At 41.5% G+C, this 121,896-nt stretch overlaps 5 protein-coding genes and 1 long non-coding RNA gene across 8 annotated transcripts; 3 read left to right on the top strand and 3 right to left on the bottom strand.

The window, feature by feature from the left end:
* Positions 1-6,526: 6,526 nt before the first annotated feature.
* On the bottom strand, positions 6,527-9,347 carry rhov (ras homolog family member V). Its single transcript, XM_004542071.5, has 3 exons — positions 8,848-9,347; positions 8,640-8,698; positions 6,527-8,386 (listed from the first exon to the last, which is right to left on the bottom strand). Exons 1-3 carry the CDS (start codon positions 9,185-9,187, stop codon positions 7,940-7,942), a joined length of 846 nt encoding a protein of 281 aa, XP_004542128.1. The 5' UTR covers positions 9,188-9,347; the 3' UTR covers positions 6,527-7,939.
* Positions 9,348-9,550: 203 nt separating this feature from the next.
* On the top strand, positions 9,551-15,973 carry vps18 (VPS18 core subunit of CORVET and HOPS complexes). The gene is made up of 9 exons (XM_004542072.6): positions 9,551-10,017; positions 10,110-10,251; positions 11,074-11,165; positions 11,546-11,796; positions 11,952-12,305; positions 12,419-13,681; positions 13,857-14,066; positions 14,351-14,587; positions 14,695-15,973. The coding sequence occupies exons 1-9, from the start codon at positions 9,915-9,917 to the stop codon at positions 14,989-14,991; spliced, it is 2,949 nt and encodes a 982-aa protein (XP_004542129.1). The 5' UTR covers positions 9,551-9,914; the 3' UTR covers positions 14,992-15,973.
* A 586-nt stretch (positions 15,974-16,559) lies between these two features.
* On the top strand, positions 16,560-55,146 carry ino80 (INO80 complex ATPase subunit). 3 transcript variants are annotated; one of them, XM_076873748.1, is made up of 37 exons: positions 16,560-16,739; positions 17,972-18,031; positions 18,399-18,591; positions 18,941-19,092; positions 19,218-19,285; positions 19,428-19,574; positions 20,098-20,218; positions 20,346-20,551; positions 20,644-20,697; positions 20,851-21,054; positions 21,182-21,386; positions 22,742-22,809; positions 22,893-23,114; positions 23,444-23,524; positions 23,980-24,075; positions 24,906-24,965; positions 25,061-25,203; positions 25,897-25,981; positions 26,103-26,220; positions 26,379-26,464; positions 28,008-28,175; positions 29,140-29,273; positions 29,647-29,714; positions 30,157-30,250; positions 30,620-30,836; positions 33,163-33,303; positions 33,887-34,112; positions 42,548-42,675; positions 47,595-47,689; positions 48,103-48,175; positions 48,653-48,811; positions 48,928-49,030; positions 49,116-49,204; positions 50,342-50,497; positions 50,964-51,174; positions 52,716-52,931; positions 53,578-55,146. In XM_076873748.1, the coding sequence occupies exons 3-37, from the start codon at positions 18,440-18,442 to the stop codon at positions 53,784-53,786; spliced, it is 4,755 nt and encodes a 1,584-aa protein (XP_076729863.1). In that variant the 5' UTR covers positions 16,560-16,739; positions 17,972-18,031; positions 18,399-18,439; the 3' UTR covers positions 53,787-55,146. The 3 variants fall into 3 exon arrangements, with proteins under 3 accessions (XP_076729863.1, XP_076729862.1, XP_004542130.1); XM_076873747.1 differs by having other exon boundaries at positions 18,941-19,098; XM_004542073.3 differs by having other exon boundaries at positions 16,561-16,739; positions 18,941-19,098; positions 51,003-51,174.
* A 2,517-nt stretch (positions 55,147-57,663) lies between these two features.
* chac1 (ChaC, cation transport regulator homolog 1 (E. coli)) lies at positions 57,664-59,358 on the bottom strand. The gene is made up of 3 exons (XM_004542075.5): positions 58,699-59,358; positions 58,525-58,560; positions 57,664-58,412 (listed from the first exon to the last, which is right to left on the bottom strand). The coding sequence occupies exons 1-3, from the start codon at positions 58,867-58,869 to the stop codon at positions 58,029-58,031; spliced, it is 591 nt and encodes a 196-aa protein (XP_004542132.1). The 5' UTR covers positions 58,870-59,358; the 3' UTR covers positions 57,664-58,028.
* A 5,969-nt stretch (positions 59,359-65,327) lies between these two features.
* dll4 (delta-like 4 (Drosophila)) lies at positions 65,328-74,879 on the bottom strand. The gene is made up of 11 exons (XM_004542077.3): positions 74,441-74,879; positions 74,018-74,278; positions 73,571-73,628; positions 72,630-72,893; positions 70,647-70,707; positions 69,471-69,601; positions 69,071-69,240; positions 68,752-68,971; positions 67,516-68,251; positions 67,063-67,171; positions 65,328-66,554 (listed from the first exon to the last, which is right to left on the bottom strand). Exons 1-11 carry the CDS (start codon positions 74,492-74,494, stop codon positions 66,549-66,551), a joined length of 2,070 nt encoding a protein of 689 aa, XP_004542134.1. The 5' UTR covers positions 74,495-74,879; the 3' UTR covers positions 65,328-66,548.
* On the top strand, positions 72,364-88,010 carry LOC143412582 (uncharacterized). The gene is made up of 4 exons (XR_013093098.1): positions 72,364-72,469; positions 78,987-79,089; positions 80,004-80,114; positions 87,919-88,010. It is a non-coding gene; the product is annotated as an uncharacterized LOC143412582 (long non-coding RNA).
* Positions 88,011-121,896: the final 33,886 nt, after the last annotated feature.

Genomic DNA, 121,896 nt, shown 5'->3' with positions numbered 1-121,896 from the left:
TAAATAAGACCCATACATAGACAGAATAAGCACTTATTAACAATACAGTTAAAAAGTGAATTATTTTTTTGATCCCCTCTTTGTGTCACTGATGCCTCCAGCCCCCCACCCCCCTCTAACTTCTGATTAAGATCTGTGCAAGTCCAAAGTGTAGACAATGGTAGAGTGACTAAACTAATAACATACAAGGTTTGTGCTCAAACTTCTCATGTGATTGTTGTTCACACTGAGTGATCACTTCGAGTGCAAGCTAGAATGTTTTGTGAAGCTTGGCCCTCCCTGTAAACAAAGCATGACCTTTCTCGTATATTAAGTTTTCTTTCGCAAGAAAGACGTGTTGATGCAAACCATGCCTCAATCACAGCAATTTTAAGAGGATCTTCAAAGAAGCATTAAAGTGACAATCCAAAATGGAATATCCTACAAAAGCTAGACCTGAATATTTGTGTGTCCATAACACAAAAAAGGCAGGGCTGTGGCTTCTCTGAGGTGGGTCTTTCTGCATCCAGCTTCTTCTTTGTCTAATTCTCTGTCCTACGAAAGACTGAATACACTGAATTAAATGGCGTGAATAAAAGAAACCCAAACTTCTCTTGAAAAATGACAAAAACACATTTCAGCATATCTTAAGTGTGGAAAAATAAACAAATAAACAAAAAACTTAATTCGGGGACGGGTACTTGATTTTTCCAAAGGGCCACATGAGAAACTGGGACTATTGTGGAAGTCCACACCAATAAGCTGATTTCACTTCTTCTCAGTATTATTATTCAGTGTGGTTGTTGCACTCTTCTTTTAGTGTGTAACAAACTGCTGCCAATCATTATTATTATTATTATCATTATTATTATTATTATTATTATTATTATTATTAAGCAGAATATAGTTCAGCTTATTGGAGTGGTCCTCCATAACAGTCCCAGTTTCTCACTATATTGTCCAATCAAATGTGTTTAACAGCACTTTCCTGTGAACTGTTCAGCATGGTGGAGGGAGCATCATGGTTTGCGGCTGCTTTACCTCGAATGCCCGGGAATCACCGAGAACAAAATTGAATTCTGATTTTTATCAAAACATTTTACAGAAGAGTGTCGGGACAGCCCACCATGACCTGAAGCTTAGAGGACGGTGGCTGTTGCCCTCTGGTATATGCAACAAGTTCATGAAAACAAGCAAAGAAAAGATTTAAAATAATGTTTTTATCCAAGTGGTGACTAGATTGGAAGCATAAAACCTGAGATGAAAGCAGTTCCTGCTGAAGGAGGTTGTGAAAGTTACTAAAGTAAAGACTTCCTCTGCTTTTTTTCAGTTTATACTGTGAATGATTACTCATTCTGTTCATGAAAACTACACTTGTACTGTATGTGAGTCATAGTTTGGTCAGACTGTTGTTGCCTGTAATTGAGTATTATATGAAAATACTTACTTTGGCACCTTTTTTGGATTGATACAGAGCTGCTGATATTTCTTTATTGCAGCTCTAATATACACACAAATATAACACATTTATTAGGGTGTAACATTAGCATGTGCTATTTCAACAGCATAGTAGTATCACATAAGATGATTCACATAAATTTGTGTGCAAACTTCAGCTTTGAGCACCTTGGCACTGAGAATTTCACATAGTGTGCTCTGCTTATTGTAGCATTAATTATTCATCTACGAGTTGATTTTCATGCCATGTTTCCATGTGAGCACTGCAGCTCGGAGCCTTATATTATCTGCTGTAGTTTTTGTTTCATGATGAATATTTGCTATCAGTCAAGAAAATCCCTTTTGCTTAATAATGATAAAGAATAAATGTCACAACATGGATGTGGATGCAGTGAACAAACAGCATCACATTACATGCAGGCCTTTCTTCTTTTACACTACATAAAAAAAATCAATAAAAATACTGATTTTGCTACTTTGTCACAGCTTAAGTGTCCTGCTGTTGTCCTGAGCTGTGAAGGGGCGATAGTGTCTGGGTGTTTGAGGGTCATCTGTGGTAATAACGAGCCTTGTGATGAGGCCCATTTGAAGTGCTAATCAACTCATTTCGAAAGCAGCGTGCACCTTTATATGCACACTCCTTTGATCATATGTGATTGTTGATGGTCACTCTGAAGTCATTTTGTCCCTCTTGATAGCTGCAGATTCACTTGCAGGTTAAAACTCAGCATGAACAAAAAGAAAGAGTTGCATTTGATAACAAGCTGAATGGCTCACGTGCCCATAGAAATGACAAGTGCAAAAGGAGCAATGCTCACGTGGCCGTGGTGATGTATTATTACCCATGTATAACTCAACTATCCAACATGAATATTAAGCCCAGCACATGCATATGCATGGAGAAGAACTTATGCTGTTGACTGTGGGACAGAAATTATCGTTGCTGCCTCCAGGCAAAGCCAGAGTCGAGAACTGGGACCTTTCCTTATTGGCTTTGCTTGACATCGAAACTGGCAGTTGTGTTTTTTTCAATGCAGTGTTCTGCACACTGAATGTGACTGACAGGTTGTTTTTGCTCTACAAAACACATCAATATAGATACTGCACGGAAAACAATGATTACCATAGTAATTTAAGCATTTAATAGCTTGTTTAGTTTAAGAACGCTGCAACTCTGTCATGCACATGTCTCAAAATTTAGACCAAAGGCAACAATAACAGGAGCAAAAAAAAGAAAAAAGAAGAAGAAAACAATTATAATCACAACAGTCAGCTTTCTGTCTGTGTGAAAGAGAAACTACAAGCACTGCCAAGTTCAAACTGCCAATTTGGATGACCGAGGAAGAGCAGCGGTGAGCCAATAGGCTTTGTCCCCAGCTAGGCAGACCTGTTGGTGCACCTGCTGATTCCCAGGCCTCCTTGCCAGGCTTTGACTACAGTGAAACCAACCTGAGTGAAACTGGCTCAGTGCCAGAGGAAGAGCTGGTTGACTACTGTTGACACAATTGCTAAAAGCAGGGGATCCTGGAAGGCGGACCAGCCCTCACTGACAGGACGAGAAAAAAAAAAAAGATGACTAACCATGAGAAGAGAGAAGAGGGCGGAGAAGAAGAAGGGTACAGTTCAATGATCTCCTGGGAACCTGGAACCTGTCCGGCATGGCCTTGACGATTGCTCAATCAATACTACACAACCTCTTAAGTGTTTCTGTTTGCATCATAGGCGAGCGGATGAAACTTCTGACATGTTTTTTGTATTATAGTGAAGGACTTTGCAGAACATTTTTCACTTTTAATGACTGACTGGAAAGCAATCATAGCTTTTTGAAGAAGAAAAGAAAGAAAGAACGAGTGATAAATAACACTGGATGAGATAAGGAGTCTCACGGCCTGCCTCGACTGAGGTCTGCTACCCTTCAAGATGTTAAAACCCATAGTGCTTCTGACCTACAGCTGCCCTTACACACACACACACACACACACACACACACACACACACACACACACGCACACACACACACTCTCACACACACACTCTCCCATCACAATGCCTTCTAATGTTCCTATTCAGTCTCACGCCTTCCTTTTGTGTCTCATCTTCAGCGCATAACACGATTCTCATTATTACACGCAAGCGTTAGAGCACAGATCCTCCAGCGACGACTCTATGGGCTCCTCAGTCTTACAAATATCACAGACGTATCAAAATCTAAGGAATAAAATAATTAACAATTACTGAACGACATGAGGCAAAGCATGCAGCTTTGAAACGGCAACAGAAAGATCTACTGCAGACATCTGAATAAAATCATTTCAAAATGTGCTGTACTTGACAAAATCTGATACTGGACAAAAAGAAGGAAAAACCTTGGTGGATATTAAGATAACCCTCACAATAGTGAGATTAGTCATACTGCAAACAGGCTTTTCTGGGCTTTCCATTCACTTTTCAACTTCTGCTTCTTCCTGCTGACTTTCTATTTGGATCGTAATCACTGTGCAGTAATTCTTACTTTAACTGCTATAAAGAATACACATGTCCATCTTAAAAAAAATTATCTGTCATTTATCTAATAGATTCGATGACTCAAAGAGGACTGATTAATATCTAGGCCACTGCATATCAGTACATTTCCTTTCCATTAGCTATTCTACAAGTTAAGTGTCACAGATCTTTGATATTACAGTGCCAGTATATAATGATGTATTTCAGAAGGCTTTATGTATTTCTCGTTCACGAGGTGTGATCACAAAGCAGTGTCTGAAGACAGAGGCAGTGTCAAAATCTGCTTCAAACTGACCCGAAGGTTCATACGAAGGGTAACCGCCCGGCCATGAGAGCTGGGTGTCCTGTTACAACCAATTTTTATTCAAAAACAGCAGGAGCTCCAAAACAGCCCCACAGGTGAGGTGCACGAGCGGGAGCTCACTTGTCGTTATTTCAACATTCATCAGGGTAAGGATGTCAGCACAAACGTCTTACATTAACATCCTGAAGTGCGTGAGGGAGAACATTCCGGAAACCATCTGAACTCACTTCTAAAAACCACTTTCTCAAGAACATTGAGACCCAAATTTGGATTTGTATAGATAAACAAATTCTCATTCATAGTTTCTTACTGTTAGTTTCTGACTCACCTTTGCAGCTTATATAAAAATGATGTCGTCTAAATGCAACAGGCCATGAAAAGCTATAAAGCTACATTCTCTGATTTTAAAAAGGTTATATCTCTTGCAAGTTTTTCTTAAACTGTGATCATGTGTAACGCCTGTTTTATTCATTTTTGCATATGTCTTTGTACACAAGTGTCTCTCAAAAAAGAGATCTCAATCTCAATGAAAACACCTGTTTAAATAAAGGATTTAATAATAATATCTGTAGTTTGTGTCAGCTTGCAATCGCAATAGCACAGGAGGGATTTTGTATTGGGTTTGTCTTTTTTTCCTTTTTTGTTAGCCATATCAACGCAATCTTTGTTGACCGACAGATTTGCCTGCAATTTGATCCACTTCCTGAAAATGAAAATCATGTTTTATTGATTGCAGTTTTGACACACTGGAAAAGATTCAGAGCCCAGAAGCGCACAAGTACAAATACTGAAAATGGTAAAGATGTGCACAAGATCCTAGATCTATTTTTTCAGATAAAGGGGTAGTTAGGCAGGCAGGTAGGTAGGCAGAAACTTTATTGGTCCCACAAGGGAAATGATCATGTTACAGCACCTTAATAAAGAAAACAAACAATACAGTCTAAAATAAATAAACAACATGGTTGAAGTAAAAGCGCCATGTGCGCACACTGAAGGTTTTAGACTGTGATATAGTGATATAATCAAATATCGTAGCGTAAGACTGAGACTGTAAGAACCTTAAATGTGGGATTGGTCACACCTGTATCAGGTAAGGCTTTTGAGGTTTATGGACCAGTCGTCCCAATGTTTTGATCACACTTCTTATTAGGTGCCAATTTCTGGCAGTATCTCTCGCCATGCTAATATAAATGCTCTGCTATGTTTTCCAGCAGCTGCTGCCCTTAGCTGCTGTTTGAAGCTGGGCAGGTAGCATGCGGTCACCTTTTAGAGTCTTTAGCGCCATACATAATATTAAACTGTGGGAGGTGGAAATAGTGAACACTGATTTGGATGATAAAGCTTTGTGTTTGTCACTGAAAAGCACCCACACTGTACAAGATCATCATTTAAACCATTGCTCATATGGAATTATTTGTAAGAGCAGCTTTAATCTTTCTATGGACCTCTGTGACTGTTGTCAGTGGTCATGGCTAACACCAGCTGGTTACTGAGAGTTCATGTGTGAAAGCGCTGTCACGCTGTCAGATTGCAAAACACCAGCTCCCTTCTGTGACCTCTCCACTGCATGAGGTCAGTAGGCCAAGAGTGAGATGTCCCGTGCTTCCCTATCAATAACAGACGTTCAAACAGAACCCTGACAGATTTCCACATGACGGACTGCCCACTGACTAATGGCAAACAGATTTCTGAAGTATTGGGGTGAACGCGTTTTCATATGCTCTCGCTCACTGCTCTGAACAAAGGCACTTCTCATGCTTTCCTCTGTCATGTTCACCCTCAGTTTGCTCGGCGACACTCCGTCCACGTTTATTTTTCTGCAGCTCGGGCTTAAAAACGAGTACAAGAGATTCCTTTCAGACAAAAGCATGCTTTAAAGTCTGTAATCAATGTTCTGTGCTCCACCGCTAGTGTTTATTCTCAATCAGTGCATTTGATTCAGTCATTCTCCCCCGAATGTCACTCTCCTGTGTCATTTTGGAAAAAGGCCTAATCAAGTCACAGCATGGCACTGCCAGTACCCATTAACAGTCATGTGGATTGCATTGGAACTGATCGAGCCGACGCACAGCTGGAGCCCAGAGGTTGTTTATCATATGTTTGGGCTGAGGGTGGTTCAGGAAAACTACCCAGTGTGATCCTGGGGACCTTTCGGGCACCCTGCAGAGAGCAGTGCTTCGGCTTTTTACAAAGTTTTCCTTCGCATCACACCACATAAACAACTGTGAATTGCAAATGCAGACTACTTTTAAAAAATATATACATAACACAGAAGATAGATGAGCTTCACTTCATTTATTGGCATCACATCACTCCATGTAAAGGACACACAGCTTTAGATCAGAAGGTGGTTAAGATTAATGGTGATTTGGTAATGATACAAAATATAACAAATCTGTAGAGTACATTAATCCTGTTAAAACTTGTGCCTCGTGTGATATTTCATAAACATACGCGCGATGATAAGACCTGTTTTTAACAAACAGAACAGTTTAAACATTTAGTTGACTTCCACGAGAAGCATAACAAAATATACAAAAGTTTACACCCACCAGATAACAAAACACTGGAGTGCAAATGTAAGTTGTTTTCATTCTTACACATTTGTCACAGGTACAAGCTTGTTTTTTTAAAGTGTATTTACCTTACACTTGCATTCACACATAGGCTGTTTAGCAACCCCTAACTGTACACACGGGAGGATTTAAGCAGTGTATTGAGCCAACAAAACAAAGAAGAGGCAAATAAGAAAGCCGGGATGAAGATGGTTGGTGGTAGGAAGTCGGGATCCCTGCAGTGCTAGCTTTCACAGATGCAGATTGATGAGGAGAGGGGAATAAAAAGCCAAAGGTCACTGGTCTCTTGCAACCTTTTACCTGAAGACGAGGAGATTTACAAACTAGCTCCTCGGCCCGACTCGATGTGTCACAAACAAAATCTCCCTCTGTGTTTTCTTTATCAATTGTGAATCAGGAAATAAACACCGGCTTGATTAGAAGTGTCAGCTGACCTTAAATGGGGAGGACAGAAAATAGCAACAGAAAAACCAGCCTGGGGAGATTTGCACGCAGGTAAGAATGCGGCAGCTCACACAGCAAGGTGAACTCACAGCTGCTTCATATAAATCGCTGGTGCAGTCAGGCAGTGGGAACACAGCAGCTAAGTGGCTAACGCCCATCTGCTCAAACACAGACCCGACACTTTCCGTTTCTCTATCTCTCTCTCTATCTCTCTCACAAGCCTACATTAAAAGGCAGAGCACCATGCAAATTCACAGCTTTACATGAAGACCTGGTCTTTTCTCTTTTCTCTCCCTGTGCCTGCCCGAGCTTGATCTCTTCATCTCCCCACACTGAAGTGTCAGCTCACACCGTCCTATCCTCTCAAGGGGGCGCAGGCTATGTGAACCAAATCAAACATGTAAATGTAATGTAAACAATACTGTTGTCCCGGGTCAATGTGAGAACGACCCAGAATCCTCTCTGTAGTCACTGCTGATGTTAGCTCAGTGCTCTCAATCGTGTCTTTTGTTTCCCCATTTGGCATCCCACTGAAAATAAGCCAAATCATTAAAAAAAAAGGAAACAGTGCTATGTGGCCACATACTGAATATGTGATCGAAGTGAAAGTAGGAGAATCAAATAAATAACAAGGTTCTGTCCACAACCCACAGGGTCGACAATCACAAGGAGTTCAGATGAAGCAGAAGAACTTCTTCCAGCTACACCTGGAGAACGCTTTGGTTCGCCTGTCAGAAAACCTCCTCTTCTTGGTTTTACGAGTTTTGTTCTTTATGGCAGCGAAGATGGCGGAGTCAAAGGCCTCCTTTAAGTTCTTCTGCGTGAGCGACGAGCACTCTATGTACTCCGTGGCTCTGATCTTCTCCGCCATGCTCCGGGCCCGGGAGCTCAGAACCGGCTTGACGTTGGATCGGTCCAGGTTGATGAGGACGTTTACGTCCAGCAGCAGGTCGGACTGAGTCCCTATGAGAATGATGGGAGCAGTCGGGTTGTTAGAACGGATCTCTGGTACCCACTTCTTGGTGATGTTGTGAAACGAGGTGGGGTTGACCATGCTGAAGCACAGGAGGAAGACATCCGTGTGGGCGTAGGACATAGCACGGAATTCGTCAAACTCCTCCTGTGTGGAGACAGAGCGAGGGTTAATGCCGATCAAAGTGAGTACCAAGTCTGAGTCACTAAATAAAGATACGCCATTAACATTCAGTTTGAAATCCTGTCAGTGAGTCACACAGTGGGTTAAGCAAGGATGTGACGGTCTGTACTTTCATAGCTCATATCATTAAATTCAAAAGGGTCTCATCAGTGGATAATTTGGTATTTTGTGTCAGCCTTAAATGAAACTCTTGATTCAAGTGTAAAGGCATCCATACCTGGCCAGCAGTGTCCACAAGCTGAACTTTGACAGGAGATCCGTCAATTTGGACCTGACCTGTTAAAAACCACATCAGTCAGTCAATTTACAGTAAACACAGTAACCAATTCAAACATCAGAACATGCAGCTCGTGCACTCTGGTGCCATTCCACTTCCAACATAACTTGCCACTCAATGTAAATCTGTGCTGTCATTAAAAACTAACCGGAGAAGACATCAAAGCCCGTCTGCTTGTACTCTGTCGGATATCCGTTGGAGGTGTAGCTGATGATCATGCTGGTCTTCCCGACGGCTCCGTCTCCGACCAGCATACAGCTGATGACAGCGGGATCGAGCTCATCCTCCCGGGTCAGCCCGCACGCAGATGGGACTCGGGACTCGTGGTAAAAGTAATCCATGTGAGGTGGCATGTCGAGCCGAACATTAAACCTCTGAATGCAAACTCTTCTCCGTCCCGGTCGCAGCGACACTAGATACCGTAGGTTGCCTCTCTCTCTGACACATACCACCAGACTGACTGTAGAAGTACGACTGAGGAGCAACATGTGCGGGGTGGGACGTATTTAGGGTAACTACTGTGCTCAGACAGGTTGTGATTTGCATAGACACGCCCACTGACAGAAGAATAACAACAGCTTTCTCTCAGCTTTTCTCTCTATTAGCTAGATATATAGATTAGCTTGTTTTAATAAAGCCCATATTAGATTAGCTTGTTTTAATAAAGCCCATATATATTAGACATTCATTGAGGAGAAAATATTATATACAAATTCTTTGCCGTCTGTAAGTTAAAAATGAAAAGTATCCGATACTTGAACAACATGTAAATGACAAAAGCGCTCAGGATTTATTTATATTTTTTCTAAGCGTCTAAATATAATCACTTTTGGACGAACTACGCTCCCTGGTGTTTACAAGATAGCATTGCATTCAAAGTGGTCACATGATTCCATGTGTCACCTGATTATCACGGTCTACCCTGCGTTCTGTACGCGGAAGCTAAGTTAGCTGGTGTGAGAAAACGAATGATTGAAATTTCCTCTCTTCGTGTGTTAATGCTGCAGAATAAACGCGTCTGTTGTGCTTTTTTGTTTCTTAACTTAGACACACGCGGAGAAAGGAAATACGTTACTGCAGCTTTAACGGGTAAATTCGTGCTAGCTGGCTAGCTACCTGCTAGCAGGTTTTCTTTCCCACCCCATGTTGGTTTAGGGTTGGCTCCTGTCCTGTATTGTTAATCCATTCAATAAGTGAGCTGAGGCACTTTTAACCATGGCTTCAATTCTCGATGAGTACGAGGATTCTCAAAACATCCGGCAAAGTGCGCAGCAGCACAGCCGCCTGTCAAGCACCAACATCGGGATAACCCATTCTGGTAGGTCGCCCTCTTCGTTTTTTTTAAAGCTCCTTGCTAAGATGCAGTGGGGAATATTTGGCTGATACAGACATTTATATTCTCAACGTTAGGCTTTGTCAACGCGAGGCTTGAAGAAGAGAAGCCGATATTCAACAAGCAGAGGATTGATTTCACCCCACCTGAGAAGATAAATCATCTGGCTGTCTGCAACAATCAGCTGTGCATGAGTCTGGGAAAGGACACCCTGCTAAGGCAAATAGCACAATGACATGCAGTTCAAACGCTCACTGCTGTTTGTATGGCTTTGATTAGTTTCATTGGGTTTTGTTATTTTATTTTGTAATTTACCGTCATTAACCCATTTTGTAAAAACATGGAGGTGCAGTTTAAAATGTAAATCAAAAATGTTTTGGATCAGGGACGTGTTTACCACACTGCTGTATTATCTTTCATTTAAACAACTGTCTGCCAGTGTGGGAGAGGAGCTGATGCTGTTGGGAAATCAAAAACGTTTTCCCATCTGTGCTCGGCATTGAATTTCATCTGCATACAGCAGCTCATGGACTTCTCGTTTGAAAAGTGTTTTTAATCTCCCACACACTGTCACTACACAGCTATGCCCGTGGAATATGTGAACAATGACGTTTGGCATGCTTAGCATTGTCTTCCTGAAAGAAGTAAGGCCTAAGTTTAGAAGATACTGTATGGTTAATATGTTGGACCCTAAACTGAATGTCTCTCTGCAACAGCCCAGAGATAGACTGGTCACCTGTCCAAAGTGTGCTCCATCATTTGCCCTGTGACAGCCAGAATAGGCCCCAGTCCGATCACAACTGTGAATTGGATATGCAGAAGAAAATAGATGGATAGAGCATTTCTGTTTTTTTCAGACCTCAAATTCACAATGGGCACAATCTTCCTAGTTTTAAACATTTGTCAGGTTGTGTTTACGCTTGCTTTAGTTTAGCTGTATTCTGTTTTTATTCACATTTTTACACAGCGTTCTAACTTTGTTGTTAAGACAGCTGTATTATTCAGCACATCAGTTTCAAGATATTTTGTTCTTTTGTGTAGGATTGACTTAGCAAAACCAGATCAACCAAACCAGACTGAATTAGGAAGGAAAGATGACAGTAAAGTGCACAGACTGTTCTTGGACCCAACAGGTGAGATAAACCATAATAGTTTTCAAAATATTGTTTATACATCATAAATGGACTGCTAATTACTATCGAACATTCTTGTTTATGCAGATATTATATATTGTTGTATAATTGGAGAAATAATTGATTTTGATTAGTCATTGTGTATTCTGAGGTGATTCAGCATTCATACATAAGTGCTGTAATATTAGCAGCCACAAACCTCAATGCACAGCGAGTCTGAACTTGGATAAAGACAACAGTTTCATATGATAAAACAATTAGACAAAAATGTCTGGCAGTGCATCAATCTATAAATCATCATCATCATCATATATAAATGCTATGTCACAGTTATGACTGCTTAACAACAGCTATAACCTCCTCCATATTTTCCGTTACAGGCTCCCATCTGCTGATCAGCTTGAACACCAGTGAGTGTCTGTACCTCAACAGGAACACCCAGAAGGTGCGCAGTTTGTCCCGCTGGAGAGGCCACCTCATCGAGAGTGTGGGCTGGAACAAGCTGCTGGGCAACGAGACCAGCACAGGACCTATCCTGGTTGGCACAAGTCAAGGCATCATTTTTGAGGCAGAGATCTCTGCGAATGAGGGCAGCTTGTTTAACACCAATCCAGATCAATACTTTAGACAGGTGAGAAAGTGATTACGTCTGCTATTTAGCACATGATAGCCACATCTGCTTTGTAAGTTTTAACTGTTCAAACTGTATTATAAGCATATACATTTAATGCACTTGTGGAAACAGAAGAAAATCCTGATGTAGTTCATTTCTTCCTCTTGATGTAGGTCCACTCTGTGGAGGAGGATGGCAAACCTGCTCCAGTCTGCTGTTTGGAGGTCGAGCGGGGCCTGGAGAACAAGTACTTTATCATAGCTACCACACGCAAACGCCTGTTCCAGTTTGTGGGTAAGGTAGCCGAGGGGTCGGAGCAGCAAGGCTTCAGTTCCATCTTCAATCAAAATCAGGACTTGCTGCCCAGTTTCCAGGAGTTCCCAGTCAATATGGGACACAGCGAGATCACCTTCTACACCCCTAAGCTGCGAACGTCCCCCAAGGCGTTCGCCTGGATGATGGGTAATGGAGTTCTTTATGGTCAGCTTGACTACGTCAGGCCTGATTCCCTGCTGAGTGATGTGCAGGTAAATGTCAGTCAGCGTGTGTGAAAACTTTTTAACATTTTTCTTAGTAATATCTCATCCTTGCTGTGTTTATGTGTCATATACTATCTCCACATCTCCTCTTTCACAAACAGGTGTGGGAATACACTCCAGACATTGACCTTAATCAAAACAAGCCTATCTCCATTGTGCTGACACAGTTCCACTTCCTGCTCTTGCTTCATGACCGAGTTAAGGCCATCTGCACTCTGAACGGGCAAGTGGTTTACGAGGACTTGTTCCCAGATAAATTTGGCAGCCTCAAGAAAATGATCAAAGACCCAGTTGGCGGGTTGGTGTGGATCTACACTGAGCGGGCAGTTTTTCGATATCACATCCAGCGGGAGTCCAGGGATGTCTGGCAGATGTACATGAGCATGAATAAATTTGATCTGGCCAAGGAGTACTGTCGCGATCGGCCTGAGTGTATGGACATGGTGCTGGCAAAGGAGGCTGAGCACTGTTTCCAGAATAAACGCTATCTGGAGAGCGCCATGTGCTATGCACAAACACAGAACTATTTTGAAGAGATTGCTCTCAAGTTCATAGAAGCCAAACAAGAGGAGGCCTTAAAGGAGTTCTTACTGAAGAAGTTAAACAATCTCAAACCCAGTGAGAGAACTCAGATCACCTTGTTGGTCACCTGGTTAGCTGAGCTCTACTTGAATCGCCTCGGCCAGCTGGAGAGTGATGGCAACAGCGTCATTTTCAAAGAAACCCGTGACGAGTTTCGTCAGTTCCTTGGCAGCTCCAAGCACAGAGACTGCCTGTACAACAACCGCTCCACCATCTACGATCTGCTGGCCAGCCACGGCAACGTGGACGACATGGTTTACTTCTCAGTCGTCATGCAGGACTACGAGAGAGTGATATCCCACTACTGCCAGCACGACGAGTACAGTGCTGCTCTGGATGTGCTCTCCAAGCACTGTGACGAAAAGCTTTTTTACAAGTTCTCCCCGGTGCTCATGCAGCACATTCCCAAAAACGTGGTGGACGCGTGGATTCAGATGGGCAAGAGGCTGGACCCAAAGAAGCTCATCCCAGCTCTGATGAACTACAGCCAGATGGGCAGCACGCAGCAGATCAATGAGACCATCCGCTACATGGAGTTCTGCGTTTATGAGCTGATGGTAACAGAGGAGGCCATCCATAACTACTTGCTGTCGCTTTATGCAAAGTACAAACCAGACTCTCTGCTGTGGTATCTAGAGCAGGCAGGCACACACGCCTCAGAGATCCACTACGACCTCAAGTATGCTCTCAGGCTGTGTGCGGAGCATGGCTACAGGCAGGCCTGTGTGCTGGTTTATAGGATTATGGAACTGTATGAGGAGGCAGTGGATCTTGCTTTAGAAGTAAGTAATGTATATTAATGGATCAGCAGTGCTTGTAAAGAAGTGGTGAACATATGTAAATCATTGAAATGTTGTGTCACTTTTTTTCTTTTTTCCAGATTATCAAAATTATAGACAGCAGTTGGCGATTTCAATTGTTGCACTGTTTTTTGTCGTTTTTTTTAATTGTCCGCAGGTAGACGTGGACTTGGCCAAGTCCTGCGCTGACCTCCCAGAGGATGATGAGGAGTTGAGGAAAAAGCTTTGGCTGAAAATCGCCAAGCATGTGGTGCAGAAGGAAGAAGATGTTAAGAAAGCCATGAACTGTCTGTCCAGCTGCAACCTGCTCAAAATTGAAGACATCCTTCCTTTCTTTCCAGACTTTGTCACCATCGACCACTTTAAGGTCTGTAATAAGTAGGATGTTCGTTTTTTTCCCTCAGTGTGTGTGTTTTTACAGTAAATTGAGCGGTCGGGTGAGACCTGATCTCAGTAATCACATTCTGTGTATTCATAAGTAGAATCTTTAAGCAGTGGGCAAGGTTTTAGGCACTTTTTTCTTTCTATTTGTAGTAGGTGATGAATATCCAGATTGGGTGATACTGGCTGGCATCTGCATTCACAAAGACACAAAATAGTGTACTATTTCAAATGAAGGTTCTTAATGCTCTGTTCATCATGGTTTCTCAGGAGGCCATCTGCCTTTCGCTGGAGGAGTACAACCAGCACATTGAAGAGCTGAAGCAGGAAATGGAAGAGGCCACAGAGAGCGCAAAACGTATTAGGGAAGACATACAGGAAATGAGGAACAAGTATGGTGTAGTGGATTCCCAAGAAAAGTGTGCTGCTTGTGACTTCCCATTGCTCAACAGGCCCTTCTATCTGTTCCTCTGTGGGCACATGTTCCACAATGACTGCCTGTTGCAGGTAACTTGCTGCACACAGGAATATTTCACTTTTTATTTAATTCAGTCAGTAATCAATCTGAATATGTCCTCTGACCTTTTTTTTTCTCCTTCTACGTTTTTTTTTAGGAAGTGACTCCTCATTTGTCGGCCTTCAAGCAGAATCGCCTGGAGGATCTTCATAAAAAGCTGGCAGCAACCACGCAATCATCCAAATCGCGCCACCGTCCAGCACCAAAGGATGAGGGTGACACATCAAGCTTGGGCAAGGCCACTGCGGGCACAAGCCGTGAGCAGATAAAATCAGACATTGATGACATCGTCGCATCCGAGTGCGTATACTGCGGCGAACTGATGATCAAATCTATCGACAAGCCTTTCATTGATCCGCAGAAATTTGAGGAGGAGAAATCCAGCTGGCTGTGAACAAAGACTTTTTTTTCTCTTCGTTACAAACTCACTATCTGTCAGCGAAAGTGGATGATCCACAGGACAGACACATTAAGCGGAGACATGCCGATATCCTGTTGGTAGTGCCTACTGCTGAACACTTAATCAGCTTCTGTCCTCTAGAAACTGCACTTGTTTTGTTGTCAGTATTTGAAACTGAACATTTGCACTAGGAGTATGTAGTGAAGAACATAGAGAAGACATAAACCAACCTGATCTATGCTTGTGCTAGAGTTGTATACTGCATACATGTGCCTAAACCTCAGATTATATATAAGGATACAACTGCTTTACACTCATTTCTAGCTGTTAACTGCATTATGTTGTGTATTTGTTCGATTCAGTGAAAACACAAAATGCACTAACAAAATATCTGCCTGTCCTAAGCTCGGTTTCTTCTCTCCAATTAATGCATCTGTGTTCATCTAAACATTACATAACATATTGGCTGTTTTTGAGTTCAGCTATGGCACAGTACAGCTTCTCAGTTATGACAGATTTTGTTTTTTGTTTTGTTTGTTTGTTTGTTTGTTTTTTGACTTGGCTTAAATGTAAAAAATATTTAACAAATCATTTTATGTTTACTGTGGAAAATGAAAAGCCCTGTGCTTCATCAAAGTTTCTCAAGACTGCAGTTGACTACTAACAGCCCAGTAAGTTAAAGGAAGATATGAAAAGAGCAGCATAAGTGAAAAAGATGCAACTGGTGATTTTGTGTAAACTGCATTTTAACAGGAAGATCTGAGTTTAAGTGATTGCAAATGCACGTGTCATTGTTGGGTTCGCTGCCTGCCAGTTTTTGGAAGTTTTTCTTTTCTTTTAAGTTACAATTGTCAGGACAGGATCAAGATTTGAGAGGCTGACAACTGGTACTATAATCCAAACACAGATGACAGGAAGCTAATGTGCCTAGAGTGGTGGACTTGCCATGTTCAATAAACAGATGTGCAAGAATTTTCCTGTATATTTAATTTTATTGTTGCAAAAAACGAATTATTGTTTCTGTTAGTTTTAATTTCTCCGAAGTCTAATTCTTATTTTTATTTCAGTTTACAGAAATAATTGGTTTATAAGTAACTTCAATTCTTAGTTTTAATTATAAAAACCTTGCTACCAACTCCATGAGCCTGTAGTCATTATATAATTCAGTCATTATCAGAGACCATAACTGGTAAATTAGATTATAAAATATGTTTTTCGTTGTTTTTGTCCTCCGAGAATCTTAAGCCAATTACTTACTCACATTTTTTCAAAATTTTGTGACGGTGTCCACTTTACCTAAAACGGAGTTCCCTTCTAGTGACGTAAGACGTAGCTCGGTAATCTTCGCAGCCAGCAGACACGATCAATCAACATCGGAAATTCATCGATACATTTACGTTAGTTGCAAAGACACGTTCCAAACCCAAAGGCATGATAGCGCTGTCTCGTATTTTATTAGCGAAATATACAGGTGAAAATTTTGTCATGGTCATGTCCTAGGAGACGTGGATAGGTTGGCTTCCTTCTCTCTGGGATTGATTAAAATGCCTGCTCCTTGCTGTACCTTCGCCATGGCGTCGTGTCTCTGCTCTCTCAGTAACAGAAAGTGGCCGCCTCTCCGCTGTTGCTGCCGACTCAAAGCTCACAGACTCGCTCGGCGTCTCAAACCGCCATTTTGGAGTCAGAGAACCGAGAGTCGGCAGCAGCGACGAGAGAGACTGAAAGGCGGACACGGGGCCGAGGTGAGAGACTCCGCGGTGGTTGTTATGGCGAAGGAGCAATGGGGAAGATGGCCGGGAGGGAGAAAGAATTAAAAGATGGGGATCATGCGTGCGCCAAGCAACCGAGCCGCGGCTCGTATCCGAAACGAGGGTCCAAGAGGCGCGGGCGGAGGCCCTAGCTGTCGCTGCATGGTGACAGCAAGCAAGCTAAAGAGTTGTCATTAAACCGATTTCATATCTTAATACATTGTTTAGGCAGGGAGGTGGTGGCCTTAAAGAGACAGGGCCGATTTAAATACTTCATATTAATGGTGTGAGAGGACGATGGTGTCAAAACGCCTTAGTATTTGATAAGCTAACTAGCTAACGTTAATGATACGCTAAGTTACAAAGATAGCAAGGAGGGGCTAGCTATAGTAAAACTACCTGTGCTACCTAATTGAACTGGCGTGGGCAAAGCCGTCAGTGAGCGTCTGTAGCAGCACATTGAGCCTCTTTACTGTCACTGATCCGAGGCAATGCTGCTTTTGCTGACAGCTAACGGTCGTTAGCTTTGAAGCTACAGTATTGCTGAAGGTTAGCTAGCAAGCCCTGGCTAACACTAGCTTGGTTTTGCTATCCACCAAAGCACAACGTAACGACGCGATAGCAATGCTATTTAAAAAAGTATTTATTTTTAAACTTTAGTCCCTTGCAGCCTGCTACATTTGAGGAAATGAACTCACAGAAAGTGAAGTGAATAAATACCATAGTGTTGTTTATGGGTATTGTTGTGGACAGCTGAGTTAACTTTAGCATGGAAACTCTCAAAAACAACCACCTGACTCTTCATAAGGACCTAATGCATAATAACACTTAATTGATTACACTATGCCTAAAGTTTAATTTTATTTTTTAATAAACTGCAAGTACTGAAAATGATTACCAAGATTACTTAGACACACTATCGAGCATAATATATGGCTGATTATAACGTATCATAACTTATTTTTTATTGAAAATAAACTAAAATAAATTCTCAAAATTGAGTTCAAAGCACAATTTAGTGTACGACGTATTTATACTGAAACATGGGAGCAAATTATTTTTACTTTAAACCGATAGAGATGTCCAAATAAACAAACTTTTCCTTTATCGTTTTGAAATCACGTGCATAAACACTGTTAGTACAGCACTGTAAAATGAGCTTCTAATAAAAGCTTTTGTTTTTGCCATTTAATTGTCAGTGTGTGACTGCATTTCTTATTTTGTAGGCTTTTCATCTTGATCATTAGTGTTGGAATCGAAAATCAATGCCATCCATTATTGAGAAGGTATGTCCAATAAAAAAATAAAATAATAGAATAAACATTTTGTAGAATGGACAGTATCATACTTCATATCTGTGCATTTGGAGGCAAGTATTTTGTTTTTGGTGTAAGTGCCTTTTTTCTGACCTTGACAAAAAAAAATGTAGGCAGTAATTATGAAATCTTTAAACATACTAGGAGATTATCTCCCATTATACCAGATTAGCTGAGAAAATGAAGCAATGTACAGTTCCTTTTAGTCTGGACCATTTTTACTCTTTAGGTGAATAACATTAAAATGTTTTTCTTCACATAGATCTAACTTTCCTGTACTGCTCATTCTTACCTTGTGCCATTTGCACATCTATTTCTTCCATACTTCTCTCTTCAGTAAAAGGTCCTGCCCTGCTGGGCAGAGGTGGTCTGTGGTGTATGGCGTCAGGGCAGGGTGGCCAGCTGGAGGTTGGGGTATCAGGGGCCTCCAGCCTAGCCAAACCTCTCTACCTGCAGCGCTTAGAAAGATCCCTGAAGTTGGACAGTTTTTTGCGTCAAACCGCTGCTATCTTCAACAGAGACATAACCAGGTACAGAAAAAGAGGTGCTGATAGTGGGCATTCACTTGTTGCTTCCAGGCTAAGGTTTGTTTTGGCCACCTATAAAAAAAAACAAACGAAGTGTTTGCAGCAATCTTCCCATCTTATCAAAATTAAACTGTATATTGTGTTTATTTATTTATATATATATATATATATATATATATATACACATACATATATACATACATACATACATACATGTATACAAATTTAGATGTTTTGCATGGCTGATTGCACCTCTTGTCATCTGCTTTACATTACACTGTCTAAGAAGAGAACGGATAATATACAAATAGGATGCAAATGTTGAGCTTACGGCCATACATTTCTCTTGCAGTGATGATAGCGATGACAGCGAGGGTGGACTGGAGCCAGGGATATCCCTGGATGCCACCACTCATGATACGGCTTTGACAATAAAGAATGAGTCGTGTGATCAAGGAGATGGATTGGCAGATGGCAAGCCGCTTAATGGAGTACTTCCGCAAGGTAAAGGTAAGATGTATTGAGAAATGTGTTAGTGACATGTTGCTACACATCCACACTCATTGGTTTAATGAATCTTTTCATGCATATTTATCCTGTGTTGTTTCTTTTTTTTGTTTGTTTCACAGACCAAAAGGCAAATAAAACAAGCCTTTACAATTTTTCTAAGCTGAAGAAGAACAGGAAATGGCTGAAGGTATTTACACTGGCTAATACTGACCTCCATATCTGAAGAATTTTAGTTTTATAGGTACTTCCTTTCTCATAGGATATGTTTGTGTGTCACATGCTCTCAGCTTCCTTTAACCATGCCTGTACCTACTTTTTTTCTCATGTAGAGTATCTTGTTGAGTGATGACACCACAGACTCAGATACAGACTCAGATGACGCTAACTTCAGCATGTCTCGGGAAGAACTACATGACATGCTGAGGCTCCATCGTTACACGAGGCAGCATCAGAGCAACTTCTACTCTGACCGGGAGGTACAAATACACACATAAATAAAGAACACTAATTGCTAATACTTTGTGTCAATTTAATGTCATTGTAATAATAAGCTTCTTAATTAAGTTCTTAATCAATAAGTGCTACAAAACAAAAAGAGCAAATAACTCTGCTTGTGCTTGATTCATAGTGGTTTCTCATAATTTCTTCTGGTTTAGCGTCATTTAGCTGTCGAAATGTGTTGGAAATCCCCTCTCAGAGAGTCACAACATAATGCAGGATGTAGCTCTGGTGCCAGAACAGGTGGTGAAATATATAATTGGGTGAAATCAATGGCATGGCCATGCACAATTTGCCTCAGGGATAATATATAAGAAGCAAATAAGTGGGGACTCAAAATAGTACCTTGGGGAACCCCACTAAATAAAGAAGTACAGGACAAGACATTTACTTTAAAAAAATGAAAATCAGCCAATTCAGAGCCTCGTCACCTAAAACAAAGTTCTTCAGACATATTAATTAAGATGTATCATGCTCCTCTGTGTGTTTGTGTTTGCTCAGCTTCACCAATATCAGTACTACAGCACGGGACTCTTATCTACTCATGATCCCTTCTATGAGCAACAACGCCATCTGCTGGGTCCAAAGAAAAAGAAAATCAAAGATGAAAAGAAATTTAAGGGTAAGAAGAAAAAAGGCATGCCAGTGTCAGTGCCTTTAAGGAAAACAAAAACAAACAAGAAAAACATATTTTAAAACCGCAAACAAGATCTACCTTTTCATTTAAATGTCTTTCCTTTTTTTTGTAGCCAAACTAAAAAAAGTAAAGAAGAAGAAGAAACGGGGAGAGGGAGAATTTGTGGATGAGGAGCGTCCCTTCGTCACCAAAATATTTGCTAAGTTTTCCCATGATGCTCCGCTGCCCATGGTGAAGAAAAAACATCTCACCGTCGAGCAGCTGAATGCTCGCCGACGCAAAGTCTGGCTCACCATTGCCAAAAAAGAAATCCCCAAGGTTAGTTAAGCAAAGAGTCAGTTTTGTTTTGATGTTGGTCCCATTTTTCCAACATTTTCTAATGCCAACTGTCCCATTTCTACTTTTTTCAGTCCTTCAAGCAGAAGACTTCTGCTAAGAATCTGGTATTAACCAATGCAAAAAAGGTGAGTAAAGTGTACACAGCACTCTATGGCTAGGTACATTTAAAGCATTTTGTTAAATGTTTTTGGTTTTGCACACATGTTCAGCGTGTTGGTAACTCTCCATGTCTGTATATTGCAAAAGTAACTTTTAACGTGTGATTCATGTCCTCTTAGCTGGCTCACCAGTGCATGCGAGAGGTCCGGCGTGCAGCTATTCAGGCTCAGAAGAACTGTAAAGAAACATTACCCCGTGCCCGGCGTCTTACCAAGGAGATGATGCTCTACTGGAAAAAATATGACAAGGTGGAAAAGGAGCACAGAAAGAGAGCCGAGAAGGAAGCCCTGGAGCAACGTAAACTTGATGAAGAAATGAGAGAGGTCTGTGACAAGGAAGTTATTATGGAGACATTTTTAATTTGCCATTACAGGTTTTTTGAAAATCCTAAATATAGATACATTTTTCTCCCTGGGTTTTTTTTTTTTTTTTTTTTTTTTACTCTCTCAGGCCAAGCGTCAGCAGCGCAAACTGAATTTTCTCATTACCCAGACGGAGCTGTATGCTCATTTTATGAGTGGTAAAGCTAGCGTGGGGGCTCCAGGTGCAGATGCAGCACAGGAGGAAATTCTGAGAAAACTTGAAGACACTGCAGCCCAGAGACAGATAGACATTGGAGGAGGAGTAATGGTCAACATGGGACAAGAGGACTATGGTATGAACGACTCAATCGAGTTTAATGTATTACAGAAGAAATTAGTAGTCATCGTTGATGGCTGAAATTTATACATATATTGACTCCCTTCATCAACTATAACAGTGTGAAATTAAATGGGACGAAACTCATTTCTGTTTGTTTCCTGTCTAATCTTCTACTTGTAGATTAGATTTTTTTTCTTCCTCTACAATGGTAAAACAAAAGTACACTCTCCATCCATTCACAAGCATGATAAAAATGATCTAGTCCTCAGTAGGTCTTAAAATTAACCTCAAATGAACCGAAGCACATGATGTGTTACACTGTGTCATTATGTATTTAACAAAACCTAAGTCAAAATGCAAAAGCGTTGTGTGGAAAAGTAAGAACAGCTGATGACAGCTGGGATAGGCTCCAGCGCCCCCCGCGACCCTGAAAAGGATAAGCGGAAGCGAATGGATGGATGGTATTCTATCACAGCATTTGGGTCAGGGTTAGGCCTGGTCTTTGACTTGGCTATTGCAACACCGTGATTCTTTTCTTTTTCAGTCATTCTGTCATAAATTTGTGGCTGTGCTTGTGATCAGTGTCATGTTGCGTGACTCAGTTTGGTCCAGGTTTTAGCTGTTGGACAGATGGCCTAATATTTGACTCTAGAATACTTTGGCATACAGCTTGCAGTCATTGAGTCATGGTTGACTCAATGACTGCAAGGTGCCCAGGTCCTGTCACTGTAGAGCAAGCCCAAATCATCACCGTTGCACGAGTCTTTTTTCTAATTGTTCTGTCACAAATGTTAACATTTGGCATACTAACTGAGGCCTGCAGAGCCTGAGATATAGGTCTTGGGTCTGGCGTTGGGGTGAATTAACACATTAAGTTAACACACACATGAATGCTCCAGGCCAGCAAACTCCCAAAATGTCTGCTGTTGAACACATGTGCTGATGATCAGGTAAACAAGTGCATTTGCTTAGCAGCAGCTGACTGCTGCTTCTCCTGCTAATTCATGGGGAAGCAGTAAGTATGTACTTTTTTTTTTTTTACTCAATTCGTCTGCATTTTGCTTTTTCGGTAAATAGATAACGACAGTGTAACATGTCGTGTTTTGTACATTTGCAAGATTTTAAGGCAAAAACGTTAAAATTTAAAGAGTGTGTACTTTGTTTTTATCATGATTGTTGCTATTATACCGTTTACTAATGATAATAATTTGCAGTTTATTTGATTAAGTATAAAGAATTGTGGTAATACATTACTAAGAATTTCAGTTTAGACTAGCTGTGTTTTGACTATATACTCTGTCAGAAGAAATATTACATTTAAATGGTTTGCAATGCATTTATGCACAAGATGATTGTATGTGATTGCAGATAGCGAATACTACAAATCCCAGGCCTTGAGGAATGCCCAAGAGGCCTACCAGATTCATCAGGAGAGAGTGAGTAATTCACGCACATCCTTTATTAGATGCCCTAATTCACACAGCGCAACTGGCAGTAATGTCCAAATCTCCTCCTTTAGACGCGAATGTTCGATGAAGAGGCTAAAGACAGTCGCAGTGCGTCCCTGCATGCAGCTGGCAGCTTGTCCAAAGGAGCCGGCTCTGGGTTTGGAGAAAGCTACAGCCTTTCAAACCCATCCATCCGCGCAGATGAAGACATTCCTCAACCCACCATCTTCAACGGAAAACTCAAGGGCTACCAACTCAAAGGCATGAACTGGCTGGCTAACCTTTATGAACAGGTACACGTGTCTTATTTTATTTTTTTTATTGTTTTTTCTGACTTATGCTGCACTTTTCTGAAACTCTCGGTATTCCTTTAGTTTGTTTTCATTACTATGAATTGGGCAGTTTTTAATGGCCAACAGTATAAAAGAAATCTTTATTAGTGTTTTGGTTAAGAAAATTTATGAATCTCTAGTGTAACATCACTAACATGATTCAGGGTTCGTTAGCATTGTTTTTTGTCAACATGTGTACAGTTTTAGGATGTTTTCTAATATTTTTTTTTCCTCCCCACTGAGTGATTTAATTCTTCTTCCCTTTTCTCTTTTGCTCTTCATTTCCACAGGGAATCAATGGAATCTTGGCAGATGAAATGGGACTGGGAAAGACAGTTCAGAGTATCGCTTTGTTGGCACACTTAGCAGAGGTGAGAGAGAGGACGGGGGGCCAAAAGGTTTCATTCACCACACTCTTCCAAAACACTTTGCGGAATATTCAGTTGACTCCACCATTGTTTTCGACTTGTGATAAAACATCTAAAAGGCAGCCTATTTGCACCTGCATCCTTTAAAGGGTCCCCAGTTTCTGGCTTTTTGCAGGTGCTGGAACATTTCAATGAATTAGTCATATGACTTCACTCCTCTGAAGAGCTGATTTGCCAGCTCTTTACATTTTTTAGTCTCACAACCCCAAAGGCCAAAAAAAAAAAAAAAAAGGTGGAAATGCGAGCTTTTCAGTCAACTGTCGTTGGCAGGAAGGTGCATGCTGTGGGCTTCACAGGCCCTCCAGGACTTCCTGTTTTCTGGGTGCTGCTCACACAAGCACAGCAGACCACCTGTTGCGGTGGTTGACATTATATTTGCTTTTCTGTTCCTGCAACAGAGAGATAACATCTGGGGTCCATTCCTGATCATCTCTCCAGCGTCTACACTCAACAACTGGCATCAGGAGTTCACCCGCTTTGTGCCAAAATTCAAGGTGAGAACCCATCGTGGCTAAGCGAGCACACACACACTGAAACATCTGCAGAAGCACGTCCAAAGGAACTGCTGATTCGTCATTTCTGTTGTTCTTCCGCCAATGCATTTCTCTCTCCGCTTCTTAATGCAGTGGTTTGTTAGTTTTGACATTCTGAGAGCAAGCGCAGATTACCAGATGAAATGTTATCTGGAGCTGTCCATTAGGGGGCAGTATTGTAGCACTGTTCGCATTGACACATAACTACATAGCTGTTTTTATTTTTGTTGAGTGATACATCTCAAAAAAATCATTTTGCATGCCATAACTGGCTCTTGAAAGACTGTGCGTAGCCAAAATATTATCAAATGCATCAATATGTCAGCTATGCTTGAACACACACACACACACAGTCAGTGATAAACATGACTCTTTGTTGTGTACGACATTCAGCTTTGCCCATTTTCTCAGCCAGTTTGGAAATAAATCAATTGCAGTTTGTTTTGCTAATGAGGTGTGAAAAGACCCCATTACACAATTTGAAGATAAGCTTCCTGAACATTCAAAGCAAGACTGACTGAAAACAATGGGAAAGCGGCTTGCGTTGAGCGACGTAATGATGTGTAAATCTTTTCACATTGCATTCTATATCTCAACAAGTGGGGCAGTGATTCATGTGCGATGTTATGCCTAGACATTTTCTCTGAGAACATCACTGTGGCTCTGTTTTTCCAGCATTGCTCAGTCTTAACTGTAGGGTTTTGTTTTTTTGCTTTAAACATGTTCACATGGGGATTATTTTGATCTATGAAGGTTTTCTGACAGAACACTGTTACTGATATGTCCCATAGGTGTTACCGTACTGGGGAAATCCTCACGATCGGAAAGTGATTCGGAAATTTTGGAGCCAGGTAAACATTGAAGGATACATCACCGTACATTTTGCAGCCAGTAAACTCAGCACTTTTTATCCTTTTAACTCTTAACGCTGTGTTTTGTCACACAGAAAACCCTTTACACGCAAAATGCACCATTCCACGTGGTCATCACGAGCTACCAGCTGGTGGTCCAAGATGTCAAGTACTTTCAGAGGGTCAAGTGGCAGTACATGGTTCTAGATGAAGCCCAGGCACTGAAAAGCAGCACAAGGTAAAGCATTATCATGGTGGCATTGATATTTGTGATCACAGGGTCACAGATTCATGTGTTGATGCGTGATATCTGATTTATCAGACTTTGTATTTAAAGATTTTATCTTACCCTTCTTTGGCAACTCAATAACTAGCCTGAGCATACAAACATTATTAAGATGTTTTAAATGCAGACCGGCCTTTTAACAACTTTACTAACCAATTATAATGTCATTCTGGCCAAAACACAAGTGTTGTAAAATAAATGACTCTTTTCTAGTCCCAGCAGTTCTAACTTGCACAGAATGCTGTGGCCATTTGTAAGTTTTCTTGTTTTTTTGTCAGAACAAATAAAGCCCTGCATGCTTTGGATAAGTGTCTTGAGAAATGCAAGTGAAAAAAGTTTGTAATAAATCAGCTAAAATATGCAGAACAAGGGAAACTGTTCTTTAAATCATTTGGTAAATCAACAAAAATGTCTGGAAAAATACAGTAACCGGTCTCTACGGTTTCACTAGTGTGTGTCATTTCTCGGCTCCTACTGGAGACCAGCCAAAATCAATAGACTGGCCAAACGTACAGCCACACACAAGCGATAATCCCAAAAAATGTAGTACATCCAGTGATTACATTAAATGAAGTGTTAAATGCAGATGATAAACATCTGTAGCTGTCACAGCAGGTGACGGTCCTGGTTTCTGTGCTTTTTCAGCGTTCGGTGGAAAATCCTCCTGCAGTTCCAGTGTCGGAACAGACTTCTGCTAACCGGGACGCCCATTCAGAACACAATGGCTGAGGTGAGCGACGTGTGTGTGTGTGTGTGTGTGTGTGGTGTGTGTGTGTGTGTGTGTGTGTGTGTGTGTGTGTGTGTGTGGTCATCCGGGCAGAACTGTAAGAGACTGCATGTTTTCCTCTCAGCTGTGGGCCCTGCTGCATTTCATCATGCCTACGTTGTTCGATTCCCATGAAGAATTTAACGAGTGGTTCTCCAAGGACATAGAGAGCCATGCTGAAAACAAGTCTGCCATCGATGAGAGTGAGTACAGCAAAGGCTACTATTTTTTCCCCCTATTTTATGTATGCTTTTTAGCTTATTTGAAAATAGGTGTACCAACACTGTTCTTCTATCCTGGCTCTATTTGCGTGTGATATGATTTGTAAGTAAACATAATTTTTTTTGTTGTTGTTTTTCAGACCAACTATCCAGATTGCATATGATCCTGAAGCCTTTTATGCTGCGCAGAATCAAGAAGGATGTGGAAAATGAACTCTCAGACAAGGTAGAAGAACCAAGAGTGTATTAACAATTAAGGGTGACACGACAATCTCATTTTTCAGTTTTCCTAAGGGCAAAAAAAGATGGGTTTCTTCCCCCCCAAGTGGTATCCTTCGTGTTATGCCACATTCCCTCTCCATATTTTAATCCCTATACTCTGCTAAGATAGTATAAGAAATATTTGATTTACAGTGGTCCCTCCTTTATCGCAGTAGTTACGTTCTAAAACTAACCCACGATAGGTGAAATCCGTGAAGTAGCCAACATTATTTTTTACAATTATTATTAAGGCTATAAAACCCCTCACTACACACTTTATGCACTTTTCTCAGACAGGCGTGAACAATTTCCCACAATCTGTCTTGTTTAAACACTCTCAAAGCTCAAACCTTCGTAGAAAAATAAGTCCAGAAGTATAGAATCAAACCAAAGGAACCTGCAGGTGCCTTTGACAGTCCAAAATGTTTCGTCGACATTGTTGTTTGTTGGGGAGAAAAGTTACAAACATACAGTACACCACTCAGAGTCACATTGCTAGCGATCGAAGATTTATGTAAATTTGACAAGCTGAACGCATTCTGTACCGGACAGGAGACACGGCACAGAGATGATTGATTGAAAATGGTCTACAGCCGATCAGGATGCAGAACACAATGCTCTGTTTAAAAAAAAAAAAAAAAATAGAATAGAATAGAAAATATGTCCAAAAAAGAAGTGAGGATCTCAATAAATGAAATCTAATATGATGCAATAAAAGAGCTTAAAACTAGAATAAATGCAGGTGTTGTGGTATTATGCTTGTCACCTCTCCTGGTTAAACATGGAGCCTTCCTCCATCTGTCTCTCTGTACACCTCATTGACAGAGAAAGTATTGTAATGAAGGTATGAGTGATGCTTGTGCTGGCAGATCCTCCTGACAGATGTTGGACCCGAGGTCACACACACACACACGCAGTCGCTCATGCTCTGTGGGAGTCTCGAGGAATGGCAGAGTTCACCACTCCCCCACATCTGTCTTTTTCACTTTCCTTTGCACCCACATGTAGTCCTGCCAGCCCACTTCCCTCACTTCTCCGCTCTCTGCTGGTTCCTCTTTGTTTTGTCAGGACACTGAAAGCCAATACTAACCAGGAAAGTTCACTGGTGGTTCACGGTATGGTTTTATGGATTGTTACCGTTGGGTTTCACGGCTTTCATCAAAGCGTGGCACAAGATAAAACCAGAGATTTGAATGTTTGTTTAAAGACTGTTGGGCAAATGGCATGAGGTCCATACTCACATAACAGTTTGGGCTAAGCTCACAGGAAAACACTGTGTGTGTTCTAATGGGATAGAAATGCTGACTCAGAAAAATCAAAACCATTTTGTTCGGCTGACCAAAGGGGCGTGGACAATGTAAAGTTAATTTCAACTACACATGATGAAGCATCCTTCGTTGAGAACAATGATTCTGCAGCACAGTTTTAATAAGGCATTATTCTGCATGTATGTTATGTGACTTATATTTCTTTTTTTTTAATGTTTGAACTCTCCTTACCTTCTTCAGATTGAGATCCTGACCTACTGTCAGCTGACCTCCCGGCAAAGGTTGCTCTACCAGGCTCTGAGAAACAAGATCTCTATCGAGGATCTGCTGCAGTCCTCGATGGGCACGGCCCAGCAGGCTCACAGCACCACCTCCTCCCTCATGAATCTGGTCATGCAGTTTAGAAAGGTATGAGCTCTGATCCATATTTTATTGTCTTTATGGTATTCAATGCTAAAAATGTATGAAAACTAGAAGGGCACTTGAAGAGACCTATACGCTCAGCAAATAACTAGATATTCAAGAACAATAAATAAGACTATGGCTACGCATATGTTTGGATGTTTGAACAATAAATTGGTTACATCGCACAGCACATAACAATACAAACTAATTGCCAATCACAAAGTCATTGTGCAATGAGCAGACCCTAGGTAATCTTCTTTTCTGTCTGATATGACCAAAATATACAAAATGGACCAAATCTTTTATTTAGTATGACCTAAATTGCATAATTCATAGAGAAAGGGGGCCATTTTCACATAGATGCCATCACAAATTGTTCTTTAGGGGCCCTTTAAAAGCCTTGGACCCTAAGCAGTTCCCTGGCGTATGTGCTTGTGACAGGATTGTTAAAGTAATTGTGAAATCAGCACCGTAATGCTGCTCCAGCTGCTGAAAATTGGCCTGTTACTTTTTGGCACTAAAACAGACAAGCACTGATGTAAACATAACCTATTTAGTTATTATTAAGGTATAGTGGGTTTAAAAAATAAATTATATTAATTCTCATATTTTGGTTGGCTGTGGCTCAGGAGGTAGAGCAGGTCATCTGCTAATCAGAAGGTGGCTGGCTGCTCCAACCTGCATGCCAAAGTGTCCTTGTGCAAAATACTGAACTGCTGATGCGTTCTGCAGAGTGTGAATGTGTGACTATTGGGTAGGAAGCTCTTAAACCTGTGTTTGTGTGAAATTGGTGAAAAAGATATGTTGTATAAAACAGTTTAATTGCTCAAGTAGAGTAGAAGTGCTTTATAAGAACCAGTCCATTTATCGTTTGTTGAGAATGTTAGTCTGATCCGAACAATGACTTGCCTGCACAAAACAAACATGCTGATTCCTGAACTCCAACTGTGCGTATGTTTGTGCGTAGCTCTGCAACCACCCTGACTTGTTTGAGCGTCAGGAGACCCGCTCACCTTTCCACATGTCCCTCAAGCCCTACGTCATGTGCAAGTTCCTCTACCGTCATGGCCTCATTCACACGGACAATCAGACCAGGAAAAAGTGAGTTCTTACACACAGAGACATTCACAGGATCACGTAATCTTCACTAATATTCACTTAATCCAATAATAGACGGTCTGTCAGAGTTTCTGTTAACAGTGTTTTAGGGTTACGTTTACATTTGAAATTACTGTGTAAACACTTTGAAAACTGTCTGTTTTTTTTCTTCAACAAATATTCAGCCTTGTGGACATAAGCTGACTTTGGGGCTCACAAGTGGTTATTATCCCAATTATAGATAGGAAAATAAGAATTTGTGTGGGTTGGACTGAGATCAGATGATCATGTCAAATTTAGGTTCAGGTCTGCTATCCCTCCTTTTTTTTTTTTAAACTTTGGTGTAACCTGGTCTTTCTCTCCATGTCGTCCTCAGATTACTTCAAGTGCTGCTGTCTCCCTTCTCCCCGAATCACATACAGCAGTCTCTCTTTCACAGGAAAGGTGAGCACACGTCAAGCTCTCAGCTAGAATACAGACAGTTCTTGCTCAAACCAGGAGTTGGTTTTCTCCTGTGACGTGACCTGACATCCAAACCTCAGTTTCTGTCTTCTTAATTTGATGTTTCCATTAGGGATGCACTGATAATAAAATGATACTTATGATGGCAGTGGCTGATGATAACCTGTTGTCACACCAGTTTGGTGTTGGCTACATGTTCAGTCAGTGTGGTGAAGACCTGAAACACAGTTCAGCTATTTTTAATCAGAAATATTGTCAGAAAAACGGGCACAGGGGGCATTTTAAATACCTGTGTTTGCCTCCATTAATCAAAAGTGGTTAATCCCTGACTTCCATTAATCCATGCTTAACATTTTCTCCTTTTTTGATTTCTTTAGTGTCATGTTTCAAATATTTTAATTTTTTTTTTATTTGCCATTTTCAGGTGATGACAAAGGAAGCTGTTTCTCCTTCTTGCGTTTCATTGACGTGTCACCAGCTGAATTGTCCAATCTTATCCTCCAAGGCACCTTAGTAAGGTAGGCATCAAATAGGCTTTAGACTGCTCTAAATGCTCTGTTTCAGACGGATATTTTTACTCTTAGCTAAGTAAGATGTCAGTGAGAGTGGATATATATGACCTTATGTGACCTTATATGGTCATCTTAAGCACAGCCCCATCCTCCTGCTGTTAAATCCTTTTGTTTGTGAAGATTTGGGAAGTAAGTTGGCTTAAACAGTGGGTTGCCTTAAAGCCAAAGGGGTAAGCAAAATTACTGTAGTCCAATTTTAAACATTGAAAAGTTGTAAATCCACCTTAATTGAGGCTGAGCTTATGTATCACTTAAACCCATTTCTACAGTTTTTTTCCCATTTGTAACTTGAGTCTTCATTTCCTGCCTTTACAGGTGGTTAGCCCTTTTTCTGTCTCTGAAAGCTGCATACCGGCTCCATCATCAGCGCCTGTTCGACCTTGAAGAACAGGGCCAGGAGGAAGCCGGAGACGGGGAGGCTTGCAGAGGAAAGTTACAGCCAGGGATTAAGTGTCTGTCTCGCAAGGACCTGATTCTGTGGCTGAACCGACCCATTTCCTTCCCCAACATGCACAACAGTCCTGTTTTGCAGGTAAGAAACATCAAGGTGCATGCATGCTGATGGCAAGCTATACGCAAGAAATTCCTGAGTAGCCATCTGCAGTACACATTAATGTGTGGCAGAAATGAGAAACGCCAGTAAAGGATTCATGTCCTGCTGACAGTGCTGAAATTCTCTCCAGAGCATCAGCCGGTGTTTGGCCACACATCATGCTCTCTGCCCCAAGCTTCCTCTCCGTCCACAGGGACGCAATGTGGAACCTAATCCCTTTGTAGCCCTGTGACCCATTAATGTCGATTTCCCTCCTGGTATATGTTTCTACGACCTCGCAGCACACCATCTAGCTTCACTCTTGCATCAGATGTGTACAGGAAATCTCCTCAAATCATTAAACACCATTTCAAAAATATATATACAAAGTCTTGTATTAATAATTAAAACATATTGATCTGCTTTTAGTACAGACTTTCAGCTGGTTGTGAGGTCTGTCTGTGTGGATTAGTATACATGACCAGTGTGTTGCTGGTGTTTTATGACAAAATATGATTAGTGATGTGTAATGTTCGTCGGTAAAGATGATAAATGTAATACATACAGCAAAGCCTTTTCTCTACACGCAAATAGTTTCATGGGTACTGCTGAGACAGCACATTATTGCTTTGACTTTTTTTTTCTTTGTATTATTTGGCAATATGGAAATCTTATTGTTAGTACAGAAGTGGTGCAATGCCAGTTCAAATACAAAGAATAGTAAAAAATATATAATAATAAAAGCTCTACACTGTCACTGCTTAAAATTCCTGCTCCTTCACTTATCTGCTTAACTGAAAAGCCTAAAAAAATCATCAAGATTTCACTCAGCAAACTTCTAGCCATTGGCAGATACTTTCTGTATCACATTTCCACCCTTCCACCAATTCTAGCTTAACTTGTTGGGTGGAAAATACTTAGGAGTAAATGCTGCCGGGGGTAATTCCATCCTCCTCTTCCTTTCCCGGCCTCATCATGCTGGGTTAGGCAGCTGTCTAGCATCTTAGGTTCCCCCCTGGAGCTTCTCAACATATGAGAATAAGAATATTAGATGCAACTTCAAATATGAGCAAGGAATAGAAACTCGCAGACACCTGGAGAGTTTTTACTGTATGTGTGCTTTATGACCACGCTGACCCCAAACTCCTACTTGTAGAAATGACTCACTCCCGCAGTTCTTGCCAACTTCTTTTAACTCCTCATTTTTCTTTTAAAACTGCATGGAGCTGGCACACAGTGGCACTTCTTTCTGCTTGGCTCATCTCTCTCTGGCTGTGTACTTGACAGCGTGGCCAGTATTGCTTTCAGATTTCCTTTTGCTTCTATCAAGGAATTGAGAAAACCGAGAGAACCAAGACGCGCACTATTATACCCAGAAAGCTGTGGGGGAGCTTTGGATTGGCTGTCTGTCCCTCTGTTTCACTCTCACTCCATCTCTGTTCCATCTCAGTGCTGAAACAGTCGTAATATACAAACAGCATGTTGTCTTTCTCTTAATGTCATCCATATCTACCATATGAAACTCTGCTTTTGTTTGTATCTGACATCATAATTATGTTTCACAACCATAAAGATGTGCTGATATGATTTTTGCATATTGTCAGCACATTTTTAAACTGTATTTTTTTTTTTTTTTTTTTTGTCTTAACTGCAATCTGCTAACAATCGTAACATCCTCCTGTATGTTCAAAGAGGATGAAGCTTTCAGTGCTCAATGTGAAAATAATCTGTTCTTGCTGGGTTTGAAAAACTAACATCTTCCTTGGTGCATTGCTTTTGTGAAACACACACAAAGCATTATGGCCTTCAACAAAGAAAATGAAGAAAAAATTGTAGTTGCTAAGCACTGCCTGAGTTGGTCTGACACTGATAGTTGATTTATTTATTTTTTTATCTGCCATTAGATGGCACTGTGTACCCATAATCTCACACACGTCACACAAAAGCAGACATTACCATATTCCTTTAAAAACCTACCATTCTGTAATACTCTACTATACTTTGTTCCAAATGAATGTTTGTGTTTACCACAGTATTTTATCCTGATGCCCACATGCTGTGACATGTGGAGTTTAAACCATATAGGCTGCAGTAATCTTACATTTCACATAGCAATTTCAGCCTTAAGTTGAAATGTTATGTAATATCTTTGGATAAAAGCCAGATAAACTTAAATATAATGTGAAAACAGCTTATAAAACGATGAGCACTGAACTCAGTGAGCTTTGTATGATCCTACTTTGTTTACTTCTGTTTGCAGTTCCTCTCTTTTCTGCTTAAACAAAATCATTGATTCATTGTGGTGATTTCTGTATATGCTTTTCAGGATTTGGTGTTCACGGCCTCCAGGCCCGGCGTGGTGGGGCACACAGATGTGAAGGTCCACTGCAGAAAATTGGGCACCTTTACAATCCAATCCTGCCAGCCCACGCTGCCACCTAAGTTCCTGCTAGCCGCCACACCCAGGGTATGTGTATAAGAGCAACAAACAGACTGAGGAGGACACACTTGGAAGTCCTGCCTGTCTGTATGTGATGACAGTCGGGGTTGTGTGCTGGCGCGCTTAAAACAGCTAAGCATTTGGGTGGTCATGGAAGAGGGAAGCGCTGTGAACAATGCTTTTGTGGCTTTTTAACAATGAGAAGCTCTTATCTGTGAAATGTTTGTATGACTGTGTGTGGTTGGGGTACAGGAGGTCAACACTGTGACTCCCAGCTGCACTTAAAACAAACGGAGTCTCCAAAAAAGGGCTTCTTGCTCAGGTTATTCAGTAGTTGTTCAGCTTCCTCTTGCCCCCTCACCTCCTCCTCCCCCTACACACACAAACATACGCAGATGCAGAAGTTGCTGATTCAGTGAAACCAGGACTGCATGCATCGACATCTCTCCATCTACAGCTTGAATCTCTCTGGAGCAAAGTTATCAGTTTGTTAAAGAAAAAAAAAAAAGAAGTCTTAAAAACCGAGCCTATGTCAGCGTACAGTATTTGTGCTTTGCCATCGTAAAATGTTGTTTCTATCCATCATGCAATGCTGTCTTTTGTTTCCAAGGTGACAGCAGTACCCATGGAGCGCTATTGTAACGACCGCAGTGCTGAATACGAGTGGCAGGTGACACGCAGCGGAGGAGGCCCGATCTTTAAACAGTGTTTCCTGTACGGCTCTCCTGAACTGGCATCAGAATGGCGTGTGAGGGCTAATGCCTTTCACCCACAATGCCCTGGGGGTGTGATGGCCCTCTATCCCCGCCATGGATGGTCCTTTATACGGATACCTGGTAAGTCCTGTCTCTGTGTGTGTGTGTGTGTGTGTGTGTGTGTGTGTGTGTGTGTGTGTGTGTGTGTGTGTGTTACTACTGAACATTCAAATGAGTCCCCCTGGTCTCATGCACAGCTTTTCACACTAGGCTATCAAATCCCATAAGTAAATGTCCCACAATTTGCAGTCTAACAAATAGATGTATTAGATGTAGCATGTAACAGCAATGACTGTTCAAGGGGCAGCTAATCTGAAGAAAGTTTGCTTATGTGGAGAGAGATACAGAGCTTGTTTAGGGCAGTAAATGAGGTAAGTTTAGCTCCACACAGAGGTGACCAATAACAGTAAATAGTGGATATCCTCTTTTATAGAATAGTGAGTAATAGAGGCCCGTGGGAGAATCCATAGATCTTAGTCCTGGGTTAGGAGGGCAGGGCAAGCAACATCACCCTCCACTATCTCTACCTGTAGGTCACACAGTGACTTCCCAGGGAACTGCTGAGATAAAGGGCTTCTGCAGAGGTTCACAACACATACCAGGAATTTCCATTGAATTATGAGATTCAATGGAAAGATTGTGTTTTGTTTTGGGGGGGGTTTGTCCAAGTGAATTTATGGCTTAGCAGACCTTTATCAGAAAAGATTGGCTTGTTGAGCAAAGGGTTAGCTGCAGCACACTAAAAGGTGATTCACCACCAGGCTTCAGATGACTGATGGATGTCTAAGGTGAGAGAGGCCGCTACCTTCTTACAGAAAGCACATCCGTTCTCAGTGACCTAATGAAGGGGTCTCTGATAAACTCTGTTATGGATTATGATGACTGTTTTGTCAAATTGTCCCAGCGCAGCAGACACTGGATACCTTGTTTGATAAGCCTGCAGTGCGCTCATTTAACAACCTTTAGTACTTTCTGAGGTGCACTGTAAAACAACAGCTTCTCTAAAAATCATAATAGGTCCTTTAGATCCTGTCAGATAAATAATAATAAAGCTTAGTCCTTTTTTTAAGCTCCTGTGTATACATGTGCTTGTGAGAGCGTTTCTGTGTAAAAGTGAGAAACACAACAAGTATTTGTTTGTCTGTGTGAGAACAGCCTGAAAGCTCTTGTGAAGTTATACGGAGGCAGACAAAGCGAGGAAGTTTAGCTACTGGTCATTGTTCAAGTGCTCAGTTAGGTAACACTAATAGATGGTCTGCCTGTGTGCGAGTGAGTGTGTGTATATGTGTGTTGTTTATGTACAGTCGAGCCCATTAAGTGACGTGTGCGGTGCTCACACGGGGACCGAGGTGTCTCTCAGCCCTCCGCACACACTCTCCCACGCTCAGGGGGACAAGCTTTTACCTCTGTCTCTCCTTCACTAACAGACAGGACGGTGCGCTGGGCTGAAATCAGTATCTGGCCACGGGCTCTCAGTCCGTCTGGTCTCCCACTTCTTTCTCAGCCTCAGTAGGAAGGAAATGACCCAACACTCAGGCACCCGTCCTCCGCTGAACACATTGTTGCCACATCAAGGCTCAGATATGTACAGTAGCTCAGCTGAAGTTTCCCACCCTCCGTCTCCTCCGCACTCCCAGCCCCACACCTTTAGAACAAATGGCAGAGCTGAATAACTGTTTGTTTTGAGCGCCATGGCGTGAGTACAGCTGCCCACTGATATCGATGGAGGAATCTAATCAGAGGACTTATTAGGAATCAGGCCATAGAGGAGGAAAAAACAATGGGCTGTAACATTTTGGACCGTACATTATTTTTTGTTTGTTTGTTTATTTGTTTTGATGTCATTGTAATTGTATTATTTCCTTGAAAGAAAAAAGAGAGAGAATTAATTACATGTAAAAAATGTTAACACCGATGATGACACGATGCTTCTGTATGTCTCTGAAAGAAAGCAACATGTATTATCGGCTCAAAAATGAAGCCCAAGCAGCCACACTGTCTTCTCCACGGAGACATGGCAGAAAAAGAAGATTGGACTCTAGTTACAGAGAAATTCTGGGCTTGTTTTCTTGCCAAATTAGTTTAGTTTGCTTTGTGAAAATTCTACTCCTCGCAACCACTCAATTTAAAAAAAAAAAAAAATTCAAATGGAGACAGATTTGAAGTTTAAAAGAAACTTTAAGTTCCACAGAAATAGCTTTCCTTGCTGTCTGTGTGGCCTCTGTCTCCCTCGCATTAATTAGAAGCAGCCACTCCACAAAATAACGGGCTTCTCACTATAGCACCGACTCTTTAACTCTTTTTCTAGCTTTATTGTGTACTGTTAAACGACTGTTGCTGCCGTGAAGGAATCTCTGAAGGAGATGGTTGGCAGGTTGTGGAGCTGTTTTTTGGTTGTTGTTGGGGGTTTTTTTTAGCTGCATTAGAGAGCACACAGGAGTCTGTGTGCGCGTACTTCCATATCCATCAGTAAAGTTCTGGCCCTGCCGTTCACATTAGGCTGTGGGAAATGCAGTTCTGCCTTCCTGTCCCTTCAAAGAAACTCTGCTCTCCACCAAAATGGCAGGAAGCTTCCCCGGCCCTCTGATAGACAGGCACAAAACAACACAGACTGCCAGCCTCACCACATCACCGTCTGACTCTGCCCCTTTTAATCTGCATTAAGCTGGCACCGGTGTCCGTCTGTGGAATTCAGCTTTTTTCTTTTTTTTTGCTAGCAATGAAAAACAAAACATACAGCCAAGTGTGTAAAGGGATTGTGATTTCCTAGTCCAATTTATGGCTATAAATGTGTCCACAAGAAAGAGCAAATTTTAAAAAAAAAATCCAGTGTAGACTGAAGGGGGAGACATTAGCCACATTATTTTTCTATGCTGGGATCTTTAAACATGGAAGCCAAGTAATCTTTGTGCTTTGATCTGTGGTAAGTTCTGAGTCAATGCCAGCCAAGGGTAACTAGCAGTAATCTGTCTTAATGACAGAGTTCAGAGTGGGCCGCTGTGGTGTGGTGCGGTGAGGTTCCCCAGCGAAACTTGGGAGTCTTCATCAGACTGTCTGTCTCTTCCGCTGCTTTAACGACTCCTAGAGAACCAAAAGAAGCGTTCCTCTTGCATGTTTGAGGGGAGGCGGTGGTGTATGTGTGAACATGTTCCATATATGCTCCTCCATCGCTCAGACTCAGCCACACTTAGTTGTGCAAGCATATTTTTTTCTTTTAAGGGAATTTATGTTCTTCTTTTTTTTTTTTAATGACTCTCTTTCAGGCTCCAGAGCAGAGATGCTGCTTTCTGGATGCAGACAGACTTTGTTTGGGGGGGTTGTAAATCTTCACTAAATTCTCCTGTTTTCTGTCGGGCTTCTCACTTCCTAGCTTTCAAATCCTCCCACTGGCATCTGGCTCTTAGCTGTACTGATGCTGTCGCTGTAAGAAAATTAAGTTTCACTCTGATTTTTGTCAATATATGCAGAAGCAGCAAAGTAGTGTCAGGCTAATATTTCCATCATCAGCGCTGCTGAACAAGTGTTGCTCATTGACTTATTGATTGCCCAGTGTAATGTATCATTGTACAGTGAGGGGCTGGTGCTTGGTTCGATCGTTGATTCGACCTGTTCTGTGGCCTCCCATCTGTCTCTCTTTCTCACATAACCATTCATCCATCTTCCTTCACTAACTCCTTTTCTGCAAAATTGCTGTTCTTCATCACATCTGGCTCACTTCCCTCCGTGTTCAGGGCAGCTCCCCACTTGGCTTTGGCAGACAACAGCAGCAGAGGGGAAGGAAACAGAGGACAGCATAGAAGATTGTAGCGGCGTATTAATGAAATTAGCGCCATAGTTGGTTTGGGAGTATCAGGCGCCAGGCACCAGGGCTGGGCCGGGGTTAATTAGCTGGCAGCAGGCCTCTAATTGGGTCAGGACCATGTCAGACCCCTGGCTCTGGCCCTGCAGGGATTGGATTACAACGTCGGGGGACAGACAGCAGGGGGAGGAAAGGGGCGAGCGAGAGAGGGTGTGTATCGTGGAGTGGGAGGGTGAGTGTAGAAGTGGAGGAGGGAAGGATGGAGAGGCTGCTGGAGGGTGCTACAGTGGATGTAGTAGAATGGGGGTGTGAGGAGGGACAAGGGAGTGCAGCTTAATCTGCCAGCAGGCGGTAAGCATGAAGGAGATGGGGAGGGCCTGGCTGGGTGAATACCTCTGTTAGACTGGATTGGATTGAAGCGGGTGGTGGTGGCGAGGAGGGGGGTGCTGTGAAAGGGGGGCAGGGCAGGTGGTGAAGCTTGATATGTGTATCCATAGCAACGGCAGAGTGGTGTGACACCACATGGGATTTGCTCGTGTTTTGGGGTGTGGTCTTATCGCAGTCCTCATCCCTGTCAGGCCATGATTTTAAAGTTGTTTTGTGCCCCCCCCCCCCCCCCCCCTTTTTTTTTTTTTTTTTCTTGCTTTCAGTTTTACTCCACATTTTGATCTACACACCACAACATATTTGGACATGATCTCTTTGTTTGCAATCAGCTACATAATATTGCTGTTGCTATGTCAATGAATTTTAGTGACTCTTTCGAGCCAACACACTGTTTGTTTTTTTTTTAGCTGTATCGACCTTTTCATTTAAATTCCTCCAAACCGTCCATAATTCATGGTACATGCGTAGTTACTATATCCAGTTTGCTCACGCTTAAGGGCAGTGGTCCTGCATTTCATTGCCACCACATGTAGCTTATAATGTAAGCATAAGTGTTACATTGGAATGAGACAGACCACCAAAGTCCTCCCAAATTGTAATTATTCATTTTCTTGGCTTCCCTTTTATAGAGTATAGCAGCAATATGAAACTGGGGTTTTCTCAATGCAGTACTAAATGCTTGAACTCTGCAACCTCTCTATAAGCCACATTGCTGTGGGACGATTTTTTTCTGCCTGTTTTCTTGCTTGCCTTTCTTTCTTTCCTTTTTTATTGTCTTTGTGTTAATAATTTCTCTGTGTATGAATGCAACTCAGAATTCAATATGGTGATGATCAAGTGATGCCGATAAGCAACTACCAAATGCTGTATCATGGTCACCGGTGTCATCAAACACCAGAAGGTTGCTTTCTTAAGGAGCAGAGCAGCTTCCCTATTAATGGTCTCCCTCATAATCCAGTCATAAACAAAAGGATTATTGTGACTGACACGTCTCTGTATACAAGAATAATAGTATCCAACTGTTTAATATGGGATTTTCTCATTGCCTGTTAATGCCATTCAAGACTTAGTTTAAGTACATGCAACATTTAGTCCTCTTTGGCCAGAAAAATCCTCAGATAGGGGCTTTTAACCTGTCTTAAAACATGACACTGGAGTCTGGAGGCTTAAATATAATCTCCTAAACAGAAACAGATCAGTAGCAGGGGTTTAGCAGTGTTGTCTTATATGAGTATTTGTGTCTCTGCCAAGTGGTGGTTTTGCGCCTGGGTGGTTGGCAGCGTGGCCCGCAAGTGTTAGTCAGTGCCCTTGACTGAGCAGCGGCCCTGGTTAGACTGGCACCTGCGGCCGGGAGGCCCTGTCTGATCTCAGCCACAACATCACCGCCACCACCACCAGGCTAATCCAGCTTCGCTGTAGCCGGAGCCACCACAGACCCCCTTTCCTCTCCGTCTGTCCCTCTCTGTCTGGACCTTTTTTTTTTCTGTTCTGCATGTCTAATCTGCTGCATGCCGGCCTCTCTTGTCTTTTACTTTCTCAGTCCATTAACTTTCTTGACGCCAAGGCCAATTACAGGCCTTTCACGGAAGGGTACATTGTGTATCTCATGGTTTGCGGTGCACTGGGCTCTTTGTACAAACCGAATAGAACCACAGCAATGCACAACTGCCTATTTTAGAGTAAATAAAGTGTCACATCGAATCTGCTTCAGTTGTACTTTAATGCCTTTAGCTATAGGTGTATTATTTAAGCCATTCATTATCCTCCTTAAAGCATTTCCTATGTCATTTCACAATTTTTCAATATTTTGTGAGTTAGCTCAATTCATTGTAGGTGTTTTCTCTTTTGTATTTACAATATAATGAGAAAAGATACTGATGTGGAAGAACGCATGTCATTTACTAAATGTAGACCCCTGTTACACCTTTAATTTTACATAATGACAGGAGATAAAACGCTCATCCTGCTAACCAAATCTTTCTAGCAAGTCTTGCCCTTTGGCAGCCATCTTGGTAATGCCCCCAAGCAGCTATTTGGGTATTTCGAAGCCTCTGTCTGAATAAGGAGAGAGCGTACCTAATATCAGGACATAACAGCTGTATATTTAAAATGTTCAGCTAAACCCATTACACACACCATGCATGTGCAAAGCTTCATAACATTACAGCTTTTTAACAGCTCAGCCAGCAGTGCAGTAACTATCAGCTTCTTTCTACCAGAGCACTGAACAAGTACCATTCTAATTCAGCCTGTATGATAAACTGTGAAAACATGCAGTACACATACATCTTTTCTTCTATAATGACTAGATGCGCCCTCTACAAAGCTGAAACTGTGGGTGTAGCAAAAGCACGGTTGGCTCACATGCTTTCCAGTTTGACTGTTAGAGAAGTCTCCTATAGATTTTTTTTTTCCATGTCTCCTTCTTTAAAATGTCTCTTTATAAGACCTTCCTTTCAGTTGAGCTGGTTCCAGGTGTTGTTGGTGAACTTCTTTGTTTATTGTAATGGCGTAAAGTACTTGCGTGATACTGCGTTAGTAGTGCGTAGGTGCTACGTAGAGCTTTGCAGACCCACATTTACATGTTGCTATCTACTCCATGCATGGAAAAACCAGTAATGTGGGCTACTCTTATTTATGCAAGTGCTGTTGATCGTCTTTAAGCTTGCTCTAGCTGCAAAGGAGACAGTAGTCATGTTATACAATGAAATTCTTAGCAGTGGAGTGAAACTGTTTAAAACAAAACTATTCACTGCAGCCATTGTCTGCGTTTCTCCTACGTGATTCTTTGATATTTTGCACTTCTTCCTCTACGTGGCAAACTCCACTGTGGTCTCGCTCTTTCATGTTCAAGCCAACTTTTTGACCGGTCAACACACAAACCTTTGCATAATCCTCTTTTCTGCAAATGGAAAAAAATACAGGATACTTGACAAAAAAGCTACGCGCCTCAGAAAACATTAACCTTTTTCAGCTTTTCAGCTGTCCAGAAGAAAAATACAACAAGCGAAATTAAAGACATGTATGAATTTAATCCAGAACAAATTTTGCCAGCGTATTCCCAGGAGCTGTAGGTTGTGAGTGTGAGTGAGACCAGGACTGGATGTATTTGACAGGCTGACACCACTCCACAGTGACCTGTAGGTGAGCTCTCCAATACTTCCCCAGAGCATTTCACCTATTCATCTGTTCTATTAGTTCCTCTTTAACACCTCTGCCAGGCCTGACATTTTTTCAGAAGGTTATACTAAAAGGTCACAGGTCAGGGTTCAGTCCAAGTACAAATTAGCATAGAAAGGTCTCCTTAAAAAAAGATCTATGTGAGATTGTGGGTCTGTGGTACATTTTAACACAGGTGTATATTTCAATTTTTTTTGCATGTTTCAAATATGTTCCAGGAGGCTATTCTTTTTGAAGGTATCCCAGTCTGTTTTTTGCTTTTTGGAGAATGTGTTTTGAATTAATGGCCGAAGCAAAGTGAAGAAATAACACTGGGAAATATTTGTAAGCCCAGGTTTGCAGCGCACAAAAGGGCTTGGGGGACAGGAGTCCACCTCTTATGTAAGACGGTCAAGCCTCACTCTCCCATAGGGACTCTCTTCTAATCCTGACCTGACCCTGTCCCCTGACCCTGGACCTGGCCTTAGGTTCTTCCTACTCAGGGCCACGACCTCTCGGTCAAACACCATCGTGTGCCTGTTACAGGGTCGAATGCAGGCACAGCTTTTTCCTTATTCTATCATTGTGTCAGATGACGTTAATTCCTCATCAGCTGGACATCGAGGAAACCACTTCAGCAGCAGACCCAGGGTCAGAACACCCCCCTCTTTCCCATTGCTCTTGTCGGTAAATCATTTGAAGGCCAGCGAATACCTGATGTGGTATCAACAGAAACGTGACCAACTGCCAGGCCTGTTTGTTCACCTTTTGTGCTTTTGTCTAAAATGGAGTGTAAATCACTTTTTCCTCAGAGTTTCACTTTGTCTCTTATTCTCTCTGCTCTCAGCAACAGCACAGTCAATCAGGGCACAGGCTTTATTTAAACGGTCACTAAATTAGGGCCAGATCTAGGAGGATCGACCCCCCCCCCCCAGCTCTATCTGTTCTGGTGAAAAGGGTTATTCAAGAGTCTTATCTAACTTCTGAATTGATTGGAGTTTGTTTTTTTTAACTTTGTAAGTAAGCAGATATTTTATTGTGTCAACTCACTAAATATTTTCAGTGATTAATGTGATTTCATCACACAGCTACTTACTGAGAGTAACATGGAAAAGTTGCTGTGTTGCCACCCGGGTGGTTTGTGTGGTAAAACTTTCTTTCCCTCTTTCAGATAAGGAAAGCCTGATTACAGAAAGTGGAAAGCTCCACACCTTGGATATCCTGTTGAGTCGACTAAAGGCTCAGGGACACAGAGTCCTCATCTACTCTCAGATGACTCGCATGATAGACCTGCTTGAGGTATAAAAGCACACATACACGGCATACATCTATAAATAGAACAGTTTGTTCCTCATTTTCATTACCTTTGCCCCTTTACAGCTCTGCTCGCTCTATTCATATCTATTCTATTTATAAGTTACCCTCACACTATTGCTAAGTGTAGAAAAAGTAACGTCCTGAATTCCATTCAGTAATATGTAACCTGAAGGTGAGTTAAATCTTTTAGATATCTGCATAAATCAATTCCAAGTTTCCAAGTAAGTTGTTTAAGCTCCTCACCCGAGCAGTGTAACCGTTGGGGTGTGGCGCTACAGCACCTCTAAACCACCTGCCTGTCCCTCGTTGGTGCACTCATTAGACTGCTAATTAACAGGTCAGGACTAATTAGAGGGGTCTCATCTGCAGGGGAGGCAGCCAGATGGGAGGGATAACTGGGTGAAATAAGGAAAGCGGGGAAGTGGAGGGGAAATGGGTGATGGGAGTGGCAGGGTCTTTGGGGTTAGAGGAGAAGGAAATAACATGAAAACCGAGACAAAGGTAGATGGATGAGGAAAAGGTGGGAACAAATAAACGATCACAAAATCCGTTTTTCCCGGTTTGAGCTTGATAAATGAACCTGTATTACTTTTACCCACATGCATGTTTTTCTTTTCAACTTCTTAGTTAGTTATAATCTTATTGGAAGGTCAGAGGCTGTCAGTTTGGAATCCAAGATGAAGATCGAAGTGCATTACTGCTCTCCCTACAGGAATATAATGCTGAAACACAGCCCTGACAGTGATTATGTGTCGACAGCCTCGGTGTACTCTGTTGTTGCCTCCATATTTGTTGCAAACATCACTATGGAGCCAAAAGCCTCTCGCATGATGTCATTCTGTCCCTATTCACACAGTGCAGAGCCAGTTCCACAGCCAAATGCTTTGATGGTAGATGGACCTGGCCCAGGTGGCTAAGGACCGTCTTCCTGTGTGTCTGGAAAACAGCAAGAATGCCTCGTGTTAAAGGCCACTGGAAAACGGCAGTGATGAGAATGCTCAAGATGGCTTCGATAATGCTGGCTAGTCATTCTGCTTTAGTGTTCTTCTCACTGATTGCCCCACCTATAGTTGTTCCCTCTAGCTATGATTTAATGAGACAACATTACAGCGCCCTGTGTATCACAGAAGTCATTGTGTATAAGTGACCTCATAATGCAATGGGAGGTGGGCGTTGGTTGAGGGGGAGGTTGTATATGACAGCATCTCCTCTGCTAATGGGCTCAAGGCAATCACGGATGAAATCATACATTCACCCAATTTGGCTTCAGTGTTTTTTTTTTTTCCTTTTCCATGTTTGTCATTGGTCATAGCTAAAAAAATAAATAAATCTGCAGATGGAGTTCATTATCTGAAAGTGAGTCTCTGACTAAGAGAGAGAGTGCGGGAGAAGTTGATGCTGATCTGTGTCATTATCATCATTGTTATCATCACCAGTCGGCTGCCGGTTCTTCTGGTGACATCACGCGGTCAGTTGATGGATCATTAAGATTCGGGTGGCCCAAAGAAAAATAACACTGTTTGCTTTCTTTGGCAGCAGCTGATAGTGTAGCGGGACCACGGAGTCACTGCCTTCCTATTTAAGCTGAGGTTTTTTTAGACATCATTTTACTGCAAAGTCTGCAAAGCTTAAAATGCAGGAATGAGGGGAAATGCCCACAGTCTCTTGGAACTGCTGCCAAACCAGAATAGAATTTTGTCTGTAAATGAAGTACCGGTAATGCAATTTGCCTTTCAGGTGTACCTTGTTCATTATTCAATTCAATTCAGGTTAGTTTTATTTATATAGTGCCAAATCACAACAGCAATCACATCAAGGCACTTGATATTGTAAAGCAGACACCCTATAATAATACAGAGAACCTTTCAACAATCAAACGACCCCCTAAGAGCAAGCACTTGGCGACAGTGGGAAGGAAAAACGTCCTTTTAATAGAAACCAGGCTCGGGGTGGGGCGGCCAGCTGCCATCACTAGTTTGGTGTGAGGGGAAATTGTCTTGGAGTGTTGGAGTGACACACAGTGACCTATTATTCAATGAAAAGCACGGCTTCTGCATAGATTATTTTGTGGAACATATTATGACAGTTTGTTTGTACGTTTCTGCACACTATGATTGCAAATATAGAAACTCTACAGCCTGTGACACAGAAGGAAAAGCCAGAGAGTGGAGTTGTAGTTACCGTGTTTGTTAACACTGTGGTTTTGATGAATGAATAGTTTTGCAGGTTTCATCACCTTGTCCTTGTCTGAACTGGTTTTCTGCTTATACATGCGACTTTTTAGCAGTAGCTAATCAAAGTCCATGTTCTTGCTTGCTGACACTTACTGCGGTCATTTGGCTCCTGTAATATTGTGGAACTATTTTTGAAGCCAAAATGATCTGAACTGTTGTAGTGAACCAGAGATTGCATTTTTCCTGCATTTCATTCTCCTCAATGCAATTTGGTCGCTCACTTCTTAGTATGCTGTACTAGAGGGGGATAGAAAGGTCCAATGAGCTTTCTGCTAAGGTGTGATTTATACTGCTGTGTTGATACCTGTCAAAGATATGATGTAGTTTTCATATAGCCTGCAGAAGCCTGCCACACACACCCTCCCCAGACATTTAATGACACGCGCACACACTGATTTGTCCGCTCAGTGGCAATATGCTTTGCGTCTGTGAAACAAAATGTGGTCATTTATATATTTATTCTCATTTTCTTTGCTATTTCAATCTGTGTATAGACTCTCTCTTCAGTGTTACATTAATTTAATGCTAAATAACTGTGGCTAAACATTTATTAAGTGGAAAAAAAGCCAACACGATCTGCTTTTGCAGTCACCATGAGAAACCGAACACGGAGAAACTCGACAGACTGGCATAGGAGCCAATGCCAGATAGCATTTTTGTAATTGCAGAATGATTCAGCCACACATGCAAAAAGAAATGTGCATAGACTACACCATAGGATGTTTTACAAAGTGTTTTTTCACACATCTGTATTAATGCCTAAAATTGGAAACACTGTTTAATAGTTAAGGTCAGTGAAGTTCTGCTGCTCCTGTGGTCTTGGGCAGGTGTTGTATGTACCATGTCACTGACAGCAGACATAACAGTCTTAAGCCCAGCTCAGTTCTGAAGTGGACTCTGTTTTATTATCGTGCCACAGCATGTTCTTTTCAGTTATTACAGCTGTTGGGTTAGGAACAGTCTGTGACCACGCACACTAATCTAACAGCATTTGCTTGACTGTGGGGACTCATTTTTAACAGGAAGTTGGGAACAGCCTGTGTTCCCAGAGCCACTTTGAAAGAAAAAGCAAAATTGTAATTGGAGTGGATACAAAAGTATCGGGCATTCTTAAAACAAATTTGCGTGTTCCCATGCGTCGTGAACTTCAGGGAACATAGGGGTTTGGGGGGTTTTGTTTTGTTTTGTTTTTGGTTTTTTTGGCGATATGTGGTTCATAATGGGCCGATGATAGTTGCATGAAAAAAGTAAACATTTTGTCCAGTCAGGCCAACCCGACATAGTGCTTGATTTATAACATTTGTAAAGGAATACATTAGAAAATGAGTGAAAAACTGCAGAAATATCACACTTTCACCTACGGTTAGCACAAACTGGATCAGAATATTGTAGAAAATTGCCAGCTGTTGGGATTTATATTTCAGTGTGGCATCTTGGAAGAAATCGAAAGCATGCTGCAACTAACCAGGACTCCAAGTGTAAACCACAAAAAGGCTGCAGAGGAATTTGATCTCTCAGGTGTAACTTTTCTAAAACTTTGATTCTGCTGATTTAGATGGAGATTAGAAAGACAGCAGCGTTGTGCTGGCAAGATACCAAAGCCCAATTCAACAAGGTTAGCAGCATTTTGGCGAGCGCTGCCCTAATGGTCCCTAATGTAGTGTTCGGTTAGAGCAGATGGGGCTGTTGGGAACAGAGCCAGACACTCAGAGCGATGAGGGGGCAGGCCCTGCTGGGACTGAGGGCCCCGGGTGTCGTGAAAGGGGATTTGGAGGGGGTCATAGAAAACATAGCTTCAAATCATCGTTATCATTGATAATGGCTGTGTGAGGGGAGTTGTTATGTGTGGCCATTTATTGTGACTGGTTCAGGGGGGACTGACATGTTTCATCGAGGAGGTCGCGAGTTCAGGGCAGCGCTCAAAGGAAGCTCAGCGAGTCACCTCATCACTGCTGTTGCTCTGACTTCAGAGCTCCTCCCATCAAACCCACACACACAGGCGCACACAGCGCAGCTTAGCAGACTTTGGGGGGGATAGAATATCAAGCTCTTGATTTCTCAATGCCTCCCTGGGCTCGGATTGAGGTTTCAACTCCAGCGAATGCACATAAGAAATGTGGGATTTTGGGATTTTGGACACAAAATTGCTGTCAGAAAGAAATTCTTACAGCACAGATGAATATTTCTTGACCCTTGAAATTTAACAAGTAGGGCTGAAGGCTTTATCCACTCCTCAGAGAAAGAATAGAATTTCATATTTGAGAGCTTATTAAATTCAGTGTGTAGTTGCTGCTTGCGATCCCCAGAGCAGAGGCTGAAGAACAGTTTGAGATTTGAGTTTTGGATTTGAAGTTTGGATAACTTTGGTTTGCTGGTTTCGAAATCAGTGGTGAGAGCGATCTATGAATGCCAAATATTGGCTAATCCTAGAGTTAAGTTTTAGTTTTTTTTATTAACTTGATGCAGATCTAGTTATTCTAGTTATAGGTTTTATGAAAATAAAGCAAAAGATGTTGTGAAAATTAGAATCAGTTATTCTATATCTACATATTCCTCCATACTGGAAGTAAGCCAACCTTCTGCTCTGTGAAAGACCAGAATAAATGAGGAGTCATTATTTATTTATTAGTAATTATTTTCTTTACTGTCTTTGTCCCATCTTTCCAGGAGTACATGGTTTATCGCAAGCACACCTACATGCGCCTCGATGGATCCTCCAAGATTTCTGAGCGCAGGGATATGGTGGCTGACTTCCAGAGTCGGTGGGTAAAGATAAAATACGACCTAGAGTGCAAGTGGTTGTGCATGCATGAAATAAGACGTCACCCATACATCGAAATATATATGGGTGTGTTTAGTCCACATTCTCTGGTTTGCATTAGTACATAGCTCTCAGGCGCCAGCATTACTCTTTTTGGAGGACAAAAGAGTTTGAAGTTTATTGGAGTTTATTGAAGTTGCTTTATGTTGCAAGGCTTTCACTACTGGTGCACATTTCACATCCTATACAGGACTTAAGCTTGACATTTTTATTCTTAACTTACATTGCAACTTCATTTAATGGCATGATATGTGGATATTTGTGCTGTAGCTGCAGTTGGGAATGATATCTTCTGATTTTGTCCCCCTCCTCTATTCCCTCCACCCCCCACTCCTCTCTCACTGCCCTCCACAGAACGGATATCTTTGTCTTTCTGCTGAGCACACGGGCCGGAGGGCTTGGCATTAACCTGACTGCTGCTGACACTGTGAGCCCCTTATTGATACCATATCATAGTTTAAATAGCACTAACATTTACTAAAGGTCTATATCCAGGGCAGCACACATTCTCTGTCGTAAAACACAGTTTCAGCATAAATAAATACGTTTGGATAATGACTAAGGAGCATGTATGTATGTAATCAGTAGGGCTAAACACGCCTCTGAAAATGATAATGTCAGTGTTTATTAACATGTCTCGCTATAAACTCCCTGTAGCCCTGTTCGAGTGAAATTAGCTTTCATGACAATGAGCGTGAAGCGATTGTTAACACAGGACATCTGTCACGTTAAAAGGCAGTTCACTTGGGAAAACACGTCATTGTTAGTCTCCGAAATTGCAGAGAAGGGAGTGTCTGTTTCACGCTCAGGCTTTCTTCACAAAAAAAAATTAGACAATGTGGTAAACATGGATATCCTAATTTTAGAGAAAAATATTATGACATATATATTTTTTCCTGTGCAGGTTATCTTCTATGACAGTGACTGGAACCCCACAGTGGACCAACAGGCCATGGACAGGGCTCACAGGCTGGGTCAGACCAAACAGGTCACCGTCTATCGCCTCATCTGTCAGGGCACCATCGAGGAGAGGATACTGCAGCGGGCCAAGGAAAAGAGCGAGGTGTGTCAAAAATATCCTCTATTCTTTTTAAACCAACAACAACAAAATAACACAAGTGCATAATGGTCATATTAATAACAGAGGTGATTAATGCTTTAATGGTCTTCTTTAATAAGATCCAAAGGGTAGTGATCTCTGGAGGCAACTTCAAGCCAGACACGCTCAAACCCAAAGAGGTGGTCAGCCTGCTTTTGGACGATGACGAGCTGGAGAAGAAATGTGAGTGTTTTGATTGGGCAGATGTTAGAGTTTCACTGTGAGGGGAAGGAAAATATGAAAACAAACATTGTGTCTCTTTCTGTAGTGCGCCAAAGGCAAGAGGAGAAGAGGCAGCAAGAGGAGAGCAGCAAGGTGAAGGAGCGCAAGAGGAAGAGGGAGAAGTATGCTGAGAAGGTATGGAACTGATTAACTGAGTTGGTGGCTGCCTGGATGTGGAGTGGAATATGTAGAATACTTCGAGTAGAAACACATGTGAAATGTTAGAGAGAAAGTTGGAATGGAAGAAATTGTAAGGTAGGAAGATAAGGAGACAAGAGTCCTGGAAGAAACTTTTACAGAAAGTTTTGTGTTCAGCTCAAGAGTGAAAACTGTAGTCTGTCTGTTAGACGATAGACTCTCTTCTGTCTAACATAATATAACATTGACCTGATAGTGAAGCTGCAGGAAGGGTCGAGGGGACATTGAAATCATTATGACTTATTCCTTTGAGATATTATACAGTACATAGCTGGTGAATCTGACAGAAATCAGGTCACTAGTTTGAGATAGTCAGTGACTAAAGTAGGGTCAGATGGAAGGTCAGAGGTTCATCTAAAATCATTAAATATCTTCCTCTGGGGATCATATCCATACTGGATTTCATGGCAATCTGGTCAGTGGCTGCTGAGTTTTGTCTTGCTCTGAACTCAAGAGCTGAACAGAAAATGTATATGCCATGCAACTGACTGTCAGCGCATTCAGTTCAACTCAATTCAGGTTTATTTATATAGCACCAAATCACAACAACAGTCATCTCACGGTACTTTACAATGTACGATAAAGACCTTTCTGTTAATAAGAGAAAACCTAACCCCTGTATGTAAGTGGCGACAGTGGGAAGGTAAACCGCCTTTTAACAGGAAGAAACCAGGAAGGAAAACCAAGCTGAGGAAAGGGCAGCCATCTGCTGTGACAGGTCTGGGATAAGGGGAGGGATAGGACAAGACAAAAGACCCACTGCGGAAGAGAGTCAGAGATTAATAATTAATAATAAGAAATAATAATAAGAGTACAATAGCCTATGTTTTATCTGAATTTAGAGATCATCAGTTTAAGTAGTTATTTTGTATCATCTGGCTTCATTGATAGATATAGCTGGGTATCATCTGCATAGCAAAGCCTTCTAACAATAAGTGGCTTAAACCACTGGTTTAATATATACTAGTTAGGTTAATTCTGTTTTAGAGGAAAAAATAATTTCACACCCCTACTTCAGCAGAATTGATTTCATCAATACCCTCTCCTGTTCTCGTTTCTGTTGTTAACTTTCAGAAGAAGAACGAGGAGCTGGAGAACAAGAGGAAAAAGGAAGTGAACCTGGTCATTTCCCACGCCCCCTCAGCAGACAACTCTAACTTGTCGGCAGATGGAGACGACTCGTTCATCAGCGTCGAGATGGACTCAGCCATGCCCAGTCCTTTCAGCGAGGTGAGGGATCCAGAGGAAAAACAGAAGAGATGGATGGTGTGTGCATGTGTGCGATAAAGAGAGAGAAAGGCTTTTGTGAAAGTGTAGGTCATAGATGAGGCGGGAAAGGGATGAGATTTATGTTAAATGTGATGACTTGTGGCTGCTCCATTAGGCTTCTTTGGCCTGCATCCACAAACTCACAATCTTACTTTGCATGCTGTGCTATTAATCCTCCTCCCCTTTTCTTTTCTTATCTTTTGTTTCTTTTGGGTTATTAATTCTTCCCCTATATTCTCTTCTCCGGCTTTCCTCTTCTTTCGATCCACTCTTCTGTCCGTCTTACCTTTTCCCAACCATTTGTCACTTTTATACCCTGCACATTGAATCTTTCCTTTCCTTCCCTCTCTGTTCCTCGGACTGTTCCTCTTGTTGCCCTTTACTGTACTTACCTGGTTCCTCGTTCCCTTGTGGTGCTGACCCGCAGCCTGTATGTATGTCTGTTTGTACTCCTATGCATGGACAGATCTCCTTAAGTAGCGAGCTCCAGCCCGGCTCATTACCTCCTGATGCCGACGCGGATGAGAGCAGCAGCGACATGCTCGTCATCGTGGATGATCCGCTTTCTTCCGCGCCTCAGTCTCGTGCCACCAACTCACCCGCCTCTGTGTCTGGATCAGTCTCTGACAATATGAATGGTGAGAAAACAATTTCAGTCTAGCCATCGTTCATGGAGCGAGTAGAGCAGTATACTTTATGTTTTTCTGCACTTTGCATAGACTTGCTCTGCAGTTGGTGTCCCTGGAAAATTTGCTGTAGATCAAGACCAGATTTGACTTGTTACTGATACTCCCCACCTCTGAATTTAGGACATATCCGTTTGTATAGTGAGTGATATCAGCAGCTAAAGTTCAAAGTTTCCAAATAAATATGTAGCATATATGTAGCATTAAAGACAGTCACTTAAGCCCAAAGTATGTAAATGGTGCTAAAAGTTGTGTTCTTCCTATATAAAGGCTTTAGAGGTCTCTCTTGCTCTCTGGTTGTTTAGCCAATGCATTTTTGGCAGTGTTAAACAGCCAGCCCACCCAGCCACGTATCTCATACACTATCAGAAACCTAATGGTTTGTCCTAACTAAAAATAATCTAAGTACATATAATCTCTTCCAAGTGTGGAGTTGCCAAATAAAACCTAATCTGTCCTTTCCATGAGACTATTATCTTGTTCTACTGTTGCTAGAATAGCAAATTAGTGTGACTTACATGAAAGTCATCGCTGCACGTAGAAGGCTGGCTTGTTATGTTCTCTCTGCTATCTCGCCTTGTGTTTTAATAGGCTGGGGTCCATTGAGACAAGTGGCTTTTTACCTCATAAGCTGTGTGCAGCTCGTTTCTTGCTTGTTTTACATTTATAACAGTTTTATTTTGGCTCGGCCGCACTCAGAAATCAAGATACATGGTGAATGTTTTTTCCTTTTATCTTCACTTTGGAATTTTTGCGGCAAGATAATCTCTCCTAAATCCATACTTCTTCGTTAAAACCTGTTGGGAATTTTTGCTGCCATGCTAAGAGGTGCTTGCCAGCAAGATTATTGATGCGCAGTGATAACCAGAGCCAGCAAGCTGGGAGAAAGTTGGTTCCTTCAGAGATGTAGATGATGTTTAAATGAAAGGTTTGGAAGATGAGATGGAAAGCAAAGAATCAAGAATCAACTGGTGAACTTGAAAATGGGAAAGGAAAGAAGAGTGAAATTTAGACCTGAAGGTCGGGGGAAGCGTGGAGAATTTTATGAAAGGTTTTCATGTGTGCTTTGGTGTTAGTGATAGAGTAGGGCCTTTTTCCCCACATAGGGAGGTTGTAATCCAGAGTATTTGGAGTGAAACGTGTAGAGAAATGCAGACCAGTGGTGGGATGTGGGGAGTCAGAGAGGGAGAAGACAAGGTACTGGAGGATTAGGTACATCACCACTCTGGCTCTGATTGTGCAAACAGTATGGAAAATGAGAAGAGTGTTCCTTTTTTTGCTTGAGCCAGCACTTACAGTAATGATGAGCCGTGATTAATGTGCAATTGTGCTTAAATGTTGCAGAGAAATGACCACAGTAGACTCTGAAAGACTGGGTCAAGGCCAAACCAAACTGAGTGTCTCTGACAGTGATGTTGATTCCCGCCTGACTGTAAAATACTGAAGAGTTTTTTTTTTTACTATTTTTTCCTTTTATTGCCTGTGGTGTTCAGGTGTTTCAGCCTCGGACACAATCAGTCCAGGCAGAGGCAGGTCCGGGCGGAGTCGTGGGCGGCCTAAAGGCTCTGGAGGCGGTGCCAAGACTGGAGGGAAAGGACGCGGGCGTAAGTCAACTGCAGGTAGTGCAGCAGCAATGGCAGGAGCGATGGCAGGCGCGGCAGCTGCTTCGGCAGCAGCTTATGCTGCTTATGGCTACAGTGTTTCGAAAGGTATGTAAATATTGTACGGATCTTTATGCACAGGCACTGGCTGTCCAGAAATCAAAAAGAATATGTGTGCTTTGTTTACCTGTCAATGCATTTCTTGGACAAATGTTCTTAAGGACTGTTGATGTCACAACAAACATGCTTGTTCTGTTTCTCATGTTCATACATCCATATTTTCAAATGAGCACTCTTAACTCAAGAGTAACTCAGTTTTTTAAAAAATATTGTTTTAAAATCTGTCCTTTTCCCTGCAAGCTAAACGTCTACTACCCATGCACAACGTTACAGCTTCACCAATGTTTCAAGCCAGAGTGCTGACCTGTCATCTCTTTTCAAGCCACAATGAATGCACTGAATGAATACCTTACTGGTTCCTGTTATGGATACATTAAGCCAAAAGAAAGTAACAAAGGAGAAGATTGTTAGAGTCCATAATCATTCCACATTCCAATCAGTGCCACACAGTTGACACTGTTATGAACTTCTCCCAGAGATGTCTAATCGAGACTTTTTTTGTTTTGGTTTTTTGAGGCCGATGTATTTTGTTGTGGTATCACTGCAAAAAAACAAACACAAGCCAGTTATGTCCTACTGAACTGGCTGTTTGAACATGATAAATAACCTCATCCTTTCCTATCCCTAATTTCAGCGGGCCTCTCTGCATCCAGCCCTCTGCAGACCTCCCTGGGCCGGTCTGGTACCAGTCCTGCCTTTAGCCTCAGCAGAAGCTCCTCCCCCCAGACCAAAGGAGGCACCTCCACGCCGAGCCCCCACAAACAGCTGGCCCACAGCCACCACCACAGCAGCCACGGAGCAGTCAGGAAAGGAAAGGGTCCTGGCGGTCCTGGGGCTCGATGATACATGTGTACGCGTATTCGTATTAATATGCCCTGACAGATAACTGACCTGCTCTTCACTGTGATTCCCAGAGATACCCCCCGCCCCCTCCCCGCCCACCTAAACTAATAAACAAGAGTATTTATAGTAACTGAGGCTCACTACCTGGAGGACCACGCTCTCCCTTCTGGCTCAGCAACTAAATAGAAGCTAGAGTAACCACAACAATTTAAAGGTACAGCCTCAACCAGCCTCTGCATTAGTTCATTTATATTCATTTAGTTTTTTTTTTTTGTTTTTTTTTTTGTCCAGAGCAGTGGACAAAAACACTGCCTTGAGCATTTTAATTTTAATTTTGACAGAAGTATTTCTAAGTGCTTTTTTGAGAAGACAAGCTGTATTCTACTATTGACGACAGGAAACCCAAAGGCGTGTAGCTCAAAGGGCTTTTCAGATCCTTGGATTTGCCCGGGTAGCGAGAAAAAGGAGTTCCTGTCAAATGCACTGAGCCACGTCTTCCCTTATTTTTTATTTTTAATTGTTATTTTATTTAGATTTTTGTTCTGTGTTACTGATTCTCCTACATGCACATTTGGTTATTTAATTGTTCTGTAGATATGTTCAGCGCAAAGCTGGTGGACAAGTCTGCATTTTACAAAGCTTAATGTGAACCCACCATACCAAACAGCTTTTGTACTAAAGCTCCTATTTTTGTAATGAAAGATGTACTGAAACCAACAGGCAGGCAGGTAAAACTGTATCCATAAAATGTGTTCATGTATAGGTGGAAATGGAAAATTTCTGATTATTTTTTGTGTCCAATGGGGAAAATAATGTAAAAACAAAAAAAGAAAGAAAAGGTCTACTAAAATAAGGGGTACTGATTGATAGAGCAATGCTGCTAATGTTAAACGTATGAATCGATTCACATTTATTTTGGTTGTTTTAAGTTATTTAAGTTAAAAACAGGCGATTCACAAAAATTGCGGAAAAATCTTCACCTGTAAACTGTAAATTGCGAATTCTAGAGCCATTTTTTTTTCTTACTTTTTCCAAAATTGTTTTCTGTGATGACAAATCTGTGGTTCTCTTTGATGTCATTCATGTTTCAGAAACAAAAAACAGGAAAAAAAAAAGGTGTGCACCAGTGTCCTGAGTTGAGCACTACATCTGTTCTAATGGGTTTGTTTTTGTGTTTATAGCGTGAATAAAATGCAATGTTCTATATCGATTGTACATAATGATGAATGAAAGCGACATTTCCTCTGGCTTTTTCTCTCATTTGCCTGACTATTTTTATAAGTCACATGTACATATGAAGAAATGCATCTGTCATTTTACTAACAGGAGTCAACTGAAAATAAAAGATGGCGAAATCTGAGCAGTTTGATTCTGCTGCTTGTTTGTTTGTTGGTTTTTACATTAGCACTGTCCTGGGTTTGAACCCATTGCTTCACGAGGGTTAACTCACTGTATGATATCCTGGAAAAATATAAATAGGCTGTAAGGTAAAAAATGATAACTATCAATATTAATTGATATTAATTATCACAGTTATATTAAAGTGGTCACCAAGTGAAACTTTATAAAAAGTACACACTCTTATGTAAAAAGCCCTTTTTTTTCTCCATTTTTTTAATTTTTTAATTTTTGCTTGCTTACTTGCTTCAAACCCACCAGCCAGCCGTGGCTTTTCTGTTTGGAGTTTGCATGTTCTCTCCAGGTACCCTGGCTTCCTCCAGCAATCCAAAGACATCCATGTTACATTAATTGGCGATTCTAAATAGATTTTAACTATGAATGTGACCGTGAAAGGATGCCTTTCTCTGTGTTAGCCATGTGACCCGTCCAGAGTGTACCCTGCCTCTCAATCTATGAGGCTGTTGTGGACTTCAGGTCTGCAACAGTGGAGGGAATCTGTACTGGCAAAGAAAAGAAATGGAATAAAGGACCAAGAATGTAATAATTCTGCTTGTAGAAGTACTAGGTTTAAAAAGTACAGCTGAATGGGGGCTTAATGAAATTTGGAAGGCCACAAATTTCATAAAAGCTTCATATTACTTAATATCTTCCACAAATGGGTGGTCACATATTAGTAGACTACTGCCAGGTGGAAACATCACTTTGCCAGCTGAGAAACATGCCTTGCCATCTCTCAGAAAACTAAAACATCTGTGTGCAGCACAACAGTGATAGAACACTGACATCTTCATGTCAGTTTCTCAGTAGTTGCACGCTTTATTTCCCTCGTGGCTATAGATACAAACAATATTCATTTCAGCCCTTTATTTAAATATAACATCTGAAGCTCAGAAACAGCAGTTTCTGTTATCACACAAATGTTTTCTCACCTGTGGCTTTTTTTAAAACCATTTTGTTTGGCACCCCTCTTGTTATGTCTCTGCTTGTTTACCCTTGTAAGGTTCTCTGTATTCTTCCTTCAGCCAGAAAGTGATTTTACGGCATCTCCTGACAATCCCACAATCATAGATTCATAAACTCACCAAAACCCCTGGAAACTGGGACTTCAGAGACCAGAAACCAAAATTCACATGTTTTTGATTTAAAAAAAAGATAAAGGTACGATTAACAACTCTACAGAGAAAAACTAAACTTTATACCTGTAATCTCATTAGTAAGACATCCTTATACAGCCAAGGGTCACATTCAACCCTAATTTAATGGGTGGTTCTTACAGCAATCTTAAAATTACATTTAATCTATTCTACTGTAGTCGTTCCAAGAAATTAGATCTCTGTTGCTCAGAATAATAGGCAGACCTCGCCATGGGCAGTTTTTGTTGGAGTAACTATTAAAGAAGTCGACTGTATAAAGATTGCCAAATGTAGGGTTTTTTTGTGCTACAGGGAGCTTTGAGCTTCGTTGCACTGGGAGGGAAACGTATATCTCAGAGATAAGATATTCAAAACCTCTGGCACTTAAAATAGAAACTATCTGTAAGGTCTGTTTATGAAAAATCATTTGGAAGAACTTAGCCTTGATGTAAGGAAATGACAGAAAAACAACCCATTTGAGAGGCGATCAAACTGACAAAGATGCACCTGAGACCCATGTCGCCGTTTTCATGTCACCCTGCTGAGATTTCATCTCAGTGAACGCATCTGCGGTGTGTTCTTCCTGGTGCACTCTTGACACGACCACGGGGCAGACTTGTAAACACAGGACTTCCAGGTCTGGACTTGTTCCCGGTCAGCAGTTATATAAGCCTTTTCACCTAGATAGACTCTTGGACTTGAATCACATCCAGGGTACAAGCTGCTCCGGCCAATGTTTGGGTGTGTCTGACGTATGTTTGTATATGTGCACTCAGGAGACCTGTTCAAAAAGCTTTACTGACTTCTTAGAACATTGCTGTTGAGTTACAGTCTGCAAACCAGATGTGAACCAGCACGTCTGTTTTTTGTTTTTATTCCAAGAGCATGTCAGAAAAGCTGCTTCTTGGCAAGAGAAGACCCTCATGGTCTGTGTTCTTATGACATGCACACAAACACCTTGAAAGCCTCCCTCACCACAGGTTATTAGCTGGTGTGAAAAAGTTCTGTCAGCTGGTTCAATTGCAATCTTCACACTGAGTGCTTAGTGTTTTTGTTTTTAAACAGGAGGGGGGGGAAAAAAAAACAAAAAACCCCCCCCCCCCACAAAATACTCCTTGGGAAAATGCAGTACAGAAACATTTTCTCCTTTAGTGTACTTTATTTTAGGATTTCTGGTTAAATCAGTTCTCTAGAATACATCTCTTTGCTGTGCACTCATTAAACTGCCACTTTTGATACCTCCAGATTTTCCTGACCAAGAACAGAGCCTTTTTCTTTTAAATGAGCCACAGCTCATTTAAACAAACAGTTTCTGTTGCAGCAATAACACACAAAAACAGTCATTTTCCACTTTTTTAAATTGGTATTTATTTTACTTGACACTCAGTTGTCACAAGCAACTTTTCAGAGTCAGATTTATTCTTTGACACATCAACGCACTCAACCACGAGCGACAGCAGTACCTTCTGAATTGGACGGAAGTTGCACCGTACAAATCAAAACAGTTAGTGAAGAAAAACAGTGTTTACAGTGAACATTGTAGGGATTGTATTAAGCTACCCTTCTTTTTTTCCACTTTTTCAAGTACAATGGATGGTGATGAGGATGTGAAGCTACAGAATGTAAAACACAGGTAGAACATGGCAGATCAAAGCCTCATGTGTAGTGTATTCTTTCCATTACATGCTAGTGAAACAAAGGGTACGAGCTACTGTGCTGCTAACAGGTAAGACACCATGGTCAATGCTGTGGCCTCGATGGAGAACAGGTGATGGTCCTCCACATGTGGGCAACTGCTCCTCATGAACTCCGCAAGCCGGAGCAGGTACTCCAAGTTGTGGCCCGTCTTCCCTCTGGACATTGCGATCTGGGCACCGATCTCCTCCGAGGTGGCCGGGCCCAGGTAGAGAGGGTTGTCGGAGGTGGCAATGTAAACCAGCGCCTGAACCGGAGGCTGGTCATTCCCCTCAGGGAAGAAATCCACCATTTTGGTCATGTAGCCTCCGCAGACCGTCTCTCGCACATTGAGGTACTTCAGGGACTCCTCCAGCTGTGAGCCTGCCACCTCAAACGCCACACCCCAAGTAGTCTCCTGTGGAGGAAGATGAAAACATATTAAGTCATCATTCAATTAACTGATGTAGACTGGAAACTCCACTGCACTTTCTACTGTAAACCAATAGGAAGCAGAAAGTTCCACTTACGTCATCATCTTCGATCAGCGTCACCACTCTTCCGGGCTGCAGAGAAGAAGAAAAAAATAAATCACGTCACGGACAACGCCTGATGCAGTGTGAGCCCAGCTGTTCAACATATCATGCCACCCTAAGCAATCTAATGATGTTCCCGTTAACAAGTAAACATATGCCCCATCTTACCAACTCATCGTTCCCACGATGGAAGTTGTCTCCGTGCCAGAAGCGTCTCTTGTAGCCTTGAATGTAACCGACCTTGCTCCTCTGATATTTGAAGTCAGGCTTCCACACCAGCGACCCGTACCCGAAAATCCACAGGCTGGTCTTCCCGGCGATGATATCTTGAGGCTTCATTGTTTTTGGATCGTTAGTTTTGACGACGTTCAAATGAATGAATGGATCTTTTTTCCTGAATGATTTGTTTTAAACCAGCTAAGATGACTAGCTAGCTAGCGTTAGCTTCCGTCGGTCCAGGAGCAGAGGTACCGGTTGGCTCGCAGGTATACCGCGGACGGTATTTGAGCCCAACTGCTTGGCAGTTGCGAAGATGGAATTTCGCTGTTTGTTTTGCCTTGCACTGTGCATTGCCATTGCATTAGAGATGCCGCATTATGCCTTAAAAATCCATGGCAGCCGCTTTGGCCCTTAGCTCAATGTCGAAAAAAGACAAAACCCGCTTTTGCCAGCTGCTTGCCGGCTGGTGATGGTTGGCTTTAAAAAAAAAACCGAATTAAAAGATCGAGGATTTACAGATGTTACCGCGTTTAACGCCCAGATGGTATTAATATACCCGCCAAGATGTATCTGTCTGTCTGACGCGTTTCTTCGATAACATGGCGAAGCAGGGATCTTACTTTTATAGAGTCCGCAGGACGTAGGCGGGTCCTCTCCTACCGTTTAACACCAATCATATTTAAAGGGGCGTTACCAAATTACCCCGTTTGCCCAAACAGATTTCGGTGCGCCAAATAGGGCGGGACTAGGAAACAAATTCGTTACACTATTGGTTAAAAATGACTTGCCCGGCATTGCCATCTTTTAACGCGATTGCTCGATGAACTGTCACTCAAAACAAATAACTCTGTGATTGCTCCAATGCGTTGTCACTCTCTTCACAAGCTTTAGCGATTCATACGGCTGATGCAACTTCCCAAAGCGTTTCAGGGCCTCAGCAGGAACCAAGCAACATACCAAGGCATTGCATCAGATGTTCCTATGGGAGATTCCCTATAGGAATCGTTTTATTTAACCACGTAAAAAGAGCACATAAACAACTGCTTCACTTTGATACAAACCACAAATAAATTATTCTAACTGAAAGATATGACTTTACACAGGAGAGATGGAAACCACATCTGGTATAGCAGGGAGTTACACAGGACCTTATATGGATGTACATGTGTAAGAGAGAAAACATATGATTTATTTATTCTACTCAAAAAGTCAGAGTTCCTGACTTCACTTTGTGGCATCCTGGAAAAATACAGTCACTTAAGCTGCAAATGAACCAATTATTAGTATCACTATTATACTGATTAAATGATCACAGTTACTTTCAAGTGGTCATTAATTCAAAGTTTACAAAAAGCACACAGGTTATGTTATGTAAACTAGGTATGTATTAGTCTTTTCTTTTTCTTTTTCTCTTTTCAATTTTTGATAATACATAAGCAGTGTGTCACTGTGGGGTGAACTGATGGTGGCTAAAATTAAAATAAAGAAAAATCATATGTGTATATATATATATATATATATATATATATGAATTATATATATATATATATATATATATATGAATTATATATATATGAATTAATAGGATTTACTTATTTACTTACTTACATACTTATTCTTCTGTGTTCCTGGGTTCAAATCCACCAACTAGCTGTGGCTTTTCTGTGTGGAGTTTGCATGTTCTCTTTCTGCTTGTGTGGGCTCTACTCCGACTTCCTATTACAGTCCAAAAATGATCATGTTAGATTCCAAATTTTGCTGTAGGTGTGTATGTATGCCTAAAAGGTTGTCTGTCTCCCTGTGTTAGCGCTGCAGTGGACTGGCAACCTGTCCAGGGTGTATCTAGGGTGTATTTCACCCTAGATAGGCTTTAGCCCAAGTCGAGCCTTCAAAAAGGAAGTGGGCCATTCACTGGATAACTTCACTGTGGCTACGTTCATCTTTTCAAGTCAGTCTTTGCATGCATTATGTATCTAATTGGGACCCATTACGACACCATAACATGTTAATTTGAGCTTTGATTCTCTTTCTGTCTGTGTAGGTACAGCAGGTGATTGTAGGTTACAATCACCAAAAAGCCTACTAGCTTAAACTCCAAAATGTAACCAGATTCAATGCTTTTCTTGCAGTTATACTCAGGAAGCATAATCTTTCTGAATTATTTAAACACAGGTTCCCTCATATATATTGTAATAATCAAGTGTGTTTTCTTTGGATTTCCTGCAAAATAATAGCATGTATGGGTTTCTACTTCATGTAAGATTTAAAATGCATTTGAAACCCTGTTAAAAAAGATAAGAAAGAAAATGGCAAAGTGCCAACACAGCTAAAACATGGAACTCAGTCAAGACAAAATACAAGACATGGGATGGACAGAAAGATCCAGCCTCAGATCTGATCAAACGCACAAAAATGCTCACCACTCTTGTTAGATCTGATATACAGTTATAGCAGAGGCTCATCTGTGCTCAATACATAGATTATCTATAAATAGCTGGCATTACCTGTCTTGATAAGAGGCCAGGCCAGTATCAGCTCTTCATAAATCTAAAGCTACTGCATGCACGAGCTTCCAGCCCATTGTGCCTTCATGTCCATCCGCTTCTCAAGCTCTCTGCTACATTATCTCGTGTTGCTCTCACCACAGCCTGCTAAGGACTTCAGTGGCACCCACTTCTCCGATGTTTGCACACGTCCGTTTATCATACATTCATTTGTCTTTGCCTTCAAACCAATCTAAGATCATCATTCAAGCCTCATGCTGACACAGTCTACATGTTTAATTAGTCCTGATATCCTAGTAAAACCTCCCGACCCCTATTTTTTCCCCGCACATATATGCAGTGACTCAGGGTATGCATTCTTCTACTAATGTTAGATAAAAGGTTAGGGGGTAATTAGGACAGATGATTTGGATCTAAAAGTAAACTATGAAGGAATTATGATCAGTGCATGTTTATCTTAGATGAGGGTGTGTGTTAATAAACTGTACAGTGTGTTTGACTGGTTTACATTTTGATTAAAGGTCGGTTGTAGATCAAGTAAAAGCAGATCTGCTTATTGCTCTAGAAGTGTGGCATTTAAGTTAAACATAAGGGTTCCTGCAGGTTTTATGTTGGCATGTACTGATCCCCTGTTTCCTGTGTGTGGGGGTGTGGGGTGTGTGTGTGTGTGTGTGTGTGTGGGGGGGGGGGGGGGGGGGGGGGGGTTCTTACTGACACCTAGTGTTAAATAATGAGACAGCTATAATAGCAGGGCAAGGACAGTAGTGCTGCTCCATACTGCAAATCTGATGTTAAGTAAATACAGGGCCAGCATTGCAGATACCAGTACCAGTACAGATACAGATGCTGATAAATATAACCGAGAAAGGCAGCTTAAGTGGGGGAGAGTGTGTGTCACTATTTATGAGCTGAGTCATCATCAATTTGTTAACTTCTTAACACATTTTAATAACTACTAAATCACTGTGGTGCTTTTTACTTTGCATAGTACTCAGTTAACACAGTAAAACACATCTTTCAGCTTTTGAAACTGTATTTTGAAACTGTTTTTGGAGACCCTGAATGTACATATGTCTGTCTCTAAAGCACTTTGCGTCAGCTTCTGTTGTTTAAATGTGCTGTAGGCTATAACTAGAATAAACGTGATGTTTGAACAGAAAAAGTTTTAGACATTTTTCATAGTGCAACAAAGTATCAATCCTATCCGGTTGTTCAGTCTGACGTCACTAGCCGTGTCTGGGTCTAAACTCCGCTGCAGGTCCATATATCAAACGATCACTATGGCATTACTGAGAGTTGAAAAACTGTCTAAAGTCTTTCATCTTTAATAAAATGATCAGCGTTCTGCTCTACCAGGTGTAACAATTGAGTTTAACATCCAGGCATCCATGAAAACCGAATTTATGACATTTAACGGAGTTAGAAGTTAGCAAGGAGTTAGCTCGCTAGCTTCTATCTAAATACAATATAGCATGTCCTGACTGCGGGGTTTTGGAAACAAATTAAAACGTGCAGCTCTGCTATCACTTCCAGCATAAATGAAGACAGAAAACTAAACAGCAGTGACGTTTGTAGGGTTACTGAAGTTGGGCTAGCTGGTATATAATGATGTGCTACGTGACCGCTAGCGACACAGCTATGTTAGCATAATATAAACAAGCTAACTTTTTTTCCACTCGATAAAAGTTAACGTGAGTGTTCTCGGTGGTCAGGAACAAATGTAATCGCATGGCAGGATGCTGTAAAAGGACCAAACTTCAGCCAGGAGAACAACTGAGATAATCCATCCACAATACGAGGTTAGTCATTCATATACTGCTGCATGGGCTGGGCTGTAGTTACATCCTAGGGTTTTAAAAACTGAGCTTAAATAAATGATTAGCGGTAATAAAAGCCGAGGGAGGTCAACAGTGATCACTGACTGTTTTAGGAGCTTTTTGAGATCAAATAGAAGAAAATACATAACATTAAACATGTTAACAACACAAAAGCCATATTAAACGCACACTACTTTAGACCCGGAAGTAGGATTCGTCGCGTCATCACTGAACAACCGGATTGTGCTAGTATTGATCCAATACAAATACCGATACCAGGGTTGGTATCGATACTATCAATATTTGGATCAGGCTCACCTCAACAGGGCAGGGCAAGGACACATAGGCCAACAATAACAAACTCATGCTGTTTGAAGCCACTTAAGGATTTTAACAAACCACAAGAGCTCCAGCTATAAAAAGAAAGACAACCTGCAACTTTCAACTCCTGATTGGCACTTTCAACATCTGCTTTGCTCACACATCAATTTATACATTTTATTTTCTTCCCTTTTCCTAGATTGGGAATAAATAGCACTGATTAGTGTGTTTGTCTGGGCCCTGGCTTGTTTTGAGGATGTTTCCTGAGAGCCCGAGTCATGTGTGCGAGCTAAGTACAGAACGAAATGAAAACGATGCGTGAGAAAAGCAGTCAGCATGCAGTGGCATGTTCTGCTTTTTTCCCTTTTTTTTTTAATCAGGGAGGAAACAGGAACTGATGTCACCGGGTCACAAACAGGATGCTGTGATTATAACACAATGAAAATGCCTGACTGTGTTATGGACACCGAGAGGCCAAAGAGCAGAGCCTTAGCATGTGCGATGGAGTGTGGATGAGAGAGCGCTCTTGCTCGTAGGTGTGAGTGTGGGGACGGTGGGAAGCGCTATCAGGCTGGGTCAGGTAACAGATGACCACAGCGCGAGAGGCCTTTAACTGGGTGATTCATCACTGTGATAGCACGTATGTTTTTTCCGAGCATGTGCGGAAGCTCCCCTTTCCAAACTCTTTTCTTTTTTTCCTTTTTTTTAATGAACACACCCTAGCTGAGGATGAGGATGCCTAGGTCAACGGGCTGACAGGATGAGTGTGTGTGGATGAGTGTGTGTGTGAGGGAAAAACCATCCAGATTCTCTGCTGAGTGTTGATTGCTGCTGATTAGGGGGGGTGTTGACTGTTGCAGCATTTGTGTTAATTGGAGTCAGGAGAGATTCTGATAATGTGCATGACACACACACACACACACACACACACACACACACACACACACACACACACACACACACAGAGAAAGAGAGCGAGAGAGAAAGGAAAAAAGAGAAAATAAAAAAAATAATAATAAAAACACTGATCCTTAAGCGCTCTTCCAAACTGTATGGAACAGTGGCTATTTTCCAAATAGATGAGGATGGTAAATGATAGCAAGACGAAGAAGAGTACTCTGATAAAGATCTCTATTTTAGAAAAGTTGACTTATTTATTTATGTGGAATCCTCACAGAGCCGCTGGCTTCCATCTGGTTTCACCCTCCTCTCTGCTGGTGCCAGGTCCTCTCTCCAGCTTTGTTTGCAGAGGAGTGGGTGGTACGGAACCGGGCATTGAAATATTGCTCTTAACCCTGAAGGGGAGGAAGAGCAGTTGGGGAGCCTGCAAGTGCCTGAGTGTATTTTTTATGGGAGGAGGTCTCTGTGGGTCGTGCGCACAGGCTGAGAGGCTTGGCATGTGCTGCTGTTTTTATGGCACTGCAGACTCACACCGCGCTCCCCCACGGCATCTGCTTGGACGGCTGCGCGTGTGTGCACGTTTGCGTGCACGAGCTTTATGAGGAGGGAGGGGTGAGAGAGAGAAGAGTAGTGGTGGTGGGGAGGCATTCCCCCTTTTGCCCCGCACCGGGCTTTGTTTCACCATTTCCAGCTTGAGGGGGTGGTATCCGTGGAAACGGATTTGAATTTCAAGCCAATTTAGGGCTGGAGAGAGAGAAACAAGGGGGTGGGTGGGTGGCTGAGTGAGTGGGGCCAGAGCCAACAGCATTTCCAGGAATTACTCGAGGTAGACATACTACATTCAAGGACCTTCATTTACCAAATGTCCAAAACATTATATGTGATGTTGTGTTACTGCAGGAGAGCAGTTAGCACTGATTAAACCAATGCTGTTGGCTGAAATGAAGCTAAACAGATATAAATAAATACTAGACGCACACGGTCAATAATGTAAAAGAAAAAAAAAAAGGCCTCATAAATAATTTCTTTCCAGAAATTTTCACAGAATTTTTTATTCTACAGAAGTTTGGTCCTTATAAATATGCATTATATACAAAATAACATTATAAAACATATAAAGAGCAGTGTGTCATATTTAAATTAAAACTCTGGAAATACTCATTTAAAAAAAATTACATTATTGGTTCTGTACTTTTGAAATTCATTATAGGCAGGCAGTGGTGTGACAGTCTTTTTCTTCTCGTTTTGAGTCTCTTGTTTTCAGTTGCATTAAAAAGAACAAAAAAAAAAAAAACCCAACACCTTTTTTCTATGCGCAAACTTTTCCCTTTCTCTTGGATCGTGCTGGCACTGCACTGACTGTTGTGCTCCTGTGGTTTTCTCTTCAAATCTCTGTTGATTTTCAAAGTATTTTTTTCCCCCATTGTTTTTGTTTATTTATTTTGGTAGTGCAAATCGATCCAAGGATAGACAGGGGCACACAACTGAGCATTCAAACCCCGTTTTTTAAGGCTTCTAGTGAATTTGGGCTGCATACGATCTTCACCCTTGCGCATGACGTGTCCACCCCCCCCAAATTTCTTTTTTCCACGTGATTGACGGCTGAAGATTAGTTTCAGACATTCAGAACTCAGCAGTGGTGAGGTTGGATTGTGACACGGGGTGAGTTCACTCGTCTAGACCCTGAGTCTTGCATAGCAGGCGAAGCTGGCTGGAAAGAAGGAGAAAGGTGGGGGGGCGGATTTGGAGTGGTCAAATCTTTAGGCACCTTTTCTTTTTTACTGATTGGTTGGCTGTCAAAGTCATCATGATTATCACACAAGGCCAGGTTAGATACACAGGGCGACAATCCACCCTTTATCTCTCTCTCTTTTTTTTTACTGTCCAGGATGGCCAAGGTTAGAAGTTTAATAATTTCACTGATGCTGTCGTCACACCTCGTGCAGTCAGTCTATTTTTTTGCCAGTCCATTTAACCATTGTCGCGACTGAGAGAGGTCCTTCACTGTACATGTGTTGCATACAAACACTCGGTCAAAGTTTTTCAATTCTGTCCTTTTTTTTGTTGTTTTTGTTTTTCTTTCCTTTTTGCAGAGCAGACTTTTCTGCCCTCTCCAGTTCTCAAGTGTTCCAGAGCAGCAGTGAACATCTAAAATGATCTCCAGTCTCTTCTCAGCATTTGTAAACAATCCAGAATATTACATTCTGCCTTGATTGTGTCTCCCCCCCTTGTTCCCTTGCCTTCTGACACTCACAGTTTATACCTGTGGGATAAAAGAGAGAAAAAAATGGAGTTACACCAAATAATTTGAACAACATAAAAACAGCAAATTAAAAATAGTTTCCAAGCACTCCTTTAGCTCAAACGCACCGGTATCACTGTTATGTTTTGCTTGGAAGTAAACATCCTAAAAATTCCACTAAAAGCCACAGCACTAAAACATAGCACCTTTGAGACTGAGCAGAGCCAAACATGTGCGAGAAATCATTATAGGTTCTCACTTTAGGTCTTCATATGGCCAAGATAAAGTGTAGCTAGCATAATTTATAGAAACCAATAATGCACGTGATTGCGTTTCCCCCCCAGCTTAGGTCAGAATACCAAAAAAAACAGGGAAAAACAGCAAGTCTCATCTTCTCCTATGAATGTTGGTGTACTAGTGAGGAATCGTGCACTTGAGACAACCTAATGGATGTCAAATAGAGGATCTAAGGCAATGCTGATGAAGACGTGATTTTATTTCATTTCATTTATTTATTTATTTGCCTTACCTCAGTCGCTATGACGCATTCCTTCCTCTCTTCCGCTATAACAAATACCGACTGGTACATGGAGTCTCTCGAGGAGCATATTGTAGATATTCTACACTCTGGCTTTTCGCTGCAAAACACAAATCACACTTTGTGTTAATGCAAACTAGAAGCACATGGCAGAACTATGCGTTAGGTGTATACACATGCGGCGAAGCAGCAAAGAAGAGTATATAGCTAAGCACTTGTTCAATATAAACTCTGTGGATGAAGAGCAATGTATGGTTGGGGGCCCACTGTTGGGTGCAAATGAGGATTACATGACAGAGGCTTCTCATACATAACAGTCATTTCTACTCAGCAGAGCCCTGTATATATACACACTATCTATGTGAGTGGAATAAATAGTTCTTTAACAGACATTATCGCAGCCAAGACGAGAGTATAAAGACATGCAAAGATGTTTTCTCTTACCTGTACACTCTACTCAAAGGCATTTTATCATCTAAACCCTTGTCATAAATAAGACTTTTATCCTCTTGTGACTTTTCGTCCTTGAACTCCTTTGATTTCGAGTTGTAAGGGTCCAAGTGATAGTTTTTATGAATAAAGTTTGATTTCTCTGAGTCACAGTCTACTTCCAGGCTGATTTTCTGGTTGGTGTTTTTGAGCTGGGACACTGGGATCAGGTTATCCCTCTGACTGCTGGACAAGTTGTTCATAGTCTCTGATTCTCTTCGCTGCCTCTGGGCTTGCCTGTGGATGTGCCTCAAGGCCAAGACCACCATGCACAGCACCACCAGTAGTGCCACCAGCCCAACAGCCAGAGAAACCGCCGCCCACTGGAAACCATCTTTGTTCTCTCCGGTGGTCACAGGAGAGGTGACGGCGAAATATTCGCATTGGGGTCCAGTGAATCCAGCGGGGCAGCTGCAAGTTGCTGGAGACTTGCCCGGCCCACCTCCCCCACTGCAAGTACCCCCATTGAGGCAGGCCCGAAGGGAACACTCGTTCAGGATCCGGTCGCAGTTTCGCCCTCCGTAGCCGGCAGGACAGATGCAGGTGTAGTCGTTGATTCGGTCCTGGCAGGTGCCTCCATTAAGGCAGGGGTTTCCAGCACACTCGTTGATGTTGATTTCGCAGCGCTGGCCGGTAAACCCTGCGCGGCAGCTGCACACACGGATGCCACCATGGAGCTGACACAGACCTCCTATGAAAAAAAGAGAAAGCGGATGTAGATCATAAGCATCAACGAATACAGGTTCGGAGGAAACTCAGAAGCTACCATTAGCAAACAGAGTGAGAGACGTTTCGACACTGAGGCGTTTCAAAATCAAAGACAGAGAACACAATCTCCGTAATCCCTCCCGCGAGGCTGCTTGAGTTCACACATTTCCACTGAATCCACAGTGTGACCGCAGTGCTGCATATTGTTCTCCCAGCGCAGAACAATCCCAGAGCCCTCTGTGTTTACATGAGGACAGAAATTGAACTGCGCTGGCTATTTGTCCCCTTTCATCAACAACCACAGCAAGCTGTGGTGACATTTACAAGCTGCTGCTCGAAGCTGCTGAGTGTTTACATGGAGGACAATAGACACCAAGTTCCCACCAATTCCTGTTGTTCCAGTGGCAGGAATTGGAGTGGGGGGGGAAAGGGAAGTTCAGAAAAAAAGGGGGGGGGGGGGCAAAGAGGAAAGGAAGACTGTACCATTAGCGCAGGGAAGCGACGTGCACTTGTCCACTTTCTTCTCGCAGTTGAGCCCGGTGTAGCCTCTGGGACACTCGCACATGTAGCTGCGCCCGTTGTCCTTTTCCTTACATTTCCCCTTGTGGAAGCAGGGAGAGTCGGCACAGGTCAGCAGGCTGTGCTCACAGTGGGAACCCTCAAAGCCCTGGGGACAGGTGCACATGTAGCCACTCTCCAGATTCTTGAGAAATGGAAATAAAAACAAGTCAGTGAGTAAGTATGATCAGCAGTGAATGTTGAAACCTAAAGGTGGGCATGCACCGCTCAGTTTCCTACTTACTGTGCATGTCCCCCCATTCCTGCAGGGGTTGCTGTCACACTCCTTCATCTCCAGCTCACATTTGACCCCCGTGAAGCCTGGCAAGCATGTACACGTATAGCTTCCCTGGCCAGTGTTCATGCAAGTGGCGCCATTCAAGCAGGGATGGTGATGGGTGCAGAAGTTCAGGTCTGGATTGGGGGAGAGAGGAGAAGAGTGTTTGTTTACAGGGTGTCTGCAGGAGACACACACACACAACCAATCTACCCCCGGATGTGTAGAAAGCTATGAATAGAACACTTCAGAGGAAACCTAATTTACTAATGCTTTCAAGTTAATTCAAATGAAAACAGGGTGCAAGTAATATGAGAGCATCTTTTTAAAAAGGAATAGCAGCAGTGAGCCAAGTTGTCTGGCGTACCTTGGTCACATAATAGGCCTCCCCAGCCCTCCTGACAGTTACACTGCCACGGCAGCTGGCAGGTACCGTGCTTGCAGGCCGGGTACTTCCTGCACTCGTCACAGAACGTGCCCTGCCAGCCATCTCTGCATCTGAAAAATTAAAACAAAAACGAAAGACATTTAAAACATTAGTCTTTGTTTTTTTTCTCATGCTAAAAGTGTTGTGATTGCAGTCTTAAGCCATCAAATAACTCAGATTAAATATCCCTGTAACAGATTAATTGGATGTTAATATTAAGAAATCGGTTAACATCAGTAACTGCGTCATACCACAGTTGGACACAATCATTAGATGATTAATTAATGCATCACAGAAATCTGAAAAAAACAAACAAACAAACAAACATTCACTTGGCTAAAAGTGAGATCTTGTAGTAGTAAAATCTTGTTAGTTCATCGCTCATCACTCAGTGAAACTGCACTTTATTTGTACAGGTAGGTTATACAATGTATGTACAGCATGTGTAGACGTTAATGCTAAGAGTGGGGCTGGAAGCAGGGATCTTTATTGTGTTTAAAGATTACTAATTATAATATAATAATACCCAAGCAAAAATATTTTTTAAAGATTAAGATGCTTCCTAAAGGTTCCTAAGATCGTGGGACTTAAGATGCTCTTTTAAAGGTTAAAACATTTTTCTGTTACTTAGTGCGCAGAGACATGGGAGCAGCTTTACTGGTATCTAAAGGATTTAACCTTAATCTGGAATGGTTTTAGTGGTGGGAACGGTGGATTTGTGCCTAAAAAGAGGGCAAAAATAAAAAATCACAGCGAGTGGGTGAGTGTGTGTGTGTGTGAATTATCCACGCTGGTGAGTGAGATAGGGCAGTGACAAGGAGGGAACATGGGAAGCGGAGAACTCAGTGAGTGATGCTGTGAAGAGAGGGCGCGGACCGAAATGCTGACGTGAACTTCAGCCTCACTTAATGAATCATATGGAAATATTTCAGCTCATGTGGATCCTCGGATGATAAAAGTGCTTTTGTTGCGCATAAACTGGGAGGCAGCTGAGTGAAGAAGTTGAGTGAAAAACAACCCAGGCCTTCCACATGAAAGGAGCTGACGCTGTGCCCATATGTGCTCCTTTCCTAACAGCCAACACATATTTCAACACTTGCAATTATTAATACTTACACACACTCGCCAGGTTTGGTGCAGTTTCCATTCCTCTCGCTGCAACCCTCCAGACAGATAGCTACAAGCAGAAAGAAGAGAGAGAAAAAAATGAAACTTACAGTAAGGGTGCTGCTCTTTTACTGTTCTTTGCCTGTTGTCCACCTGTTCCTCCTGACACAATACATCAGGTGTGACAATTTCACATTTTCCATACTGTTAAAAATAAACCATAAGCTAAAATGTCACACAAGCCCCTTGCACTGCCATTAGGCACACAACAACCAAGGCTTTCCTTGAAATAGCCAACTGTAAGCTCTGTATATTAAAGTACACGGGGCCTTGGTGAGGCTCAACTTTCCTCAGAAGCCTCCATTTGATCTAAACCTGTCCGCCACACCCACAGCTGCCACTGGGTGGGTCGTTTGTGTGTGTGTGTGGGTGAGAGTTTGTTTGTCCTGTTTTAAGTGTACCGGTCATGACACTGATTCGCCGGGGCAACATATCAGGCGACTGACAGTAAGCGGCCGGTTTAGTCCAGAACAGATGCTCGCTCTCAATAGCAGACAGCTGTCACTATTGTTGTTTGTGGTCTGCCAGAACCATATTTGCAGCTGCCACTACCGCGCGCCCAACAATGGAAGGGGACTAAACATCGGTGGCGCGTGGCGGATAATAATGCTGCGATTAACCTTGGCGCGTGCAGTCGCCCGGGCTCCTTCTATCAATGCCCGCGCGCACCCCCTCGCGCCCTCCCCTCTCTCCTGCAGATTAAGTTACCGGGCACGCGCTTTCTGAAGGTACAGTAGTAAACAGAAATTAACAGCTCTTCCTTTAACTTACCTGGACAGAAACGGCAGGTAAATGTTCGCTAATACGCGTAGATTTAGCTTAAGTTAGCCAGCCATTTGTGTCACGTGACTACTACTACTACCACTGTGCGCAAGTGTCCACAGTGTGTGTTTCTGCATTAATGTGTTTGCTACTAAGCTCCTTCAAACTCTACACTATGGCCCCGAACGGCCGGGCTTGTTAAAATTTATGTATGGGAGCGTGTGAGCGAGAAGGCAAATTATGGCCTCTGAAAGATGCCCAATCTGTCTTTCTCATGTATATTTTCTGTAGTCAGTGGCGATTGATGTGTGTGTAATTGCAACACGTGAGCCCATCTGGTTAGAATTTGGCGCCACAGTCAAAATAGCACATGCCAATTTCTCTTTCACCGCCAAGTGACATGGATGACAGATCCGCTGTCACCCGTGTGGCCACATATCCAGCACATGGTAACTATTACTCTCACGGTGCCTCCTTCCAATCTACTCTTTGATTAATTTGTTTTGGTGAAAGGGGGCCCTTGGTATTGTGGAGCCAAATGGCATCGAGCCTCCTCATAGGCTCATTCAGAACTTTCCAAATCTTGGGAGTGCTGGTGCACGATCTGGCCAAGTGGGTTTGCACAAGTATAATGTGCCTGTTGTCGTGCTAAGCCTGCCCCCGCCAAGAAAACCCATATTCAATGAGTACCCACAAACCCACCAATTGCACGTCAGAATTACATGATTACAAATTATATGAAGCAAACAGCTATGAAAAATGCATTCCACACCAAAATTGCCTATCAGACTTGCCAGATATCATGAGGTCATGTCTAGTTATAGCACTCAAACATCCTGTGGCCTTGAGGATGATGACCTATGGGTTACACAACTCACATACTAGCAACAGCTGATATCAAACTTATGCATTTCTCTCTATAGGCAGAAACCATTATAATGATTATGAAGAGCAAAGGACGATGTACAGAAACAGATTCATCAGAGTATTGGACAGTTAACCACTTTAAGGTAAGGCCTGTCCACCAAATCCTGCAGAACACTATCCAAAAACTCATTACAATCAGATTGAGTTGAAGCAACTACAGACTGTGATCACCAAGAATAGACTACTGATAGCAAGTGAGCCAGACAGTTGTAAAACATAAAGATTATGTAGCTGGTTGCTTACGTTCTTCGCAGTATTTCCCCTTCCAGCCGGGCAGACAGGATAGCTGTCCATCACGGGTGCAGGTGTAGTGGCCGAATCGGTCATCCCTGGGCGTGCACTTTTTGGAACAACTTTCTCCGTAGTAACTTTCATTGCAGATGAATCGGTACGAATACTTCAGCTCTGTCTGCACATTGGCCAGTGTATCCTGAGACCAGTCAGTTCCTACACCAAGTTGTCTTTGGATGGTAAAGAGGCTAATCAAAGCGTCTTGGTTGTTGGTTTCTGAAAGAAGATGAAGAAAAAGAAAAAAGAGGAGAAGGAAGAGGAAGTCAGAACTAATGGAGGAAGTTTAGAGTTTAAACCTGCCCATGTCCTGGATTGATTATGGTTTTATGTCACTTATGCATCATAAATGGCTTGCGAGGTCAAAAGTCATCCACTTTTGCTTTAATAATCTGCCCAGTGCCAAGCTGCATCCCTTATCAAATCCCATACAGCTTAGATGAAAGATAAACTCAGGTTGAAATTTCCTCTTTCTTTCCGTCAGCAAAAACATTCCCAGGCCCAGTCCCCTCTTCCAAAGGGCAGAACAGAGTAAGGTGTAAAATACAGGAAGATGTAGTCAGGGGCTTTTGGCAAGCACTGAGTATTCTCACCAAAGCCCACAGCTCTTTCCCACGCCAAAAATAAACTAGAGGAAGTTCAATTGTATTGGGTATAAGAATGAAAAAGGTGTTCTGAAGTTCATAACAAAGGCATGAATAGGCGTGAAAATTGTCTGAAATGATGAACAATTAACGGGAGGTGGAGGGGGAACACTTCAGTGACTAAACTGCATTTAATAGCCCAATTTATTTTCTGCTTTCGTGCATGTTAAGTGTGCAAAAATTGTAAACCGACTGGAGTGTGTTAAACCTACAGACAGAGCTCCCTCCTGTGGCAAAAAAGGCTGCACTTACCTACAGGTAGGTTTCCATAAGGTGAATGCCAGGCTTCAATTATTAATGAAAAGGACCCCTAAAGAGAAAACATATGCCGTTAATACATGCTACAAATACTATAGCGATTAAAAAAAGAGTGCTCGCAATTTAGACGAGAGCCTAAATCTTGCTTATTTTTGTATTTCATAGGCTCCTGCTAATTGAGAAGAGAAATTTAAATCAGACTTAAGACTGCACGAGGAAATATGTGTCACAGTGATCACGAGAGCCTTTCTGGATTTTGAAATGAACGACATGGCAGCAGTCCAATCTGTTAGTCGAAAGAGTATTACCTAATGATATGGATTAGACTAGCTGACCAATAATCGGTGCGCTCCCAAAATGCATAGCAGTTCCCCGAAATCAACATAATAGCAATCGCTGTAGTGAAACAAATAAAGTGGATGTGCTGCTCCACGCCCTTACCGGCCAGCCAAAGTTGAAGGGTATTTGAATCGGTGTAGGTAAAGTGCCACTGTCCTTGGCGCTGAAAGAGTTTGTCCCCAGCACTGGTGTCATTGTACTTCCAAAGATGCAGTCACCTGGAGAGACCACAGCCTGATAGTTCTTCAAGCAAATTCTAAAATAAGTCCTGCAGTTGGGTTTGCATGCATCTCCGTTTGCAAGCAGACCTTTGTGGTTTTTAAATTCGTGGAGATCCAGCTCAAAAACTCCGGATCCAAATACCTAAAAGAGAAGGAAATATTATTTAAGAAAACGCCGTGCAGCTACATGAAGCTTATTCTGTTATTTAAAAAAAGGAGGGGGGTAAAAATTAAACAGTCGGCTCTCCATCTGGTTTCGCCGAGGTCTCAGGACCACCAAGGAGATGTAGATCCTCTTTCATACCTGTGATATTAACGTGGTGCTAAATGCGATGGTAAAGGTGAACCAGGCTGCCATCCTTCTTGTTTCTCCAGGGCAGCCGCGTCACCAGCCACTCACGCAGCAAAACCTTCTTATTCCGAAGTATTGACGCCGAGGTAAACAAATAGGGTATTGAAAAAAACCCTTCCACGAAACACTATAAATCCTCCACTCCCGATTAGTCCTCAATAGCTCCTTGTTGCCGTGCGTCAAAAGCGTCCAGAGGAAGCGTTTCCAATCTCCAAGTTATCCAAAGGTGAGGGAAGACCAATATCCACAGCTGTGTCCCACTCCGTCAGCAGGCGTCCTCTCCTTGCATGATATTGTACTCCACAATGGTCAACTCCTCTGTGTGCGCGCGGCTCAGACCTTGTTTTGGTGCTCAAGTCGGTGCGTCAGTGCGCCACGGACGTTCATCACTCGTCTTATTACTACTGAATGAACCCTAGTGTGTCTCCTCCCAGATATATAGACTACCACTGCGCTGCTCATTACATAAACTGCCACTCACCCAACTGGCACCGCCCACTTTACATATTCAACCCCCTTCTCTTTCCACCCCAACAATTATCCAGATTTAATACCCACTGGCAGAGAGATGACTGACCACCATGGATACCGGGCGATTATTAACAAGCCCCCAACATCTGCTGACTTATTTTTAGCGCACAATATGCGGGGCGCACATTTAGACTTTTTTTTTTTTTGCACAATGAGAGGGGACAGCGCAGGAGAGCCGAAACTTCGAGAATGGAGAGCAGAAATTCAATTACTGTCCTACTCTCCTTGTACCTTCCTTAACCCCCGGTTCCACTCAATTGCACGCCTAATTAGCCCTTACTGCAGCACTGGAGCCTCGCACACTTGGGCTATCCTTCCAGGACCCTCCACTCTCTGTGGGGTCACATGTGCGCCTCCCTCGGGATGTAAGACAAACAATGAAAGCAGAAATGCGATTACAGGGGGGGAGACAATCTTTTGAGTTGTTTTTGAGTTTTCAGAATGTTACTTTTTTTCAGACTAAACCCAGAAGCACAAGAGCCAATATCTTACAACTCCCAAACCCAAATGATCCCACTAAAACGCACGCTTGCTTTAATTTAGAAAAAGGGCCTTTGCTCAGCTCCAATAAAAAATGTATTTTACGCACACCCACCTACATTTCGTATTATGTTTCCATTCTGTTTTTTCTCCTTTCTGAACATCTTATTCTAGTTGTGTTTAATGTTGCAGCGCGTGCGCCCCTTCATGCCCACCCAAGTATTTTTACGGTTAATGGCAGCGTGCCTCCTATTGTTGCGGCGCGTGTCCCTCTCTCGCCCTCATGCGGGTGTACAGGACTGGGGGACTTAACTATTCAGCTGTATGCAAATGAGCTCTCTCTCTCTCTCTCTCTCTCTCTCTGTGATACCCTACAAACACACACGGAGAGACTGCGCGTGGTTTCACCCGCGTGCGTAAAACTGATTTATTCTCCACGCGGCCTTTTACATCTAATAGGAATCTGAGCCCCGAATTTTCGAGATAAAATATTTGATTTGATGGCCTGAAATTGGCAGCGGTGATGCGTCCAACTATTAAACTGACAATTTGTCTTATCTTAAATCCGTTTGACGCAAATAATAAATAAATAACTTCCAGGTTTACCCACTAAGGATGACGTAGACGCCAGTGTAATGCACAAAGAATGTCAATCACATAAAATTTATACATGTTATTTATTGAATTTGTATTGAAAAGACTTCCGGGGGATATTTAAAAGAAAAAGAATCCCTATTTGAATTTTTGGAACCCACTCTTTACCTCAGTTTCCCCCCTCATATCCATTGGCTGTTTTTTTGATTAATCTCATCGGTTGTATTTGTTGTTCGATCGCCCGTGTCTCTCTCATTTACCATCTGGTGGGAGACTGGCAGTCCGACGCACCGTTTTTCTATCGTCTGTTCGCGGAGGGCACGAGCCAGTTTTCTCCAACCTGTTCATCTAAATTCTGTTTGGCATCATGTGAGCGTTTGTTAAGAGGAAACTACAGTAATAGTGTAATAAAATGACTTCCTACGTGAACGCTGGGGATATGACAAAACTTGTTGCTGTGCAGCAACACCATTTGCCCACGTGAGGAGGAGGCTTCTGGAAAATATGATAATCAGGTTGTTGAAGACAAAACACTGAATACTGTAGTCAGTGCTGAGCATATGAACTGTGCACTCCTCCATCAACTCTTTTATTTCCCCCCCGTTTTTTTCTTGTAGGTGTGCATGCTATGCTTATGAAAAGGGAACAAATGTGTCCAAGTACATGTGACTAGAGTCTGATTAATCTTAAAATCTTAGTCACCTAGAATCAACAAAAGCTGCTTTCCCCCCCTCCTAAAAGTGTATATTTATGACTTAACGGATGATGACACGCTTAAATAGTCTGTGATTTTCCCTTGACCTCGGCACGATCTCAAAGTGTTTGCATTTCATCTGTTGTTTCTGTGCACTGCTGAGAGTGAAAATGGAGAGCATCTATATTTATTCAGTGTTTATATGAGGGAGACACGATGGATTGGTTGAATGCTTGTCATATTGACACACCTGTTGTGTCTCCAGTGGGTCCGCAGAGACACAATGGCATTGGCTTGACTGAGCCATATGCCGTGCAGCTCTTCCCCCCCCTTTTTTTTGACTCTCGGATGCTAATTCTGTAACTTGTTGACACTGCGATGTTGATGACTCTTTCTGATTTAATGAGGTGTTTTTAAACAGAATCTGTGTGTGCGCTCTATAGGAGCTGCACCTATTTATTCAATTCACGCATTTTGAGTTGGTTCAGGATTACTGATCCACATTAGCACATCAGTTTTTCTGCCAATAATGGTTTCTAATCATCTTCAATATTCCCCCGCTTATCTGCTTTATGGCCCTATGTCTCCAGTCCAGCTAAAATGTCACCACCATAAAAAGTGTGACAGTTGCAGTTTAACAGGTGAGTGCAGCTGATAACACAAAACTGTCTTTACTATGAAGACAATGCCATATGGGCTTTGTTTTTTTTTTCATAAAGCTGAACTAAACCAAACAGCTTTGCTTTTTTTATACAACACTGTTAATGTCGGCAATATCAGACCCTTTCTTTTATTATAGTGCTTGTACAAGATAGCAGATATTACACTTTTATATACTTGCAGATGGCCTATTCATGCTTACTTACTGATTATATTTGGCAAAAGTTGAAAACTCTTTAAAGGGAAAGCATTGAAGCTGTAAAGCATGGTAGGCAAAAATCAAAACACGTCGCACGATGTCTGCAGTCAGAAACATTTCCAGTAGAGGATCTGAGATAGAGTTAAGCCGCTGTCATCAAATGCTCTCTGTGGTTTTATTTATAACATGCGTTGCTGAAAAACCATTGTATTCTTGAGCTCTTATGCAATGCCAGGCAGCAACTGGAGCCCACAACAAGCCAACTGCTTTGGTGCAGCTCATTCTTAAGCTATTTGGACCCATTCTCTAAACCACAAGCTGGGACCCTGCATTTATTAAGATGTTGCATCAAAGCTCGCTGCTTTCCAGCAACACAGCAGGATCTGACTGACCAGGCTTCAGTTCATGCTGTAGCCTTCATCCGAGCGCTTTGATGTTTGGATGTGTGTGTGTCTGTGTCTACGAGCTTGTATGTGGGTGTCGTGGAAGCTGAAGAAAGCGTACAAGCTCATGTCTCCTCTGCTTCCTCTTGCGTCCCTCTACTCCACAGCGAGCAAACCCCCCTCGTGGGTTTTGCTGGTGCGCTTCAGATCGTTCCGCGATGCTTTCCTGGCTGTTTGTGGATTTGAGGAACGCTGCGGAGAAAACCGCGTTTCCTGTTCTCACCATTCTGGACAATTCTCATGAATAATTGTGATCTGACAAGGAAGTGTAAACAGGTTGATCGGTCAGAGAGCGGCCAAGAAAATATCTATTGTTGTCAGTGGAATGTGAAGAATGCTGTATTAATGGAGCAAGCAAGATGATGTCAGCCTCTCCATTTATCACACGAGTAATCTGAAAACGAAGGGCAAGCGCTACAGTATAGGCGCATCTGTAATGATACTTGAAACTTGGAAATATGAGAAGACAGATATTTTTCTAATATGCTGCTCCTTTGTCACTCTATATCAAATTAATTTATACAGTTTTATTTGCCACACATGGCTTAACATACAGAAGGCTATTAAAGTTTTTAGGGCCGCAGATCTCTTACAAGGGAGTTATAAGTATGCACACTACCATTTGTACTACCTTGAAACTATTTATATTTTAAACTTTTTGTGGGTAGATGAAGTGGGTTTAAACTTCAATGGGTGCTAATCTAAAAAAAATATAGACTCAACTAAATTGACATAATATAATTTTGCTATGACAGGAATCTGCTTCTTTGTTCAACCAGACCATAACAGCAATTTTAACTCCGGTCGTACATTTTTGGAGTTATCTTTGAAGTAGAATAGTTTGGATAACAAAGTGGAATCAGAAATCTCTTCTGCTTCTTCCTTTTTTCTTCCCAGGTTAAACTTCTGTGGACAAGATGTAAAGTCATCAAGTGTCCACTTTTACTGTTTTAGACCACAGAGAGTGAAGGAAGGAAAAGGAAGCCACTAATTGTCTAAGGTAACACATGCTGTAATTTGAAGCCTTGACAGTTTTACATTTCACTACACCAAGCCTGTCTTATAGGCAGAGAAATAACAGAACTGGGAGTACATCAGGTGAAATGGTTTGGACTTCACATTTTGTATACTATGACTCAGTCGTTATATACGACATGTGTATGCAGTCAGTCATATTTGTCTGATCCTGTTTAGCTGGATGATGATCAGGAAGGCCGGACCATATCTACTACTCAACGAAGCTTATATTTGACGTCCACCTGGGCTTTATCGTAAATGTATCATAAATCCTGATTTAATTGAAAGGAGGCCAGTGTGTTGGAGTAGACTGACATTGACATCGACAGTTACACCAGAAGACGGCAGATTTATGACCTGCTCCTCAGAGGTACAGGTTCACTGCCTGGCTGTATACAGGATACTTCTTAGTCACACCTGAAAGACCTCATTTAAGGAAGTCACGGGTGACCTGCACAAAAGTGATTCAGAAAAAAATCCGTCAGCAGATGCGAGTCTCTCTGGATTTTCCATTTTCTTCAGTTGCAGGTGAAGGAAATGACCTCGAGAGGTCAAGCTATAAAAAAAAGTGTTTCTTTAATGAAACCTGAAGAATGTATAGGTTAACATTTTAAGAAGTTCTTCATACAAACCAATTTAATAAAAGTCCAGTTATTTTAATTAAAGAAGGTGAAACATAGTTTAGATAATCCATGATATTTGGTTGAAAGGAAAATTCAGACATCTGATTCAACTCTTGAAATTTGGACTTCACTGGAGCAAAATGCCCCGTATCTGTCTACCTTAATGCTTTCCCTTATGTTCTGTTTTGGAACCTGTCTTTTCTTTCTCTGACTTCATGGTGTTTACTACAAACAGCACTGTACCAGCACTGACTTGGCCTTTTGACGATTACAGTGGCAACATGAACCATCTGGAGTTGTTTAGCATGCCGCAGACTACAGAGAATGTGCCGTCATCAAAACTCACCTTGTCTGAGAACATCATAATCTCAAGGAGGGGGTCGAGGTCAGTTTTACCTTATCTTAATGGAGTACACACTAAGGTTTGAGGTTAGCTTTGAGTTTTATAATTTAAATGAAGAAGTCACACAAAATCAAATAAACATGTTTTTTTCTCCCATATGTGATATTTTCTAGATTGCTTCAGTGCAAATTGCCCTTTTTACAAAATGAACTATAAAGATGTCTGCCTTCTGATTGTTATAATGGACCAAAAACCATAAAAAGCACAAAAACATACATCAAATTTTACTACGTAAAAGAAATACTTCCAACATGAAACAACTCAAAACAAAGGGTATTTCCAGGATTTTTTTTAAATAAGGTGAGACAGAGGAGACTGAGAGCACAGGATGGAGAACCCAGACAAATTAATATTTAAACAGAAATAAAATCATTGTGGAAACCTGGGATAGAAAACACGTTTTTCAGGCTCATGTGCAGTCCTGTGTTTACACATTCATTATGTTATAAGTAGTCTGCATAAAGAATTTAAACATAATGTTCTGATAAATAATGTTTTTGAAATCCCTTAAAAGATGTGAAAATGCTTATCTCATACGGACTCTGAGAAATGTGTCCCATATCAAGCCGGTTAGATTATTGTAATGCTCTGTTTGCATCAGTAGGGTGACTTCAACTCATTCAATATGCAGCAGATGGAGTCCTTAAAGGTACGTGGAAATTTGACCATATTACCCCAGTATTAAACTCTCTTCATTGGCTCCCAGTGCAATATAGAATTACCTTTAAAATCCTTCTATTAGGTCACAAAGCTCTCAGTGGTTTGGCCCTCCTGGGACATCTCTGACTTAGCTCACTGTTTATAACCAAATCAGACCTCTCAGGTCATCAGGTGCAGATCTTTTGAATATTCCTAGAATCAGATTCAAGTATGCTGAGGGTGCTTTCAGTTACTGTGGTCCTGTTCTTTGTAACAAGCATTTGTGCTCACATTCAAAAACAGATTCAAAACCGTCTGGTTCACACAGGCTTACAGTCAATAGCTGTGTGCGTTTTTTTTTTTTTTTTTAATTGATGCTTTTCACTGCCTTGAGGCATTGTAAAATCTACACAGATTTTTATGTTTTTAATCTCCAAGGTTTATGATAATGACATATGCTATATAAATAAAACTGCTATGTTATATTTTGTATAATGAAAAATATTTAGATTTGCTCAATTGTAATAACTGATTGATTGATGGGTATAAAGTTTGGTCTTTAATATTGCAATTCTGCAAAAAAAGTACCTACAGCTTTAAAATGAATAGCTCGAAGTACAAACCACAATAATTGCATTGATATATAATAATCTAATATAATAATCTCACAGGGAATAAAAGCAGAAAGCATCATAAAGGTACTTTCTGTTCCTCTTTTAGTCACAATGGGTTGTCACTGCAGGTAGCGCTGCATGATTGATTTTGTAGATTTATTTACTCATTTTCTACACCAGTTACTCTTCCTGGCATGCTTCTTACGTTTGTTCGGTGTGTAAACCAGCACCTTTACCTGGTGTGTTATGTGTTCAGTTACATTGTGGTCATGTTTTATATGCAGTGCCAGCCGATACAAACAAATAAAATGCTGGGACTTTTTTCTATGTTCTTTGTTCTGGTCAGGTTTTTTTTTTTTAAATTTGGTGTGGGGGTATATTTGTCATATTTGTCCCTCGAGTGAGACATTTGTGAGTCATTATGCTATGATTATTATTCCTTATATTGAGATGGTAATTGTTTAGGGTTGGGTTGATGCAGTGTGTAGTTACATTTCTAGGGAAGAGCATGTCACGTTACTCCAACTTAACTCAAGACAAGCTTTGCAGAATTTAATCAGCACAATTTTTGTGAAGATGAAACTGAAAAATCAAACTAAAATACTTTTTTACTGAAACAGTTTTTCAAACATAAAAATTGGGTACATGAATTCATATAACAGAGCAATGCCAGTGTTATGGACTTAATGATTTTAAGTTCTGTTAATGTTTACTACAGGACTCAGGTGGAAATGATTTAGTATTCTGATACAAACGCTGTGATTGCTGACATGATTTACGAGGATGTGGATTGTATAGGTTTCCTGCCTTTAACCACCACAGTTTAACTGTAGTAGCCATGGAAACACAGGCTATATAAGCTAAATATAGTGACAGCAGCTCCTGAAGTTGATAAAAGCAGCAGATATCATTCACCATGAACAAAGAGCTTTCAATAATTATTCAGATAAGTGGAAGGACTCACCGCTCAGGTGAATTTTTTGATATGTAGTTCAAAGTCAAGGCTTTACTGTAGTGATAAATAATAAGAGTAAAAATCATGACATAGTGTTTAATAGTAAAAGCACACAATAGGTTTGTGATTTCTGTGTGTTTCTTTGTATCTTTTAAGTTTAGTTTTTCAAGACTTCAGAATCAGTCATTTAGGAATTAAATCAAGCCATCCATTAGATGAGCAGTGAGTGAAAGAATCCACTACACAAATCCCTCCCTGGGCATGAATATCCCAGTGGATTGGTGCCATAAATACGTGTTTGGGAGTGAGAGTGAAGTGGGTGTAGGCTATGCAGTCTCTCCAAAGCCTTAACCACAATGAGATTAGTGTCAGTCGGCAGCATTAATCCCAATAGTCTCCCAGCAGCAGCAGCATCAAGCTGGCCCACCGTTAGCTGAGAAAAACACCGGTGGGAGGCTGAAGGGAGTGGGCAGCAGCGACTTAACCAAATAATGGATTAATCAGTTACAGATAGAGGAGGAGACGACTTTCTACATAATGTGCAAAGAAAAACAAAAAAACTTACTACTGTGATGCAGGCTTGTCCATTTTTTTTCTATACGGGCAATTTGCTGATATTGTTGCCTTACATATATCGCAAGATTTATATTGTATGCCTTGTTGTGTTAGTATGTTAGTATATGTTTTGTTCATCCTACAATGATAAGATGACACAGCTGACACATTATTAAGCGTTAAGTATATTTGGATTAATTATTTTGTGACACAATAAAACAAATATCTTTAGACTAATGTGAGCTTATCGGCTCACAACACCTTAAATCATCAAAAAATTTTAGAACATTTTCTTTTTGACAATCTTGGATTTACCCAGAAATTTGGTACAAATACAATATGATGTATAAAATACTATTTAAGATAGATTTTTCATCGACTTCCAGCATATCTAAACAGCTATTAAAGGTAACTGCCTGAAATTTTCACTGAATCAGTCAATTCAGTACCTATAACTTGGGACAGATATATCAACAAAATAAAATCAAGCAGTAATACATAGTCACACAAATAAAAAAAAGCTCCACCATAAAAACAAAAGTATCAGTAGATAATTTCATCTAACTAGAACACAACTCTGATGTTTCCAGATGGTAGTCTAATTATATAGAGAAAATGCATTTGTTAAATATAGCCCCTTACGACCGGGTAATAGGATGGATAGACATACACATTTTTTTTTTTTCAGGACCTGCTGTGCTAGATGAGTCCTATAAATCAAGTTTAAAATCATATTAAGAAGCTTTAGAAAAGCAGAAACCCAACAAGTTGCCATGTCAAATTTTACACAGTTGAAAATACTTATAGCAAAACAATTAAGAGTAATGAAAAAGCGATTACTACTCACAAGCTTATTTCTTGTGAGTAGTCTTGGAGAGCCAACTTGCCGTGTCCACATGGTGTGATTCATAATCTGTTACAAGACCCTAACCCTAATTCCATGACAGCAACAGGGAAGCAAGGATCAGGCAACCGGTATGCTGACTGCCAGAATGAATGCTGTTTCACTATATTGACGATAGATTATTTATGTATATATGTGGGCATGTGCCCTATCACGTCCTCAACGGGTGGGTCAGATTGACGACCTGTCAAGGGTGTACCCTGCCTCTCACCCAGTGGCAGCTGGGATAGACTCCAGCCCCATACACCCACGACCCTGATGAGGACAAGTGGAAGAGAATGAATGAATGGATGGATGGATATATTATTTCCCCTGTGAATGTGATGTTATGTTGTCTAAGGACCTTGGAAAGAAAAGCGACTGGACTCCTTTAAGTACTGTAAGTTTCTTGAAAACGTTTCACCTCTCATCCGAGAAGCTTTTTCAGTTCAATCTCCTCTGGCGCAAAAAATTTGTGTAGCTATCCATCCAATTCAGGGTTGTGGGGGTTGCCCGTTTGTGTTTGTTTCATGTGTCGTGTTCATCGACGTTCCCATTAAGGTAACTTAAGGGTCACTGGAATTTGTTTCCATGACAGAATTTTGTTTGAAACACCACTGAACACAGGAAAAAATATTACTGGTTAAAAAACATTGATTAACTACAAAAATGATCAGTACTGAATACTGAGAATTGTGAGTGTTGTAACTTTATTGCAGTTTATTGTTTGATAACAGCATTTTGGTTATTTTGTAAGTGATTTAAGTGTTAGCCACATGTCTAGTTAGAGCTGTTAATTATAGATTTAATTTTCTGCTAAAGGGGAGCATTTAACAGGTATTTTCATTAGAAAACTGCATTTCCCAGAATCCTTTGTGGTAGACGAAAGTTACTCTGGGTTTTAGCTAGCAAAGAAAGTTTCGGGAAGCCTTTATATGTTGCTCTGATGTCGATCAGTTTATTTGTTGTACATTCCCCTTTTTGAAGCCTTATATAAAGACTATCGTTTCTACAATTGATGTCCGATCCATTTTTTTGGCTAAGTGGATTCGCCACAACAGTGAGCCCCAGTGCCATATACTTGTGATTGTTCTTGATTGGGATGCTTTGCTTTGAATATACAAATATTTTTTGCTGAGAATTGAGAATGCAGCTCAAACATTATGTAAAATATGTAAATGCTATGTCATACATAATGGCCTTTTAAAAATATAAAGATCCACTTTTTAATCAGAATATAGCATTAAGTAAATTCAACTTCTGGGATATTGATCCAGTTTGGTCAGTTGGGTAGTGGGGAGGGTTGCTAATCAGTTTCAGCTTCTTTGGTGTTAATGAAATTAACAACAGGTGCACTAGAGGGGCAACAACTAAAACAAGAATGTTTTTTTTCACTAGTCTTCATTTGTCTAAGCTCAATGTCACTACTGGTGATAGGTGCCAGGTTGCTCAGGTAGCCCGATTCCTCAAGGATGGCACATCAGTATGTGCCATTGCCAGAAGGTTTGCTGTGTCTCCCGGCACAGTCTCAAATGTGTGAAGGAAATTCCATGGAGACAGACAGTTACTCTATGAGATCTGGACAGGGCTGTAGAAGGCCCTTAACTCATCAACAAGACCAGCAACTTCCTTTGTTCAAGGAAAAGGTCAGTGATATTCTGAGAAGGCCTATTCATGGATTGATGTACAGACCTCTACATGCTGTGCAACAGTCCCCTGACTGCCATTAGGTATTGGGATGCAATCCTCGGACCCACTGTCAAAGCCTACACTGTTGCAGTACAACCTGGGTATCTCCTGATGCTCTACAATGCCTGGCTCATGTGGCTAGTGTATGCAGGCAGTTTCTGGAGGTTAAAGGAATTGATGCCACTCACTGACTCCCACACTTGCCTGACCAAAATGCTTATGTTTCAGTCCATCCAAACGCGCCCAGGTTGCACCAAGAGCTCAGTGATGCTCCAAAATTGGGGGCAAACCCCCAGTACACCATCCATTGTCTCATCAAGAGCAGGCTTAAACATTTTCAAGCATGCATACAAGTATGTGGGGGCCATACAAACTACAGTGGAACCCCGACTTACAAATACCCCATTTCATGAAAAATTCAAGTTACGAAGGCACTGAACGGCAATATTTCTGCCCTTGTTACGGCAAAATGCCCGGGTAATGAAATCCGCTGGCTCTGATCGGCTGAGCCTACAATGCCCACAATGCCTTCCAAATCATGTGACAACCCCTTGGCTTCTGTACTTGCGCTTCGCTGTTTCACTTGAACGACGTATTGTTGTTCTAGTTAGCAATTAGCCTATAGCCTATCGTTCAGCATCGCCTCACTCAAAACGCGCAATGGGTGCTTCGACTTACGAAAATTTTTGACTTACGAAAGAACCTCGGGAACGAATTAATTTCGTAAGTTGGGGTTCCACTGTACTGAGTATCATTTTGAGTTGCTCGATGATATTTCGGAAAAATGGACTATCCTGCTCTATTGTTTTTTTACTTTCACTTTTTCACTTTGCATTCAGCCCTCTGTAAGTTGATAATTTTCATATCCACCAAACAATGTGGCATTCCTAACACATCAGCCAGTCCATATCCATATAGATATACAGCAGTGTATTATCATTGGATCACTGTAGGACTAGAGTCTGCTAACACGCAGATTTTCTGAGATTATACCTGTTCCTCCCCCCACCCTTTGGCAATATATTAACTATTTTGCTGCTCTGTGCTGCAAAAACTCTGCTCAGCCCACTGATTCCCCACCAGAGACATCTCCTGCCTCCCGTCTCCTCCCGTCTCCTCCCTTCCCCTCCGACGTTGGTACGATCCAAAAAGCCGGCAGTTTGTTTGCTTGGGAAAGGAGAGTATCCTCTGAGGTCAAGTCAAACAGGATGTGCTAGAGTGTGGTCCTTCGCTCCTATTGGCTCTTTGTAATAACTCTCTCAGTGGGGCTAACACGCACGCACACACTCACACACGTAAACACTTTTTGAACATGTGCACACACACATCTGAAACGCCATGCCTAACAAACACAGACATAGTTTTGTGAAATGCTTCTCTGACAGGCTGACAGTTGTATTTATCCTAAAAGAGCAGTTTGTGATTAAAGCAGCGTGCTCGGCGCAGGCTTGTTTGAATAAGACGTTGCGTTCGGAAAATGTCAAACACTTAAACTAATAAACAGAAACTGCTACAGATGAAGACACCACTTAGCAAATCAGACAAACTGCTGCATCAGCAACTGCTCATGGCTTACATGAATTCACAGATATTTTTCAGTCTAAACTCCAAAAGGCCCTGGAAATGTTTGTAAATCCAGCATATCTAAGCAAACACAAGCTTTTCATCGTATGAAACATTCCTTAATTGCCACAGAAGTCATTTTCCTGCTTCATGCTTTGTGTCAACAGTGTAAGAAAAGGAAAGAACAAACAAATTGCAATTGTTGTTTATCTGTCCCGAGTTCTTAGTTTTGCTGAAGTGGCACATTTCCATGGGCAAGTATCTGTGTCAGTTTATCTAATTCCTTTTTATCAGATTAAACAAAAATATATCAGCCATGTTTACTAATATTTAATAAAGGACAAAGATTAATATTGTATCCGGTTGTATTAGAGCAAAATTTTGAGTTTACGTGAATTACCCCGGGTGGTTCATGGACTTCAAATGAAACATCTTGTCTGGGGCTGCCTGTAATTTTTCCAGTGCAGTGGTGATATTTTATCTTAATTAGAGGTTTTCGCTCAGTAGTCACATAAACGAACACGTAAAAAGTAACATAATGAATAAACAGACATAAGAACAGCCCGAAGGAGACCAGTCTGGAGTCCTCGTGAGTTGTTTAATTACCCTGATGTCACACTGTGTTTACATCTACACAGAAATGGGTCTGACTTATGGGCTGAAATGTTTATGGATGTTAACACGGTGAAATTGACTTATCGTAGGACCTGCAGCAGTTTAATGTTCACGATCCCCTTGGTGTGCGTAAGGAAGAGAAGCAGTGATAATGACATTTTTACAGTCAGAAAAATAACTTCGTATGTGGTAATGGAATAAAAGTAAAATGTGGTGATTGCATACATTCTCCTGATGGTATGGTATTGTTTTCTACCCTCACCTGCTTTGTAGGGCAGTCAACCTGGAGCCTAGTCTAAGCAGCGTCTGATGGCAAAATAGCAGTCACATGGTGCCCGTCACTGGCCTGACAACTTGTGAAACATGCTTTGGTAAGCAAATCAGCAAATTTAAGTTTACTGTAATATGATTACATAAGAAAACGTGGAAAAAAATTTGTTACATTCTCGAAAAATGCTGATGTTTTGTAATCAATAGTTTCATTTATGCTGCAGTGAAATTCTTAACGTCACAAACACTTATATCCCAAGATAATGAATGTAGCGTACGTTTGTTTATATCTTCCCCGTCTCCCCCTAGATGAGTGGACCGAACTTAATGAAACTTTGCACAAACATTGCCGGGGCCACTATGAGTTCCATCATCTATGTAGCATATGGAAATATTTTATACAAATCCCACAGTTGTATATATTTGTAGATTTGATGAGTAATTTAAGAAACGAATAGAATGTCAGATTAGAATGGTGTATCACAATATAACGTATCATAGCATCATACTATAATGAATGGATATGATATGGTACCCTATCTCCTGTGTAGATATGCACACACACACACACACACACACACACACACACACACACACTCTATCATATATGCAGTAGTATATAAAATACTGTATGTTTGTAATTATAGTTGATTATTAACAACAGTTAAAGTTACAAGTTAAATTAAACACAGCAGGAAAATTGATGCCAGATATAAACAAGTATATACATATATAACTCAGTTTAAACCTGTGACTGTTTTAATCTTTATCTGTGTTATAATCCATTATTGGATGGTATTTATTTATTTATACTGTGCAAGAGGTGAATTTTGTTATTTGTATTTGTTTATAACAATTTTTGTTATTTTCTCAGCGCACTGGGCAAAATTGTATCACTAAATAGTTTTGAATGTAACTGTATGGTTTAAGCTTTCTCAGGCAAACTGCAGATAAGCCATTTGCCACATCTTTTTTTCTGCAGTCCCACATCTACTGCATTCCACTTGAGTTCAACAGATGACACCGCTATTTCATTGAAAGGTTAATTATGTAATTTAACGGTTATGCACATAGTGAGGGAAGTATGCATTTAACTGATATCACATGTGGATAGAAGCAGAAATTTTAGCAACATGAATTGAGTTCATCCAAGTGGACAGCATGGAAATTTGCCCTATTTTAGTGACAAAAGAAAGCGACTTAGAAAATGTGGCACTGGTCTATTAGAACATCCTAATAAAGGGCCAGTGGCTTGGAAATTGAATCAATTAGGAAGAAGAGGTCAGAGGAAATGGCCTCAGGGTCACTTAACCCCACCTTTTATCCACAGGAAGACCTCTGTCAGTGAGCTGTTTACTGGACCCACTGGCAACTTTTTTCCCCCTATTTTTCTATTAAACAAATATAATCTGAGTAAATGCTACATACCATTTTGAAGTGATGGTTTCATTTGTTAAGGGGAAAAAGAAATCCCAACCCACTCTTTGTGAAAAAGTAATTGCCACCCTTGTCAAATCATGAATTAACTCTGATTAACCACATTTTTTGGAAAGCTTAGATAAGTTTCTTAAGCCGTATCCAGCCCAGACCTGTTGAATCAAGAAATCCCTTAAGTAGAACCTCTCTGACAAAATGAAGAAGGCTAAAAGATCTCAAAAAAACAACACATCATATCACAATCTAAAGAGATAGCTGAGAAACAAAATCACTGACATCTCTAAGGCATCTCTAAGACTCCAATTGAAACATTGTCAAAGCCATTATCTACAAATGGAAAAAACCTGGAACATTGATGAACCTTTCCAGGAGTGTGTGGCCTACCAAAATCACCCCAAGGAGGTCACAAAAGAAACCCAAAACAACAGTTGCCTCATGGAAGAGGTGAAATGCATCTTTTGGGAAAATTTTCCTTTTACTTATGAGGCAAAAGTTGAATTCTGTGGGAGGTTTGTCTTCTGTTACATTTGGCATAAACTAAGACAGCATTTCATAAAAAGAACATCATATCAAAAGTCAAACATGGTGGTGGTAGTGTGATGGGGCTACTTTGCTGCATCATGACATGGATTAAATTCCTCGCTCTACCAGAAAATCCTGAAGGAGAATGTCTGGCTATTGGTTCTTGCTCTGAAATTCAAACAAACTTGTGTTACGCAGCAGGGAAATGATCCAAAATGCACCAGCAAGTCCACCTCAGAATGGCTCAAAAACCAAAATGAAAGTAGTTACAGTCCAGACTCAAACCTGATTGAGATGCTTTGGCATGGCCTTAAAAACAAGCTGTTCATACTTGAAAACCCCAAATGTTGCTGAATTAGAATGATTCTACAAAGAAGAAGATTTACTGTGGTTATCTTTAATTAAAAGATTGTTAATGATCTGAAACGTGCAACTGTGACAAATATGCAAAAACATAAGAAATCAACAAGGAGACAAATACTTTTTCACGGCACTTTATATCCACTTGCATTTTGCATGTATTGGATGGTTCAGCCTTACAAATTAAGAGCTATATTGCAGAGATCACCCCTTTTCTATATATACTATCTATGGGCCATTCATGCAATTTATAATAAACTTCAGATTCTACTTCTCCAGGTTTATATGGCTATGATGCAATGCAAAACCATACTGCACCAGTTCATTTGAAGCTGTGAAGGAGAGTGGGTACTCCCTACCATCAGGGAAAACTACTGGCTGAGTGTCTGGTCTGCTATTTAGGGATTCCACACCTCCACTTAACAGTGATTAACTCAAGGCCTTTCCTGGCCTGAGTGAGCGAGGAAGGCTGGGCAGAAACATCTGAGGATCAGCCACTCTGGGTGAATAACAAAAATCTCTGCAGCTTCGATGAATGCTTCCTTGATTGAGTAGCCAGAAACGGCGTTGAGTGGTTGAGGATGAGTCAAAGGAAGTATGTAAGGAAAACTCCTGAGCGGGAGGATGAGAGTAATGATATTTCTGTTTATCTGCAGAGATGGTAGTGGGGTATTTTTGGATGGCTGCTGTTTTTTCCTCCGTAAATTCCAGGTTCCGGCTGTTTTTCCTTCTCCTTGTTCCCAGCCTGTGAATGCAGGGCCGCTTCCTCTCCCTCCTTCCTATTCTGAGCCTCTGATTGCATGGAAGTGGGGGTGGTTAACAGGATAGTGTGTCTATACGTGTGTGTGACCAGTACGGTGCTGCATATATGTGTGTGTGTGTGTTTGTGTTGCGAATCTTGAATTGGGGGGTGGAGGGTGGCGAATGTTGCAATATGTATTTTTTCTGTCAGTCAGTTTAAAGTAATGAAAGCGCGTGTGTGTGTCTGAGCATCTCGGGTGTTGGGTGTGGAGGATGTAACCATTAAAGAGATCAGCATGTCAACTGTTCCCCAAGTGCTGCTTTCTCCAATCCAGCTGGCGATGGGAGGTGTGTGTGTGTGTGCGTGTGTGTGTGTGTATGCACTCTATGCCCTACACGCTCCTCTCAGCAAGGAACAGACAGATGGATCTTTGGTTTGGCCAATGTTGTCTGAGTCTGGCTTCTGATCTAACTGTACAGTCCTGCTGCAGGCCAAATTACTCTGCATCTCTCCCTGCAAATTAACCGACTTCTAGCAGAACAAACAGAGAGCTACAAACACCCCAGAGGAAACGATTCATGCCTATAAATACAAGGTTTGCATTTGTGCTACATGGTTACATATGATAAACATCAAGTGTCTGAAGCATCGCTTATTTCTCAATGTTGCATGTCAAGCAATAAACATTACATATAAACAACATGGTGATTTTGTTTTCTCCTCTTTAGTTGCTATGCAATCAACCATGTTGGTACAGCATTAATCTTAGTAAAACATTTTATTTGACATCCCGGGGACAAGGGATGGACTATCTGCCGGTATCTTCATTTAGTCCCTTTTGCCATTTTACAAAGTCAGCTTTGGGAAAGTCACAAAAAAGGTTGAATATCTGTGCACTAAAATGCTGCAAGGTCAGAGAACCAAAAATGTTATTTTATGATTATAATTCATTTGGGGAATGTTTACATATTTCAATCTGATATTGCATCCAGCTAATGCTGTGTAACCCTGGATGGCGATTGCTTGATGTTATCGTAAACACTTGAAAAAAGAAAAGAAACACATTTCTTCCTTAAACTGTTGGGAGTCTCTGGGCTCTTCATTATCAGCTCAGTGTTTCTTTCGCTTTTCGCTTTTTATGTAAACAAAGAGTGATCTATTACTTGCAAAGCACAGACACAGCAACACATGACTCATATTTTGCAGGACAAAGTGCAGCTGAATTTGAGGTTAAGTTTAAATAAACCTCAAGTGCAATTGAAATAAAAATGGAGATGTCCAAAAAAAACCAACTGCATATAAGCTTGTGGAACTGACACATGGAGCTAATGTGGAAGTGACTTAAAATTGCATTATTTCCAGTGGCCGGTACAGGCACCACTATGAGAACATAGCCATACTTCTCATTTGATTGACTGATTTTTTTTTACCTCGATTTTCATTTTGTTTATAAATACACTGAATTGGTATCAGTACAATTTAATCTTCATTTTGTAAATCATTGTTCAGTTAAAATAGTAAAGTGATTCACAAACAAGGGAATGCCAAACTTAAGGTTTCTATTGTTCTTCCAGATCTATTTCTGTTTAATTGACTGGGTCAATTTTCATAGAGCTTTACCTTCTGACTGTAATTGCTTTCAAAGACCAAGCAGATTGAAACAGAATGAAAATGTTGTTTATGATGAATCAGAATAAACTAATTTTTTTTAGCTTTAATTTCTGTCTGTGCACATTCCTCCATCTTGATGCTAATGCCTGGGAACATGCATTTTGCACTTTTCCAAATAACTGTTGAGTCTAGACCTGACCTTCAGCTGTCTTCAACACTAATCACTTCAGTAAGGGAAGAATGGTTACATGTCTTAACAAAAATCTGATTCTAGTATAGACTACCGTAGTATAGCAGTGTGCAGAGGAGGGATAGTTGATATATTAGACAAAGGATGTTGGTGAAGATGGAGCTGCTAGGCAGGAGGGAAAGAGGAAGACCACAGAGGATGTCATAAAGCAGGACATGAAGAGGGTTGGTTAGACAGAGGAAGATGCAAGGGATAGGATGAGATGGTGGCAGATGATCCAATGTTGTGAGCCCTAAAGTAGAAGACTACTGTAATACCCCTGAAAGTAAAATTAATTTGTATCTGTCCTGTCTTTCATTTGTTAGGAGTTAAAGAGAAAAGACTGATGCCTTTTTAAAAGTCTGTGGGCTAAAATATGAATCTACTTGGAGCAACCATACAAAATAGAAAAGATGACATCAACCACTGATATCTGCAGTCTTGTTTTGAAACCTCTAGATTAACGCTTTTGTCTCTGCCATCTTGGTTGTAAAAAACTGAGTGGGACATGTCTGACTGTAAAACTGCATGCTCACTGGCTAACGACTTATCAGTCACAAATTGTTAGCCAATGGGTGTGCAGTTTCTTACCACAGACAATTTTCCATTTTGAAACATAATATGACCAATTTAACTAATGACTAATTCAAGATGACCCCAAATGAGTGACTATAGCCATTAACTCATCAGAAAAGCATTTACAGAGGTCAAGTCAGAAAGCCTCTGTTTGCAACCACATCTATAGCCATCCGATGGCCTTCAGATAAAAAACAAAGTTGAATGCAATTCTGCATTGGCTTCTTTTTTCAGACCTGGAAACTGCATTCATGTTAGTAAGTAGGAAGAAAGCATGTGCATATAACCATCCTGATTTTGTCCAACCAGTACCCCTGAAGCACTGTGTGTCTCGGTTAATTATAAGTTCTTTAGTTCTTTGTTATGTTAGGATGGAGACAAGCTTGTGTTTGTAGAGTGTATTGGTTAGCACATTCACCTAACACACAAAAGGTTTCCCCGGTTAGCAAATGGGAGGAAACACAAAACCAGCCTAGTGTACTCCTAGTGCTGGTCCAAAGCCCAGATAAATGGGAGGGTTGCTTCAGGAAGGGCATCCAGCGTAGAAAATCAGCGCCAAATCAAATTACCTTAAAATGATTTCTACCACTGCCGACTACATTTACAGAAGCTGGCATAAGTCAAGGTGGACAGACACAATTTTGAGTGCATGCCCTTGCAAGCGAGTGGTCCCTTGGATGAATATTTCAGTGTTGACATAAAAACAATGCCACACTGCAGCCTGCTCCTCTGTTTATTGTACAACAAACCACTTAAACTACTGTCATATTGGATTTTTCCTCAGCCTCTTGTTTTTGGATTCCAGGCTATACTGCTGAAGGTGGAGTATAAATGGGTTGACATTAGCAGTCACATATAGACATATCACCTTTCCCCCCGAAAAACCCAAAAAACAGAAACACGAAAAACGACAAAAGACAAAACCCCCATTTTCGAGGTGTGTAAAGCACTAGGTCAGGCTTGCATTGCTATGTAGGAGTCTGTCATTTATCTTCTGACTCCTCCAAACTGCACTTGAGTGTTTTATGTGGTCTGATTTATCAGATTAACTGTATGATGAATCGCTCTAACGCATCCAAAGATGATGATTTCCCCAAAGACGAGTGATGTAAACTGTACAGTGGTGTTTCCCGAGTTCTTTTACTATGATTTAGTGTTCAGGGAACTGCATGGTGAATTTGTAAAACTATTGTTTGTATCTTTTTCCATCTGCCTCACACAGTAAATCTGAGATTTTTTTCAGTCTGCTTCCTCTCGGGGACTTTCAGGGTTGTTTTGACCGACAGCGGAGACGTTTGAACTCTTTCATACCAGCAATATGTGGACGGACGATAAACGCAGTTGCATTTTCTTGAGATTATGAATTATGTTTCTTCCCTAGACAAGCATGAAGTTTTTTGCTTTAAAAAAATATGTTCTTATCCACTTTCTCTATCAAAAGGTTGACTGGAATTTCCAGCTGAGAGCGAAATGATAAGGGTTGGTGTTATCTGTGTTTAGACTAAAAATGTTTAGGAAGAATAAAGTTTAGAGTATAGCCAAAAAACACATTCTTTGTTTGAGTGCGTTTACATGTGACTCATTGATTTAAGTATTCGTGAAGACCAGCGTCAGGTTAGAAATGGATTAATAGGCAACTCATCCTTGCTAGGGTTTGTTTTACAGGGATAGAAGGAATTTGTCTTTTCCTGGACTCATACATCAATATGGCAGATGTTTCCTAAAGGATGGATCACAAGGCCTTTCAAACGGATCCACAAACTACCTTAATTGCTGTTTGTTTTGTCTCCCTCCGCCTCCCCCTCCTCTACTCTCAGTCTTGCGTCAAACATCTGAGGAGCATTTTCAAGAACAAAAAGGAACTCATAGTGCCGCTGCGAATTTGGCTCTCGGACACACGGGGGATCTGGGTATTGTTTCCCCACCTTTTATCCATCCACATTTGATCTCCGCTCTCATTCACAGTCCAAAATCCGCTCGGTCTTCTCAAGCTTTTTATTTATTGATTTTTCCTTTTTAACCAAATTACGATTCCCATTCATGATACTCGCGGTGTTTTTCCATGCCCGAGATGGGTATTGGGTGCTGATAGGATATCAAGCACACCTAAGTGCTTCCCTTTCCTCCCTCTCTTTATTTTCTTTCCTTTTCTCATCGGCCTCTGCTTCTCTATCAGGCCCCTCACACATGCTCTGTGTCACGTCCTGTAGCGGACAACAGCCCTACCTTCCCTGAAAGGCACAATGATTCCAGCCACAGATCAATCCTCTTCATGTCTACAGAACTGATTGAAATCTTGGAGAAAAAAAAGTATGCAAGCAAGATTAGTCATGTTTTATCCCCCCAACCCTTGTTCTTCCTACTCTCAAACCTTTTCTTGCTTATTTCCACCTACAATGACTCATGGGTGCCCTTTTTTTCCTTGCTTTCCTATCCCTCTAGCAACCTGCAGTGTAACTTGGTGAAAAGATTTGAAGCTCACTCTCCTTTCAACTCGGCGTGTATGTTTATTGACCAGTAACCACCTTTCAGCCCTCATCATTGTCAGGTAGGGTTGTGTTTGTTGATGTTGTCTTAGTAACAACATGGGTTACCAAGAATCATTTAGCTGTTGCTGAAAAGGATTAGAGTACGGTGTTTTAAAATCCCCACATCTCAAACCAGTTTGTCTTATCACAGGAGAGTCTGGAGAGAGAAGGAGGAGAAACTGAAACCTTGAAATCTGGCTCACACATCGTCTTGAGTTTGTACGGTCGCAATGATCGTGATGAATGGTGGCGTCACTCAGGCCCACTTGCATTGGCTGCAATCAAACAGCAAGGGCTTGCTAAGGATGTTTGAACAGGGCAAGCTCAGTCCTGATTGGCATCTTGGGTTCACATCTCACAGGGGAAGGAGGAATGACCTCATGTTCAAGTGACTCAACATTTGTCTTAAGTGTGTGCACCAGAATGTCAGTAAATGCAGCATGGTAATGACATCATGTTACGAATAACATGCAGTACTGAAGGGATGGCATTAGCTCATTGCACAGTAAATATTATACTGCATAATTTGGCCATATGCGATTTGGGAGAGTTGTTTATAATTGCTGCCAGCCCCTCGCCCTCAACATGGCAGTGGTGATTCATGTGATTGAGAAGAGTGTGGGAGGGGAAGTGGGGTGGAAGGGGAGGAAGAGAGCCAGGAAGTAGGGGGGAAAGCTGGTCTATCAACGAGGCCTGATAATGGAGACCCACAGGAAACTGCTGAGGAGGATTTTCCACGATGTCGCACAGGAGTTCTGGCACTAGAGAACACACACATACATACACATATGCACTATTTTATCCCTTCCCCATCCCTCCCTGCTCTAATCCCACACAAACAGGGCCACCCACACCCACATGGGTAGTACAACAGTGTCCCCTCAGCAGAAAAAAAAAGCCTCGGAGTATCAACGCCCTCAATCAGTGATTTTAAGTTGATCGGCAGGTCTGTCAGCACGTTTTCCTTATCTCCTATTCTGGCTGCACCTGCTCCAGCGGGGCACCGTGCCAACTCTCATCCCCGGCTTGTCATTGGTTTGCAGCTCTCAGGGACCACAGGGCATGTTGGCCAATAAACAAGATGAAAAGAAAGCGTACACAGTGTTTGGTGTTGCCCTCCTCTTCCTAAACTTAGAGCTCGGGATGCATGAAGTAGAGCTTCACTGCATCGTCTGGTCCGACATCAAAACACATCCTTCAAATACAAAACGCAAGCCAACCAAGCACGGCAAGAGAGAGGTGTCCAAGAGAAACTTGGCCCCCCTCCAGATCAGCCTGAAAGGAGAGCGAGGAGGCATGTGTGTTAATGTGTTAATGTGTGCGTGTGTGCGTCGAATGTGTTTGTCCCATACTCGGACAGGGAGGGGTCCTTGTTTTCCTTCTGCTCTTCCCTTTGGTTACACTGTTGTTTCCCAGACCCCCCTGTATACAACACATCCCATTAGGAAGGCTACTACCTTCACACTTGACAACACATGCACACACACACACATACACACGGACCCAGGAGGAAAATCAGTGCTGAGAAGACCTTGCTTCTCTTCCTATGGTGCAGTCGTTAGGGAAATGGAGAGGCAGTGCCATCAGTGGACTCCTGCTGCTAACGACACTGTTCAGCTGCTGCTGGTGTTTTTTTTCTCTCCAAACGGTGGCCATAGTTAGAGCTCTAATATATTTGCAGCTCATTAACAAAAAAAGCTGCCCTTTGAATATCTGCCAGATCTGGCTATCACGATTGCTTGGTCATTAGCTTATTGATATTTAATGTCTGTCATCAGCTGTCCTGTAGCCATTAGGGGGTTTAGCAATCAGTTGTTTGTTTTTGAGCTGTTTGCCCTGTATATGGCTCGACGTGGTGCGCAACCTGTCTCCTGTTTGAAAAGCTCGCCATTCTCAGGACGTCCTGTAGAGTAGCACCCCCCCCCCCCCCCCAGAAAAAAGAAAAACACACAGACACAAACAGACACAAACACATACAGGCATACTTCATCAGAGCAACCCCCCTCCCCGCACCTCACAGCTCCTGCTCCTTATCTTAAGCGTCCAGGCAGCTGCGTGTTTGTCTGTGTGTGTTTATATGAAAACGAGGAGACAGATGATGTGCGTGCGCAAGCACCCTTGTGTGTAAGGCAGAGAAAAAGGTGTGAAGTACAGTCACCGAGGTTGCCTTTCAAGTTCTCCTTCCTTGTGTGGCGGCGGTCAGTAGTCAGAGACGGGAGGGAGCAGGATTAACAGCTGCACGGACTTGGTGGGTCTGCTGGCCGTGGATGAAGGAAGGACGTTGAATCGTTCCAGACAAGCGTCTGATCCAGCGAGCAATATCATAACCAGAGATCCCTCGCAGAATTTTTTGCGCTACAGGAAGAGTCAAGCATGTCATTTAACTGAAAATAAAAACTGAGTATAACCAATCAGTGTTAAGATTTGCACACTCATCACACAGTAAAAGAAAATGTTGTCATAGATTCACTTGAATTTAGTTTTTTTTTTTTTTTTTTGTGGTAGTTGGCGTGCTTTGTCATCGGGATCCATTAGCACTCATTAAAAACAATACAACTCTTGAAACACAGTCCAACAACCCCTCCAGCACACAACATACTTTTAACAGCATCTTTTATTCAGTCAGACATGATTACGTTTAATTTCGTCAGAATTGTAAAAGTACCATCACTAAAGTTGAAATCAAGTTTTTTGTATGAGACGCTCTGGGGCGATATTTAATTGTACCATGATGCTTTGAACTAAATGGCATGCTAACATGTGCTGATGTTTAACATGTTTAATGCCTACCATGTTTGCTATCCTACAATAGTGTGTTAGTATGCTAATCTGTAATTAAGCTACTAATAGTAGCAGTAATTATGCTGATTAAGGTGTTCAGGTTTTTGAGATTAATGCTAATTGCAGGCCAATTAGTAAGGCTTTAAAATGCTTGTTTGTGATTGCATAGTCAACTGTCCATTGGTATAAAACACAGAGAAACTGCATCCAGATGGTCTCCCTCAGGTTGCTCACCGGGTGGAGAAAGTCGGGGTATCTATACAGTATATTTTTATGTCTGTGTGCTCTTAGTGCATTAAACACTCTCCCTGTCTGTTTACAGGCAGTATGATAAGTTCAAAATGGATTTATGTGCTGCTGACACAGGTCAGGTGGCCATAAAGGAGGTTTTGCTGTTGAGATGAAGCATGAAGGCTCTTCTTTCTGTTATGTGCTTCAAATAAAATGGAAATGTGGTGCCCCACTGTAGCATATTACACAAGGAAATATGATACATTAGAGCATCACTCTTGAAGATGTGAAGTTGTCTCACAGTTGATCCTACAGTGTTTGTCACACTATCCTCTGTTTATGCCTGTTTGTACCATTCTCTGCACGCATCTCTGCTCATTCCTGCATGCGCCTTTCTTTGATTCATGGACTGTTTAGGTTTAGAAGCCTTTGATTTTGGAAATTGATGCATTTGATGTTCTCTTTGGGAAATCTCTCCATGAAGGGGGGCTGTTTGTGTTTCTGTCACGTGCTCTTTTTGGGGCTGTTGAACGTTTGTGCTGGGTTTTGGGGTCGTTTGTCTGTGTTGTCTGTCACTTTGTGTCTTGTGGTGATTTGGGATTGTTTGTCAGTGTGTGTTTGTTTTGTTTTTTTGCTGTGATTATTATGGGATGCAGCTTGCTGCTGAGCCACTTCCTGTTTATTGCTCTTATCCTGTCCTCGGGATCATCACTGACATCACAAGGTTGTTTACGATGTGGGAACCAAGGTGAGCTATATTTACTGAGTGTGTGTAGCCATCTCAAAACCTCTGACCTCATAAAAGTCAACTGTAGTATTTTTTTATGTCAGAGCTTGGCAGTGCAAAGTGTGTTTTTTTAAAAAAGTACCCCACATTCCCGTTCCCATTTTACAGTAATTGCAATAGATATAGCTTTCAGCCTCTTTCACTGACTAGTAATAAAAAAGCATTTGCTCCGTCCATTATTCACACTTTTCTTCAACTTGAAGCCAAGTGATGTAATTTTTGGGAAGCAGGAGTACATTTTATGTCAAGAACAACATCCTCTTCACACATAGCCTTTGGCTGATATCTGTGAATGTCTCATAAACAATGAGATTATTTCTGTAGCACATTTCAGTTTATGGACAGATGACCACCACTGTGAGTCATGGAATAAGATGATAATACATTTTCAAATGTTCTACACTTGTTGATTACATGCACAAAAAAACAAACAAACAATGACTTTGCATGGAATACCCAACTGCAAGTATTAGTTCAATGAATAATGTCACTTTGGAATAAGTACTAAGAGTTTTATGTTACCATTTAGTTAACAAACTTAAGCCATTTTTACACATGGGTCATTCCATGGAGTACCAGTGAGTACAGCCTAATGCCCCAGAATCACATGAATTATTATTAGTATTATTATGTTTTAATACAATAACTTTCGCATCTACTAACAGTAAAAAGTCTGGACACCCTTATTCTTTTGGGACTATATTGCATGATATGCATGCTCAAAGTTGATCATAGAGTTTGAATTAGAATTAATGCCATTACAAACCATCCGTGTTGTTAAAAAATTGCACAAAATTCTGAATTTTTTGGGAGCTCAAACTAGTTGTGTAACGTATGTACACACCAAAAGTATTTTCACCAAAAATGTGTCCTATTTGTCCTGTGAATACAAATAAAGTAGACATCAAGTGATGACGAGCTGGCCCTGATATTATTAAGTAAGAAAAGGAAGAAACATTGTATTTTCAGTACCAGCGCGCAGTTTGAGCTGCAAGCGGACTTGTCATCAAATGAAGTGGTCTGACTGGTCAGATCTGTTTAATCACATGTGAAAATTCGAGTTTGGTCAGCGTGAACCAGCGTGAACCAAGAACCTATCTGGAACCTACCTGGAACCTATCTCGGCGGTTGGGATGGCGAGAGGCAGGGTACACCATGGACAGATCGCCAGTCTGCCGCAGGGCTAACACATAGACACAGACAACCATTCGGTCTCACATTCACTCCCACATTCACACCTATGGGCAATTTAGAGTTTCCAGTTAACCTGTCCCCACTAACAAAAATCATTTTGTAGTAAAAATACTGTTCGTAATCAACACACATTCATATATATACATAAATAAAACTTGAATAAAACTACATAAATACATCAAAGCATTTCACTATTCATTGTACTAAATGCATTTGCCACAAATGAGTCCTTATACACAGTTTTACTAGAGGCATACTGTGACGAAGGCAATAGTTCAAAATCTGAAACGTACGAAGATGCTTTATATAGATGAGTTTAAATTTCATGTTGCTAGCATCTGCATTTAAAAAATAATGCAATTTAAAAATGGCAGATTTGAACCTCAGCAGCTTGTAACAGTTTTCATAGTAAGATGCTGTTTAAAAAAAAGGCAGCTGACTCTAAAGGTGCTAAGTGGCAACATTTCTCAGAATAAACTGACACACACTTATGGGCGATGACCTGCATGACTTTCATAAGAATTGGGTCATAACATGGCCGGTAGTTGCCTTTTCCAACAAGCAGCCAGTTACAGATGGTCTACAATAGGAGTGGCACAGTGCACCAGTGGTTAGCACTGTCACCCCAATGTGATGGGTCTGGGTTTGAATTCAATGGTGGACAGGGACCCTTCTGCATGGAGTTTGAAAGTTCTCCCTGTGTCTTCATGCTCTATCTGCAGGTACCCCGGCTTCCTCTCATAGTTCAAAGTCATTGGTGATTCTAAATTGGCAATATGTGTAAATGGTTGTCAGTCTCTCTGTGCTAGCCCTGCAATAGACTGACGACTGGCTTGTCTGTCACCCTCTGACCCTGCTGCCCCTACCACCACCTCCTGAATTGATGAAAGTGCTTAAAATGGATGGAGAGACAAGACAAATCATACTACTGGAAATACTCCTTTTGGTTTAGGTCAGGGGTAACAACTGGGTAGAGTGCGCCGAAGGTGCTCCATTACCGTAAATAAACAGCATAATTACCTTGCCTTTTCTCATGTGGGCTGAGTAAGAAATCACATAGACTTTGTACTAGGGAGTGGACAGGATTTAATGTCCAGTCTGTCTAAATCCGACATTTGCTTTCTCACATACAAGTGAATGTATAGAAGTTTTGGGCTGCAGTGAATATGTGAAGAAAAACAGGCATACCTTCAGTACCTTTAGACCGAAGGCCAACACAGCTGTTTCCACCGCGTCCACTATTAAAGTTAAGCTGATGCCATCCTCATATTTATTGTCCAGACATGACAGAAACACTGATCTTCTCATCTGACTAGAAATATAACATTTAAAATAATTTGGAGAAAATGAAAAACTAGTTGGTATTGGAAACATATTAACCAATGCAAAATGTGCAAGTATTCCACTTTAAAGTTCTGTGCTATGGTTGTAAAAAAAGAGGATGAGCATGGCATGCAAAGGATAAAACAGAGAAAGTTTGGCAGTGCAGCTCACATTCAGAAGCTTTAATGAGTAACGGCACAGGGTGGAGACCGTTTGATGCCTCAGTGCCAACCAGGTCGGGGCAATGTGCTGCCAACTTCTGTTAAAACAAAACAGAGGAATGGGGCACAGGCAGTCCCCTTATTTTCCTCCTCTCCTTCCACAAATGCTTTCACTCCACACCCCGTTTCCTCTAAACTCGCTGCCAGCTTCCTTTTTCATCTCTTTCCCCGTCCTGATCGTCCAAATCGGCTCTGGGGTCTGTGTGCGATGCAAGAAGAGGAACAACAAATCCAGACTTAGCTGCTTAATTGTTTTGTTTTGTCTTGCGAGTGTGTGTGCGTCAGACGACAGAGATGTCAGTTACATTTTCACATAACAATGACCTCAATATGTTTTATCACATCACCAGAAGTGCCCTTTCAATGCCAGCCATCCTTGAATTTAAAGACTCAGTATTCAGCAGATCAGTCATTGAGTCTTTCAGCTTCACAAGCCCTGTTATTAACCCAATCAGCATGTTTGGTTGTCTGCCTCTGAAGTGTAGCTTTCAAGTGATGGGCGCCAAACTCACAGATGCTGTTGTTTAGGTCCTTAAACAAGCACTGAATAATAAAAGTAGCAATGTGCTTTCTTTTAAGCGGTGTGTGCATTAAATTGCTAATAAGTGCAAATAACAGACTTACTTTCAACTCCCAGTGGTATAAAACATTGAATAGAAACACAGCCTTGTTCTACGTATACCACTTTGATTATCTTGTACAGAATAGGCTGTCAGATCTTCTCTGAGAAGGAGATTTGGCAGCAGTTGTGTGATTTCTATGCATGCTTTATGATCTTTTTACACATAAGCACTGATTTTACTGGGGCGTTATGCAAACACTGCTAGTTCACAAGGGCATATAAAATGGTTACTGGGCAGCTGCACGCAGGGTGTTGTTACTAGCAGAGATAATAAAGCTGCACAACAACATACTTCTGTGCCTGTCATATGTAAATTTTGGTCTAAAGCTGCATTTTGATGTGAATCTGCTGGGTTTGTTTTTAGTGTTAGGTTTAATATTAAATGATGCACTGGGAGATAAGGAGTAAATACATTCCTGAAAGCCTTAGCAAAGACTTGTGAGTGTTCAAACACAGAAACTTAAAGATCCCCTCCAGCCATGTTCGAAGATATATAAATTCCCTCTGAGCATTGGGATTTAAACAAGAGAGGATTTTTGCTTGATTTGCCTAAAAAACTGTTCTGTAAAAAAACAAAAATGCATTGCTTTGGACAGGCTAAAGTTTTTCCTCTCCTTATTTCCAGAAAATGCAAATTTGAAAGATCTCTAACAACCGCTCTTCCAATGAGCTCCTGGCTGTTGGTTGTTGGCAGAAATATTTGAAAATCTGTCATTAGACTGAAATGCGGTGCTGGCTGATTTATTTTAGCATATATACTCAATGGCCCTTTGATAGGTACACATGTTCAGCTGATTATTAAATCAAATATCTAATTGTCCAATCACATGATAACAGATCAGTGCATTTAGGGATTTAGACATGGTCAAGACGACCAGTTGAAGTTCAAGGTGAGCATCAAAATGGGGAAGAAAGATGATTTATGCGACTTTGAATGTGGCATAGATGTTGGTGTGAGATGGATGCACCTGGGTTTGCAGAGAATGGGCTGAAAAAGAGAAAATGTCCAGTGAGCAACAGTTCTCTGTGTGGAAATGCCTTGTTGATGTCAGAGGTCAGAGGAGAATGGCCAGATTGCTCTGAGCTCACAGGAAGGTAACAGTTACTCAAATAACCACTTGCCACTGCCAAAGTATGCAAAGAGCTCTGTGAATATACAACAGCAAACTTTGAAGCAGATGGGCACCAGCAGCAGAAGACCACACCGGGTGCCACTCCTGTCAGTTAAGAACAGGAAACTCAGGCTACAGTTCACATGGGTTCATCTGGACAACAGAAGACTAGAAAAATGTTGACTTTCAGTTTCTCCTGCAGTATTCAAATGGTTGGGTCAAGATTTTGTGCAAACAGCAAGAAATCATGGCTCAATCCTGCCTCGTATCAACAGTTTAAGGTAATAGTAGTGGTATAATGTTGCAGTAGCAGTAGAAGATGCTTACTTATTGGATCTGCAAAGGTTTGGCGTCAGATGTGGGAAGCTTCCAAAGCCCAACATCCACACCAGATGATCAGCCACTAACCAATGGTTGCTCCAACTTTACTTCCCTGAGGTGACCTTATTAGGCCACTAGGAAGTTGAGCCTTGCGTGCCAATATCACTGCAACATCTGCCCCGACAACAGCTGATAAGTCTGATTAGTTTTTATACAAACACTGGCAAGGCACAACAATATAATAATGAACAGGGAAGTGAAGGGGGCAGCAGTGTGATAATGCAAGGACTTGAGTTTGTAGTGTACTGCAGTTCACCTGTGTGAACAGCGCTCTGTATTCCCGGCTCAGTGATATGAGGCGCTGTTGGGACGTGTGATTTTAATGCCACGCCCCACCCCTCCATCTCACTAATCAGCTTCAGGAGTCGTAGCTTATGTCACCATGGCTACAAATGCTCCTGGTCGCATAGGTTTCCTCTCCCCTCTTACCTTTCCTGATATCCCTCTCTCTTTTTTTCTCTCTCTCTCCCTTCCCACTGTCGGCCTTATACCTCCAAGCCTGGGAGCGGAATTCTGGGAACATTTTTCCATGTGAAACAGCGAGGGTCAGCCTAGGGGTGTGACGCCACGGCATTGTTCCCGCTGCGAGGAGAGGAACCGTGCGCCGTTAGGCCAATTCCTGTCCGCTCCAAAAAAACAGCCACTTTCTCACACTGCTTTCCTTCCTCCGCCAGACAGCTCAAAACAATCCCAGAGTGTTTGTGGGTACGAGGTTCGGAGAGGCAAGCCACAGAGCAAAGAGAAGTGGAGGGAGAAAGAGTAAAGAGAAAAAAAAAGTAGAGGAAAGAGCGAGAGAAGTCTTTTTCTGTTGGTTTATCCAGACTGTTTATGGGCCATTGAAAACAAACAAAGGGGGAAAAAAGATCCCACTGTGCCCAACTGACACTCGCTGAAACAAACGGCAGGCTGACATTATATCTCTGTAAGTGGGCTTGAGCAACCGGCTGTGAGCCCGCCTGCCTTCGCCTCGGCATCATAATCTGTTTTGTTGTAAAAACAATGAAACATTCTTGTCATAAAAAAGTGCACGCTGCTCCCTCAGTCATGAGCTTTTAATTTCTTTTTTCTCCCTTCTCCATCACATGCTCATAAAGATCGTACATATTCAGATGGGTCCTTGGGGGAAAACTATAATCTCATTTGAATGTTCTGAGGAATTTGCTCACGCACAAGTGTGAAAGCGAGCTTTTTAAAATGAAGTTTTCCTGAGAATCTTCAGATGTTTGGCGGTCAAACCCATTTTGCTCCACTTAACCATAAATGGTTCCTGAATAGCCAAACTAGTGGTTGCAATCTTAGAAACATTACCATGACCCAGAAGTAAATGACAGAGCCCCATTCCTGTAAACAGAAACGTACTATTAAAGTTGCTGAGATGACACAATGACAAAAGGATGCACCTCTGTTATCATATAAAATTTGTTACTTCCTATGATTTTCTAAATTGCAGCATTGGGTTTTTCTCTTTTCTTTTTTGGGTCTCCACAGAACGGTGAAGGCGTCTGGCCCAGTTTAGATGGAATGAGCACTTGCACTATGTTTGCATCCCTCCTGAGGTCAGAAGTTTAAAGGGTTGCAAATGTGCGTCTTTGTGTGCATATTTAATAGGGGACGCGGCATTGCATACGTGCACAAATTGGCACTGAATCAAAGTATCCCCCCCTCCTCCTCCCTCAGGCTTGTCCCCAACCCCAGCCGTCCCCTCTCACGACCCCGTCATGATGGTCCCATTGTTTTATTCCGCCATGCAATCTGCACGTATGGATAACTCAAAAGACACATTCTTCTCTGTCTCAATGTGTAGAGTTGATACAGCTTGGCGGAAGTCCTAAACTTTATATGCAACTTATGCTTTCCTGCAGACTGTGAGGGGGAAACATGATAGGAAGTATGAGGCATCCAAATCCCTCTCAAACGTAAAACGGGAGACGATCCTAATTTGGTGCTTTTAGTGTTTTCTTACAGGTTTATTTGACGTTTTCATTGTGCTCCTGTTTATGTTTTTGGGAATTTTAGACCCCCCCCCGCCTGCAAGTGTTTTTTTTCGCCTACCTGTTTTGACCGAAATGGAAATTGAACCCATTGGAAGAGGAGAGAAAATAGCCTCGGCTGCTCTCTAGAGTTTCCTGCCTGTTGTCAGGTTTGTCTGTGTGCGTGCCCTGTCCTCCGTCCTCCTTGGCCTGCTTGTCTTCCCACCCCGCCCCTCCTGTCTGAAGATGCATGAGTGTGTGTGTGAATGTGTGTGTGAGCGTGGGCTGGATGTCTGGGAAAGCCTCGGACACAGCTGAGGGAGGGGATGAGCAACAGGCCTAATATAGTATGCAAGTGTGTGTGTGTATGAGTGGGATGTGTATCATTAAGGAAGCACCTGTCCTGTGTGACCGTCAGTTCTGCTGCATTTATCTGACCCCTCTCACATCAGGTGGCTTCCTGGTTTGCATCACATGCTGCTCCCCGATTCCTGCAGGGATTGGCTGATGTAAGCTCCTCCTCTTTCTTTGCTGCTGCTCATTGAGCTGTAGAGCAGCTGCTTCTTCACACATCTTCTGTGTCCACCATTCTTCTTCTTCTTCTTCTTCTTGTTATTATTATTCAGGCTTCACTGTTGTATAAATGGAAGATGTCTGGATTAATGCATGTGGGTAAATTATGTAGTGTTTGAGCATATATCTAACAAAATAGAAGACCTAACTCAGCCTGGACCACTATAGACAAAAGATGATTGTTAGTATTAATATATAATAGCAATGTATATGGCTGTATGAGTCTGCTTTGGGACAGCAGAGAGCAGCAGCAAGACCCCCATTACTTAAACACAGCAGGCATCAGTGACAACCGAAATTAAATCTGTTAAGGAAGATGTGACATGAAAGCAGCATCTAGGGTGGAGGTCAGGTTGCAAAGGAGCTTGCAGATGCACAGGTACTGTTACAGCTTAAATACTTTGTCCCATCTTAAGTTTAGCAGTTGGATGCTACAAAGAGCTAAGCTGACCACTGATGTGGACTGACATTAAGATTAGCTGATCTGGCTAAAGATCAGACCCATACTCTGTGTAGAGAATTTGAATGAATTTGACATCCCTGAAACCAGGCATGTCAAACCCATACTGTCAACATAAATATGTTTCATTACAAATTTTATCACTAAAAATGTCTTAATATAAGAAAAAGAAGTGCAATTTCAACTGGACATGTCAGTTCTTTTCTAAATGATAAAGAAAAGTAATAAAGTAAAGGAATCTGTTAGCACAACTCTTTGTGCTCTTTGTAATTGTAAGAGTTAAAATGTAAAATTACAGAAAAGGTTTTAGTGTCCCGTAATTATAAAATGGAAAGTTTTTGCTGCGTATCCAGTCTAAAAAACCCCTGACATTTCTATAATTGATACTGAAACAGCAACCTTATCATTATTAATTGTTTTTAATTTAATTTATTGCCTAATTACATTGTTGTAGCATTAATGCATGAATGTAAGAGATCTTTATGCAAATAGATTCCTAGTCCTAAATTTATGTCTTTCTTCATGTTTTCAAAAGCTGTCCATTGGAACCAGATACTTTACTCAGAGGCCCTTTTGTTTGACACCCCTGCCCCAAACCAAAAGGCTCAAATAGCATAGGCTGTAATCTCTGGCATGACCAGCTGACTAGTAGGAAAAATACAATTTTGCATTTTTTATTACATCTTAACAAAGGTAACAAAGTGTCACAAGCTGTAGCATTTTCCACTTATTGTTATTTAAAAAATGTCTTACTCAGCATTTTCCTTTAGCTATAGAGAGAAAGAGGAGGCTGACATTATTTTTTTCTATACGGTGGCAGTGCTTTCACTAAGAAAGAGACAGTGAAACAGCTCAAACCTCTAAGAAGTACCACAAAGTAGAGCCTCCCTCTACCATGACCTGCCCCCAGGAAAACTGACAGATAAATTGGAGTACAGAAATACTGCACAGGCTTTACAGTCTGTAAAAAACAATTATCACTTTAAAACCCACTTAAGACACAGAAGAGACTGCTTTGACCCTGCATGTTCTGAATTTTTATAGCTGCCATTGGCAAACAGACATTAGTGTCTTCTTCTCATCCTTGTGTTGAATTTTGCTCTCTGTGCTCCTGTAATAGCCTTTTATCATCCTCTCTATTCTTTTCTGTAATATTTGAGCATCTAATGGGGCCAACGTTTAATCATTTAGTTTTATTGGATTTGAAGTAAAGCAAAGTAAAAAGGGCAAATTGTGATATTTTTCCTTATTTTTCTTTTTTGCTGTTCCTAACAGAACAACACATTTACTCCCTCCCTGCATCTGTCTTATTCCTGTAAACACTGATCCATAAAACCCACTACAGTTCTTTAAATTAGTCCCTTTTATTGCAAATGCACCCTTAAAAAACTTCCAGCAAGCAAGGTTTTGAACTGTGTTTGTTTACCAGCAGGAGTCTTTTCCTTGATCCCTTCAAAGGCGGCCTACTGTATTCTCTGATCCAAGCCCAGGACGAGACCAGCTGGGTTGCTGCATACATCATTTGGGGAATTAGATGATTGTGAGAGCACAGAGACAGATTTAGCAAACACACAACACACAGTCAGATAGTTGTGTGACAGTATTTCCCGCAAGAGTCAGGGTAACACTAATGACTGCTGACAAACTCCATTTCCTTAAAGAGTGACCAGGTCAGTTAAAAGCATTCAAGCTGTAAAAGTCACCTATGTCGAACAAACTTAAAAAGCATAACCTCCTATTTGCTTTGTGGTCTTGGGCACTTGAGTTATACATGAAGCTTTCTGGTATAATTACAAAGTGGGCTCTTTTGCATGCAGCTGTCATTGTACTCATGTCAAGGTCAGATTACCAGAGAGCAGCAGGTGTGCGAAAGTTAGCAGTAATAACAATTTGGCTGAAAAAGCACTTTTTCTTCATTGTCCTTGCGCAGACAAGGACAAATCCACCCCTTCACCAACACTGTATATAAATTCCCTTTGACATTGTGTTTAGACAATAACTGTTCGCATTGCTAAATTATACTTAGTGTTACTCCTTAAGAAAACCCTGACTGTCTCTTTGACTTGATAAATGGACCCATAGGACAGCTAACCTGACCATTTATGAGTGGCAGTAATTGAATCTGGCTTAAAGGAAGTGATTCAATTACTTTTGTGTGTGACACAGCTTGCCCCCACCTTTCTCTCAGTCTAATGGTATGGTGTCTTCAGAGAAAGCCGTCTGAATAACACTCTGTCATTACACTTAAGGAAGACTGCGGGATCTGCAGCTAGCTTTTCAATAGTCTAAAGTGCCCTCAATCTTGTCTCTCTTTTCAAAAGAAAAAGAGGTAAAAGCCTATTTCTTTGTGTGTATTGATTTGGACATATAGGCATATTCTGCATTTATTACCCCCACAATTATTGTTCTTTTCAGAAAAGGACTCATGACATGACAAGGATGTTACTTACTGCTGATGTGGACCCAATAATTCATACACTAGAAATACATTGGATTTTGTGCAGATGGGATATATTCCTATTCACTTATGTTTGTTTTGCAAGTATTCCAAGTCTATCTGATCACTGACTGGTATCACAGAATTACAGAAAGTCAGTTTAGTGCATAATGCATTATATTTCCTACATTGTCTTCAAGAATATTCTCAAATTCAACATTGTTAAGTGCTGTATGCACTCTCAGGCATCTCCATTAGGTATACATGTTCAATTCTTATTGCAAAAATTGGTCCAAAAAAGAGAGAATTTCCAGAAAGTTACAGCTCTCAGGACCATTGTGTTGTTGGTGCTAGAGATTGAATAGCTACAGTTTTCACATGAGCTTACCAAAACTTTTCCGATATGTAATTCTCAATTTGGTAGATGGTAGGTCTTGATGTCATACTCACTAATCCAGGTAAGCAAATCCCCAAAAGTTGATTCTGTTCATCTGGGCGTAGCGTTTTCAGTGGGAGAAACATTTCGTCACTTATCCAAGTGACTTCTTCAGTGTAAGCTGACTGCAAGTTTCCCCAATCTTATAAACAGTACATTTGCATAATGACTGAAACTAGCACGTAATGTAGTGTACGCTGTTAAGTGCCAGGAGGATTGCCAGGATTTATACATCGGGAAAACCAAACAACCTCTGGCAAAGCGGATGGCATAACACGGAAGAGCTACCATATCAGGCCAGGACTCCGCAGTCTATTCACACCTACAGGCCAGTGGACCCTCTTTCAATGATGAGGATGTACGCATCCTGGACAGGAAGGAACTCTGGTTTCAGCAGGGAGACAAGGAGGCCATTTACGTGAAAAGGGAAAGACCATCTCTGAATCAAGGAGGGGGCCTAAGGGTACATCTTTCGCCAATGCTGTGATTGCAGCCATTCCCCAACTCTCTGTGAATGGTACTCATGGTCTTTGATCAATGAGCTTTGATCAGTGGTTGTTGATCAATGGTCATGAGAATTTGCATATTAATGATCAAGGACCTGACCTCCCAGCCCATTGTTCTTTCAGTGGTGCTAGATTGAGTCATTATGCAAATGTACTGTTTATAAGGTTGGGGAAACCTGCAGTCAGCTGAGATTGAAGAAGTCACTTGGATGAGTGACGAAACGTTTCTCCCACTGAAAAAGCTACGTCCAGATGAACAGAATCAACTTTTGGGAATCAAGATGGAAGGTTTAGAATTTCTGATGAACATGGATCCATCTTGCCTTGGTATCTGGAGAGAACCCACAATGACATGATGAGATCATGTAAATTCTCCTGCCTGGATTTGAACCCTGGCACTTTTTGCTGTGGGGCAACAGTGCTAATTAGCACACTACTGTGGTGCCGTTCTGTGCAAAATTGCAAAATTTGTTCAGATTAAATCAGTAGTTCAGTATTTTATGACTATATGTTTCCCTGGTAGGAGCTGAGAAAAAAGGTTGTGGCAGCAACTGATTTTCTTCTCTTTTTTTTTGTTGTTGTTGTTGTTTTTATAGTGGATTAGGTGCTGAACTATTCCATGGTTGAGCAGGACTTCCGGTACACTATGGAGATTTTCCACACAAGGAGGCAAGACTAAACCCCCCCATCCTTTGTATTTGAAAGAAAATAATTTGCTACAGCACTAGAAAGTACAGTGGATGCAGTAACAATATGTTCTAATAAAAAGAGCTGATGATATTTTAGAATTACACACCTCTGCCTCCTCCATGCAATATTGGACCCCCATAGCTAGCGGTTCTGTATGAAAGACTGACCAAGTCGGAAGGGTGGCAGTGGCTTTAATCGCCAGTTTGTTGACCTGGAAGCTGCAGTTCATGATAGCTTTGTGTATTGTGCATTGTTTTCATTCTCTGTTTATTTTAGTTTTCACTTGCTGTTCGGTTAGGTTTATCCACCTAAAACAAGTGGTTAGGTTTAGGGAAAGATTGTGGTTTAGGGTGGACTACGCCCCCTCACAACATAATATCTGCTTGCTGAAAAATGACAGTTAAAGGTCCTCAATAAGCTTCGACAACCAGTAAATTGTGGCAAAACATGAGAACAAAAGCCAGTTTGTGCATTGTTTGTGACAATTTGCGACAGTTTGGGCCTGAGACAGGAATACTTGGAGTCCTGGAATGGCAGTGGAAAAACGCTAGTCCCAGACAGCTTGGTATGCACAACATGTTTTAAGCAGAGCCTTATCGCATTGGGATCGAAGCTGATGTTGTCGCTATGGTCTGGTTTGCAACAAACACTCACTAAATCTCCCATCACAATCACAAATGCCTTTAACTTTGTCAACATGTTGCTTTCTGTTTCTAATTCACAACACGGATGCCGTGCATAACAAACACAGGTTGCTTCATTCTTGTAAACTGGCCCGTTTTCTAGCTCTTTGTACAGTATTCAGACCAAGCCTTTAAACCCTCCAACCCCAACTCCTCCTCTTTTGACCGCCTGTGACACACTACTGAAGAAAATATAATGAGCCTAATTGACTTGGGGTCAATTTTTGTGCAATTTCCTTTTTAATGGGCAATGCTTTGATGCCATTTGTTTGGCAAATGGCATATGCCCCTAATTGTCTCTCTGTGAATTAAGCCTCCCCCTTTCTCTCAAGTCCCAAGTGATCTCCAGATCCTGTGAGGGCTTAACTTGGAAAATCTGTAAACCCCAGTTGGATGACAACAAATGATGCTGTGGCTGCTAATTGTGTGTGTGGAGCTGGCAGGAACAGGATGATTAAAAGTCAGAGCAGTCAACTTTGCATCCAGTGCTTCGTATTTGACAGATGACCTAGTGGAGACACCTCACAAAGCTTAGATTTGTACCAGGTATGTTTTTGCATAGGTTCTCTTGTGTTATTGTTTTCCCAATACCCATAAAGGTGCACGTGTGAGCTTGGCTGTAGAGGTTCCCAGGGATATTCATCCCCTGAGGCAGAAAAGTAACATTGGCCAGAGTGTGACTTGGTGGGAGAAACACAGTCCCTGGATCTTACAGTGGAACACATGGCCTTTCAAACGCACAAAATCTCACACACACACACACACACACACACACACACACACACACACACACACACACACACACACACACACACACACACACACCCATCTGGGCAAGGCAAATGTCAATTAAATCCAATTCACCTCACGTCACTCAGAAATTGAAGCCATAGTGCAACATTATTAAAACAATGATGTATACTCTATTGGAGACAAATGAGCAATACATTTCTCTTCTGATTGCCTATAAAGGATGAAAGATGTCTCCTCTAACTCCAATAAAAAACATGAAGATGTAATCATGATTGGATCACTTTAATGAATGACATGTCAGTCTACAGCAGTGGACTGGACCTACTGAGGTATTGGCTCAATTATCTTGAAATATTCCAGCTGCAAGAAACAAATATTTCACTAGTTTCATGTCAGAATTATGTATGCAGAAGTTTCCTCGAGTGATCTGGGAAATGTATCTCTTGAGGGGCTGAACCTTGTGGAGTTGCTGAGACCTGACACACTGCTCACATATGAACACCACAGACGAGCAGATTCCTTAAAAACAGCCCCAGGGAGTTTTTTCTTTTTCTTTTTTTAACCAGAGAGATGACATCATGTGAACTCCACAGACCTCAATATACTTATTATATGCTATAACTTATATAATAATTAATTCATCCATATTTGTTTTCTTAGTAGATTTAATTCTAGAGAAATCCATGGCATGTCCAGGCCGTTTAATTATGCAACAGTTGGCTTTTTATTCAAGGGCTGGTTGAAAGATGAAATCCAAAAGACCTCCAAGCAATACATATTTGCATTAAAAATAAAGAAATCATTGAATATCACAGCAGTCATTATGTTACTCTCTGTAGCATCAATATGTTTTCTGCTCTCTCCGCTCTTAGCCCATCTTTTGACCAATTGGATTTAATGTCCTGACATTTAAATTTGTGATCTAAACATTATTCGCCAATCGCAGAATATGCAAAATAAAATAATATATTCTGTATTTTGTTTTAGTATTATTTAAAATTTTATTTGCACACAGTGCTTACAAGGTAAAGCCACACACATAAAATCTACATCTACTTCCAGTAGAGATCAAACAATACTTTGGCTCTGGTCTTTGTTTTTATCTGTCTGAATCTTTTTACTTTTTACTTTCACTAACAGTTTCAACTTCACGTTTGCCATCCTGCACCAACTTGCAGTAAGAATGACATCAGTAGTGCTTCTATCTTATTGATCTCAGATCAGTGTCAGGGGACTTTCTTTGGTCCTTAGTCTCTTTGGACTAAGGACTAAAGAAAAATCCCTGCTTTGTTATAGTCCTACACATGCCGCACAGTACGGACACTTTCCTTATCTCTTGGCCTGCACGTGCAGTCATGTTTCAAAGCATTCTTATCTGATTCTCGAAAACATGTCCTGCACTGGCAATCTGCACACAGCTTGAGGGATTTTGTGAAGTTCAGAGTTTTTCTTTTATGTGGAAGTGCAAGGACAGTGCTATATGTGTTTTGATTTAACCCCTCTCTAGAATCAGCATGAGAAAAGACGAACAGAGTTTGAGTTTTGAGCTCTTCTTTCTTTATGCTTTCCTAGAAAAAAGGAAAATAGGGGCAGTGGGTTATTGAAACATGCAAACATACATGGAAATACAGTGGTAAGACCACCTATATTGTTCAATACTCTTTTAGGCAGCGTTCTTGTCATTTCTTTAAGTAGTCTTCAGGAGTAGTTCTCCAGGATTCTTGAAGCTCTTCTTTGGATGTTTTCTGCCTTTTGTTCTGTTCTCTGTCAAGATGATCCCAAACTGCTTCAGTAATTCGGAGGTCCGGGCTTCATATGACTGATAGCATTCCTCTGTGTACTTTTCTATTCATGTTTGGCAGTGTGTTTGGATCATTGTCATGCTGAAAAATGAAGACGCTGCCAATCAGATGTTTTACAGATGGTGGTCTATAGTGGATCAAAATCTGATGGTGTTTTTCTGCAATTCCGTCACTTTGACGTGATCCCTGCTGAAATGTAGTATAAACCATGACAGAGCCTCCACTGTGTTTTACAGATCTCTGTATTCTTATGCTTTCACCTGTTTTTTCCCCCTTTTCTTTACTCTTTTTCTTCCTGCCTGTCATCTCTGTTATTGTCATATCACACATGCACTCATGAATAATAATAGAAATGAATCGCTAGGTAAATAATTAAAAGAATCAAAATAGAAACACAAACAAGCCAAGCCTATAGCAGATCTATAGAGCTCATCTTGGAAAGGCTAACGTGTTTTGTTCAGCAGTGCATTCAGATACTGATTCTGATTGCACGAGCTACCAGACACGACAAGCTAAAAAAACAAAACAAAAGACAAAAAGATGGCTGTAGACACTCACTATTGTACATCTCCCCTGACTTTCTCCATGCATATTGATAACAGTTTGAAGAAAAGATTCCTCACTCCATCAAACCTGTTGACACTGATTTTCAGTCCAGTTCTTGTCTAATTTGGTATAGCTCAGCCTTTTCTCCCTGTTTTCTATCATTAAGAATGGCTTCTTGACATCAACCATTTCTGATGAAGCTTCAGTGAAGAGCAGGTTGATCAGCTGAAGTTCCAGATGCAACTGTCAGGTCCTGTATCAGGTCTTTGCCAGATTTATTCCTACTTCTTAACGACACGACTTTGAGATGCTGTTGATAGTTTTCTAAGAACACACCACACACTTTGCAAAGATATTATAAATGATGAATGGACTTGTTCTTGCATAGAGCTTTTTTACTCTAACTGAGCACTCAGTTGAGCTCTGAACTGTTGTTGAAGATCATGTTAAAAATAAAATAAAAAGTCTGGCTCCTTTGAAGCAAAATATAAAGAAATGAGTGGCGCTCAAGACCTTTGCACAACACTGTACATAAATACAAAGCACATATATTTGCTCATAACATAAACATTTTTAAGAAGAAAGTGAAACATTAGAAGCCTTACAGTTGATGTTATCCACAGTTTTTGCCTGGCATTGATTCGTGACATGTGTGCTGAATTTCCTCGACTCACAAGGGCAAAGCAGAAAATAACAGTGGCAGCCCAAATGAGCGTGTGGCAGCAGACCGTCGTCACTAGCCCCACAGAGCTGCCTCTGGCCTTAATCAGCCAAAGTCAAAGTGAAAAGTAACCTTCCTGTATGCTGGTGCAATTTTATGTGCATTTTTTTTAAATATACAATTTTTCACAGTAATGTTGATTATATGTTTTTTAATGTATGCGGGCGTGTCTTCATTTGATGCCAAAATGGGACAACCAAACCATCCTTCTTCTTTTTTTACAGTCTTCTTTTTATATGTGAAATCAGGAGGAGGTTTTCAGACATTCCTGAGGCTGGAAGAATGACAGCTCGCCTGGTGATTGTCTGGATCTGGAGTTTGAGCGGAGGACAGAGAGAGAGAGGGAGAAAAACCCCCCACAGCATGCCAAAGATCAATGGGGGTGGGGGTTAGGGAGCCTTCAAAACGAAGAATTTTTTTATTAGATGGGAAAAATCTTGCTGTTGCTTTTTTTTAAGAAATTCACAGTGAATATAAATACTTAAGTCAGAGTTAACTTACAGAAAGGTTAAGCATTACTCCTCTGAGATAAAGCAACAAGTGACTTCTGAGGGGAGGGGTGGGGGGTGGGGGGGTGCAGTTAGAGTAATGTGAATGTCATTTTTTCCCCCTTTTCTTGTGACTGTATGCCTTAGTGGACAGTCTACTGTGGAAAAATGAACCCAGCAAATTTTAAAGACTTATCACCACTGGCCAAAATATTTCACATGCTTGGAGAAACATACAAGGAATTTCTTTGCAGGCAAACACAGCTGCCCAGAGCTCTCTTGCAGGGTGTGCTGAAGTATTCATATTTTTGCTCTAATTCATTAGCAGTGACGAAGAAAACTTGGTTTGCTTGCATTTATTGATAAATCTTTCAATGAACATTTTATCTGAGCACAAAACTCCATCCTCGAGCAGGCCCGCAGCACTATGTCTTACTATTGAAGGTCACTCAATAAACAGCTGGAAGTTCCAGTTGATTATTGGTTTCCAGTGGCTTACTGCGTGTACACACACCAAAAAAAAGTCTTTGTCACATAATTCTTTAAAGACGCAGTATGCTCCTTTGTAAGCCGAGCACAGCTGCCATCAGTTGAAATCGCTGCATGAGCGCATGTTTATTGAGAACAGTCCAAATAGTTTATATTGTCCCTTATCGAAATATGGCATGCACATTTCACAAAAACGCTCTCGTAAACTGTTCTCTGCCACTTGTGTTCCCTCATGAATTGTTGTTCTTATCTTCCTGACACCATGCCCCTGAAACAAACAGACCATGGCACAATGAGAATTAGAAAAAAAATAGAAAGAAAGAAAGAAAGGAAACAAAGTGTGATCTGTGTGTGCGTGCGCGTGTGCCCCTGAAAACCGTGTGTGCGTGTGTATGGAGGATTATCTGTGTACAGTACGGTTGCTTGGTGTTTTGGCGTGTATATACTTCTGGGTATATCCAGGTGTGTACTGTACACGAGCTCTTGCAGGTAGAAGTGGAAAAGCTGAGCCTTCTGATGGCTGATGACAGTGTGACAGGTCAAAGTGGGGTTTATTTTTCTAGGCTTTTATTGTAAATACAGCTCAGGACTACAGAGCATGCAAAATGGGTGTACTTAGAAAGAGAAAACACAGATGGACACCTGGAAGAAAACCGGGAGGGAGGGGGAGGGGGGGGGGGGGGAGAGAAAAAGTTTGAAAATGTTCTGCTCTGTCAAACAGCTGCGAGTCAGCTCCTCATTCAACTGAGACTTCAGTGCTTTTGGCAGACGCCAGGCTACAGCAGCAGTGATTGGGTTTCAGCTTATTGGGCAATTCTCTGCGAGGTGGGGTATGCACACATCATAAAATCTTTCCTTTAAACACCTTTTATGGGGCTTCTTTTCTAACAGAATGGTTGAATTAATTTTTTCGTGTGTAAAACGGAGCTCATTTGCTCTCAGTTTCCTTCTTCTTCCTGGAGCTACAATGTGGTAGCTTGTCCTAAACACCTTCCCTACTTCAGGTGGCTCGCTCTCTGTTTAAAACATTAGTCTAGAAATCTGGTAGGGCACAGCATGTGCAGGGGGAGTCAATTATTGTCTGCGTTTGCCGACATATGCAGACAATAATAGAGTGAATATTTACAGTTCTTTCCCCGCGCCTTGAAGTTCTTGACATTGTAAAATGAAGGACGACTCACACATGGGAAGCTCGGCGGCATTTCAGATGGCTTATAGAGCTGGATGTATGGTGTTGTTTGATCCTACAAAGACTGACGCTGAAATCTGTAAATCATAAATATTGTAAAGCTGTTAGAGTACAGGTTGCTGTTCTGCAAAAGGATGATACGCAAAGAGCTGTGAGCAAAGTTGGAAACTTTGTTAAGCTGAATTATCATAATGTTAAAAAAAAAATTGCCTCTTGTCCCTCTGAACCGGACAGCGCTAACTTTACTTTCACAATTTACAAGAAAGCAGCTTTTGAGGTGTTACCTGTGCCTGACCTGACTGACCTGCCTGGCTGTAATATGATGAGGCAGCACGCGTTATTGCCTGTTGTGCAATCTGGCCACAAAAGAGACGCGGCAACTCAGGCTTCAAACACCGTCTTGAATAACAAGCCGCGCAAAAGGGGAAAAATTGCTTGCATTTAGAAAGCCTCTGGAGGTCAATCAGTCATAAAAGAAGCAGAGGAAAATTTGGAGACGAACAAGTCAATGTGTTTGTTTTCAGTCAACGCGTTTGAGTTTGGAAAGCGTTCTGAAAATTCCTCATGTCTGCCGCAAAGAAAGAAAGCACCTGATGCTGTTTCTGCTCCATCTTTAAAGTCTTCTAGAATATGTTTTCTGATGTATCAGTGACTCTCGCCTGTTTCAAAACCACCACCACACCAGCTGGGCCCCCGCTACCAGAATGGGCACAAAATTATTTTATTGCAGAGATTCCCATGAACATTTATTTAACTGTGATTCATGCTTCCCAGAGGATAAAGCCTACAGATGTCATAAACTATATCTAGCAGATGTCGGTTAAAGTAAGTGGTTTTGACTGAAATATTTTGATCTCATGCCATTTGCTAGACACACTTATACCCTCAACAGTATGATTTAATAAAGATGTTTTTATTACATTTGGAAAACATTCGACCTACAAATCATCAGCCTTTCATGTCATTGCCATTGTGAACTTGCTAGCATGCTGATGTTAACATTAAACTCAAAGCAATGCTGTATCTGAGTTCAACTGCAGGTGCTGTCAAAGACAAGTGATATAAAAATGACATAAGTTTAATCTTTTTTAACATGAACAATTTCACAGAACGATACCAATGGAGTGGGATATATATCAGAGGGTTATACGTTCACACAACCACATGCTGGAGTACCTGCTCACTAGCCCCATCCAGATATAAAGCTGTTGTAGCTCATTGGTTTACAGCTTCTCACGGACAGTTCAGGCTCCTGTTGTGCAGAAAACGCTTTAATGTGGTTAAATAAGTCAATCAATAGTGTCCTTTGCTGCCATTTTCTTTACTGATCCTCTTCAAAAATAAAAAATGATGATTTTTGTTAATGCAAATTACTGGATTTTATTGACCTTGGTTACTACAGCTAATCTCTTCTCACGTAGATGTTCAGATAGATGGGAAGTTAACCATAACATGTAAAAACCTCAAAATGAAACATGTTTCTTACAAAAACCGAGCCATAGTGTCTAACAGCTTCAGTTGTTTCAGAATTATAACAACCTACAAGATTTTTTTTTCCAAAAAGCTACTAAACAAAAAACTTTTTTCATATCTTGAGCAATAGCTCTCCAGGCTTTCTGGACGTCTTCCAATTTTTTTTGATTTTATTTTGGCAGCTTTTCAGTCGAGTCCTTGTATCTGACCATTTTCAGGGCATTATAAAAAATTATTCAAGTAAAAAAAGAAGCTACCTAAATCAGTGGATGAATAATTGTGAATAATTTTGTTTAGACATAGAGATTACTTAGCAAAGAATCAATTGTAAATTGTATCTTTAGGAACTTTATTATCAGCAGCCTGTCACAAAAATTCTCTAATTAATGAATTGATCAGAAATGATATAGGTAACAAAGTTTGATAGGCATAAAATAGTATTTTGAATAGGATCTGAAAGTCATGTCCTTTAGAGACAAAGACCTGACACAGGACCTGAAAGATGTGTCTGGTCCCTCTGTTGATACATCAACTGTTCGTTGAAACCTCAACAGAAATGGTCTCAGTGGAAGGGTGACTGCCAAAAAGCCATTGTTAATGAAAGGAAACAGGAGAAAAGGCTGACTTGTAACAAACAGGTAACAGGTCTTATGGACTGATGTAGCCAAATTTTATAATTTTTGCTCCAAATTGTTGTCAGTATGCACAACAGTGAGTGTGTCAGCCATCTGTTAAATGGGGGAGGCTCTGTTATTATTCGGGACTGCATTTCAGCCAGTGGTGTTGGGACTCTTGTTAAAATTGTTGGAATTATGAAGAACCATCAGATTTTGATCCACCATATAATACCATCTGGATTGACAGCAGCTTCATTTTTCAGCTTGACAATGATCCCAAACACACTGCGACTGCAGTAAAAGCATACCTGGATAAAAACACACAGTGGAACAGCAAAGACTGCTCTCTTCAGAGCCTAGACCTAAAGATTATTAAAGCAAACAAAAGGCGGCCAACATCCAGAGAAGAGCTTTGAATGTCCTTCAAGAACCCTGGAGAATTATTCCTGAAGACTAATTAAAGAAATGACAAAAAAGCTGCCTAAGAGAGTCCAAGCTGTGTTGAAGAATAAAGGTGGTTATTCCAAATATTGACTTTAAAGTCAAAACCTCTTTCCAATTCAGCTCTGTTTTTGCCTTATATGCTGTATTTCCATATAAATTTGGGCATGGCAATAAATTGCTGCACCTATTTCCCATTTTCCTAGTAAAACATAAAGAAATAAGACCTGACCCGGTTTGTAGAGTACGCTTGGGGAGTGTGATTGTGTGTACAGCGTCTCTTTATGTCTGTCTCCACGTTGGTTGAGTGTGGAGTGAGTACATATGAGAGCATGAGGGTGGGAATGGATGTTTGTGTCTGTGTGTGCCTGTATGTCTGTGTCTATATGTCAGGTTGGGTATCAGACGCCACCTCTCTGGGGACACCTCAGGCCCTCCAAGGTTTGGAGGCCTATCTCCACCCACCACCACTTCCCCTGCCGGTGGCGGACTCCCTCAGGTGTCGGTGTGTTGGTGGTTCTTTGTGTCTGGGGGTGGGCGTCCGGGTACACACCGGCTCACTCCTTGGCGGCCGCTTGTCGGGGCCTGGGGCCTGGGGCTCGCTCGGGCCCCTTTGGAGGTGGGGTGCCCCCGGCCTCTCGGCCTGGGGCTCGGTCACTCAGGCGCAGCTGGGGGCCGGCGGAGCTCACGGGCGCGTCACTGCAACTCCCCCTGACTTCTGCTCCGCGGCTGCTGGGCAAGCCCTCATCTGGGACTCTCCTCAGCTCTTACTGGAACAGTGGCGCGGCTGCCCCTCTGTTGGTCTTCCATGGTCTCTTGTGTTCTGGGGGCCTCTGGATGTCTGGAGTTTTGATCTCCTCCATACCCGCTTCACACCCTGGAGGACGGGGCTGTGGCCCCCCCACACTCCCTAGCAGATCATTACATGGAGAAACCTTTGGAATGCAAGCATGCTGATCCACACAGGTATGCACACATGGGTATTCACAGACGCGGACTAAAGCTTTCTTGGCTGCTACCTCAAAGCACACTGTGCGCTGTCTATCTTGC

The sequence above is a fragment of the Maylandia zebra genome, linkage group LG15 (assembly GCF_041146795.1).
Source record: "Maylandia zebra isolate NMK-2024a linkage group LG15, Mzebra_GT3a, whole genome shotgun sequence".
Lineage (NCBI taxonomy): Eukaryota > Metazoa > Chordata > Actinopteri > Cichliformes > Cichlidae > Maylandia > Maylandia zebra.
The sequence above is the reverse complement of the archived record's forward strand: the minus strand, read 5'-3'. Positions and strand labels throughout refer to the sequence as shown.

Excerpts from the sequence above, each read along its gene's own strand:
- rhov (XM_004542071.5), bottom strand. The coding sequence starts at position 9,187 with ATGTTGCTCCTCAGTCGTACTTCTACAGTCAGTCTGGTGGTATGTGTC. Across the intron at positions 8,699-8,847 it reads GGGCTTTGATGTCTTCTCCG|GTCAGGTCCAAATTGACGGA; the intron begins GTTAGTTTTTAA and ends GGTTTTTAACAG. Across the intron at positions 8,387-8,639 it reads TTGTGGACACTGCTGGCCAG|GAGGAGTTTGACGAATTCCG; the intron begins GTATGGATGCCT and ends GTCTCCACACAG.
- vps18 (XM_004542072.6), top strand. The coding sequence starts at position 9,915 with ATGGCTTCAATTCTCGATGAGTACGAGGATTCTCAAAACATCCGGCAA. Across the intron at positions 11,797-11,951 it reads CAGATCAATACTTTAGACAG|GTCCACTCTGTGGAGGAGGA; the intron begins GTGAGAAAGTGA and ends CTCTTGATGTAG. Across the intron at positions 13,682-13,856 it reads CAGTGGATCTTGCTTTAGAA|GTAGACGTGGACTTGGCCAA; the intron begins GTAAGTAATGTA and ends AATTGTCCGCAG.
- ino80 (XM_076873747.1), top strand. The coding sequence starts at position 18,440 with ATGGCGTCAGGGCAGGGTGGCCAGCTGGAGGTTGGGGTATCAGGGGCC. Across the intron at positions 19,099-19,217 it reads AGTACTTCCGCAAGGTAAAG|ACCAAAAGGCAAATAAAACA; the intron begins GTAAGATGTATT and ends TTTGTTTCACAG. Across the intron at positions 23,115-23,443 it reads TGGCTAACCTTTATGAACAG|GGAATCAATGGAATCTTGGC; the intron begins GTACACGTGTCT and ends TCATTTCCACAG.
- chac1 (XM_004542075.5), bottom strand. The coding sequence starts at position 58,869 with ATGAAGCCTCAAGATATCATCGCCGGGAAGACCAGCCTGTGGATTTTC. Across the intron at positions 58,561-58,698 it reads ATCGTGGGAACGATGAGTTG|CCCGGAAGAGTGGTGACGCT; the intron begins GTAAGATGGGGC and ends TCTTCTCTGCAG. Across the intron at positions 58,413-58,524 it reads CGCTGATCGAAGATGATGAC|GAGACTACTTGGGGTGTGGC; the intron begins GTAAGTGGAACT and ends CTTCCTCCACAG.
- dll4 (XM_004542077.3), bottom strand. The coding sequence starts at position 74,494 with ATGGCAGCCTGGTTCACCTTTACCATCGCATTTAGCACCACGTTAATA. Across the intron at positions 74,279-74,440 it reads GCACCACGTTAATATCACAG|GTATTTGGATCCGGAGTTTT; the intron begins GTATGAAAGAGG and ends CTTCTCTTTTAG. Across the intron at positions 69,602-70,646 it reads ACCAAACCTGGCGAGTGTGT|ATGCAGAGATGGCTGGCAGG; the intron begins GTAAGTATTAAT and ends TTAATTTTTCAG.